The sequence below is a fragment of the Polypterus senegalus genome, chromosome 18, assembly GCF_016835505.1.
Source record: "Polypterus senegalus isolate Bchr_013 chromosome 18, ASM1683550v1, whole genome shotgun sequence".
NCBI lineage: Eukaryota > Metazoa > Chordata > Cladistia > Polypteriformes > Polypteridae > Polypterus > Polypterus senegalus.
In genome coordinates, this window is record NC_053171.1 from 57,025,547 (window position 1) to 57,169,725 (window position 144,179).

The 144,179-nt window shown below is 38.7% G+C and overlaps 2 protein-coding genes across 3 annotated transcripts; both read right to left on the bottom strand.

Moving 5' to 3' along the window:
* Positions 1 to 16,462: 16,462 nt before the first annotated feature.
* vangl2 (VANGL planar cell polarity protein 2) lies at positions 16,463 to 101,702 on the bottom strand. The gene is made up of 9 exons (XM_039741479.1): positions 100,902 to 101,702; positions 59,258 to 59,338; positions 48,598 to 48,918; positions 46,808 to 46,928; positions 39,648 to 40,255; positions 26,462 to 26,598; positions 25,562 to 25,697; positions 19,828 to 20,059; positions 16,463 to 17,122 (listed from the first exon to the last, which is right to left on the bottom strand). The coding sequence occupies exons 3-9, from the start codon at positions 48,666 to 48,668 to the stop codon at positions 16,862 to 16,864; spliced, it is 1,566 nt and encodes a 521-aa protein (XP_039597413.1). The 5' UTR covers positions 48,669 to 48,918; positions 59,258 to 59,338; positions 100,902 to 101,702; the 3' UTR covers positions 16,463 to 16,861.
* Positions 101,703 to 126,049: 24,347 nt separating this feature from the next.
* On the bottom strand, positions 126,050 to 131,349 carry LOC120518979. Of its 2 annotated transcripts, XM_039742035.1 has the most exons (5): positions 131,292 to 131,349; positions 127,923 to 128,113; positions 126,980 to 127,094; positions 126,543 to 126,889; positions 126,050 to 126,233 (listed from the first exon to the last, which is right to left on the bottom strand). In XM_039742035.1, the coding sequence occupies exons 1-5, from the start codon at positions 131,312 to 131,314 to the stop codon at positions 126,133 to 126,135; spliced, it is 777 nt and encodes a 258-aa protein (XP_039597969.1). In that variant the 5' UTR covers positions 131,315 to 131,349; the 3' UTR covers positions 126,050 to 126,132. The 2 variants fall into 2 exon arrangements, with proteins under 2 accessions (XP_039597969.1, XP_039597968.1); XM_039742034.1 differs by lacking the exon at positions 131,292 to 131,349 and having other exon boundaries at positions 127,923 to 128,213.
* Positions 131,350 to 144,179: the final 12,830 nt, after the last annotated feature.

A 144,179-nucleotide genomic window follows, 5' to 3' on the forward strand; every position in this document is an offset into this window, starting at 1 on the left:
GTAACATAGAGGGATACACATTTTTCAGGAAGGATAGACAGAACAGAAAAGGAGGTGGGGTTGCTGTTTATGCCAAACAGGGTTTAAATGTAAGTCATCTTCAGTTGGATGATGAGCCCCATCTTAGTGAGGACATGTGGCTTCGCCTGGAAAATATTAGGGAAAAAGGTCTCATTTTAGGAGTGTGTTATAGACCACCCAATTCAGACAGTAATTTCAACACACATCTTTTTAGTAATATCAAAAAGGCAAGTTTACAGGGGATATTATAGTCATGGGGGACTTTAATTATCCAAATATTAACTGGGATAACCTTGCAGATGGAGGAGCACAAGAGCAGGAGTTTTTAGAAGTAATCAGCGACTGTTTTTAACACAGCATGTTAAAGCACCAACAAGGGGTGAAGCCTGTCTGGATTTAGTATTCTGTAATAATCAGGATAGAATTGAGGGTGTAGAGGTGATTGAACCACTAGGGTCAAGTGACCATAATGTAATACAATTCTCAGTATTTTGTAAGAGTACAGATGCAAAGACTAAAATTGTTAAGTTGAACTTTAGTAGGGCTAATTTTGAGCAGATGCGACAAAGTCTAAGTAGGATAGACTGGGATAAGCTTTTAAATGTGGAGACAGTTGAGGAGCAGTGGAACAGGTTTAAAAATGTTTTACATGTAATGCAGGACAGATACATACCTAAATTTGGAATTAATAGGAAACTAAAAAAAACTCCACTATGGATTAATAAAGATTTAAAAAAGAAGTTGCAAAGGAAAAAACTGCTGTATAAGGCATATAAGACTAATGACTGCAAAGAGAACCGTAGCGTATGAGAACATGAGGGCAACCATTAAGAAGGATATCAGAGAGGCTAAAAGACAGTTGGAGAGGAATATAGCAGATAAGGCGAAAGAAGACCCCAAGAGATTCTTTCAATATTTTAGTAGTAAAAGAACAGTTAAGGAGGAGGTCAAGTTCATCAGGAATAGTAAAGGGGAATTAAAAGATACAGACAATGAAATAGCAGATGCCCTAAACTTACATTTTTCTGAGGTGTTTACAAGTGAGCAAGTGGATAACCTGCCAGAGGTAAACACAACTACTAAGGAGGTACTGAGGGATTTGGAAATTGTAGAGGGAGAAGTGCTGCTCAGATTAAATAAGATGAAATCAAACAAATCACCAGGCCCAGATAATATTTATCCTTGTGTTCTTAAGGAGGCTAGTGAGTACATATATAAACCCTTGACACATATTTTTAGGAAGTCACTGTGCACTGGAGAGATTCCAAAGGACTGGAAAATGGCAAATATCATCCCATTATATAAAAAGGGTGACAGGGCAGATCCAAGCAACTATAGGCCAGTAAACATAACATGCATCACAGGAAAATTAATGGAAGGAATTATTAAGGATAAGATTGAGCAACGGGCTATATGGTGGCGCAGTGGTAGCGCTGCTGCCTCCCAGTTAGGAGACCCGGGATAACTTCCCGGGTCCTCCCTGCATGGAGTTTGCATGTTCTCCCTGTGCCTGCGTGGGTTTCCTTTGGGCGCTCCAGTTTCCTCCCACAGTCCAAAGACATGCAGGTTAGCTGGATTGGTGATTCTAAATTGGCCCGTGTGTGTGGGTTGGCATCCTGCCCGGGATTGGTTCCTGTGTTGGCTGGGATTGGCTCCAGCAGACCCCCGTGACCCTGTGTTCAGATTCAGCGGGTTGGAAAATGGATGGATAGAAGATTGAGCAACACATGGCAAGGACAGGAGTTATTCTGAACAGTCAGCATGGGTTCAGAAGAGGGAGGTCGTGTTTTGCTAACATGTTGGAATTCTAAGAGGAGGCAACAAAAGGATACGATCAAAGTGGAGCTTATGATATTATTTATCTGGACTTTCAGAAAGCATTTGATAAGGAGCCACATGAGAGGTTGGGCATCAAGTTAAAAGAAGTGTGAGTTCAGGGTGATGTTTTTAGATGGGTGCAGAATTGGCTCAGACACAGGAAGCAGAGGGTGATGGTGCGAGGAACCGCTTCAGAACTGGCCGATGTTAAGAGTGGTGTTCCACAGGGGTCAGTGCTAGGGCCGCTGCTATTTTTAATATATATAAATGATTTAGATAGGAATATAAGTAACAAGCTGGTTAAGTTTGCAGATGATACCAAGATGGGTGGATTAGAAGATAATTTGGAATCCGCTATATCATTACAGAAGGATAGCATACAGGCTTGGGCAGATTTGTAGCAGATGAAATTTAATGTCAGTAAATGTAAAGTATTACACGTAGGAAGTAAAAATATTAGGTTTGAATACACAATGGGCAGTCGGAAAATTGAGAGTACACCTTATGAGAAGGATTTAAGAGTTATAGTGGACTCTAAGCTATCGACTTCCAGACAGTGTTCAGAAGCCATTAAGAAGGCAGAATGTTGGGTTATATAGGATGGTGTGTGAAGTTCAAGTCCAAGGAGGTTATGCTCAACCTTTATAATGCACTGGTGAGGCCTCATTTGGAGTACTGTGTGCAGTTTTGGTCTCCAGGCTACAAAAAGGACATAGCAGCACTAGAAAAGGTCCAGAGAAGAGCGACTAGGCTGATTCCAGGGCTATAGGGGTTGAATTATGAGGAAAGATTAAAAGAGCTAAGCCTTTACAAAAAAAAGATTAAGAGGTGACATGATTGAAGTGTTTAAAATTATGAAGGGAATTAGTACAGTGGATCGAGACTTGTATTTTAAACTGAGCTCATCAAGAACACGGGGACACAGTTGGAAATTTGTCAAGGGTAAATTTCGCACAAACATTAGGAAGTATCTCTTTACACAAAGAATGATAGACACTTGGAATAAGCTACCAAGTAGATTGGTAGACAGTAAGATGTTAGGGACTTTCAAATCTCAACTTGATATTTTCTTGGAAGAAATAAGTGAATAGGACTGGTGAGTTTTGTTGGGCTGAATGGCCTGTTCTCATCTAGAGTGTTCTAATGTTCTTTCTTTCACATAATGGTATGATTCTAGTCAGTCTTTGCTTGTGATTGGCCGCATGGTGTGCCCATCAAAATGATGTCCTGCCTCTGCCTGCATGTATTCTTGGCTCTCCCTGATGGGAGTCAGCTGTTCTCGTTCACAACAATTGATTCTTGGAGCTGGCTTGTTTGCGAGTGACACATCACTACTACGACCGTTCTCCAACTGGACATACTCTTTGTGCTTCCTGATACGACAACTGTGGTCATGTTGGAGCTTCCTGCATCTGAAGGAGGCCATTTTGCAGAAGAGGAGCAAGTATGTAGTCCTGGTCAGCGACTGCCTCAAACAAGGATGGAGGGAGAGGTGAATGGCCATGGATATGGGGAGCAGAAGCTTTGCAGGGCAGTCTCTGCCGGTCTCTAAAGGACACGCTCTGCACTCAGCATCTTTGATGGAAAGAAGGAGGAGAGCCATCTATAACAACAACAGAAGCTGCAGAGAAAGCCTAGATCAAGAGAGTCGATCTGTAGGAGGTTGGAACCTTCAGCAGGGTCACCTGAGTGTTGTTCAAAAAAGCGGAAAAACTCAGCTACCATCACTAGTGATGTGCCCAAGCTTAGCAGAAATAGACATTTCATCACAACTAATGGCAATTTAACAAAAACAAACAAAAATAGAAAATGATAAGGCTGAGTGATCAAACCAAAAGAATTGGGAGCTCAGGGTTCAGCTTAAAATGGATGCAAAACTGGCACAAACTAAGAAACCAAAGTGTGATATTGTAAGGTGGGATGCCAACAAGATCTTAAATTTCTATAGGAGCTCTCCATAAGAATGTAACCAACAAGCCGGTGAAGTTCCGAAGTCACGAAGGGGATTCTGGAGGACTTTGAACCTGCTGTGAAATTATTACGGGAGGTCCTGGACAGAATTTAGAGTTGGACAGATACAGTATATGGTATTTGGAACTGAATGTAAATATAAGTAAAGCTTTGCATCTGTGAAGTACAAATCGTATAATTTGAAGGCCTGAAACTTGAAAATACACCTTATGAGACGGACTTTAGTAGTCGTCACCGTCCAAAACCAGGCAATCTGTGTAAGCAGAGGAGGGAATTAGGATCGTGTTGTCCAATGTGCCTGCAGCTGTGAGCGGCTCCCCCGAGCCATTGATGGTCATAACTGAGAACAGACTTGGGGCAAGTGAGGACATAACAAGTTTGGAGGTGCAAAAAGAGAAAACTGTGTTTTTGATAAAAACAAAAGGCAACAAGCAATGGCTAAAATCGGGATTAAAAAGCCCCCTTCCACCTCCATTCCCAGAACTCCTCTCTCATGTTCACATCTCTCCGTTGAATAAACTGACTCCCCTCCCAGCCACCTTCCTTCAGTACCCACTGGGACGTACCAAGCCCAGCTCCCTCGTGCTGCCATTTTCTTTTCAGTTTAAACAAATCGAGATTTAGGTGGGGGTGTGATTGAGGTGTTTCAAATTCTGAAAAGAATTAGCATTGTGGATCCAGGCTGTTATTTTAAAATAAATTCTGCAAAAAGAACTTGGGTACATTGTTGGGAATGTATGTTGCACCAATTTTAGGAAGTTCTACATCCAAAAAAAAAAAAAAATAACATAGACACGAAGAATAAATGACCCAGTAGGACAGTAAGAACTTGCAGATCTCGACTTGTGTTATTTTGGACAATCAAGGTCCTAGGTTCTTAAACCCTGGGTCGTGACTCATTTTGGGTCAGGTGTCGTCTGTATTTGGCTTGAGCAAAGTCGTGATTCATATTAGTATGGGAATGTGTCGCCAATTGTGCTGGGTCGCTGCGAGCAGTATCAGTAAACGCCGTTGCTCTGCTGTGAAATGCGTCTTAGCAATCTCCAAGAGGGACATCCCCATAGAGACTTGTAAAACTAAACTGATTCTCGCAGAACTTTCAAGTTGTTGTTTTCAGTTTTGATCAATTCAGATAAGAAATGATATATCTTGTAAATGAAGAGCTCCCTGTGCAGTAGAACTGCTTGCAAGTACTGCTTTGGCCAGATCAGAGCCTACAAAGTATATTTTCCTTGTGTACTTGTTTTATTAAATTGTATTGGTCTTTTAACTTCATTGTAGTTTACAGTTATAAGTCAACCAGAACGGTAAAACACTGACAAAGCCTGTGAAGGTAAACGAAGAACATCCACATCCTCACTCACAAATCAACCTCTGAGCATTTGAACTACTGCTGTAATCTGTCATCAGTTCACGAAGAAAATAACACTGAGGACATTGTTATTGACTTCTGCCTTTCACTAAAGAGGAGGTCGTCTCGATAGAAACGGAAAATCTCTTGAACCGAACATCCGCAGGGTTGTGAATTAATACAGAATTAATGACAAATGGCGCACAGAGAAGCAATCTTCTCAAGAGGCTGCGGGGCTTCACATTTTCACACCCCAAATGATTTGAATAACATGAACTAACAGCGGGAACCATTCTAAAAAGCCTAAGATCAACAGGGAGTGTTTATTCAATTAAAATGATATGCAGGCCTCAGCCCAAAACAGTCATTATCCACTCTAGTTAGACGAGCACTTGGCAGAAAACACTTGAATGCTAATGATAGCGTGCCACCAATTTTTAAGTGCTGGTTTGCAAAGATGTGGGTGGCACGGAGGGCAATCTTGTCAAAGAAAACAAAGAGCAGCATGGTATCGCGACAGCATCGGTCTTGAGCCAAACGAGATTCACCATGCTGTAGCAAATCAACCGGCTGAATTCTGAAACTGCACTAACTAAAACCATGAACAATAAAGATGATACGGTATGCTTGATGTCAGTAATGTTGACACAAAGCAGGCGTATTCACAAACGTACCAGTGTCTCACCCTTCGGCAGGCTCCTTTTGTTTCTTCCAAGTTACTAAGGCAGTGTTTTATTACCTTTTTCATTCTTTCCTCACTTCACTTCCCTGGTGAGAGTCACATGGCAATATGCCGACTTGGACTGTCCAGTCCACCTTCTTCCAGCTCTTCTTTGGTGAATTCCCAAGCACTCCCTTTTTTAGGCAAGAGATAAAGTCCCTCCAGCGTGTCCAAGGTCAGCTCCCGCTGAGTCTTCTCTCTGGCAAGAGACATTCTAACTACAAACCTCAACTGTTGACCAAGACAAAGCATTAGTTCCACTCCAGGGTCCAACCATATTGACAAACTCCTTGCAGGAACTTCTTTTCAGCTGCTTACAATCTTAACGTTTCATTCGGTACCCACATTGCATGACCAAACATGAGGACAGGGATGCAGACTGAATCTCATCCATTACCGTTCACACCACACCACAGGTTACATGATGCTTTTTTTGGGCTGGGCTTACTAAATCCTTATCTCAGTTCTGCCTCAATATTGACAGGCCTTTTCTAGATTATATGGAACCATTTTATCTTAAATATGGGAGGTCTGAAACTTGAAAACATACTTTATGAGAAGGACTCGTTACTTACTGTTCAGTATGGAAAAGGGGCTATAGAAATAAATGTATTATTGTAATTACTTCCAGATAACGGACAGAAGTGATAAAGGCTAATAAGGATCTTTCGTTATATATCACAACGTACATGGTACAAGTCACTGGAGGGTATGCTTAAGTTTTATAACGCACTAGTGAGACCTTACCCAGAGTACTGGGTACAGTTTTGGTGTAGATATTACAAAAAGAGACATTGCCTAGTCACTATTGTCTGGACTTTCTCTAATGCTGCCGTTTCCTGGACTGTGATGTATGAGCTGTTCGGTTTCTCTTCTTGGTACTCAAATGTGGCACTTGGTGCCACTTCCCACCTGCCAAGTTGTTTTGCCAGCCTAAGGTAAAGTCACCTCTGATGGAGGATAGCAGGAATCGTCAGGTAGAGGGATCCTTTCATTGGATTGGCTGTCTCAGCTGTGAAATGGCCAATAGGGTGAAGCAGCTTGATGGCCGAGGTCTCCAGGACTCTAAATAAATCCAAATCATTTTATGTAATATCATCTACTATTGAATTCTGCTCTGTACTTGTAATATTTCTATTGCACTATTATATTGTATTGAGGACTTGTGTTCTGTTCTGTGTATTTTATTGACCCCTTTTTTTTTTTACCTGGAAAGGAGTCTCTCTCTCTCTGAACTGCCTTTCCCAAGGTTTTGTCCATTTTTTTCCCTACTAGGGTTTTTCCTTGTCGTCTTAGAAAGTCAAGGCTGGGAGGCTATCAAAAGGCAGGGCCTGTTAAAGCCCATTGTGGCACTCCTTGTGTGATTTTGGGCTCTACAAAAATAAGAACCTTTTCAGTTTAAGAAAATGGAGGTCAAGAGGGGACACCTTTAATGTGTTTAAAATTATGAAAGGAGTTAGTGGATCCAAGCTGTTACTGTAAAAGAAATTCTGCAAAAACAACACAGGAACATGGTCGGAAAATTGAGGACGATTTTACACAACAGTTAGAATCTTTTCTTTCATGCAAAGAACCACAGAAACATGGAATAAATTACCAAGTCGTGGGGTAGAGTAGGACATTAGAGACCTTCAGATCTCAACTCGATGTTATTTTGCATAACCTAAATGAATAGGATGGTCGATGGCTTATTGGGAGACATGGCCTGTCCTCATGCGGCACAGTGTGTGAGGGTTCTGGGTTTGATTAGTAGATTGCAGGTTTTTATTAATAGTGCGGCTCACATTCCCTTAGTGTAGAGATATGCAGGAGAGACATAATGGTGGAAGGGGCCCAATTACTCATTCAAGTGCATGAGAGCAATTGGCACAGCCATCCCTCATTGGTGCTCTTTGGATTATTAAACCCCTATACTCACCAGCATATGAAAGGTCTTAGTAGGCCAGAGAAGGAGGAGAAAAGAATGAGGAAGGAAAAAAGAGGGACAGCACAATCGGTTGTCAATCCATCCATTTTCCAACCCGTTGAATCCGAACACAGGGTCATGGGGGTCTGCTGGAGCCAATCTCAGCCAACATAGGGCGCAAGGCAGGAACCAATCCCAGGCAGGGCGGGTTGTCAATCCAGTGCAAGAGAAAAGGAAGTGAACCCACCAGAGCGAATGCAGCGTTTTTCCGGGGGGGAATCAGATCTGTTGACTGAGGGAAGCACATGTGATTGTGGACTTTGGCAGTGACAGGAAGAGGGAGCCAAGCTCGATGGATCCCAGTGGATACCAATGGTGGTGGTTGGGGAAGAGAGCTGAAACGAGGACCATGTTCTTCAGTGTCTCACTCCTGCTAAAAAGACCTCAAGCAATAGGACGGATGATCGGGAAAGAGAGAGTGGCACTGGAGAACACCGATTCGGACTGTAATTTTTATCTTATTTTAACTATTGGATTTTGAATTTATTTTTTTTATGTTCTTCACTGCACTTTTCTTATATATAAACATCTACGTGTAGAAGTGTGTCTGTCTGTCTAGCCCAGAAGTGCGAGGCTACGGCACAAAGCTGAAAGAAATCGACTCGGTTGCCAAAGTGAAACCGCAAACGAAAGAGAAACTCGCTTAGCCGCTAATACACAAGCGAGGTGAGCACATCGGCAAAATGAAACCTCAGAAGAAAGAGACACTCGCTTAGCCAGTAAGGCACGACCGACACGATCGATTGATTGAAGTGCCAGACCCCCTGGTTTCTAGGAGCCTGGACTCTTTACAGCATGGACGTACACAGCTAGTTCATGTATAATCATTTATTGAGGAAATCGTAACTGCTTTGTACTTTTTGGACACTATTTACTGCCTTTTTGACGTGAAGCACTTTGCACCTCAAACTTCTTCTGTGTGCTCAATTGTACATCCGCGATTACGAACTACAAGATACTCTGGTAAGCAGAAGGTGCCCATGGATCATCCCTTCTCGTCACAGTTTTTCTAACGTTCTCATGTTTTCAATATTTTACACAAGGGTCAAGATCTACACACTTGTTTTTATCCAAACCGGGATCAATTTTCACATTTCTAAACTTACATTTTTTAAACAATGACAACATAACCAAGCTCAAAAGGACAAGTTTATTAAAAAAAATCTTTTAACACTTTTTAGTTCTAGAATTATTAAAAAAAATTAAAAACACACGCTTTAATCTACAAACATTTAAAACCAGCTCTCAAGAGCTTGTAGTAAAAACATTTTTTGCATCATAAAACAAAAGAGAAAACAAATATGTAGTTACAGTATTGTGATTCTATAAGCATGCATTAAACTCTTCTTAATCCTTCAAACAAATTGAACTTTTTCAACCATCTACAATTTATTATAATAACAAAAAAAAAAAGATCTCGTTGAAAATGTTGGTAGGGTGTGATGTCATAATAATACACTGGAAGCAAGCAACGGGTGAAGGTTTGGAAGCTCCTGGCTGCCAGAAAAGCAACAAGACAACAAGGTGGTTTCAGACCTGCTGGGGTCCTTTTTTGTGAGTGCATAAAACACATTTGACATTGTGATGCCTCATCATGGAGAAAGTCAACAGGACTTTGGATAAAACTGTTAGGAATTCTTTGCATTTTGACTGCACTAAAATTCTCCAGCAGAAGTTGATTCTAAACATGCTTGTGAATTTTCTCTCTTTTTAGTCACTCAAAGATTTCCTAACACAAGCTTTTGTGCAACAAAAGAAAATTAATTTTCTTAAATGATGAGAACAACCAAATGCACTGCTGATATACAATTCACATCAAATAACTGATTTTCTTAGAACAGTCTTAGATCAAAGAAGAATGTATTTATATTAAAGGCTGTGTGAACGATGCTCACATTTCTGGATTTCGTACAAAGGTTTTCAGGCATCCTTTGTACAGTCATAATTTAATTCAGTTAAAGAAGCACAGAGCTGGGGATCGTGACGCATTAACAGACAGCATGACGCTTTTAGATATACTGTAGGTTTTGTAAGAACTGGACGCCGACTTCTCTGTCTTTCTACCTACCATTCTCAGACATGAAATGCAGGGTCATGACAAGCCAGAGCATATCCCAGCAGTACTGGTTACAAGGCAAGACCCCCCTCAAGCAACACTAGGGCACAGTTAACTCAATTATCAGGTGAAAACCCCCTACAGACCATCATCTGGCTCAGGATTTGAAACCAGCATCCTTGAGGCAAAAAAAAAAAAATCACTAACCAATGTGTCACTATTGCTGAAAAAGTTAGTTGGGTTGAAAGCAGTAAAACAGAAACCGTCTCGGACAAGGGGGTCAAACTCCGATCCTGGAGGGCTGCTGTGGCTGCAGGGTTTTCAGTCCGGCCACTTTGTTACTTGCTAGCTGATTACTGCGGACAATGAAACACATTAAGGCGATTGTTAAGACTCTAAACCCTTAAGATTTTTTTTGTCCTCAACCAGCAACCAAACAATAACGAATGCAAAGTGATGCAACACAACAAGCGAACCTGATCAGATTTGTACCTGTGTGTCCCTCAGGTGAAAGTTGGAGAAAAAATTGATCTGTACTGCTCCACAAAACATTTTGGTGGTGCCCTTGAAAATAAGTTTTGAAAATGTTTTGTGTGGTAGAAATATGAGCACCACTAAGTAACTGGTTTCACAAACAACAAAAATTGGCTTCTAATTAAGAAAATGCTTGGACTTTGAGATCCCCATTTTAACTTGTCATATGTCGACTCACTAGGCATGTTTTTCTTTAGCAGCTAGTTAATAAAAAAAAACAAAAAAAAACACAATTAATGGGTCAGTGACTTAACAAAGCAAGCCAATTAGAATGAACCAAAAGCAGCCTGTTCAAAGGAAGCAGAAATTGCAGAAATCTGCAGCCCATGTGGCCTTCCAATATCGGAGTTTGACACCCCTGGTCTAGGACTGATCACGTGATCTCAGACAGACGGTTAACCCAGAGTTTCCAAGTTGGATATTCCACGTGAACTCTCTACAAACTCTGCACTTTATAGTCAGACATTTCGGAGAAAAAACAAAGTTATCTGAGTGGTTGGAGTTGCAATGTAATGCTGACCCTTCATCTTAAGTCAGTTGTAAAAAATAAAATGTATAACCTGGTCAGCCCAAAACAGCAACATAGTGATACAGAAATCATGTTTATTTTGCTTTTTATTTTCATAAAAAATAGTACTTATTATTATTTTTTTTTCTTGCAGACTAAGTAACAAATCAACAGCGACTCCACACTTCTCCAAATTGTCTGACTGGAAACCCATGTGAACACCCTGGAGTGGGAAAGAGAAGTCTTACAAGTTGGAACTCCAAACAGTCCATGAGCATAAGCATGGAAATCCTTCACCTGCGGAGAAAATGTTACTAAGTCTATTAATTCAAGATTTATTATACTACCATGCAAAGGAAAAAAAATGTTAACACATAATTAAACAAGTCTGAGTAAACTGTAGTTGAAAGACATGAATAGACACTGTAATACACTTGCCTCATATGTGTGTATTTTATCTATAAATATATCTATTGTGGAGGACTGCCGGCTTCGTGTTCCGGCCCTCACTCCCAGGCCGCCAGGAGGAGCTCTCCCGACAGCAGGATCGTGCCCCGAGTTCCAGCAGGGCCTCATAGACTATGTAGTGTTTTTACACAGCCCCGCTGGATACCTTGGGGGCCACCGGGAGTCGCTGTAGGGGGGCTCGTGGGCTCTTGTGTGCCCTATAACCCGGGAGTATGTCACGTTCACGTGACAGGAAGGAACGACGTGCTCCCGGGTTGAAGAAAAGGACTGTTTACCCTGACCCAGAAGTAATAAAGGGTTCAAGGGAGCACTAGCGCCCCCTACTGCCACACTATATATATATATATAGACACAGTATTTATTATCAATATAGAACTAGATTTTTACTCACTAATAAAACCAAACTGTTGTTTAAACATAAGCAGGAGTGTGCGTCTTTAATTTAGATGGGCATAAAAATACAATTATTTGTGCATTTATGTTTTGTAAATCCATTGAGTCAAATGGCCATAGTTCAATAATTATGTTAATGGTCTGATATTATTAGGTCCATGTATGTTAGTTTGGAACTGCTTTTTCTTCCTGTGTGCCTTTATTATGTAATTAAGAATTTGTAAAGTTTGTAATTGCACTTACCTGTGAACTTATTACAGAGCTCTGAGCCGGACTCCATGAAGAATGCTATACAAAGACAAATTGAATTGTGCAACACAGACCTATCTTTGCGACAAATTAATTTTATAAGGTAAGGACAAATAGAATGAATTGTTCAACCCTTAATGTATATTACTATGAAAATATATAGCAGACACACACAAACATTTATATATATATATTTTTTTATGATACTAAAGTAACATTCAGGAAGACAATGGCTGGGTGTCTAGTTGTGTTTGAAGTCTGGTAATTGGTGTCCATATTAAATATATCTATTAACAAACACCTTTCAAATCTCTAAGCATTTTTGTAACTGCTGATATTTTAACTTTCACTGCATTAAGTGACAATTTGCCAATTATGTTGTTTCAACATGAAAGACTTTTACAGGTTTGTATCACCTAGCACATAAAGGACAAACTCATAACTTTCTTGTTCTATACTGTATTTAATGGATACTTTGAGCCAGTTCCTACCAATAGTGGTAATAAATGTGTACCTCATTTGAATATTTATGTGGGCTGCAAGCTGTTCCTGGAGTGTGGTTTGCTTGTAAGGTCCCCTTTTTTCGTATAGCACTACTTCACTGAGTGCTGTGATAAGTTCTCAGGTAAAATGCAAGTATAAATATTAGAAATTGCTAAAAAAACAGAATTAATACAAATAAAGACACAGAAAACAAAGCAGAAACTGACTAACATACAAGGAAATGAACAATATCGGTTAATTAATTAGTTCTGAGCTGTGACCATGCACCTCCATTCATTTTCCTGTGATTGTTAAAACACTCTCTAGGCCTTAGACAGGTTCCTTTACCTCTTGAAACTTGATCCCTTTCTGGTTAATGTACTCCATTTGAAAATAACAATCACATTGTTCCTTTAGAGTAAAGTGGATCATTTCCAGAGCCTTCATCTGCCAACAAAATATTCTCTTATAGGCTAGCAATGTAACCAAACAAGAAAAGACGTCATCACTCAAAACAAAACTAACTAAAGCCTGTTCGGGGTTATTAGTTCTACACCAGAGGGTAAGGTAGATGAATTATTGCTGGAGGACCTCGGTAAAAGTAGTCACTGTTTGAACTGCTAATGCCAGTTATATTTTACTGACTACGTCTTCACTTCAAAGTAAAGATTACCGAGCCAAGTCAGTAAAATATTTATCCTATGTGAAACTAGTTCTGCGTGAATTGACAAATCAGTTAAACTCCATAATTTGAGTAATTTGGATGGGATTAAAATTACAGAAGTCTTTCAGTAATGATTACTTCACCCCACCCTCCTGGTGTAAAACTAAGCCTGTCCAAATAGGACTTAGACATTTTTGTTAAAAAAGAGCAAGAGTACTGAAGTTTGAGAAAGTATTTTATACATCACGGAAAAATGAATGGAAGGAGAAGAGGAATTAAATGAAAGCAATACTTTATGAACAAGCAGAGGTCAATAATAAACATTCATATCTATGCGTTGATGTCTATGCCTACTGGGATGAAACACAAATTCTTCGTTAATTCTTAATGAATAAGCTGGTATTTGTGTATCGGGAACTATCAGAATATACTTATGTTAGAAATCACAAATCAAAAAAGCCTTTTAGGAAACTAAATACTCCACAAGAAAAGAAGACCTAGTTATTCATGGCATCTAACATTATTTAAATGGAATAATGCAACTCTACAAATCTCTGTAAAACACTACATAATCGATTTTTGGCACTAAAATGATCACAAACTATGCAAGGATATTCATAGACTGCAAGGCTTCAAAAGAGAATCAAGTCAGTATGTCAACCCACAAGGTGGACCCACACATTTTGAAAGTTAATCACTAGACATCATATTATATACACTGGAAATATAAAATTGAAGGTGCTTTCAGAATTCAGTGAGTATTTTCTTCCCCACCAAGCTTTGTTCATTTATAAAATATCATGCATGTCCTTATTTTAAAGGTATCTTCAAAAAATGCAGAAGAGCAGATTCATTTGTTCTTTGTTTTACCAAGATAAATACCATTAGAAACATAATGCTTATGAAAACTCTATGAACAGAGCACCAGTAAATCGTATACATATATATACTTTGATAAGATAACCGAAGTATTGCTTTCCATAGTGGTTCAAAAGGCTTCAAAATGTGCTTGCCTGTAAATGATCAGCAAAGAAGCTGGAAGACCTGGCCCACATAAACCTTCACCCAGTTGTACTAAATGACATCACACCAGCAGTAGTAATGACGAGAGAAGGCAACTCCTGGTTAACTGTACGAGAGCTACCTCTTGGCCAACATTCCCGGAGCTCCCCCTCGTTCACCAGAGTTACCCCTCTCACAAGGTGACGCACCACGATGCCCACAGGTTTAGCATTTTAAAACACTAGAAAATTACTTCACTGCAAATACAAAATATCATGGCTCCCCTCACACCAACCTGCCCCAACCCTACCCCCACCCTTCCACCAGTTTGAAATTCCTTCAGGGGACACTCTGAAGGCAACAGTTAAGATGCATCCAGCTGAAGAGTCCATCTTGTTTCAGTAACAAAGCGAGTAGAAATGTGTACAGTAATGTCTCAAGTAAACAGTGCTTACAGAAAAATATCCAGCCTTGGTGGCCTCTTGTTTTCATTGTACAAACAGACAAACTCTGCAATGGGGTCTCTTCTGGCTGGTCAGGGACACCAGCTTTACAATAAATCCAGTGTTTGTCAATCAGACTTGATAGAAAATGATCGCTCTCGACTAATTCTGCCACATTTGGAGAGACCAAGTCAGGAGATTAGGAAGGTTTCCAAGATAAAACAGTGTTTTTATGAGGACAAAAAAGGACAATACTTCTTCACCATGTCACATAAAGCAGCCAGCTTTCGTTTTGCTGAAGGTATTCCACAATAAAAGTGTTTTTGAACTGCTGATGATAGAAAATCTAAAAAACAAAATCACTTTAGAACTTAACTTTTTTTTTTTAAGGCCATGTAGAATGTGTCCTGAATGGACGAGTTGTATGATGACCCACTGTGATGATACCATACTGTCATCTGTCCTCGGAGGAGGTCACAGTAAAGGAGAATTGGACTGGTCCACATTTGAACTCTACAGACTTGTGGAACATAAAAAAAATCTTCAGGCAGATGACATCACAGTGACTTTAGAAAGGTGCTCTTGTCTTATACTGATGCTTGACTACAAGAATCTTCCATTCTGATATGCAACATCAAAAAGAACCAAGATGAATTTCGTCCAAGTGTCTCCTTCGTCTTTTTAAAACCACATGATTTTTTTTCTTCTCACTATAATGAACATTTAAGACATTCAACTAACAAAACAATAAAAATAAAGCTGTGTATTACTGATGGCAAGACAAATCCACTAGCCACCCCCCTTTTTATCAAAATGCAAAACCTGTGACACTTACAGAAGTCCCAATCATCAGAGGCGACATTCCCATTCTTTTTTACGATTACAATCCTCTTAGTCTATGTGCCAGTTCGCTAAACAGCTCAGTCAGCCATTCCAGCTGATATGATCAAACCAGGTTCTAACATGTGTCCTTTTCTAAGGTGAGGTATTTTTTTTTTCCAGCACTATTTCCTTTGCATTGTGTATCTGCCTGCTCTCCACTATCTCACCAGAACTCTTACTTACATGTAAATTACATTTAGATTACAATACAAAGGCATTCTTCACCCTTGACGACCAAAGCCAGCACTCGCTGCCGTTATCTGTTGTTTTTTTTTTCTGGCCATAATGTCAAAATAAGCTAAGGCAACTTTGATCAAAGGCAGGCCACTGGCTTAGTAGTGCACAATTAACATAAGAATACAAATTAAAAAAAAAATTACAAGTCTTAATCTGAGTAGAAAACAAGAATGGGTATGTTTCACACCAGTGGAGCCACTATCTCCTTACAAGGCAAGGGTCCAACCCAAATTGCTTTGTATGCAAACATTAATCTGGAGAGCTTGTGCATGGATGCAGATTTCATATACATTGTACACGCTGTACAGTGTACATTTAAAAAAAAAAACAAAAAAAAAAAACACCTCTGCTCTTCAATGCTAGCAAACTCAAAAAGGCCACATTTACATTGAAACGCACAAATACAGCAAAAGAAAAATTCTGCAAATTAAGCGTGGAATTTCAAAAAAAAAAAAAGGCCAATTTAAACGTAGCAAAGCAACCTCTGAAGACATCTCCTTTAACTGCCCACTTTCTCTTTCGTTACTCTCTTATACACACACACATACACACACACCTTCTTTGTACATATACAGCATATACATACATTCATACATATACATACACACACACACACACAGAAATCAATAAGCCATAACCAGAATTGAGATTTGTTTTCAGTTTTTTGGTACGAGAAATGCAAGAAGTCTGCATTCTGTTTATGTAATTGTGTTTTACTCATTGGACACAGGCAGAAAAAGTGAATCCTGTTAGCAGATGCAACAGGAACATTTGGGGGATTGATCAGTACAACCATTTGCACTTTATGATATGTCAAAAAAAAAATATATCAATGCAAAAAGGTGTCCCAGGTTAAAATAAAAAACAAAAACCAAACTACCCATCATGTAGTAGCTCAGATCAATGAGACTGATGCTATCATAGTAGCTTGTGACAAGCTAAAAATGTAGGTAGTGTGGCTCTGTCCTGGCTTGATGCTATAATCCTAATTAAGGATCACATATAGCTCTTCCATTATGATGTAAACAATCTATAACCTGAAAGACCATCTGACAAGCATTCTTGTAAACAAGCTGCTCCTGAAGGCGTAGAAATTAGACAGAGGTCTCCGACTGTAGTCGCATCACAAACTTGTGACTCTTTGGGTCAATGAACTCCTCTCGGACCTGCAAGAAGGGAATTTGCTTCACAGTAACTACTAAGGAGAAATCCATCCTTTTCAGAGCAAAAACTGCCCCCTCTCTCAAAGACGAGGTTACTGGCTCCTCACTGACCAGTGTCCACTGGCGGCCTGCTGTATTTTCTCTGTGATATTGGACTGTGGGTCCTGGCAGCAAGTACCGCTCAAGAAATGCCTGTGAGTTGGAGAAAATAAGAGAGAGATACTGTAAATATTAGAGAAGTTTAGAGTTAAGACTACTGCCACTAAGCAGTCTTGTCATATTACAAAGAGCAAAAAATCAGTTTTTACATTTGCTTGTTGCCACCCTAATACAACATTCTCAAACCTGTTTAATCACATTCAGGATTACAGTGGGATGCAGCATATCCAGGTAGCGCTGCACACAGAAGCAGGAAACAACTCTATAAGAGAGTGGGGCTCTATGGATTCTATGGATGGTTTTATTTTTTCTCAAATTCCACTTTAATTTTTTTCATTTTTGGACTTCAGATATTTATTTCTTGCTTCAGATTTTTACGTTTTTATTTTCTGTTGCAAACAATTTATGGTGTAATAAGGGTTCAATAAAAAAATGAAGTGTGTTTATTTTATTTTTTTTCACATCTTCACATAAATTGAATGTAAAATAATCCAATACAAGTGCTGAAACTTTCAACCTTAATTGTCTTAGATAGACAGATAGAACGAACAAACTTTATTTGTCTCCAAATAACAGAAGACAGGTTACATAAATCAGATAAAAAAGAAAGATAAGTTAGATTAAATAAAACAGATAGTGTGAGATTTTTTTTTATCTGTCCCACCTGTCGAGGCCTTCTTGTTTGTCGGTTCACAGCACCACAGAAGCAACCGCAAGCTCACCACCTCCTGTCGCCTGATGGGTGATGCGGGGAACATTATAACTTGGCCACCGAACTGACCCCTGCTCTACCCGTTTACCGTTTCTGTGTGTAGTTGCATGATAGCTCCCACTGCAAGAAATAACCTTTCCGTTCCAGTTTCAAGTACAATAAAGCTAGTTTTCCTGAAATTCTTAGACTCAGCAGCAACTCACATGTCACAATAGATAAAATGAGCAAATAAACTTTTTTCCACAGGGGAAAATTTGGCTTTTTATTGAGGCTCTTTAGATATGTAGATAAAACGAACAAACTTTATTTGTCCTCTGGAGGATATTTGGCTTTTTACAGAAGCTCTTTACTTTTGACTAGACTAGACAGGCAGATAGATGGATAGATCAAACAGGGGGGAAGTTAGGCTTTTTACAGAAGCTCTATAAATAGATTAGATAAAACTGATTATATAGATAAATAGATTGATAGATCTATCAATCTATCGATCAATCAATAGATTGAACTTTGTCCTCAGGGGAAATTTGGATTTTTACAGAAGCTGTTTAGATATATCGATGGATCAAACAAACAAACTTTATTTGACCCTAGGAGGATATCTGGCTTTTTACAGAAGTCCTTTAAATTGTTTAAATTAGATTAGATAGATAAATCAATCAATGAATCAATCAATCAATCGAACTAAAATTTGTCCCCAGGGAAAATTTTGGCTTTTTACAGAAGCCCTTTAAATAGATCAGATTAGATTAGGATGGGGATAGACAGATCAATTGATGGATTGAATGAACAAACTTTGCCTCTTGGGGAAATTTTGCTTTCTTTAAATAGATAGACATACACATACACCTACACACACACAATGGTCTGAACACACACCAGAATGACTAAAAAGGAAAATATTTGAAAGAAAGTGAGGCCTTATGCAGGTGTATTGCTGTTGGTATAAACTTAACATGCAAGTTAAACTTTAATTTTTAAGTTTAAATTAACACACTTCACAAATTAAAATGAGTTGGTGTACTTGCAAGAGTAAACAAATGTAGACATTTTGAGTCTTACCAAAAGTCCATATTTGAAATGAAACTGCATGAACGCAGAACTAGTCATTTTGCCATCTTAAAAAAACCTCTCCATTGAAATGCATTAAAGGATAGTTGAAATAGTCAGGTATACTTTGTTTTTGTCCCTGAGGGACTTTCTGTTTTCAACAGGCAGTGTTTTGTACTTTACTAAAATTCTTCTCAGCAATTTCTTTTCTGGTTATGAACCAGAAAACTTGAAATTCTGTGCGATTCTGTCTTCATGTGTGAATTCCATAATTTTTCCCACGATTTCACAAAAAATGGAAACCAAAGGGCCCTAAGAGAGCTGCTCATGCACACACCCACACTTGGGCAGGGCCAATTTGAAATCACCAATCAACCCAACACTAATCGCTAGAGAAGTGAGAGGGAAACACAGCATGAACATGTAAATTCCACATGGAGAAGTTTCTGTTAAAATTTAGATTATGGATAAGATTAAACAATAAAATTCATAATGCTAAAAAAAAAAACCACAAAAAAAAAAAAACAAAAGTTACAAATTATTTCACTATGACTTACATTTTTAGGAAACATACACTGTAAAAAAGCAAACCAATGATCACTAAACAGCACCTAATTAAACAAGAGGCATGTAAACTTGATGTTGTTTATGAATCCCATAGGAATTTTTCTATCATTTTTTATTAGCTTTAGGAAATAAAATTGGACGTCCTCATTTCAAGTGTCACAATAAAGAAAGGCTTCCACTAAATAATGCTCAAGACAAGTCTGTCTGAAAATCATTAGTACACAAAATAAAAACCTCTAAGAACTCTCCAGAACACAAACAAGTTTCAAGCAGATGATATTACAGTGACAGTGATGTTGTCTTTCGTGATAGCTTCAGGAATCTTTCATTTCCTAATGTGAGATGAGAAGACAACCAAACCCCCAACACACACCACTTAGTCCTTTAATGTGTAAAGCAACATTTGCCTTACCTTAGGTGTCATGTCATGCGTAATGCAGAACTGTAAGTGTTGCAGAATGCTCTCCATGCTATGGTATGGCTGCTGTCTTGTGGTCCGAAGGTACTTCTGCATGGCACGTGCCATTGAGGCAAATATTGCCTGGGCTGCTTCCCGGGGGTCCATAATTTCTCGTGGATTCTTTTGATCCTCATCCTGCAAGCGTTTAATGTGTGTAAAAGCCTCCTCTACTGCAACCACAAGTCTAAAAGAGTAACATTAAATATACATAAAATTAATCTTAATTCTTTAGACACTGCTGTAAGTGCAAAGCAACAGTCAAAGCAAAACACAAATTACAACTGAAAAGTAAAATAACAATGCGCGATATACACTCCGAATCAATTTAACAAAAACTCTAAGGTAACAAGTATGTCCTTAGTAATAACAAAATAACTGAGAACTGCTATGGGTATTAACCCTACTGCCTCACAGTTCCAGATGCTGGCCTGGGAGTGGTTTGCATGTTTTCACACTCTACCTATTTGGGCTTTTCGCTGGGTATTCCAGTTCACTACTCACATCACAAAAACATTCAGGAGAGGTTAGCCAGTGATTCTAAACTGACAGCGAGAGTGTGTGTGCCTGAAGGTGTCCTTCAATAGTCTGGCTCCCACCTCTTTCCTTTGGCCCTATGCTGCTGGCACTGGCACCAGTCTGTGAGCAGAATAAGAAAGTTAGTAAATGGATGGACAGATGAAGTTAATGGGTAGGCAGATCATTTTTGTGTCACCCTCTCAGAAGAATAAGGCATTTTGGTATGACAAATTTAATTTTGACAATTAATGCTTATTTCACAACTAACACCACTTTCAATATAATCATCATTACAAATACACAACCTATCATACAGCATGTATGATAAGAATATTCTAGTACTGGAGGTCATAGGTGTACTTTAAACATTTAAGAAATTGTTTTATTACAGGTGCTGTGGAGAGAAGGGTTACATGCACGATGGCCTTCACCAATCACAACTGCACTGTTTGCTTGCTACATAATTTGACTGATGCGTATTCTCACATGTTGTGGATTTCCTACAAGTTTCACCTTTGCTTCTGTAAGTTTGCAAGGGCTAGCTTTTCAATTTGCAGGATTGCTGAACCAGGTGAAATTGCACAATTCCATCAGAAAAAAGTAAAGGAAAATGGTATTTTGCAGTCAGGGTAGGCATAGATAAAATATGTTGAGAAGGATGCTGCTATCATCTTAAGTGGAAGAATGGAGGAGACGGAGGGAAAATGATGGATATGGTTCCACAGTCTGATCACATCCTCTGCATAGTATATTATCAGCCAGTCCACCCCATTGTCAATAAGCCCAATTTCAATTTTTTTTATGGACTTAAAACTGAACGAGAAACTAGCATATAAATACAGCCATGTGCCGATTGGTTTCTGATCAAGTGGAGGTCATTAATACTTATGGCCTAGTGACACAAGAATGATATACTATACATATAACTTAAATATGGAGAGTGTATTTTATTTGTAATGTAACAGATACAGTATAAGAAGCATTTGTTTTTGATACTTTTTAGGGATTTTAATAATAAAATGCAGTACAGCAATCCCTCGCCTATTGCAGAAGTTACGTTCTAGACCCATCAGCGATTAGTGAAAATCCGCGATATAGAAAGACCATATAAACAAACATTTTTTTTTATAGTTTAAGCCTTAAAATACCCATCCCACACGCTTTAAACACATGTAAACTTATTAAAACATACTTTGTAAACACATATGATATGTGGATGTCAGGCTAAGGATATGAGTAACATCTCTCTATTATAAAACATTTTTAACATCACGCAAGACAAGGCAGCGAGATAGGATAAGAGCTGCTGTACAGGCTTTTAAATGATTGACTCGCAGAGCGACAAGCAGAACAAGCATCTTGGCAGAAGCAGCACAAAGCCAGTAGCTGATCCATCCACTTCTGCTTGGCATGCGTTCAGCTCCCCCAATTCACAAAGCGAGCGGCAGAGACGCAAAGTTTTAAAAGGACAGCTGCTGTACAGGCTTTTAAGTGATTGACGCAAAGTGCGACAAGCACAACACACAGCTGGCCAGCAGCAGCAGCAAGACACCAGCTGAACCGATCGCATCACTTTTGCGTGTGTTCAGACCCCCCCTTCACAACGCGAGCAGCGTTATAAGTGCCCAAGAAAGAGATTTAACCATGCCCGGGGCAGGAAATAAAGGACAAATATTGTTTTTACAAAAGTTTTAAAGTAAAAATGAAAATAATGCCTATGTAACAATTCCCATGAAAATAATCTCTTTAAATTGTTTATCTGGTAAACCAAACTCGGGGGTAGGTGAGCGAAGCAAGCAGGGGGAGGAACCGATCTAGCAATAATAACAGTATTAATAAATCTGCGATGTAGCGGGGGCGCGATAGCTGAACCACAATATAGCGGGGGATCACTGTACTGTACACAAAACATTCTCCAAAACATTTTGGTTCCAGCAAAGTGTCTGCAGCTGCCATTTTTCCATGTTTTTTTACTGCCTGCCTTTTGACTTGCCATGGTATTTCATAGTTTATTTTTCATGGAAAAAGCATTGTATAATGGTGCAGTGGTCTTTAAAGTGTCCATGAATGCTAGGGAAATGTCCTCCAATGATGCTGGACTGATTACTGTGACCAAAATTGTGACTTGAGCTGAGAGGCAGCAGGACCCCTGTGGTTCCCTGAATTGAATTAATATTGTATTGCCTCACCACTGTGGTGCTCGCTGCCACAGAAGGTCACTGGATTCTTTGCTCTTTACAAGGCTCATTTAGGCAGCTTGCTATTGTTGAGCTGGAACGCTTTTTTGACATTGGTTACCCTGCCATTTTATTGGTTCCCTCACAGTCTGTTTTTAATTCTTTTTGGGCCGATTTATTTTTTCCTTTTCTTCCAGGGCTGAATATTTTTTCCAAAAAACTCGGTTTTCTGAAAAGCACACAAAGCAATAGTTTCTCACATAAGTGAACATAAAATGTCTGTTGCTGCATGCAGTGCACTGTTTGCCAAATGTTAGGTGTCTCTTGGCAGCAGCGGTGGGCACAGCGCTATGAAATCTGGTTTGTATCTCTTGTCATTTTAAGTAGCGGTCTTCCCAGGTGAACGTTGGTGCATTTGCACGAACATCTTCAGCACCATAATCACCTGGGACCAATCAGCTGATGCCAGTAGCGCAATTTCATTTTAGATGTTGATCTTCAGATTACTTGCAACAAGTCAGAGTCCAATTCAAAATAATGCAATATATGTGAAACGTTGTCCACTGCGTATTTTGCTTCGCTCTCTCTCTCTCCAGATGTCAATGCCATTTTTGCCACTGTTTACTTGTCGCTACTCACGCACACACACTGGGAGTACACATCAAGTCATCAAGTCTAACATTCCTCCAGGCAAAGAGAGTCTACCTTTACCATAACAGTGAGTTTTTTCAAAGCTTACAGCTGTTTATCGTCCTCTACCCAGGGATGTTGACTTTGTTGCCATCTGCCCTCACTCCTTCTGTCAACAAAAGTCAATATCTGCCCTAAAAGTTATGCTGCTCATTTGCATGATGCCAGCTCACACCTTTCATCCCTGACCAATGCAATTATTCTTTGAATTGGCACACCAATTCTTTGTAGACATGCAGCCAGTGACAGAGGCACTGGCTGGGGTCTTGAGCGCTTTCTTGTTAGGTGGCACAGTGGAGATGTTGAGCACTCTGCTGTCAGATGATACAGCAGGGATGTTGACTGCTGTACTGGCATGTGATGTAGCAGGGATGTTAAACGTGATCTGTCCATTGTGTGTGGGCAGATGAATGGTGTTTCAGGTCCAGATCTCAGCTTTGAGACTCTCCCTCTACTGCTGCTCTGCAACACCTTTGCAGCCTGTCTTGTCCTTTGCCTGCATATTCTTATCACTGGTTATGCTTCACACTGCTCACTGGGGTCAGAGGCAACTTGATCTGACACGCTTTTCTCCAGCTCCATGAGCCTTGTAAATATAAATAAATCTTTCATTATCATTACTATTATTATTTCACATGGCCTCATATGTTTTCTATCTCTTGGAAGGCCCTTTAAGGTATGTTTTGACCCATGCTGTGCCGCATGGCTAATTCTAATGCATTTTGCACGCACTATCTTCAATTCCATGGACTAGCATGCAGCCATGAGATTCAAAAATCAATTTGTGCTACACCATACTATCAGTTAAGTATATGTGCCAGTGACACACTTTAGCTCAGTCTAGGATATCACAATAGGTGTACCCAATCCAAAAGGTACGCAAAAAATCCAACACAAAATGGGCTGAATGCAGAGCTCTCCCAAAACATGCGACCTGTGAAGATGGGCACTGGTCAACAGTGCTCACCGTTTGACTCATGTACAGGACGCATTTTAGGAGTTTTTTGTATAGACGGGTTCCATTTCTTACACAAGTTCTAAATGAACAATAATTTTCCCCATTTCACCCTGAGATCCTCTAGGAGTGAATTCTTTACAATGCTGCGGTTCAAAGCATTCCAATGATGTATAGTTGTCTGTGATTGGTCATTCACATTACATGTCACAGCTGTGTGTAAATGACAGGAAATAAGTTGGGCGTGCAACTACTCACTTTAACACACAAGCTTCTGTGAGAGTGCATGTGGATTGTTTTGCTGACATGCAGTAAGACTTGAAGTTTGTATTAGAGAAAATGTAATTTTCATTTTTTGAAAAAGATGACAACATACAGTTTAGGAAGCCCTAGAATATGTAACTTAATGTTAGTGATATGGATTATGACCCTTGAGTTAGGTTCTGATCAAAGTTTTGACTATTGAGAATGTCATGTTTGCTGAAGGACACAATTGACTCTTAAGTATTACTGTATAGCATAAGTTTGAAGCGTTGCAGCAAGTGGCATGGGCTCAATAACCAAACCTGGACACTGTCTGTTGTACGTTTTCCATATGTTAATTTTCTGAGCAGGGCAGTTTTAATTTGAACTTAAAATGCCGGCAATGTTACTTAGTGTACCGGTGAGTACTGTTGGACTGTATCTGCGTCTTTCAAATTTTCACGAGGATTCCCCACCCAACCAGCCCCCCCCACCCTGATTGAGCCTTTTTTACCTTCTTAGAGGGTCAAGGCTGTCAAAAAACAGCCCCTGTTGAGGCCCATTGAGACATTCCTTGCGTGATTTTGGGCTGTACAAGAAATAGATTGTTGTTGTTGTTATTAGGTGGAGTAATGGGACCACACAAAGTTCAAAGCATTCCAAGGTACGTATGTGATGTGATATCAGAGGCCACTAGGCATAAACACTTAAATCACTGCCCAAACGTTGTTTAGTTGCTCTTTCTTCAAAATAATATTTCTAGTGGCAGACAATATTTTTTTTTTTATGTTTCCTAGTAACTCATGTAAATTCATTAGAATTTTTTTATACCAGATGGCCAGGCTGTGTATCTTCTATTCAGATACAAAGCAGGACCTTGTCTTTGAATGACTTTATTATCAATATCAATACGTTTTATCACTAACCAAGTTAAAGCATGTCTTTGGGTTTTGGGGAAACCCTGTACATTGATATAGACTTCCTAATTATTTGTTAGTTTGTGTTCTTTCAGGTTAGTTTAACTATTTACCTTACTACAAATTCACAAATGTTCTTCAATTCAAACAGTCTCGATCAATTCTCAAATAATCATCCAAAGTATTACCTTGCTTTTCGTTTTCTCACACGTCTCTCCATTTCTGCCTCTTCGTAGTAATATTCGTTATGGCTGTTATCTCGTCTCCGGGCTGCAGCAGCAATCATTGCACGGGACTGGCCTGTTGAGTTGTTGGTACTGTTTTCTGGGTAGGCATGAAAAATTAGTTTAATAAAAAAAACTTAAACACAGAAACAATTATATGTAACCAAACTGACATAAAGCTATGACAGTATGAGCTGAAAGTTATTAGATAAACCATTTTTCAAAGCAGCTCATACTTATTTCTGATAGGAGGACAAAATTTTCAAAAAGATATATGGCGAGTGGTAAACAAAATGAAAACACGCTGTCAATAGTATATTGCATTGAACTACAACTGTGGTATTTTTAGGCTAATAGACAAATGAGTATGAGCTTGTGAATTCTGCAGTTGTCATTCACAGACCTATACTAAGGATTTCTTTAATTTGGCAGGATATGTTGAGATTCCATGATTTTGCTAAGCATAATTCATTTTGTTGAACTACTCTGCCCATTCAAATCAGGTAAATCATTTTATCAGAACACGAATGTCACACATTTAACAATTGCAAATTATATATTACATTAAATACACCTCCACATATACTGCCTAGTAATGAAAGTAGGACTTGAATTTGGTAATAGTAGCCTTTTTTGCACAGTTCTTCAAACTTCTGCTCTGCAGTTACCCCAGCTCTACTCACAGTCCTGTGGAAATTTCACCTGTTCTAGCATGCATTCTGTACTACCATGGGGTGCTAAAATCAGACTTGCATTTTCTGCATGTTATAGTTTTACCTTTTGCTTTAAGCCAAAAAGCCTAACTTGCCAAGAAAAATATTGCATCAGTAGACTAATAATGCTGCTGGGATATTATTTTATTACCTTCTCCTAGAGAGTACACCTTAAACCCTGACATTTTCTTGGAGAGTATGGACTTAGGAAGGTTCAGCAGAGCAGGGTTGTACACAGGGAAATCACTGTAGTACCTCTCAAGAATCCACACAGCGGCACGCTGAATACTGAAGAAGAGAGAGAAGATAGAACTGTTACACCAAGTAAAAGACAATCAGGCATGCTACATCAGTTGGAAGCTCACTCACAAAATGTGGTTGAATTTATACAGGTCAATTTAGAGGTCTATATGCAGTATACCATTATTCTGCATCATTAATACACATATTCAGTTATATTAGGGAGACACACATAATGTTTTAAAGGATTATTTGGTATGGACTATTTCCTTGAAAAGCTCATCCATCCTGTTCCCCTAGATTATCCTACTCTCCACCACACTACTTAGTAATTTATTCCATTTGTCTATGGTTTTTGTGGAAAATCTGCTCTTAACAAGTTTTCAACCATAAAGTAACAACTGAGATCCACTATACTCATTCTCTTCATAATTTTAAACACTTTGATCATGTCACCTCGTAATTTGCTTTTGCTTAAACCAAAAAGGCTTAAATCCTTCAATTCTCATAGTTCTCAGTCATGGAATCAGCCTGGTCAATTTTCTCTGGGCTTTCTGTAGTGCCACATCTTTTTTGAAATATGTGGACCAAAAAACACAGTACTGCAGGCATGCCCTCACTAGTGTGTAGGGTCGCACTGTATACCAGTGCTGTAAAAGTACAGAAAAATCTAATTTTTAAAATGGTACAATATCAACATTTCTGGATTTTTAGGTTCCGGAAGTAAACAGAAGAACACTATCTCCCCCTATGACTTTGATATGGTCAGAACTTCATTGGGTATCCTCTTATTCCCCTTTAAATGTTGATGTGATTGCGACTTTGTGGAGACTTGCTTTGATACATTCAGAACTTCATGACAGAATCTTCCCACCCCCTAATTGCTTTGGCTTCAGATCTCATTTTGGCTTTGCACAAGTCGCATGGTGATGACGAAAGTGTGCCCGGGCCAAGAACATTAAAGCGCAGTAGGAGTGCAGGCCAACGGGGAAGTAGTGACAGGGGACAACTGTAGTCAGGCATGGTACAGAACAAGTACACCCTAAGCACAATATAGTACACCCTAAGTGAGCTGTTCTTTCCCAGTTTCTGTGTTTTTTGGCCAATAATGAAATTAAAATCTATCAAACCTGACACAGTGTAACTAAAATGTATGTATTAGCAGGCATATATTAAAGTAGATTGTTTTTTTTTTTTACTTTTTAGCAATATTTTCACCCTGATTTTCATTCTGCTTTTCCAAGTGTTCTGGTTAAGTAATCGACTTCCTAAAATAGCGAGTCTGACGCTGAAGCAGTTGCAGCCTTTCATCATTAAGCGCTGTTTGCCCTGGTGTCTGCTCTGTTTGTTTTTAATTGTCAAAATTAAGATACAATTTCAAAATGTTCTTTTTTATGTGTGATTTACTGTATATACTCACGGATAAGTTTTCCCGCAGATAAGACAGGACTTGATTTTACCGTATAATTTCTGGTATTTTATAATGTCAGTTTTATAAGTCGAATGCGGAAAACTCACACTATTGGTCCAAGAGATTATGATATGCTAATGCTCACCTGAGAGAGTAACCATTGAGCACACAGCCTTTTTTTTTTCTATCTATTGTGCTGCCTACGTGACCAACGGTAATATCTCAACTACTACGAAGCAACGTTTGCACTGATTTGTGTTTTTTGTATCTCACACCCTCATACACCTTTATCGAAAGAGCATCCCTTATCTATGATGGAGCATTCGATAAGAAGAAAATATGAAGCTGGTTTTATATTAAAAGTTGTTGAAGTGGCAAAAGAAATTGGTAACTGCGCTGCTGCAACAAAATTCAATGTGTCTGAGAAACTGATGCGAGACTGGAGGAGGCAAGAAGATGTTAAAAAAAAAAATGTAAGCATCGTATTTTTGAACGGGCATATAACTCGGGTCTGATTTTATGATCGATTTTTCGGGTTTCAAGACCTGACTTATATATGAGTATATACAGTGGTGTGAAAAACTATTTGCCCCCTTCCTGATTTCTTATTCTTTTGCATGTTTGTCACACAAAATGTTTCTGATCATCAAACACATTTAACCATTAGTCAAAATGCAGTTTTTAAATGATGGTTTTTATTATTTAGGGAGAAAAAAAATCCAAACCTACATGGCCCTGTGTGAAAAAGTAATTGCCTCCTTGTTAAAAAATAACCTAACTGTGGTGTATCACACCTGAGTTGAGTTCAATTTCCGTAGCCACCCCCAGGCCTGATTACTGCCACACCTGTTTCAATCAAGAAATCACTTAAATAGGAGCTGCCTGACACAGAGAAGTAGACCAAAAGCACCTCAAAAGCTAGACATCATGCCAAGATCCAAAGAAATTCAGGAACAAATGAGAACAGAAGTAATTGAGATCTATCAGTCTGGTAAAAGTTATAAAGCCATTTCTAAAGCTTTGGGACTCCAGCGAACCACAGCGAGAGCCATTATCCACAAATGGCAAAAACATGGAACAGTGGTGAACCTTCCCAGGAGTGGCCGGCCGATCAAAATTACCCCAAGAGCGCAGAGACGACTCATCCGAGAGGTCACAAAAAACCCCAGGACAATGTCTAAAGAACTGCAGGCCTCACTTGCCTCAATTAAGGTCAGTGTTCACGACTCCACCATAAGAAAGAGACTGGGCAAAACGGCCTGCATGGCAGATTTCCAAGGCAAACCGAACTGTTAAGCAAAAGAACATTAGGGCTCGTCTCAATTTTGCTAAGAAACATCTCAATGATTGCCAAGACTTTTGGGAAAATACCTTGTGGACTGATGAGACAAAAGTTGAACTTTTTGGAAGGCAAATGTCCCATTACATCTGGCGTTAAAGGAACACAGCATTTCAGAAAAAGAACATCATACCAACAGTAAAATATGATGGTGGTAGTGTGATGGTCTGGGGTTGTTTTGCTGCTTCAGGACCTGGAAGGCTTGCTGTGATAGATGGAACCATGAATTCTACTGTCTACCAAAGAATCCTGAAGGAGAATGTCCGGCCATCTGTTCGTCAACTCAAGCTGAAGCGATCTTGGGTGCTGCAACAGGACAATGACCCAAAACACACCAGCAAATCCACCTCTGAATGGCTGAAGAAAAACAAAATGAAGACTTTGGAGTGGCCAAGTCCTGACCTGAATCCAATTGAGATGCTATGGCATGACCTTAAAAAGGCGGTTCATGCTAGAAAACCCTCAAATAAAGCTGAATTACAACAATTCTGCAAAGATGAGTGGGCCAAAATTCCTCCAGAGCGCTGTAAAAGACTCATTGCAAGTTATCATAAGCGCTTGATTGCAGTTATTACTGCTAAGGGTGGCCCAACTAGTTATTAGGTTCAGGGGGCAATTACTTTTTCACACAGGGCCATGTAGGTTTGGATTTTTTTCTCCCTAAATAATAAAAACTGCATTTTGTGTTTACTTGTGTTATATTTGACTAATGGTTAAATGTGTTTGATGATCAGAAACATTTTGTGAGACAAACATGCAAAAGAATAAGAAATCAGGAAGGGGGCAAATAGTTTTTCACACCACTGTATGGTATTATTGTGGTTTAATGTGCTTTTTAGCCTTGATAACAAAGCAGCAGTATGAAATGACAACTTAAATGTTTATCATATCATTATCACATTGGTGGAATTCTGGGGTGTTAAATTCTTAAAGGATTGTAAGAGTTAAATTGTTTTGCTAACCATGACTCATATTAAGCCCATGTTTTGTATTTGCTCATAACTGATTTTAGCCCATGTTTGCTTATTTCTATCAATTAAAGAGATACACGATGATGTATGTGTGAACATAAAAAATAGTAGCCTGCTCCTTGTGAAGATCACACATACACACCCCTTAGGAACTACAGCAGAGCCCTCGCTTATGCCGTAAGGTGTTTGTCTAGCGATAAACTCTTTATTCAGACTGATCAATACTTAAAGTAGGTAATAATTTTAAATGCCTGTACATTGGTCAGACATGCAAGTAAGTATTTCACCATAATTGATACGTTACAATAAGCTTGAACTGTTTGTGAAGCTGCTTGTAATAGAACTCACTATACATAAAACTCTTTAACTGATAAGATACTTGATCATTACAATCAGTAGTGACATTTAAAACATCATTTACTATAAAAGTAATAGATTTATTTTAAAATATTCAAAAGACTATTTGCACTGTAATAATCAAGGACATTTTGAAGCAGAAAGTAAAGGGGCGCGTAAAAATGGTACTTGACATGGAAAACCGGCTTATTTACCGTTACTAATTCCCGGTTTCACCTGCAACAATTGTAGTGCTTCCCTTTCTAAAAGGGATGCTGCCAACTATATTTGAACAGTGTGTGTGTCTTTAACAGTGAAATATATCCCAAAATAATTATTTGAACTGAGGTTTCAATGTTTGTTTTAATAAACTCAGGTTTATAATGCCATTTTAAATGTTCTGACAGAATGCCCCAGTATTTATAGTCTTTTTATTAAAAGTTCAATCTTATCATTATGGTATTAGGCCACCACAAAAATGCAATATATATAAGTGAAACTTAGTCAAATTACTATTTACTTCATGATCAGACATACGCTTTTTATAATGAATGTGGATCGTTTTCAAAATACTCCAAATCTTCTTCTTCTTCCACAATTGAACTTGCTAACTGTTTCCAGTCAATGAGGTCGTCCTTTTTGAATTTGTATTTGTGATGCTGCTGTCTCAAATCAAGGCAGTAGGAGTTATAAGCAATTATTGTGTTACTGAAGTTGGAGCCAGCAAAAATGTACAGAGTCATACTCTGAATAAGTGTCAGCTAAAATGTGTGTCAAAATTTCCAAATAAACATAGAGTATACTAATTTAATTAAACTATTTTTTTCTTCCAGTCTTTTGATAAAAACATAGCCTTTTTTTAATTTTGTAAGTTTTGTTTTATGTTTAATGCTACTCAATGTTTGCAAGTTCTTTAATGAATAATATACAAAAGCCAGAATGGCATCACTACAGGGTGCTAAAAAATACCCTGATGACTCACACTGGCAGTGCCGAAATGGCTTCTGTCTTTACATGTTGTGTGCTTTTAATCAACATAGTAAATATATTAGTCTAATTTCAAATACAGGTGGATCCTATAAACTGAGGAGTCAAACTCAAAGGTTTAGTGCACCGACTCAACAGCCCTGAGGTCTGTTCCAGAAAGCACGATTAGATAATCCTGCATCTCAGAACATATTCCGGTTGACAGATTAGCTGGTTCGAGAACACTGGTTTTCAATTAGCTCACACAATAATGGATAGGTTGATTTGTATTAATACATGTTCATGGCAAAATGTACAAACCATTGTGAGTTGAGCAGTGAACAGCCAATTAGCCTTGGACTACAAGTCTGAGAATCAAAGGGGACCAACCCTCATGCCACAGCACTGGTGGTAGTGCATGAAGATTATTGGCAAATCCAACAAAAGAGGAGTAATACAGCAACAGCCAAGGAAAGGGAGGCAGAGTGGTGGAATATCACTGAAAGAATGAATGCATAAAAGGGTTAATCAGTGAAGTCTGCGTAAATGTTATTTGATAAACTGCTGTATTGTATAAATGTACCCCAACAGATATACATTACCTTAAACGATAATATGCCTCATGGAAGTATTGTATTCGGTTTTTTCAATATCATGGATGTCAAAAAAGTCTTATTGCTGTGACGTTAGGTTTACGGCATATATAGAGTTGTTCATCAATAGGGTGGTGTGAAACCTGTAGGCTCTGGGACTGATGAGGAGAGCTGCCCCAAGGTCATTTCTTCATCAAACGTCATAGCTAACAAATCTTGTTGCCTTTTTCTAAACTAGCTTAATCCATAGTATGATTACGGCTGCATAAGCAGTAATTGGGTAGTCCAACGACAACATATGTTACTTTAGCAAAGGCTCTCCGTGTTTATTTAAGTTTACATTGACTTGTCGTAGCCAATTACATCAAAGCTTTGTGTTGAGATAGCAATATAACTGCAACTTTGAAATGTTATGTGATTTTATGCAGGCTACTCAGAAACTACAACTGTATATCACATGTCCTCAGATTTACAGCATACTGTGCGCTTCTCTCTGTACAGTAGCTATGATTAAAAGAAGCCGTTTCTATATATTTTTTTCTGTGCGTTGTAACAAATCAGTATCTTTATATGTACTAATTCTTCTTAGCACCTGTGGTCTATAGTTTAATTATAAAAATAAACTTTAATATAGGACATACAATTTCTACTTGTATGGTTATGCAAGAGATTAGTGTAAATTTTTTTTTTCTAAAGGAATATAGGGGAAAAAAGAAAAGAAAAAAAAAACTATCGTTAAAAGGCAGATTAACATGAAATCGGTGATCGGTATCAGCATTTAAATACCTGATCAAAGCATTCCTAGTTTCTGCTGCTGTATGCACCTAAACTCTCTTTTGGGATTAATAAAGTTTTTCTAATCTGAGAAGCCCGCTGGTGCTTCTGTGCTTTGACTTATAGTCCACCATTTACAGTGGATCAGGTCATCTAATTATATTCAGGAAGACTCCAGGAAGTGCAAGGAAAACCTTGAGAAAATTAGGCATTACCCAAGATAGGTGATCAATGCTGAAGGTGAATTGCTACAAACAGAACTTCACAGTCTTATTTAAATTTGTGTGTTAGGAAAATTCAATTTCAGAAGGGTATAATGTAAAATATGCAACTGTAAAACAGGCATGATACATTTTTAAAATGTACCTGGACAACGACACGTGTTGCTTAAACTGAAGTAATTCAGTGTCCGCCAGACTTATTTGTTAGGTCATGAAGTCACGTGGGAACATCTGAATATATACAGTACAGTGAAAATGTAAAATCTATACTCCTTTACATATATTTCAGCTTTTGATGTAAAATACTGAAATAAAGATGACAATGTCATTTTTATTCATCTTAAATTTCTTTTTACTCTTTATTTAGGGTTGCCATAAGTCATCCTTATATTAAAAATTGGATAACCCATCATATATTGTGAAAACTGAAGTCCCCTTTACTTTGGAATAGCACAATATGAACAAATCTCAATAATTTGAGGTGACTATTAAATTGAGGCAACTGTAATAACTGGAAAACTCGCTGGACAAAAATATCAACAAATTCATTTTTGTTCATTGTTAAAGGACTGCAATTCTTTGCTGTACAACATCCTAATCCCTACAGACCATGATAATTAAATCATTTATACATGCAGTGTATGATGGGTAATGCGGTCTACAGCACCTTTTATGCATTCATCAGTCTGAGTGAGGAACTCTCCTTATGAGATTTCCTTTAATCAAGCTGACATTAGTTTAGGGTGACACAGTGGTAGTGCTGCTGCCTCGGGTCCTTCCTGCATGAAGTTTGTATGTTCTCCCTGTGTCTGCGTGGGTTTCCTCCCACTGTCCATAGATGTACATGTTAGGTGAATTGGCGATGCTAAACTGGCCCTAGTGGGTGTTTAGCGTGCGTGTATGTGTGTGTGTTTGCTGTGTGATGGACTGGCGCCCTGTCCAGGGTTTGTTCTTGCCTTGTGCCCTATACTAGCTGGGATAGGCTCCAGCCCATCCCTATGTTGCAACCCTGGATTAAGTGGATTAGAAAATGACAAGAGTAATAAGTGTATTAGAATTTTTTTTTTTTTTTTTACTTATTTACTTAACTTTTACTGCTTTTAAAATGATTACAATGCATATATTAAAACACAAGTAAAGCAAAGTGTGACAATTAAATGACTGAATCTCACATATTTAAATAGTTCCTTCTCAATCCTTCTAGAAAAATAAAAATGGAATTGGGATTATATGAAGTAGATATTTAAAGTCTGTGGATCAGCAACAGTTTAGTATGTTAAAATACTTGTTTCATTTAATTAATGAAAACTTACCAAATGAAAAAGGTATTCATTGTCCCTTGGAGAATGAATTTAGTTTTCTTTCTAATCTAAAATAATGAGTTATTTCCCCATTAAACAATGCTAGGCAGGTTTGGCTTCTTTAAGCAGAGACAGTCTGCGCCATCATTGCCTGATCAAAGCACAATGCAGCCCCCGTGAAATGATGGAATGAAGGCAGGTGTCTCATCTGTCCACAGGACCAACCTTCTCAAAATCCTATCATGTAATGCATGAAAACTAAGAGGTTTCATTTAGGAACATTTATATTATGCAGAATGTGGAAGGTCAATGGGGAAGGAGGACCTGAACTAGTTTTGAGTGGATTTTAATGGTGCAATGGTCTTTTAAGTGTCCTGAGGGCTAGGGAAAAATCTGCCAACAATTCTTGACCAATTATCAGGGCCAACTACATGATCTGCACTGTAGGGCAGTAGTGCTAACCACTTCAACACCATGTCTCAAACAACATAAGACACAGACTGTACAAATACCACAAAATAAAGTACAACAAACAGCCATAGACTGTAGTCCATAGTGATATGGAAATAAAATCTAGATCTTTGTGCGGAGACAATGCCAATCTTGGGGCACACATTAGCCTTGCCCCGAAGCGGTGTGGGACTGGCTTATTCCATTGTTTAAACTCACGGCTCTGTGCACTGTGAAAACATCTTTTTTGATTCCCATGTATCTGTACAGATGCCTCACACTTTCTTCTTCCATCAAGAAAAAAAAGAAACACCTTGTGAACAATGATAAATCTTTTGTTTTAATTATCTCACAGCGTGTCCTGTGTGGATTCCTTTAAGGCTTGTTTTAAGATCTTACGGAGCACATCACTCGTTTGCATGCACAACTAGCCATATGGTGCTGTGTTGCCAAGCACAATGTGATAAGTGAAATATATCATCAATATTATATATCCATTGGCAGTGCTAGTAATACTGCAAGATTTTTGTTATCTTTTTTATTTAAACACATGTGGAATGGAAGTCAGGCCGTGTTGCTCTGGGACACATTTTACCTTTTTAAATGGTAACTGATGAACCACATATGGCAATCCGAGACCCCGGGGATTTGAAACTTTTGTGATTAGTGCAGTTAGAAATTGGAAAAATATTTTGCAGCACTGTTCAGTGGACAAGGTGGAAGGGGTGGTACTAGTTTTCATCTCATTTCATAATAAGGTTGACCTTATGTGAAAGATAAATAATTGGTAATCATTAAAAAAAAAAAAAAAAGTCAAAACCTGCTTAATAACACAGAAAATAATGCAAAGCTTAAATTTCCCAGAAACAGTTTTGTTTATTCATCATTCAAATAATTTGCTTTAACATTAATTAAAAATGTGTCACCGACTGCCTCTTCAATTTAGGGATTTTAGGACCATGTCTACTGTACGTGTTTGGAGTCTGTTAAATGTCAGAGCTCCCACATGCTTCAGCTGACATGCTGTTGGGCTTAGAGCAAAAAAACTATAAATGAAACAGCTATGGAACCTAACACACTCCTACCTACACAAATGATGATCTTGGAAGATTAAGGTAGAGCTTTGCTCATATTTAACTAGTTGTCACAGTTTCAAAATGTGCGTATTTGCTATACTTACAAAGCATCCATGTGTGTCACTTTCAGCACAAGCGTAGACACAAAAAAATGGAATTTCAAAGACAGCTGCCAAGGTGATTCCACTCATTTGCATTTTAGTTAATTCATCTGCACGCATGAGTGTGGATTCACATTTGTGGAAAGAAAGAATTGGCCCATGTAGGGTCTGAAGGAAATATGGCACAGAGATCATGGGTTGGTATACTAGATGCCACAAAGCTTTCTGTGTTATTGTGAAAAGCAATTTTTAAATGAATCATATAATTGATAAGATTATTTAGTTTAAACCTGTAAAGGAAGTTAATTAAACAACAATTAATCATTGACATCCTCATTTGTTTCTCTATGGTTTATTTAACTCTAATAACTCAAAGTATTAACATTAAATAGGAAATCTGATGTGTCAGTTTTAAATAAGAATTGTACTTCTGGAATAATTCCACCGAACATCAGTAGCTGGAAAGCCATTTCATATCATTTTTATTAGCTTATCCTGACATGATTTTCATAAGTCTACTAAATGCTTAAATTAAATAAGAAAGGACAGTTTAAAATTTGCTGAAGAGTTCTGCAAGGAGATGGACCTTCTTAGGAAAGCTTTCCAGCATGGCTTTTAGAATCAGCGATTTTATCTTGTACCCTCCGCCTCTACAAAAGCAGTTTTCTATCACATATGGTTCAAACTGGGCATATATGAGGTGGTTGGCCCAAAGTGAACCTCTTTTATTTGCCTGAGAACAGATGAGCTGCATATCTTACCTCCCAAGCTTGCTCACTATAAATGAATGATTGCACTTCACAAGAGGATTCTCTCAAAGTCCTAGCTTTGCCAAGCTGTGTGTATGCATTTCCATATATTAGTTTGTTTCTTCATCTTGTAACAACTATACTGCATATTTTTGTTTACATGTGTATATACACATTTTCCAACATTCTGCAAGAATAAACACTCACTAAACATAGCCTCACTACAGCCCTAGAATTTGATTACGAGCCATCAGACAATGGAAGGATTCTCAGTCGGATCAGTACAAACTTTAATAGTACAAGCTTATCATCTTCTGCTCAGCTACTGTATCTTTTAGCACTCACTCATGCATTACCTGTACAAACATAATCAGGCCGAATAACCCGGTTAAAGCAGAAACCCACTTTCTTAGTAATCCACGTTTACACTCACAATTAACCTTCTGGAGTTCTCTTTTGGCAAAATACTCCGACGTCATTAAACTGTGCAAAAACAGAGTCAAATGTCATCACTGTAAATTCAAAAATAAACTGTGAAAATCTTCTTGTGTTTTATAAATATGTTTAGTCAAATTGACATTTTATTTTTATGTTTCTGTTGCCAGATTGAACACAGCAAACTCTTTCCTGCTTGGCTGTGTGACTGAGCCGGTACATGTGCTTCTTGCCTTACACCCAGTGCTACTGGAATAACAACAATGCAGGTATTTTTCACTTAAGTAAGATACGCGTCAGGTTACTCCCTACTTTAAAAAGTAATCAGACTATTACACTCATGTTACTTCTAACGTGTTACCCTACTGTTCTTGAGATTGTGTTGCTGAGCTTAGCACTAGTGCATACATTAGTACATTTAACTCATCAAAATAAATGTAGTCATTTCTGAAATACTGAAACAGACTATTTCAGCCAGGTGAAAGAATAATATGATCGTCTGAACGTTTTACTCTGGAAATGTATTTTGGCTGCTGAAATCATGTGATAAGCAAATATGTGTTCACATTGGCATAGTGTAACAGACATGCACAGACTACAAAAGCCATAACAGTAACACGGTTAAGGGTTTACATGGCCACTTAATCGAATTATTTGCAGAGAAATCCATGTCTGTTAATCGGGTTGCTCTGATGCCAATAACCTGATTTTTCTAATCGAAATAAAGGCTTACATCACATTTTAGAAATCCAGTTTCTGTGAATAATTGGGTTATTGAAGCACAAATAAACCTGCTAATTCATATAACTAACTTTAAATTTTGTTAATTGGTGCTTTGTTGAATCTTAAGCCTTTAACTCTGAAACTTAAATCCAAAAGTTAGGGTTCACCATCTTTTTTAGCCTGAAAGTATCTTGGTAACCTGGAGAAATAAAGATACGTTTTCTATACACACTAGTGTTAAAATGGATACTTGGATAGATATATTGATCACAATGCTAACCAGCAGCATGAAAATATATTTTTGATCACCTTAAAGATATAATTACATATAAAAACACAGAAATTGCTTCTCCATTGTGGAAGTTTGCTTTGTTCCATTAAAGACTGCAAACAGCACATAAGTATAGTCTGTAAAGCCACCTCACATACTGCTTGAAAGAATATTTTCCACAGAGGGACCAACCAATGAAAACAAATCCTGATAAGGGATATTTTAGGGTATATTTTAATCTTATGTATTTATTTATTTAATAGATTTTAGAGTGTAAAATTTAGTGTATTTTTATATAACTGCATAGACACCGAGATACAAAATAATTTTTTATAGGGAAACTGAGTGTGCCAGATCATTCCTTGATGGCATTAGCTTCTTATTCTAACCTTAAGGCCCATAAACAACAGCCCTGATGTTAAGAGTTTGATGGGAGGCCCTGATGTTAATCTGTGTTTTATAATTATTTATTTATACCTACCCCTACCCCTTCTCCTAAACTTAAAAATGACTAACCCTAGCCCTAATATTAATTTAATTTAAGTGGCTTAAAATTAACCCTAGAACTCCAAATAACCATTGTTTTTGAAAAAAAATTTTTATATAGCATCTTACACTAAATATGATAAAACAAATACTTGACACTATATATCCTCATTAAGGAGGGTGGGATAGCTTTTAATTAATTTATTCTTGAGGTTTTTATAGATCAGAATAGTTTTACAATGTATTTATTGAACAGATCTTAAAAGAACAGTATTTTAAAAATTATTAATGAGAGCATTTTATTCTCCATATAAGGAATATTTTTTTATTTATTTCATAGATTTTAGAGTGTAACTGCATGGCCACTGAGATATAAACTATTTTTTTATTGGGAAACTAAGTGTGCCAGGACTGAATAAGAATTTGGAGCCACTATTACACAAACACATGCCTTGGGATGCAAGCTGTGGTGATAAGGATCTAAGTAATGACTAGACCATAGTACCATTTACTAACTTCAAACTTCTTTAAGCCCCCTACAGGCCTGCTGAAATCTACTTTGGCTGCTATTTTATTTTAACATTTAGATGGACTGTTCATCAAAAGTTAACTGAATGCACCAATAATAATAGTATTTTGAAAACTGCAAATTTTGGACAACATTAAGAGAAAACCTGAAATACACCCAGTTGAATAAATAATTGTAATTGAAACTAATTAAAATAGTAAAATAAAATTTAAATATTAGAATACACTTCTAATTTAAACCATTTTGTGAACAAATTAAAGAGCTTATACAACTAGTGATAAAATATTAAAACATTAACCATAAACAATATTTTTAAGATCTTTGCACATACTTTATAATAAGCAATGATTCTACATTTGGCTTACCTGAGGTGTCCAATATTGTAGAACTTGCTGGCACCGTCTGTCGTTCTAACTACTTTTAGGCAGAAGGCTGGTTGAATTTGTCTTATTTCTAGCAAAATGACAGCCAGGTATTGAATAAACAGAAGTGCATCCACCAGTGAAGCTGCATATTCCACTATACCACGGTAATCCCTTTCTCTGGGTTCCAGCACCCTCACACCATAAAATAACCAGTATGATGCCACAAACAGGAAGACAAGTACCATCAACAAGGAGCGGAATACAAAGATCCGAGGAAGGGTGGCCCGAGGAGGTCTGAGGAACAGTGCCCATGATGCAATAAGTAAAACCAAGAGTTTAAAGGCTAGGGACACGTACAAGCCTTCACAAGGAGTGCCACATGGTTCTAAGTCATCCCGCCATAGCAGCTGAGGAAGCAAAAGGAATGCCAGAGGAGTTACAAATGCAAAGAGACCAAGACCTGCTGACAAGGCTGGTCCAAGGTAACGGCGGCAGTCAGGAGTCACAGATTCATCCACATCCTTTGTTATGCGAGTCACATCTTCATGAGACACACTATGTTCAGATGTCCCAGTGACTACTGTGGTGGTCTCACCCCAGTTATCATCCTGTAAATCAAAATGGAAAAAATTAGTTTACTAAGAAATCAAAAACCCAATAAAAAAATCTAGCCAGTTTCTGAGAAGATACAATCCTCATGGATCAATTTTTAAAGTGCACATCTGAAGGTCCTCACTTTGTTGCATCATTGGAATTATTGTTTTTAAAGAATGCACACCATAATATAAGAAAAGAAATCACTATAGCATGGCATATAATCTATGAATCATTTTCTTGCTAAGTATATTTAAAACGTTAAACATATTAGAATATCCGTATACTTTGGTACAGGCAAATGTTTATATTTATATTGTATTTTACTTTATATGCTTATTTATTATATTTGCTCTTTGTGTTACTTGTGCCTTTGTCTATGTATTATGTATGTATAATGTAACAATGAAAAATTGTAACATAAGCAATTTCCTTTGGGATTAATTAAGTTTTCTGAGTCTGATGATTATTATCATGTCACAAAGCCAGTGCAACTGCTTGTTCCTTTCTTGAAGTTCATATGTTCAACTTTTCACCCTATTTAACCTAATTTAAGTAATGTTAAGAAAATAGTTAGGATTTGCCTTGATGACAGACTGGTGTTGAAAAAGATAATTTTAGTTGAGTAAAAGTAGCACCTTTTTATGTGGGTTTGAATTAGTTTTGGAATTTATGCAAATTTTGACTTCAGCATGGATACCAACTTTCAGACTTAGTACTGGTACCAAAACTGTTCCAAAGCAAATAACTCCAAATCTCCCAAGCTTAGTCCAGACTCCCTAATGTGCTACAGAATTGCTCGCCTATATGATACGATGGGGAGGGGAAAGTCAACATGGAATTCTGATGATTGTCACTAGATAATGGCCAGTAGTAGGCAGGAACATTAAGTAATGGTGGGTAAAACTAAAAGGAGAGTATTTTGCATAAAAATTAAAAAATGTAATATAAAACGTTGCACTTCCAAGTTTAAGCACTTGCACCATGGTCAAGTCTCTTTATTACACTGATGTATAACAAAGATGTTTCTGCAGTCCCATCTGGTCTCCGAGACTGCCTTCTTTATGAGAAAGAGAACTTTTCTTCATGACAAATGCTATACAAGAAATAAGCTGTATTGTACTATAACTGAAAATCCTGAAATCCTAGTATCGTTTTAAAATGTGGGTTTTCTGCACATTTCCAGCAGCGATAAACTGCACGACCCAATTTGAATCCTTTTTTTTTTTAAACAAATTATTACAGATCTTAGTAAAAAAGAGACACAAAATAACATAAAGCATTCTCCATCCAGCTTAATCCAACTCAGGGACCTGGATGGGTACAATCAAACCTGGGAAAATATGGGCCATGAAAAGGACATTCAATTACCAAATTATCAAATGCAACACCAACTAACATCAATTTACAAAGGACAGAAATTGCAACACCACTTCTTATTTCCATCTGCATCGTCCAATGTACAATTTCAGGCGTTTTACAAGAGAAATATATAGGATAGAAAAATATGTGCAGCCAAATTGTGAATCAGGTTGAAGGCTAAAATATTGTTATTGTAGTGAAGAATTTATCCAATGTGACATATAATTTCAGAAAACATTACAGCTATAAATACATATTGTATTACTTCTGGATCTCAGGAGGATTTGAACCAGCAACAGTAGGAATTAAAATACACTGTCTTAGCCATAACACCAGACTGCCTGCAAGTGGTAACTGTGTAGTAGTAACCATGGATAGGATTTGTGTTCACTACAGTACCACTTTTATGTTATCAATCACTGCAGTAACTTGTACAATAGAAGCAAATGAGAATTCTTGGAGAAAACGTGTGTAAACATAAAGATTAAAGACTTCACACAGAAGGCACTGCATGTAAGCAAGAATAAATAATTACAATCACAGTAACATACTCATTTATATAAGGCATTTACCAGTTCAAAAATTAAACTAAATTCTAATTATTTAACATTACACAAAGATGCTTTTTATATAAAAACTAAGATGATATTATCATTTTTGCGCTTGTGTGTTCATGTGCACAGTGGTCACCCAACCCCCACTACCATCTGCTGCTATCAGGATAAAGATGTGAAAGGTATGTCCCCTGCTGAGGCATTTAACACTCTTCTATTCATTTGCTCTTGTTTATTGTTTGCTCCTGTGCCCGCTACTTGGCTAACTAAATATAACACTACACTTAAAAAGGTTCCTGTTCTTTGTTTTGCCTGGTGTCAAATATATGGTATTTGTAAATTAGTTAAGTCATCTTGGATATTCGCCTAAATACTGGTAATAATAAAAGGGAAACATGATGGCAAAAATGAATAGGGGCATGGTGCTGCAGTGGTAACTGATCCTGCACCTGGGGAAAAAAAAAGGCTGAATACCAGCATATTTGCTGCCTGTGTGCAGTTTATTATACATTCTCCTTTTAGTTGCAACCTATATTACAAAGAAGTCAAAGGCAGTCTCCTTAACAAATACAACAGACAAAAAGAAAAACATATGTAAGCAATGATATTTCATGACTAGCACTATCCAAAATGACCATTAACTGAATAGTTGTTGTCACACATGATTATCTGTGGATCACCTTCTGGGCTCCTGTAAGGTATGTAGTACAATCTTGGGGTGGGAGGAGGCACAGTTGCTAACCATATGCAGTCATTTTCTTCCAGCAACACAGAGAAGATGCCTCTGGAGGGCACCTGACTTTGTGCCATCTGGTTTTTCTGCGATAAATTACAAGCAGCCAGAAGGAGAAGGCTCGCTGTGAGAAAAGCATGGCAGCATTTTAGTACCTCAAGCTTGACTCTGACTTAAGCCCGTCTGCAGTTATTTTGTTTATATTTTGTTGCCTTTGCAACTGGGAGCACCTGTATTTTTTAATATTTGGAGAAGTAAATGGGGATGACCGATTTGGCACCCCAACATTCTTTTGATTGGGAATTGCAATTTCTCACTTGTCCACGAAAGAAGTAGTCGGCAGGATGGCCAACCAAGTAAACCTAGTAGAAGCAGTGTGTTGACTCGCAGACCAGGCAAACCAGCTGCAGGTGCAACAAACAGAGCTGATGGATGTGGATGTCTGTCACAAGGCAGCAGATGTTTTACAAGTAGACCGGGGCCAAGGGCCCACACAACAGCTGATCCCAATGCAAGCTGGGAATGATATTGAGACATATCTGTGCATTTTCAAGCACACCACAACTAGACAGCGGTGTCCGTGCCACAAAAGGACTCATCTCCTCGCACCCTTTCTGTCTGGGAAGGCTCAGAGAGCCTACTATAATCTGCAGGAGCAAGTAGCAGTTGAGTACAACATGCTGAAGTGTGAGATTCTGGCCCATTACAGTCTCACCACCTCCAGTCAAGCACAACAATATCATGAATATCAGCTCTGGTGTTACTGTGGTGATGAACTCAGACACAATGTAGTCCACTGTCAGTGGCTAGATGATGCAACGGAGTGCGAATGGACCAAAGGAGAAAGTTAGCGTTGCACAGCCACGCTGAACTCACTCAACTTTTCCCTGTCAGGCTATGCACGACTATATGGGCACTCTGTGTATGCTGTATATGACTCCAGCAGCAATAATGTTGCAGGCTGAAATGTCTAGTCGGGAAGTTATGACGGGAAATAGGCCAGTCTTACCTGTGTGCACAGCGAGGCCCAGACTAACTATATGGCATACTGCTAGTTCATGCACTAGCTCCATGTGGTGGTGCTACCAAACCCACCATGTACACTTATATTGGGACGAGACTAGCCTCAAAGTAACTCTGGCAGAAACCAACAGTGCCTGAAAGGTAAAGTTCTGCTGTAGATGGAAGCACTTCATCTGGGGGAGATGCTCTGCCATACAAGTGAGCAGGTAAAAGCACTGCCAAAATCAACTGACGTCTTTACTTTTCATAAACATCTTTTCCTGAACTGATCGCTAGTTTCGATAAAAGATCTGGATAGTGTTTTTAAATTTTGTTTAGATTCTATTAACAAATTCCAAGAAATTTACTCCTAAATGACCTGCGGAAATAAAGTGAAGGAGATCTTTCAATTAGTAAAATCAGTAAAATGCATGCAATAGATAATTCAGTTAAATGGCTCACTGCCTACATGAATCTTTTTTAAAATAGTCTAAAATTTATCCAGAACAAGAAACAAATTATTAACAATATCATTAAGCTCCCACCTTGCCAGGTAACTTGTTTCAGAAATGCTCTACACTTGGACTAGTTGGGGTTAAAGCATTTGTATATCTCTCAGATACCTGTCTGCCAGGTCATTAACAGCAATATTCAGATCAACACCAACTGGAATAACATTACACAGTATATAATCTATTGTGATGCCCCACAATGCAATACTTGCACAAAGAATCATTTTCCCTAACTGGAAGAATGCTAACTCACCTCCCATAAATCAATGGTAAAGTCATTTCTTAAATTATCTTAAAAACTGGAAAAAATGAAATCTCTTTTTAAGGAAGGTTTCAGGATATTTTTAAAAATAATTGACAAGAGCTAATTAATGTGATTCTAAAATATCATGCCAGGTCTCTGGTAAACATTTTATGCAGTATTAATATGCAACTTCAGACTGGGTGCTCTTGCCTTACGGAGTCGAGTATTCAGTTCAATGTTTTGTTTTTTTTTTATATATAAACATAATTTAATTCTTTAAAAACAGCTTCTCAGTACCATTGCACATTCAAAAATGCACATTTTTGTTGCCATAAAATTGATTTTTTTCAGATTCATGCATTTTTATATATTATACTGTAATTTAACAACCTATTGTTTTTCAGAACGATGTCCATTACAGATGAACTAGCAAACACAGGAAGATCACATTTTCTTAATAAGTTACTTAAAAGAGTAAGCAACAAAATCATTCAATATTAGTACAGAAAATGCAAGTATGAAAAACCTTATTATGAAAAATGCTTTGAAAATTATGCTACATGACCAAGTAATAAGCACGTTAAAAGCATCAATGAGTTCAGGGTAGAGTGTGAAAGTGGGTGAAATATGTCTTGAATAGAGAAAACAGTGAATTACAGCATGAGGAATAAGTCTAAAATGTTTGTTAGAAGAGGACTACTGCTCTTTATAGCTTAACTAGCTGTGTAAGCCCATGCTGTAAAAAGCCTAGGGTCCTAGAAACTATTGAAATCGTCAAAAAAAAAAAAAATTGAAATGCAGAGATGTCAGGTAATTGAAAGGAACTACTCTGGGCATCTCAATCCTAGGAAGATTTATTTTGGCAACATGCTCACATCGCTTATGCATTAGCAACGGAAAGAAAAGTAAAAGGGATGCTGTTTTGCCGATGTTAGTGGCTAAGCGACTTTGTCTTTCTTCTGAGGTTTCCCTTTACCAACGTGCTGGCCTCACTTGTGTTATTAGCGGCTAAGCGAATTTTCTGTTTCCTCGGAGGCAGAGTCTTTACCCCGACTCCACCTCTCACTTCCGGAGTGGACAGACACACATACTTCCATGCGTAGACGTTTACATACAAGAAGATTGTTCACTTATTGGCATGGTGGTAGAGTGGTTTGGGCTAGAGTTCAAATGCTTGCTTGCTCAGTGTCTGTGGATTACACAAGTCTTCAATGTAACTACATGGATTCTTCTTCATCCCAATGGTATTGATGTTTTGTTGACTAGTCACTAGAAACTGGCTCACATGAGTGACAGGTTGGGTTTTGACATGTGGATGCCTTGTAATGTCCAAACCATGATTAGTTTTAGCATTGGCTCCAGCACTGTCAGGATAAGTCCCAGTTATCGATTATCACGAAATCGAATAAAAAAAGGGTTAGAAAAGTAAATGATTAGATTTACATAAAAATCAAAAACACACTAGTTGGCTACATCTGCAGATAGCATTAAAAGTATGCAGATAACCTGGGATACTATCTCAAATTCAGGGCTCATTTAATATGCATAAATTGTAAAAAGGGCAAAGCAGCATTCAAGAAAACATATACAAGTAGTAGTGTAATTAGGGCTATAAGATATGAGATGGACAGAATTACATTTTTCCAGCTTATGTAAACAAAGACTTAAGGGACTCGTGACACAAGTGTTTAAAATTCCAATGTGATCAAGTAAGTGTGATGACAGCTGTTACTTTAATGTAATCTTCTTAACAAGGCCAACTGGCACAGAGGGACGCGGGCTGGGAGTAAATTTTGTAAAAAATGGTTGAAAACATTGGTGCATATAGAAAAGTATAAATACAATGTGTGCAGCAGTACATTTGAAAGTTGAGGATTGGGGAGCCAACAGGTGTGAAATTTGTTGTCCACTGTATCTGTACTGAAATACCTAAACAAATAGGATTGCTAATAAAATACACAGTAGGAAAGCATACTATGAATTAAAGTATAAAACAAAAATAAGCATGATGAGAAACACAAAGTGTTGACTTGACATTACTTGATCTAAATAACTAGGAAATGTAAAGTAAAAAGACATAGTTAATAGAGTTTATGATGCTTCTGTAAGGTTAATGTCAGCAGATTAAATAAAAACTGATACCAAAAGAGAAAACCGACCCTGTCGTCTCCTCTTGTTGACTCATTGTCCAATAGTGGTTCACCTGGTGCCTGGATTGTTACTGACTTGTCACCTCTGCTTCCTTCCCGGCTCTTTGATCGATGTCTTTCTCTACGGTCTCTGAAACAGGAGAAATGAAGTTGAATGAAGAACACAGGTGCAGGACTTGGAATAAAAACTACCCCAAAAGTATCCAAAATGTAAATGACAAACCAAAATAAGATTTATGGCTTTCTCCTTAAGACAATGAAGGAGACAGGTGGAAAAAAAAATCCCCTATTTTTCAACACAACAATATTGCTATGAGGTGGAGAGAAAAAAAAAAAAAAGAAACAAGAGCGTTGATTATATTCAGTTTTAGCTATGGAGGAATATTTTAGTAAATTTAAATAAATACTCAAATAAATAAATGCTTTGTGAAACATGGCAGTAAGTAAATAGAACACAATGATATTTAAGCATTACTAATTCAATTTTTCATTAAATGCTTTTGTTACTTATATATGTATTTCATTATTTCTTCATTCATTTATTTATTTCAATGACACTCTATACATCATGAAGCACACCTTTAAATGAAAATTTTCATTTTCACTCATCAAAGTTGAGAGAATGAGCTCTTGCAAGGACTTTTTTTGACAGGCAAATTAGCACTAGTGTGGTACATTTATAGGCAGATACATTCTGATACAGATTTCTAAAAATTAATACAGGGCTTCTTGCTGTAATTCTGGCAAACTTTTTCTTGAACTCCTATCCACCAGGACACGCACAGTCATAACTTCAAGAATGTGCTTTGCTCGTCTTGTTAATCCTCTGGCTCAAAGGCATGTGCAAAGCTGTCACTGTGCACATCCACTCTGCCAGTGACTCACCAATCAAAAAACAGCATTCACTAGAGACCACCCTCTCAACTCTGACAGACAAAAATGGCAATTTTAATTTCAAGGCATATTTTCTGTTGCATGCCATGGCACTGAAACAAATAAATGAAGAAATTATTAAATATGTACATAAGAATTATGCAACAAAAATATACATTTCAAAAAACATTTATTTATGTACACATTTCATAAATTTAATGTTGCCTGAATTATTCCTCCATACTAGCATGTCTCACTTCGGCAAATGACAATTAAAATGAGAAGTGTAACTATGCCTTGCATATTTATGGGTCTTGATACATTGATATCACAAGGACATAAACAGCAGTATGTTTCACTATATTGAGCTTTATTTGCTAAAGTATTAAATGCACTGACCACTGGAGCACAGGTCATAAAAATCACTATTTATAAAGTAAACTGTTATTGTTAAAGCAATGCTAAATCTTTAAACATGGAAGATAATAAAAACAAATTACAGCTAGGGGACTGGACCCAAAAATATAAACTATCCAGAAAAAAAATGTGTAGGTGCAGTCATAATTTGTTATTTTTCTATATTTTTCGTTTGGTGTGTACATTATCACATAGCCCATTACATAGTGAGAATGGGATAATTAAGGGTATAAAGGAGCAACATAAGGTCTCTCTGTAGAAACCGTGTGAAAAATAATATAAAGAAAGATAAACTGGAATTGCATTAAAGAACCATGCTCAAAATTGCATAATATTTTAAAATATGTAATCTCCATATGCATCTTTATTTAGGAATACAGAGAAAAGTCAACTTTACATTCCAGGAACAGTAGAGTGATGTCAGTTCCCTATTACTATGTTAATCTGAAATTTACTTTGTTGTTATCACATGAAAGCTTCATGCTGCCTTGTACAGATGGGCAAATTACCTGTGCTTCCGTGAACTGCGGGAATGACTTGACTTGTAAGAATAACCGGAATACTGGGACTCAGTATCCATGCTGCTGTTCCTTGACTTCTCCACACTGCTGTGTGTCTGTTTGCGGGGGTGGCTGTTCCCCCCTCCTCCTCCCCCCTCCCTCTGGCCGTTCCCAGCTCTTGATGGCACCCCCCCTTCCTTAAGTTTCCGGGTGGTCACCGCCTTAGCAGAGAGAGAGAGGGGTAATTTCAGAAGGTCGACTTTGCTCCTGAGAGAATCTATTTTGAAGGACTGGTGTTACCCACTCAGAGAATACCAAAGGCTGAACAACCTGAGGAGAGATTGAAATGTTTTGTGATTAGAGAACTGGCATGAAATTTAAAAGAGTTTGCAAAATCATTTCTAACTTCATGGCAATTATTCTTACTACTTATATGTACTATAATGCTATATATTCAAACTGAATTTTCAGTGATACTAAAAAAAGCAGATGGCTTTTGAGACGTGCAAGACATTTTATTCTTTGCTTTAAGATGCTTCTCCCCATTTAAAATAAATACCAATCTTAAAATAAGAATATGCATTTTAAAAAGAGTGGATAAATCATGTTGAAGGCAATAGAAAACTCTTAAGAAGCTCCATCAGTTTACCAGAACCACACAAAGCATATTGGGTTGCTGCAAGGTCACATTGGCACGGCAACGGGGAGACTCCTCATACCACCCTTAAACTAAGGCTTTCATTGCCATGCCAACAATGAGGCCCCGTTGTCAGGGTAATAGCAACTAACATGGGAGCAATGTAGAGGGTGGGAAGCAAGGAAGCCAAAGGACAAAAAAGGGCTACAGTGGGGGATGGGTCATTATGATTCTCACTTGAATTTTACATTAAATTACTGATGGGGAATTGATGTGCAAGAGAACAGGGCCAAATGAAAACGCGTGACTAGTAAAAAAAAAAAAAAAAAAAAGGTGTGAGGTAGGGATTTGCTGAATTGACTGACATTCATTGGGATCTAAATGACAGGATTAAAAAAAAAAAACAAAAACCCTATTGTTTTTATATTTCCTCACTATGTGGTCTAATCAAGTGACCTAACACCAAATGAAAGAGACTGTGCTTACCTAATTTAAGAAGTCTGCATAAATATAAAAAAAGGTAACAATAATAACTCACAAGGAAAACCCATTTTGTACATGGGTGTGTATAAAATAAACTGGCCGTGGCAAAATATGCTGAGAAGTATTTCAAGTGCTTTCCTTTACAAAACGGAATTATGAAATGGAGATTATTATTGGCAGAAAGTTTGGCACATTCACTCTTTTGTGTAGATCAGTTACTTCAGTTAGAGTAATTACAGTATCAATTACACCTAAAGACTACAGACCAATGGCACTTACGTCTCATACCATGAAGACCTTTAACAGACTAGTCCTGGACTATAGAAGTCCTCTTGTGGTAGACCAGCTGGACCCACTGCAGCTTGCCTATTGGACAAAGATTAGTGTGGAGGAAGACAAGACTCCACAAGACTTAATCTCACCTGGATAAAGCTGACAGCATTGTGAAGATTTTTTTTTTTTATTTCTCCACCGTCTTCAATACCATTCAGCCATCCCTGTTAAGGGGTAAACCTGGAGATATGCAGATGGATGAGCTTATTATGTCCTGGAAAATGGACTGTCAGTCAGACCTCAATCTGTGAGGCTCAAGGACTGTGTGAGCAACACTGGAGCACCGCAAGGAACAGTCCTGTCTCATTTTCTCTTCATTCTGTATACCTCGGACTATAAATATGACACCAGATCATGTCACTTGCAGAAATCATCAGATGATTCTGCACTTATAGCGTGTATTGCTAAGGGACAAGAGTATAGGAGACAGGTGGAGAACTTTGTTTCTTGGTGCTAAGACAATTGTCTGCACCTTAACTGGTCTCCAGCTGTCTGGAGTTTTTTTTTGGGTTTTTCTGTTCTCCCTAGCCTTCACACCTTACTTTTATTCTATGTTAATTAGAATTGCCTAATTTTATTTCTAATATATTTTGTAATATATAATTTATATCCTGTAAACACTTTTGAGCTACATCATTTGTATGAAAATGTGCTATATAAATAAATGATGTTAACATCAGCAAAATCAAGGAACTAGTTAGTGGCTTTCGTGGCACCAAAGAGCCTATGTCTTGTCAGTATTCAGTGAGTGGAACACACTACTACAAGTATTTGGAACTATGTAAGAAAAAGCAAGAGTACGTTCTTTTTCCTTAGGAGACTGTGTTCTTTTAATGTTAGTAGTGACATTCTTCACATCTTCTATAAATCTGTGATGGCCAGTGTTGGTGTGCTGGGCTGGTAACATCACTTTAAGAGAGGCCCAACGAATCAACAAGCAGATTAAAATGGCCAGCTCAGTTAAAGGATGCACTCTGGACCCCCTTAAAGCAGTAGCAAAGGAGAAAATTAAAACAAAACTGAGTGCCTTTATGAACAGTGATACACATCCTCTCTCTGACACACTAACACTAAGGACTTTCAGCCAACGAATTATTCAGTAGAAGTGTGTCAAGAAATGCGACTGTGGCTCCATTATACCAACAGCAATGCCTCTGCATAGCACATCACTGTGACAGCCAAGTCAGAAGTCTTCTTTCTTTTTAATTTTCTTGCTTTTTTGTCATTCTGGGGTGTGTGTGTGTGAATATTTATTTATTTACCTATTTATATATTTATTTATTAAAGGGCTTCTGTAAAAAGCCAAAATCACACCCAGGGACAAATAAAGTTTTATCTATCTATTGTAAGAGACGGCCAGGAACCCTGCCCCGCTGGGATGCCTGGAGGAAGGAGGAACCAGGAGAGTGGCGCTTCTTTTCCTTGGGCACTCGGCCAGTCCTTGATCCCTGGGGGACAGCACTTCCAGGACACCAGGAAGTGCTGACAAACCAGAGGTGGTTTATGCCCGGAGTGCTTCTGGGTGCAAGGGCAGCACTTCTGCCACACTGGGGAGTGCTGCCAGAAGTTGGTCATCAGGCACCTGGAGCACATCCGGGACTGTATAAAAGGGGCCGCCTCCCTCCATTCAATGGCTGCAGTCGGGAGGAAGAAGACAGAGCTAAGTGGAGAGAAGTGGAGGTGGTGAAGGACTTTGTAAAGGACTTTATAAAGGACCGAGAAGAAGGGTGATTGGTGCAAGGGCACTGTGTGCTGTGAACATTTGTTGTGAATAAACGTGTGCTTTTTTGAGACATGGAGGTGTCTGTCTGTCTGTGTCCGGGGCTGGCTTCCACACTATTAAACAAAATATTTGTGTGTCCAGTTACTACAGCCATATCCACTCTTTCCTTTATCTGAAAAAGGCAACATTAAAATCAAAAACCAAAAGATACGCAGTAAATAAAATGCACAGGAAGACTGCATAGCTTGAGCACGACCAAACAGTGTGCCTTCACTTCAAATGTACTTCTTTTATTGTATGTGCTTTCCTTTATTGACAACTTTCTCTGCTTAAGGCCAACTTGCTAGCTACCATGCCGATAAGCAATATTTTACATTCAAGCACCCCCTACCTTCCTGTCTATCTGTGTTACTTTGATATGAAGGTTTCCCTTTATTATTTTAACAAACCTTTTCTTATTTACAATGAGATTAACCATTTAAGAAAGCACAGAGAATAGTGCTGCTGTCTCCTATTTCTAGGGGTGCACGTTTAATTCCTACTCTGGGCAGTGTCTCTACAGGCACTGCATGTTCTTCTTCCGTCTCTGCACATTTTCACTAGGCATTCTGGAACCAATATCTCTCCATGCAAAAAAAAAAAAATCTGTGAACTTTCTAGGTTTAGTTGTGCTGAATCCATTTCTGAAATTGGAATTTCTCTACCATAAACAATATCTGTGAGATAACCGATTCAGTGAAAAATGTAATTTTAAAACAAACTTTAGATTTAACAGATTAAGTTTGTTTTATTGTAGAAGCACTTTATAATGTTTAAAATATTATTTCATGTATATTTTGAACTAAAAATGGCAATTGTTCTTGTTCTAAATGTTAGCTGAGATAGAAACAACGTAAAATCCTGTATTTGCTACATATTTTTGGCACTCAAACCATGTTATTTTTTTTCTCTTTTTATTCCTTCAAAATAGCCAGTAATTCATCTTTGAAAGGCTTTTACTATCCAGAAGAAAGTTAAAATTTTTTTTAACATGAATATGCAAGGTTGTGTCGATCCACCCATCATCTTGACCAGATAATGGGTAAGCCAACAGTAAAGAATACACATCCATCCTTTATTGAAAAAAAAGCATGTGCCACACTTTTCTTGAGAACACAAAGGTAGAAAACTACAAGGAACTAGTTGTCTCTTCCTGCCTCGCACTTGGACACAACATTTCTATTAAAATCTGCTTTTGTCAGTCTAATTTGGATTTTTTCCTCAAGGATATGGCAGCGGTGTCTAATGAACATGGGGAGAGGTTCCACCAGGACTTCACTCCAATGGAGAGAAATTTTACAGTGGAAAAGTGAGGAAGTCTATGTTAGCAGAAATCTGTTGGCCATTCCACTATGGAACACCTTCAGGAGGATTTATAAGAGGGACAAAACTATCAAGTGACTGCTTTTTGTAAAGAAAAATTAATTATATTTAAAACAATTGTGTGAAATTTATAGTTTTTTCTCCCCAAAGTCTAAACATTTAATTTAAAAAATGTTTGTTTTCCTCCAAAATATTTTTTTGTAACCATTCATCTCTCAAAAACTAAACGAGATAGAGCATTTCTGTTGCAGGTTGGATTCAGCACCCTTAAATCTATAAAGAATACACACAATTTTTGAAGGGAGCAACATAAAACTTTTCTTTGCAGGTCCACGTAATCGGACAGTACATTCATTTTCCTAGCTTCAATTGTTATATGCTTGCTAAATGTTAAATTGTATAGATAGACTAGGGGGCTTTGGCCCCTGCTCGCTTTGCTTGCCAACCTCCCCCACCCCCCCCGGCCTGCACTACGCACCAGCCAATTTGCGTCTCTGCCGCTCACGTATGTGGATTTCACTTTCACCAAACTACAAATCTTTTAATTCTCACAGATAGGCCTCTTCATTGGGAAGAAACACTACTTTTCCCTGATGGCAACATTAATTAGACAATCTACAAGTCTCCAACTTAAAGTTTAAAGCCAAACAATATCTACATACTTCTGTCATATCACCTATGTCCATATATTTGGTCTCTTTTCGCTCTTCCATTATTTTACTGAGTAATAATTACCGTTTGTTAGCACTAATGTGATCTTTACTATCAGTTTTTTGAGACTTTCGAATTTTAGTACTTGCATTATCTCTAAACTGCTTTGCATGTGTATCGCGCCAACATTTTTGAACCTCATTATGACATTCTACTTTGTCTTCTACTCTTTGTTTTTTATTTCCAACCCCACTTGGAGCAGAGAGCACAGGAACTGTGTCTGACAATAGCATTCAAAAGAATGAAAAGTGAATGGAACGTGGGTGTGGCTGTAAATGTTTGAGAGGAGTGTGGGACTTGTTAAAATCTCTTGACAAAAAGTCTTGTCTCGTGGGACCTTAATTATCTCTGAGAAAGTCTCGTCCCAGGATTTCCTTTTATAATAGAGAGAGATATATGCTGCCTCAAGCATCAGGCAATAAATTCATTAATTTACAAACAATATTGCTGGATGCACTATTACTATCACAAATAATTAAATAAGTAAAAGATGTTGGCAGACCTTAATAATTATATAATGAAAAAATTTGCAATCTATGCTCTAAATTTAAACATTGTATATTTAGACTAATAAAATCAACCTGTCATTACAATAAGATTTTATTATGAAAATAATGTAACCAGTAACAAATGTCACAATAACTGATTTCTACTGTTAAGCAGACAGTGACTGTAAAAGTAAGTCATATTATGTATGACCAGAAATGGGGAGAAAACATGTGCAAAATGAATTGAAGATTGTTTCGTAGGGAAAGGGGCCTTTGTTTTTTTGACTTCTAAACTAACGCCTGCATTACTCAAGTATATTAAAAAACAGTAATTTCTTTCTTCCACATCAACATACCACAAAATTATGCAGTGTGTTGAAATGATACCTCAAAACAGCCACTTGGTGTGACAGATGCTTTGTGCTCTTCTTAACACTATCGGTCATGCTTTCCTGAATTGACACAAGCAGCTTTGGAATCTGATCTGCCTGTTGACACGAGTCTTTATTCTTCTCTCTCTTCATTAAGGTCGGCACATTACATTTACTTGACTCAGATAGTTCCTGCATAGCACTCCTAAGTAAACAGAAAAAATAAAATAACACAAGATCTTAAAGTCTGTTTATGACATGTTTTACTGTGAAAGTGATGTGGTTTCTGTTTTATTGCATTTAACTAGATATGTAGAGTTATGAATGTAAATAACAGGTATTGTCCTTTCTTTTATTGCAATATTCCCTGTAAATATATGTAAAATCTCCAAGCCTGTCCTCCATAAAGAGTACTCAACAATATTAAGTTGAGTTGAACCAGATGAGGAAAATATAATACACATGCCATTCCCTATACTGCACTCCATTTGCCAAAACTAATACTTTTTCATCTCTGAAAACATCTTCCTCTTTCTCAGTGAAAGTCAGCCTATCCATCCAATCATTCTCATTCCACTTCTTTATTATTTTGTTTCATAATCCTCCTCTATTGGTCACATTTCCTCATTAGGTGTAGATATGTATCTTTTCTTTATTTTAAAAAGCTTTGCTGAAAGAGATTAAGGATGATCATTATTTTAAAATACTGTTTAATATTTTAAATTATAGTTTAATTGTATCTATATTGTTTTAAAAGCATAAATTTGTATTGGTTAGTGAGTAAAGAGTTGTTATAGCATGCAGTTTAAGCATTACGTTTATCGTACACAGTGCTACTGTAGAGTAGTACAGTGGTAGTGCTGCTGTCTTGCAACAAGGATAGCAGAGTAATATCAGGGCAGGGCACAGTTTAATGATTTATGATGCTTTTCCTTTCGTTTCAATTTTACATAACACAAAATCAGTCCATGCTATTTATGTGTGGGATCTTTGTTGTGGAAGGTTCTCTTAAGAGTCTATATAAAAATGTTCCAGAAGGTAAAAACACTTTTACAACTGCAAGAAGAAGAGGAATCAACTGCAAACCTTTTTAAAAATGTTACATGGAATGAGCAAGTCAAGTCAGGTCGGGGAGCATGTACTGGTACAGTGCGTTGCTGCACCCACTACACGGCGAAACAACTCAGGATCCCAGTTGGCAACCCTCCAGGCAGGCACGCGGTCCAGTCCTACCCTCCGGAAATGACCCTCCATCTGCCGCAGCCAGGTGTTACGTGGGCGAACACTTGGCCTGGTCCAGACACTTGGGTCCCCAACAATGTGGATCTTATGAGCCGGATCACCCTCATGGAAACGCGCCACAAGGCCGTAGTGCCGTAACTGACGCTCCCTCACAATGCAGGTAATGTGCCTGATTCGGGACTCCATGAGCAACCGCTCATTCAACACAAAGTCAAACTAATGGTACCCAAGGATTTTCCAGAGAGACACAGTACCAAAGGAGTCCAGTCTTCGTCTCAGGTCACTGGATAGCGTTTATTTCTCACAACCATATAGCAAGACAGGAAGCACCAGGACTCTAAAGACTTGGACCTTCGTCCTTTTGCATAGATATCGGCAGCGCCACACACCCCCTTCGAGCAACCTCATGGCCACACATGCTCTCCCAATCCATCTACTGACTTCACAGGAAGAGTTACCAGAGACATGAATGTCACTGCCAAGGTACGTAAACCTCTCAGCAAGGTCGGCACTCTCTCCACAAACAGACACACTGCTGATGGCTGTGCCCATGCGGTCATTAAAGGCCTGGATCTTAGTTTTTATCCAGGACACTTGCAAGCCCAGACACTCAGACTCCTCACTCAGTCTCTTGAGCGCCCCAATCAGAGCCTCCATTAACACCCCTAAGATCACAGCATTGTCAGCAAAGTCAAGATCTGTGAATCTTTCTTCACCAACAGATGCCCCACAGCCGCTGGACCCCGCAACCCTGCCCAACACCCAGTCCATACAAGCGTTGAACAGAGTAGGAGCAGAACACACTCCTGACGAACCCCAGAATCAACTGGGAAAAACGCACAGGTCCTGCCTCCACTCTGCACAGCACTCAGAGTACCAGTGTACAGGCTGGCCATGATATCCAGCAACCTCAAGGGGATCCCGCGAACCCTCCGGATGTCCGACAGGGCAGCTCGATCAACTGAGTCGAACGCTTTGAGAAAATCGACAAAGGCTGCAAAGAAACTCTGCCGATATTCGCGTTTGCGCTCTATGAGAACCCTCAGTACTAGGATGCGGTCGACGGTAGACTTCTTAGGCGTAAAACCAGACAGTTCCGGTTGCTGGTAGGTGAGCAAGTGATCACGGATCCTATTGAGGTCGACCCTAGCAAGGACCTTACCTGTCACCGAGAGCAGTGTTATCCCCCTGTAGATGGAATACAGTAATCCCTTGCTATATTGCGCTTCGACTTTCGCGGCTTCACTCTATCGCGGATTTTAAATGTAAGCATATCTAAATATATATCACAGATTTTTCGCTGGTTCGCGGATTTCTGTGGACAATGGGTCTTTTAATTAATGGTACATGCTTCCTCAGTTTATTTGCCCAGTTGATTTCATACAAGGGACGCTATTGGCGGATGGCTTAGAAGCTACCGAATCAGAGCATGTATTACATATTAACTAAAACTCCTCAATGATATAAGATATGCTTCCCGCGCGGTGCTTCATTGTTTGCTTTTCTCGGTCTTTCACCCTCCCTGAAATTCTCTGCGCCTGACGGAGGGGGTGTGAGCAGAGGGGCTGTTTGCTTAGAGGATACGGATGCTCCTCTACAAAAATGCCGCTTTATTGCGGTAAAAGCACGTATTGATTTTTTGATTGCTTGCTTTTATCTCGCTCTCTCTCTCAGACATTCTCTGCCCCTGACAGCGCTCCTTTGAAGAGAAGATATGTTTGCATTCTTTTAATTGTGAGAAAGAACTGTCATCTCTGTCTTGTCATGGAGCACAGTTTAAACTTTTGACTAAAGGGTGTTATTTCATGTCTAGAGTGCTCTAATAATGATAACAGTGTGGGAGATTTTATAAGGGCTTAAAATATATAAAAATAACCATGCAAGCATATGGTTTCTACTTCGCGGATTTTCATCTATCGCGGGGGGTTCTGGAATGCAACCCCCGCGATCGAGGAGGGATTACTGTACACTGAATATAAATAAAAAAAACCTATAACATTTAAAAAACAAAATCTATTAATCTGAAGCTTCATCGGGCCTCAGACTATTAAAAGGAAATGCAACCAATTTCTTTTCTATTTTGTTATGATTTCTTTGTTGTTATGATCATCAGTGATTCAAGGTGCAGTTGTTTATCTGTGTTAATGATCACTGATGCTTGTTGATTTTCCACAACTTTTCATAAATTTAAAATTATTATGTCAGTGCTGAAACATCCTTTGAAAAGCTCGTTGTTTGCTTTTGGGTATAATTTTGGGAATATTCATTTCTTTGCTTTAAAGGAAGAAGCATTAATCACTGGCTACATTAGAGAGATACTACAGTTTTGCCTCATTTTTTGTAATCAGCGTTGAATTTAGCCTAATAGGAAGGACAGATGATAGATTAAATAGATACAGATGAAATAAATTACATAGATTAGATGGACGGACTGACAGACAGAGAGAGGTTTGTCTTCAAGAGACTTGCATGCGTAAATATTACAACAAACAAAAAAACACAAGAATTACTAAAAGGAAAGAAAACTTTGGACTTGACTAAACATAAAAAAGAGCAGTCGAAGTCACAGTGGGTCATTATTGCTGTTTCTTATAAAGGAGTCCCTGCAGTGTTTCTTGACACTTTTTTGCTGAAAAATTCATTAGTTGAAAGTACTTTGAGTCAGACAGAGGGTCTGCAGCATTGTTCATAATGGCACTCAGTTCTGTCTTCTTTCTCTATTTCACTCTTATCTCTAGCAGGTCCACTAAGCCTGCTTTCTTAATCAGATTATTGATTCAGTGGGCCACCCTTGTGGTGATGTTACCAGCCCAGAACACCACAACATAGAAAATTGCACTGGCCATTGCAGAGTAGTAGATGTGAAGGATGTCATTTCCCAGAGTAACGGGGCACAGTCTCCTAAGAAAAAAGAAAAAGTCTGCTCTACCATTTCTTCTATTGTTTCTCTGTGTTATGAGACCAGTCCAGATTGTCTTTGATGTGGACCTCCAAGTACGTAGAGCAGCTTGTAGCACCTCCACATTCATTCCATGAATACTAACCAGGGTATAAAGGCTGTCTGATGCAGCAAATATCAATGGCCAGTTCTTTGGTTTTGTCAATGTAAGGTTGCAGACAATTGCTTCGGCATCAAGAAACAAATGTTTTCCACCAGACTGACCTATATCTGAGAATTTCGGTAAATCATATGGCCTGGTGTTACATTTAAAGTCAGAGGTGTACAGACTGAATTAAATGCAAAACAGGAATTTTCTCAAACAAAACACTCTTCATAAAATATGCATTATTAGATCCCATTTAATTACACAAAGCGTACCTGCTGGTTTGACAGGAAATTCACTTGTGAAGATCCCCCTTCTGTTGAGATTGGTATATCAGGATTTGCATTAGTCTTGAACTGCAAAATAAAAAATACAATAAACTAGCAACATATAATAAATATGGTGAAAAGTCACAAAACTACTCCTACTAAATTTTAATTAAAAATTCATCATCAAATAAAATGCAGACATTTTTCAAAGTGAACAGCACATTAAATATGTGCTGATAACATTTTACACATGTTTTTAAAGCTTCAAACATTGAGTCCCCCATCAACATTCATAATAACCCAAACTGCAGTTGTCCAAGAAAACCAAAGCAATATGTTTCAATGACTATTCTTTACATACTGATAGTTCAAGTGCACCAAAATAACATAGCTGTAGATGACACGTACCTTTGACCCTATGCCCATTAGGCATGAGCTAAGAGAAGTTCGTGCACGTTCTAAGTCAGTGGGGGGATGGAATAGCCGGCTGCTTGCAGCTTGTCTTTATCGGCACATTTAGAAGACAAAAGACGCCGGCGGAGAGGTATGAACAGATTTAAGAAGCGATTTAAGGTGGGACGAATCTATGAGTTTTTTCGTAGGCTCTGGTAATTCTAGTGTTAAACTGGCCCAGAAACATAAGATGGTATACAAGACTCCATTTGCACTTGATAAAAGTGTTTCCAATGAGAAGATCATAGATAGCAAAAAAGTACAGTTACAGTAAAAATTATATGAACCCCTAGGAATTATCTATATTTATGTCTAATTCCCATATAAAACATGGTCATATCTTCATGTCAGTCACAATAATGAACAAACACAGTCTCCTATAACTAAAGATACACAGATTTTTAGAGAATTTTTGACCATATTGAATAAATCATTCAAACTATGAAACTGAAGGTTGGAAAAAATAACTGAACCCTAAGCTAATGACTTTTTAAAAAGTTCATTGCAGTCAGAATTTAGCATACCTGGAGTCCATTTAATGAAACGAGTTCAGATGTGTGGCTTAGAATTACTTTGACAAAAAACACGATAAAGTTTGAGTTTGAGCTTTTGACAAGAAGCATATCCAGATGGGAATCATGCCTCGCACAAAAGAGCTTTCTGAAGAGCTATGATTGAGAATTGTTAATCTACATAAGGCTCAAAAGGGTTACAAAGTCATCTCAAAGATTTTAGATATTCATCAGTCTACTGTTAGGCAAGTTGTTTATAAATGGAGAAAATTTGGTATTGTGGCTATCCTGCGTAGAAGTGGGTGCCCTGCCATGATGAACCCAAGAGCACAGCACAAAGTCAGCAATGAGGTAAAGAAGAACCCTAGAGTGAACTGGCTAACATCTCTGTTCATGAGTCAACTATACGCAAAACAATGAACAAGAAAGGAGTGAGTCCATGACAGGACATCAAGAAGGAAGCCACTGCTATCAAAAAAAGAACATTTCTGAATACCTGAAGTTTGTGAAAGAGCACTTGGACACTCCACAACGGTACTGGGAAAATGTTATGTGGAATGATGAAACCAAAATTGAACTATTTGGGAGGAACAAGCAGAACTTCTTTTGGCGTAAAAAGGGCACTGCATATCAACATCAAAACATCATCCCTACAGTAAAGTATGGTGGAGGGAACATCAGCCTGCTTTGCTGCATCAGGGCCTGGACAGCTTGCCATCATTGGGGGAAAATAAATTCACAAGTTTATCAACAAATTCTCCAGGATAATGTGAGGGCTGCCCTTTGTCTGTTCTGTCAACTTTTAAGGACAGAATTTCAGAAGAAGGCTGGGTCAGGATTGGGTCACTGCAGATGATGTTGTCCTGTTTGCTTCATCAGGCGTGATCTTCAGCTCTCTGGATCGGTTCCCAGTGTGAATATGAGAATCAGCACCTCCAAATCCACAGCCTCAGCCGGAAAAGGGTGGAGTGCCCTGGGTTGGGGAGAGATCCTTGGAGAGTTCAAGTATCTCGGGTCTTGTTCACGAAGGGAAGAATGGAGCGTAGATCGACAGGCGGATCGGTTCCGCAGTGATGCGGCTCTGCATCGGTCTGTCGTGGTGAAAAGGAGCTGGCCGTAAGGCCAGTCAATTTACCAGATCTACGCCCACCCTCACCTATGATGAGCTATGGGTAGTGACAAAAGAACGAGATCCTAAATGAGTGAGATGGGTGAGAAGCTGTGGAATGATTTGAAGAGGACATTGGTGAGGTGTTCACAGAAGACAACACGCTGGAAAGTCTCCGGCTGGCCTGGGAATGTTCTCCCGGAAGAGTGGCGGGGAGAGGGAAGTCTGGGCCTCTCTGCTTGCTGCTGCCCCGAAGGCATAAGCGGAAGAGGATGGATGGATGGATGGATAATGTGAGGGTGTCTGTCTGTCAACTTAAGCTCAGAAGAGGCTGGGTGATGCAACAGGAAAATAACCCCAAATATCGCTGCAAATCCACAGCACAATGGCTTCAGAAGAAAAAACTAAGCCTTTTGGAGTGGCCCAGTCAGAGCCCAGATCTCAATCCTATTGAGATGCTGTGGAATGATTTGAAGAGAGACATTCACAGAAGACAACCAAAGAATGTGGAAGAGTTAAGGCAGTTCTGCAGGGAAGAATGGGCTAAAATCCCCCAGGAAGTTACTGCCTGGTTGAGGTCATTGCTGCCAAAGGAGGGTCAAACAGTTATTAAATCCCAAAGTTTCACTTACTTTTTCCACTACCACTATGTACATTGAATGCGTTTGTAAAATAAAGACATGAAAAAGTAGAATTTTTTGTGTGTCACTGGCTTAAGCTCATTGTGTATATCAGTACCTGTGACTTAGATGAAGATCAGATCACTTTTTATGAGTTCATGCAGTAAACCAGATAATTCCAAAGTGTTCACATACTTTTTACTTTGACTGTAGATATATATTGAACACTTTTAGAACTCCTGCTGGAACTGCTGACGAGGCTATTCATATTAATTTTGAGGATCAATGTGACAGGCTGTTATATTTCTCAACACCCTTAATCTTCTCCCTGACATATAATGGAAATTGACATCACTGCCATTTTTGATTAGGATTTAGCACTGAATCAGATATTAAGAGTGCCTGTACTTTCATTCATCCAGCCATCCATAACTTAACCCCTTCATCCAATTCTGAGTCACGTGTGATGCCCAGGTTGCTTGTAGCTGGCATCACATTATGGTGTTAGTGGTGGAATGGACCAGTGGCAGTGAGGGAGTGAAGAGGATGGCAGAGGACTATATGAGAAAGTGCCAGAGGTGGTTTCCCACCCCATTTGAATGAAGGATGTATGAAGACACAAAATGGACGATGGAAACAATTTTAATTGTTTTAATTGCTTCTAGTTATTGATTGTTCTATTGTCCTCAATTTGTGTTTACCTGTTTTCTTTGTTTTTTTAATTCGGGGGCTGTTAAGAATGAAGGGCTTTTAGTGGTTTTTAAAACAGCGGTGATGTTCACTACCTCCTGCCCAGGGCTTCCAATTTTTTTTTAACTGTTGGGTTGTGTGAACAGTTCATCTGTGTGAAGTTGTGGCTTGAGGTGAGTGGTAATGTGACAGGGTGTGTCACAAGATGCTTTTTAAGACATCATTTCCTTTTGAGCAAATTGCACATGAGGGCATGTAATCACAGATGCCACTGCCAGTAGTATGGCGATTAGGCAATAGCTGGGAGCCACTAGTTTATACAGTGGAGGGGTGAGTTCAGGGAAAAAAAATGAAAATAATGGCGGAGTGATCATTTGCAAAAATAGGGTCATAAGCAGAGGTATTCTCAGTGAAGGTCAGGATGTATCAACACTGTTGAGCAAGTTAAAGAGAGCAGTGCTAAGGACTAACATGGGCATTCCTGGAAGTGCATCATTCAAATCTGATGACTTTCATAAACATAGCAGACGAGAATGGCAAGAGACCACTGGGAGTCTGTGTTTGGAGGAAAGAAGATCTGGAGTGTGACAACATCTAGTTGGGGGCAAGGTGGCGTCGGTGTACTGTAGACGCAAAGTGAGATCACAGCTCAGGACCTATGGCAACCAGGACTGGTGCAGATGAAGCTGCAGCAACCACTAGCGGGGCAGAGCGAGTCAACAGACACCAATGGAAGAGGTGACAGACTGGGGATGCAGCATGATGTACAACTAGTGATCCAAAGCAATGTCCCGAGTCCAGGATATTACCTTTCATTGGATTTTAAATGTTTGTTTATATTCACCTTTTGGACAAAGTCTTTTTTATGGCTCTGTTTTTAACATATATTTCTTTATTTCTTGTGGGCCATGCACTATTTTTGTAAACTTGAAAAATTTGCACTTCCTGATTTATGACAATAAAATCTCCACTTTTGAACTGTACTACAGGTCTGTCTCCTCACCTGCTACAGGTCCATCCTCAGTTACAATCTAGAAGATGCCCCATCAATGGACAATGCCATTGGAGACAGGAGAGCTAAATTGTGCACGTTGCCCACACTCAAATAGTTACATTAACATGTATGGATCTGGGATGTCAGGGATACAAATCCATGCAAATACTGGTAGACCCTGGACTCAATGGTGAAACTTCTTCACATTTTGAAAAGACGACCATTATATGACTGAGCTATCATGTGGTATTGTTGGACAGTCTAGAGAGAAGCTGGATGGCTAAGGCAGAAGGAATTATTGCAGAATATAAATTTTCCTCTTCCCTTCTCTGTTTTAGCTGATCTTAATTAAAATCAAATGTATGAATACATTAATATTTAATCACTTTAGCAATCCCAATTGATGTAGAAAAACAAGAGATTAGAGGCACATGAGACCACCTAGTTGAATAACTAGGTTAAAAAATGAAAAAATAGAAACTATGCACAAGTCTAAAAAAACAAAAAAAGACAAAAAAAAAACAAAAAACCTGATAATCTTAAAATGTTACTAGACAAACATTGAATTGATTCCTTTTTAGCTTCAAAAAACCCAGGAGAATGTCTTCCACGGCATCAGGTGTAACATTTTTTGCCATGGTTTAATGCAACTGCCTGCAGGATTTGTCCAGTTTCAAGAAGTGCACTGTTGGGCATCATGATATTTATACATATAATGATTACCTTTACAATAATTGAAAATATATCCTGTATAAAAGCACCTTGTGAATATCTACTCTGCAAAAGGGGTTAAAAAAAAACAAAAACTTGACTGCCTTTGGGATTAAGCTCAGAGATACGTATTCGTCCAGTATCGTGGAGAAAAAAAAATGAAGCCCACTTTCATCTGAATTATTCCAGATGTGACCTTGCAGTGGTCTCTCTTGGGGGGGATTTTGACTCTAAGTCTAACCTGTGTGCAGAACAAACAAGCAACAACCTTCCACTTTTGCAAGTCCATCTTGTCATTTTTAAATGTATTTTTTTTTTTGACACCATGAATGTTATAACATCAGATCTGGCTGCATGCTATCCAGAGCAAACTGTCACTACCTGGTTAAAATGCAATGTAAGCATAGGAATAAGCACATACGACTGTGAAGTGTTTAAAAATTGGGCAGAGTCAAAAAGCATAATAGCTCATATAATTACTCAAAAACAACATGTTAGTTTGATTTTAAACAAAAAGTTCAGGACCTTGTTGACAGCACCATAATAATATCTAGGCTTTTATCCACAAAAAAATAAGCTACTCTAAAGACATGTAGATGTAATGTAAGCAAAAAATAAATGATTTCAGCTTTTTCTCTACACTTTGAGTACATGCCAGTGCCATACAGCAGGGACACATTCAGAAAAATACAATGGGAAATGAAAAGAAGGCTTCTCTGCTTCTCAGCAGGAATATATCACTTAAGCTACTAGAGGAAGAAACGTTTTATGTAGTAATGGAGCTGTGAGATGCAATAAATCCCACAAAGACCTCTATTGAAGAGTCTGCCTTTGACAAGCAGGGCAACAGCCTCATGCCACTGACAAGGAAAGCCAGCCAGACACCAAAACTACTTTTGTTTTTCACTTATCCCCCTTCTCCTAGGGAATGTTTGGTTAACTTTTGAATAACATGACCAGATTGCTCAATTCAATTCAATTCAATTTCACTACTCCTTACAGTTCAACTGAAAGTATTTGTTGCTAGTTCAACCAGTTAAAACATGCCGTGACAATACAGTAGGCGCAAGTAATAACCACACAATACAGGTAACTGAGCAAAAGAATGGCCAGTTACATTGATTTGGAATTGAAGATTTCTTAGTAGTACAAGTGCTTACTGTACATAATAGAGTTCACATGAAAGTTAACAATCTAATGACCTGCAGGTAAAAACTAACTCTTTGTCTGGTACAGCATCAAATGCTATTATATTATTTATTGGATGGCAGAGGAGGCAAACAGTGTATTGCTCTTTTGTGGCATCTGAGACAATGAAAAAAGGTGCCTTAATGAAAAAACGTAGTTGATGAAGCTCATCTCTACTACAGATGCATGCATACAGCATATTTTTATATTTCTTATACATACTTTTGTATTTTGCCGAGTTTCACATTGTATTTATTTAACTATACAGTACTTCTTTCAGCTGCTTCCAACAGTGGATCATCTTGTTCCATATTGTCCTGTCCTCTGCATCTTGCTCTATTACACCCATCACCTGCATGTCCTCTCTCACCACATCCATAAACCTTCACTTAGACCTTCCTCTTTTCCTCTTCCCTGGCAGTTCTATCCATTGCATCCTTCTCCTAATATACCCATAATCTCTCCTCTGCACATTTCCAAACCAACGCAATCTTGCCTCTCTGACTTTGTCTCCCAACCGTCCAACCTGAGCTGACCCTCTAATGCAGGGGTCACCAACTCCGGTCCCGAAGGACCACTGTGGCTGCAGGTTTTCATTCTAACCCTTTTTTTTTTTTTATGAGTGCCCCATTTGTGCTGCTAATTAACTTCTTGTGAATTTGTTTTAATTGACTTAATCTGTTCCCCTGAATTTCTTTATCATTCCTCTGAATTGCTTCATTGCTTTCCTTAAATGGCACCAAACAGAAATGTAATGTGAAGTGAGTGAGCCAACAGAAGACCAACTAAGTCAGGGCCTCAAACTCCAACCTATTTCACTCCAACCAGTTGCTTAATTAGGAGTTGATTCCTGACATTAATTAAACCAGTTTGTTGCTGCTCTCATGGTGCATTAGCAGACATTTTTGAAACTGTTGATCTTCTCTTTTCTAAGAGCACTGTTAAAATGTTTTGTGGACCTGAACAGATCAACATTCCAGAGACCTTCATCTTTGTTTGTTTTCAGATACTGTATGATGGAAACCATTTATTTTGGCACATTTTGTATCTCATTATTGTTTGGTTGCTAATTAAGGAAAAATAAACAATTAAGGGGCCTGAGTCTTCAAGAGCAAGTCAATTGAGATGAATTCAAAAGAAGTTAATTAGCAGCAAAAACTGGTCACTCATTAAGAAAAGGGTTAGAATGAAAACCTGCCGCCATGGTGGTCCTTCAGGAACGAAGTTGGCGACCCCTGCTCTAATGTACTCATTTCTAATCCTGCCCATCCTCGTCACACCCAATGCAAATCTTAACATCTTTAACTAAGAAGAAGAAGATTTTTTCATATCTCACCACAGTAAAGTTAAGAGGAAATAAAATTAGCCATGAGGATGGTTGCTGTCCAACACATTAAAATGTTGCTCATATTAGTCAATATTAATGGTTAATTGTCATTTTAATAGCTTTCTGTAATGTTTGATGACACTTTCAGTTGGACTGTCTACTAAACTATTTGGGCTCTCCAGTATTTGATAATGAATGTTAAAGCCTGGGGTGCTAAAACGTTCAGACATTAATTTATCATTTCAGAATAAAGTCAAGAAATTCATGCAACATAAAATCTTAGGCAGATTTTATTAACTTGCTAAGAGCTATCTATTCTTTAACCATTTATTTCTTACAGAATAATGTAATGCTACAGAATGGATCCAATATTTTTAACAAACAAAAAAAGTTTCTGTCTTTGGATATGTTATTAAAATCTTACAACTTAGTATTTTCTATAAATCCATTACGGATTTAAAAAAATAGGCACCTCCACATCGATTTCCAGTTTCATTCGTAACTGTTTTCTCTCATTCTGCAGTAAAATGTCCAAGTTAACATTTTTTTCTCAGCTAACAATAAAAAGTGAATGGGGTAAGTAACATACAATATGAAATAAAATTTTTGGGTGGAGAATTCCATTAAGACGATGTTTAGGTAATAATCGAACTCTGCACATATATGAATGAGATGATTAAAAGAGAGTAAAGGATTTTAGCTCCAGAAAAAGACATCTTTATATTTGAAAACAGCATTAATTGAGCGAGTTACCTGCATTAGATTAAGGAAGGTCGGAAAGAGTTTTATAGTATGTATACGGTGTAATTATAGTATTTATATCCGGCCCACGAGATCATTTTATGTATTATTGTTATTAAAGGCCCGGGGATATGAAGCGCTGGTAACACAATAAACTACAGATCCCATAATGCAGCGCTTCAGCTGCCTTGCCAAACACTTACCGCGTTAGTCAAGTTTAGCTTATGATGCTGCAAGTTATTGCCAAGCTAGCCCACACGATGCCAAAGAGAAAAGGTGATTCTGAACATAGAGCCTTTAAAAACCGATGGGAGGCTTATATGTTTACTGACATTGCCGGTAAACCCGTGTGTTTCATTTGTGGAGCTAATGTGGCTGTAATTACAGAATTTAATCTAAGACGGCACTATGAGACAAAACATCAAGATAATCTGAAAGACCTGAATGCAATGCACAAGATACAGAAAGCAGAAAAGTTAAAGAAGAATCTGACACTTCAGCAGACATTTTTACCCGTGCAAAATCACAAACTGATTTCAAGTGAAGCTACTTTTATGGGAGACACAAATGCACCAGTGCAACTTGCCCCACTCTCCCTGTTGCCAAGTAATGTTGAACCAAGTCCACACAACGGTGTTCACTGTTCCCAAATACGCACTTTGCTGATAAACTGAGTGCACTGCGCACTGAGTTCGCACGGCGCTTTGGTGGCTTTAAAGAACAAAAAAAACAATTTTGAGTTGTTTCGCAACCCATTTGCCGTCGATGTGGAAACTGCACCTGTGCAGATTCAGATGGAGGTGATTGTGTTTGTTCTTTTAACGATTAATTTCTAACTTGTGTAATTTAGACAGGATCAATTTTTATGGACAGCAAAATATTATAAGTTATTTAAGGTTTGAGTTGATTTATTCCGGAATAATATTCTGTCGACTAAATAAAAATTCCTTCTATTTAAAATTTCAATAGAACTTGAACAGATATGATAGTTCATAATATCCAGGCAGACTTGCACGTAACAGCGGGAGTCATCCGTTTTAACAAACAGCGTATTGCACTGATACGAAATAGCCTGCCCATTTAATTACTTAGGAATGGATAAATAAATTAAGATTTTGTACAAATAATGTTTTTCATATTTCTTCCTTCATGGATTCTGGCACCCCCAGCAACAGTTGCTCGCTCCCCAAAGACTCTGTGTGTGTGTGTGTGTGTGTATATATATATATATATATATATATATATATATATATATATATATATATATGTAGATATGTACAAACCGGATTCCAAAAAAGTTGGGATACTATACAAATCGTGAATAAAAACTGAATGCAATGATGCGGAGGTGCCAACTTCTAATATTTTATTCAGAATAGAACATAAATCACGGAACAAAAGTTTAAACTGAGAAAATGTAGCATTTTAAGGGAAAAATATGTTAATTCAGAATTTCATGGTGGCAACAAATCCCAAAAAAGTTGGGACAAGACCATTTTCACCACTGTGTGGCATCTCCCCTTCTTCTTACAACACTCAACAGACGTCTGGGGATCGAGGAGACCAGTTTCTCAAGTTTAGAAATAGGAATGCTCTCCCATTCTTGTCTAATACAGGCCTCTAACTGTTCAATCGTCTTGGGCCTTCTTTGTCGCACCTTCCTCTTTATGATGCGCCAAATGTTCTCTATAGGTGAAAGATCTGGACTGCAGACTGGCCATTTCAGTACCGGATCCTTCTCCTCGCAGCCATGATGTTGATTGATGCAGAATGTGGTCTGGCATTATCTTGTTGAAAATTGCAGGGTCTTCCCTGAAAGAGATGACGTCTGGATGGGAGCATATGTTGTTCTAGAACCTGAATATATTTTTCTGCATTGATGGTGCCTTTCCAGACATGCAAGCTGCCCATGCCACACACACTCATGCAACCCCATACCATCAGAGATGCAGGCTTCTGAACTGGCGTTGATAACAACTTGGGTTGTCCTTGTCCTCTTTGGTCCGGATGACATGGCGTCCCAGATTTCCAAAAGAACTTGAATCGTGACTCGTCTGACCACAGAACAGTCTTCCATTTTGCCACACTCCATTTTAAATGATCCCTGGCCCAGTGACAACGCCTGAGCTTGTGGATCTTGCTTAGAAATGGCCTCTTCTTTGCACTGTAGAGTTTCAGCTGGCAACGGCGGATGGCACGGTGGATTGTGTTCACTGACAATGGTTTCTGGAAGTATTCCTGAGCTCCTTCTGTGATTTCCTTTACAGTAGCATTCCTGGTTGTAGTGCAGTGTCGTTTAAGGGCCCTTATGGTTTTACGGCCTTGACTCTTACGCACAGAGATTGTTCCAGATTCTCTGAATCTTCGGATGATGTTATGCACAGTTGATGATGATAGATGCAAAGTCTTTGCAATTTTGCGCTGGGTAACACCTTTCTGATATTGCTCCACTATCTTTCTGCGTAACATTGTGGGAATTGGTGATCCTCTACCCATCTTGGCTTCTGAGAGACACTGACACTCTGAGAAGCTCTTTTTATACCCAATCATGTTGCCAATTGACCTAATTAGTGTTAATTGGTCTTCCAGCTCTTCGTTATGCTCAAATTTACTTTTTCCAGCCTCTTATTGCTACTTGTCCCAACTTTTTGGGATTTGTTGACACCGTGAAATTTTGAATCAACATATTTTTCCTTTAAAATGATACATTTACTCGGATTAAACGTTTGATCTGTCATCTACGTTCTATTACAAATAAAATATTGACATTTGCCATCTCCACATCATTGCATTCAGTTTTTATTCACAATTTGTTTAGTGTCCCAACTTTTTTGGAATCCGGTTTGTATGTATGTATGTGTGTGTATATATATATACTGTATGTGTGTGTGTGTGTATGTACATGTATGTGTGTATATGCAGATATATATATATATATATATTTTGATGTATGTGTATATATGTATGTATATATGTGTGTGTGTGTATAGATTATATATATATATATATGTGTGTGTATATGTATATATGTATGGTTATGTATATATAGGCTATATGTTTATATGTGTGTGTATATATCTATCACAGCAACACTCATCACTCACAACAGTGACAAAACAATTACATTGACAATCATGTTACATTATTTTCAGAATGTTTCCTTTTCTTTTTCATTGCTTCTTTAAACACACTACTTCTCTGCTGCGAAGCGCGAGTATTTTGCTAGTATATATATGTTCAAAATAATAATTTCATGTAAAATTGTGTTTTCCAATGAAAAGCAGGCACAAGGGCCAGTGTATGTAGCATATTCAAGAGCAAGGAGCTCCAGCAAACTAATAATATTAGCCCCAGGTTAAAATTAACAAATACTGCATACAGAAAAGGACTTAGTTACTTAGTAGTCCTGATACATCTGATTAATAAAGGCCAGTTTATCCAAAGCTCCTTCTCTTTGGTAATGTCAACACTGCTACTGTTTTCTAAATTTCACAAAACAACTACAGGTGGTTTTATTATTCTCGTAGCCTGCTCTTGCATTTTAGAATGTCCCAAGGTCCCAACATGGAAAAAAAGATCAAAACACATATAATGCATTCACTTTTCAAACCAAAAATGCTACTGATTATTTAACCACATTTTGGGAATGCACACGTATCATAAAAACCATGTAATCCATGTAATTTAAAGAAGAAAAGACAAGCAAAACACTGTCGGAAGATTCTGCCATTCACTGTGTGCTTTACTGCACTGCCCATCTTCCTATGTGGCACCCATCAGGATCAGGGGTGTGGATTTATCCAAAAAATCATCACCATCAGTAACATTGTCAACTAGAGAATAATTACTGAAAAAAGTCACATGATACCTTACATTCTTTCACTACATTTTGTTATTTCATACAGATATTGCCTACTGAAATGATGACACATGTTGTGCTTCAATAGTCTAGAGAGAGAAAATGTTAATCAAGTGACAAGAACTGGAGAGGAGTTACAGCTATAATTTTAATTAGATTAAAGTTTAGTAAGTTTAGTACAGATGTTTTAGTGCTAGGGTATGCATGGAGGTTACACAATCTCCCCACGTATTTCTCTATCAAAGGTCTAAGGCTTTTATTGAAAACACAATACAGTGTAATCACTTCAGTTCTGATTTATTGCTATCTGTAATAAGTGCAATGAAATTCTTAAGTGCACTGTTCATCACCATGGTGCTACTTCATGTGAATCACGTCCCATAATATATGCAAAAGAACAACATAGAATGCAACAGGCAAAACGTTCATGCTGTTTGAGAAAAAAATAATCATTAGGTTTGAGCACGCATTTGTCTAATGTTACCAGCCATGGCAGAACATAACTGCTGAAGAAACAAAAGTAGGATAATAAGCAAAATATAACTTTTTAAAGGGGTGTGGGTTATCACAACTCCACCCATGGCACCTGCTGTGAGCAGATAAACGAGCATGAAATGTATCCTTAACTGAAGAAAATAGTACCAGAAATTTGTGAAAAAACTTATTGCTTCCAGTTTATTTTTGTTGTCACAAAATGCCTCAGGAACATGGAAATCATGATTTCTTATATAGAAACCTTTGCTACTTTAAAGTGGATACATTCAGTAAGTTTCAAGGTTTTGTTTTTTTTTAAACATTGAAACACCAGTACCCTTTAGTTCCATTATGAAATGCAAGACCAGGCTAGATATTTAATTTATAAAATACATTTCACTTTAGAATGCAATTTCCTTTGGCAAAGAAATACAGTATACACCTTGAAGAAATAACTTTGACTAAGCTTATACCAAGCTTATCTTCAATTCTGTCTTAAACATATTTTTATTTTGTGTCTACATTTTTTATTCCATGGCCACAATTGTAGTAAATATATCTGGCATATAAAATACCTTCATAGGGTATAACCTCAAAAAATCTACAAAATAAATATGGGAAAATATTTATAGCACTCTCAGTTCAGTTAAAACATGAGCAACAGAATTGTGTTTATAAGTGATTTTATAAGTAATTACTTTTCACATTCTCACATGGTTAGAGCAGCTAGCCTTAAGAATTCTGAAGCTACAGTTACATTAAGGCAGTGATGGATACTACAAAAATTCCAATTTTCCTTTCACATCCTGGGCACATGCATTTCAATTTTGTTTTAAAAGCAATGAGATACTAAACACAAATACACGTGTTTTACTTCCAAATTATTCTACACTACATCACTTCCAACTTGTTCCATATTATCTTTTGTGTACTTGAAAAGTCCACTCACTTAACATCGCTCTGAACATAGAAAAGAACACCAATCCATCCTCCAGAAAAACAGACAAGCTGTCATCTTTAAGTTTGACGTAATAGAATAGTGGACTTTTTGAAACAGTTATCTACGCTTGATGACAATGCCTTTCAGAATACTGTACTATTTAAAGTTTCCTCCTCTTTGTCTGTCTGATATCTCATGTTTTATGTACCCCGACACCATGAAAAAAACAACAGACAAGACTGTGACTGAACTTGCCAAACCTGGAAAGCATCTGTACAGCTCTGTCAGACAGAACGTTATTGGCTGTCAGAAAAAGGGATGACCTCACGATTCAACAGAAATGTAAAACAGTGTTGGAAAGTCATCATGGAGTTGTGTAATTTGTCATGCGCTGCAATTTCTAGTCATTTGGTCCAACATCTGCCTGCAACGACTCCAGCAACAGCAGTTGTCAAGTTTGACCTTCCCACTTACTAAAAGTGGTGTAATGTGCCACTGGCTTTAGACTTTAAAGTAACCTTAATGATGATGGAATCTGTGTCTTTAAAAAAAATGTCCTTTGATATTTGAGTGCTATTATTGATATAAGGACATATTTTAAAAAAAAAAACAACTTGGGATGAAATTTAGGTAAAAATCAAATACTTGTGCAAAAGAAGTCCATTGCTGCCACTGACATAACTTATAAATATAGAGCAAGTTCTGCAGCTTCAAAAGTCAGATCAATCAGGACAACATGACTTATCATTGAAGCTTGATATTATCAGACTGGGATGTGTTTTAACCAAGACAAATAACTGTCCACCTTTACTACAATTTCTACTATGTAAAAATGGAGCAGGACAGAATCAGAATGGAATATCTGTTGATATTAAAATGGAATTATAACACTTAATTTAATTAAAACAGGTCTAAGAAATATGCTAAAATTAAATATAAAAATTGTTTTAAGTATTATATTTGATATTCTTTTTTGATGAACAGGTGAACTGGATTGACAAGCTTTGCTGTGGTGATTGGAATTAGAACATTAGAAAAAGTATGACAAGAGGAGACCAAAGACAGAAGATTTCAACTGTACGACACTTCTTTTTAAAGTTATGCATTTTGCTGTACCCTCCCAAAAAGAACAGTCTCTGACTAAAAAGAAGATTACTGCTTACAATCAACTGATAACTAACGTCAATCTTAATAATCGGTTCAGAACCTTTTCAGAGATATGCAAAAACTAATTAAATTTAATCCTAAAGTAAACATGTTGGCCCTGTACTCGACCTTTTATTTTACTGGCTAGATTGTCCTGAACAAAGAATCATTTTAGATGGACCTCTCTAATTTTTAAGCTCTTGTTTGGTTGGGAGTTGAATGCTGATTTTCATGGATTGCTTTCATAGTATGCTATTGTACCTGCTACATTATTTTTATTTTGAGTTGTATGTTGTTATAACAACAATTCTGTAAAAAAAAAAAATATATAAGGATAATAAACTCTGATGTATACAAATTGAAGTATTCTCCAAACTATGCTCATCTAACCTGAAACAAACAGTATTTGGATCAAGATCTGCCTTGCTATCTCATGAAGGAATTTCCCTTTACTATTATGGTGGCTGGGTACATTCAGTAAACATGGTAACACTTGCCAAGTGGCCAGCCTCGTAGTAGTGGGAATCTTTTCAGGTTAAAAAGTGACAGAAAGCACATGCCAACCTTTCCCTTTTAATCTCATTTTAGATTTATAATTATACATAAAGTAAACTGTACACGAGTGTTTAAATCAGATTAGCTAAACCAAATGGACTACTCTGAAACAACTAGAGAATATTCAAAACTGTATTCACCGATTCTAAATAGATACTATATTTGTTCACATTCATACCTAGATTTTCCAATCTCACTTGCTTTATTACAAGGTTACATTTTCTGTCTATCCAAGCAGAATTACAGAACAGCTGTTTGCATTCCTTTGGCATATTTAAAGAAAAACATTGGGAACAATAATATTTGCATTCAGTAATGAACTGACTGCAACTGAGAAAGGCACAAAATAATCGGAGACCACGAAAACAAGGCTAAAGGGAAGACAAAAAGACAATACAACTACAATGAGTTTAAGCCGAGTTTTCACAGCTTAAAATATTTGAGCAAATACACTATAAACGCCCAGAAACAGTTTTACTTGGAAGTCAAAACAGCTTGTCAAATATGTCAACATTTGCTCAGAAGTTTATAAAAGACCAGAAGGCTGTATCAGATAACATGATAATAAATCACTTGTCTCAATAAATCACAGTGTCACAGCCAAACATAAATTTAACACTAGAACAGATCTTAGATCAGAGGTCTTCATCTAATATATCATTTTATAAAAGTGTAAAGATGTCACATAATGAGTTTTGTGCAAGTTCTTTCCCGTTATATCTTAATTTAACTCCGTGAACTGTTATATATCACTATTCTTCTGAAAATTCCACAATGCTATATACTAATTCCAGGGCTCTAGACTAACTTTTTGCACTGGTTGCACTGGTGCGCCTAACTTTTTTTCTTAGGTGCACCAGCACAAAAGTTAGGTGCACCCAAATTTTCAACCGCATCACATTTAACACCACAGTTTTACAAGTTCACTTTATTTATTTATTTATTTGCTTTTTTTTTTAAATCGCTGTCCATATAGGCAATATTGACTTGTAAATGATTAACTAACAATCTGGTCAATATAAAGTTCTTTATTTGAAGGCAAGCACAATTCTAAAAGAAAGGTAACTTACTGAAAAAGTGTTGGTGCTTAAAGTGCTGTACTGGGCTGAAATTTAAACTTAAAAAATCTCAAGATAAATTAACTAAAAAGAAAATCTAAATTAAGTGTTTTAAGGGCTTCAAACTGAACATCTCATGGCTCAATGTCTTATGGACTATCCTCCACTGCAGTCACATGCCCCTCGGATGGCCAACTCCTGTAGTTTGGCCTTCTTGATCTTTGGCCTTGACTAAACCAGCTGGCCACACTCTCTAGCATCAAAATCTTCCAGACTTGGGCATGAGCATGCTCGACCTCAATGTGTCCAATAAGTATATTCACCGGTCTTCCTCTCCACAAGATACGACCGTACACAATGACGCATTCCTTTGTGGCGATATCTGTGTCTCCGTCGATCAGGAATGCCATGTACGCACTATTCGCAATTTGCACAGACGTCTTTTTTTTCAATGTATCTGCGATGACTCCTATAAACTGGGCGCACGCGACATCATTGCTGTACGTCGGGTTTACGTTCAAGCCATTTTTCTTCCTAAGAATTATTTCGGACTTGAATTTAGTGAAGGGAAGTTCTTCTTTTGCAATATTGTAGGCAACGTTAAACTTAATTATCATCTCGGCCTCGTCTGATAATCTGTTTGCTGCTGCCTGCCGCTGAAAGGCAGCAGGGAGAGGGGACACTTGAGCAGTGCATTTATCACGGCATGTAATGTGTTTTATAGATGCATTGTGCTTTTTCAGCGTTTCAATTCTAAATGTATTAGAACCAGTCACAAATGCACTACTGCTGGCCATGGTCTTCCCACACTCTTTACAGTAAATACAGTGCATTATATTATCGGCTTTACTGTATCTTAGCCAGGGAAACTGGTCAAGCCACTCTTTTCGAAATGTATACACTTTACCCCTTTTAATTTCAGTGGGCTCGGACTCGATCGTATGTGGCTCATTATCTAATGCCGTCTCCGGAACAGGGCTTGCTATAACTTGGGAGGTTGATGGCTCCGTGTCAGAGCATTGGTTATGATTTTCGGACGGATCAGGCCCTAACTTAACATTCTTAACGAAAAAGCTGTCAATCGCTCTTTTCATCTTCTGTCATAATCCGCGGCTACATCCACCGTTTACCTGATGGGCTACTCGCCTCTCTCTGTCTGACTGCATCACATGCATTTTCAAACGTACACACACGTACAGGAATATCTGGACCACGGCCAATCAGGGGGGATGGGGTTGGGAAACACCGGAAACAAACTCAGACAAAGCCAATGATGCCGAAGATCCAATTATGGTATTTAAATACTTGCTTTCAAGTTATTACTCTCTGAATATTCCTTTTTGTTTCTTTTAACTCTGCACTTATTGGTAAAATCCTATCTTCCTTAATGGAGTCTCATTGAATGAAGTGACAATATAAAATTTAGACTCAAAACTACTTAACATAAAGGGTGAATGTACGAATACCATATTAAATTCTATAGCATGACCCCACCAGTTCTGCCTCCGCTCTTGAGTCTACAGGGGCAGGAATAGCGGAGCTCAAAGCAGCAGCTTTAGTCTTTGGTTTCCGGTGTCTCTTCTTTGTTATCATGAGCTATAAGCATTATGAGCTACTAATGTCCTGCAAAATAAAAAAACAATATTAATCAGTGCAGCAGCCAGCATTGTATTAGTTGTTCATATCAGATTTGGATTGTTTGCAAGATTATCTTGAACAGTCAAAAAAAAAAAATCTGATATAACCCAAAAATAGGAACTGAGTCACTTATAGCTGCAGTGTGAACATAGCCTTAGTCCCGATCTCCTTCTGTTGTTCACTACAATGGAGTCATTTGCTCAACACATCTTTGTGTCTTAGGCAGTAATTATAACTCCGGGTTTTTTAAAATGTTTAATCTGACAACCCAAATAAGAAAAGCAGGACCACACTGGGACCAAACAAGTGCACCAGAATTACAAGGAGCCAAACAAGACATATGACAATGGTCCATCCATCCATTATCCAACCCGCTATATCCTAACTACAGGGTCACGGGGTTCTGCTGGAGCCAATCCCAGTGAACACAGGGTGCAAGGCAGGAAACAAACCCCAGGCAGGGCAGCAGCCCACTGCAGGGCACACACAGACCAAGCACAAACTAGGGACAATTTAGAATCGCCAATGCACCTAACCTGCATGTCTTTGGACAGTGGGAGGAAACCAGAGTACCCACAGACATGGGAAACCGAACCAAAGTGAACCCGGCGAGGCAGCAGCGCTACCACTGCGCCACTGTGCTGCCCATGACAATGGTCATATAATAAAAAAAAGTTTTCTGTTTACATTCAAACATATTTCTCACATGAACATTACGAAAAGAGAAAAGTGGAAAACACATTTTTAATAAAGCAATACTATTATCCAAAACAGGGTATGGTTTTCGAAGGCTTAATCACTATTAGTGTTATGCTTAGCAGAATGTTTTGGTAACCTGAGAGAAATCAAATTTTCTAAATAATGGTTTGCAGCAAAAAATGTATTTTTATAGACTTTTTTTTCAAATGAGCATTACCATTAATAATAAATTCTTTCCATTTCTAAATGAGTTTGCAAATTGTTTAGAACAATCTGATTTTCATTTAACAACTCAAAAAATAAGAAGAATCCTAAAGAAATTATGCATTATTTTTATTTTACACAGGTAATCAAATAAATCTTGATGATGAATTCAAACAACACTACTGCCATTTTCCCATTCTACATTTATGAGTACCAGCACTTCACCCCACAACCAACTCATTCTTAGAAAACACCAACCCTTTGCACTTCCAAGGAGAACCCCAAACAGCCTCTTCCCCAACCATGATCAATTGTACAGGACTAATTAAAGCACACTGCCACCACTATTCATATGACAACAGAATCTTCCAGGTTTATTAAGTATTTAAAATAAAAGGCAAAATTCCCAAAATCACATGCTGAAATTCAGTTTGTATAGGCAAAAGTGGATTAGATTTTTTCACATTATTAGATGAAATTTTGATGCAATACATTTCACATAAATATTTCTAACTGTGGAAATGAACTTCAGTACCTCAGCACCCCTAAAGTGAGACACTGCAGATTTACTTACGGCACATTATCAGTCACACTAGGTGATTATTCTAGAAATGAGCCCTCATTTTTAGTAAGACTTAACCAATAACTGAGATTATATTATATTTAAAACACTTTAAATCATTTAAATACATATGTAAGTGCATTTAACATTTGGGGTAACAAACATTTATTTTGTTATTAACATTTTTTCTTTTTTAAGCATTAGGACCTTTTTCTTGTGCATATGTAGCGATCCTGCACCACAGGACTATAAATGACTAATATGAACACTGCAGCCAAAAGTGATGAGCAATTCCATTTGGTTTCATGAATACAAATTCTTCTGTACGTGACAGGAAGAAGTAGACCTACAGTTCAAAGTGAAGAATTCAGCCTCCAAGCACTCCTGTCAAGTTTGCAGTGTACCAGAGTACTTGTTTCTAAGTTGCATGTACCTTCTTTTGTGTTAATACAGTGAAAGGCAAAATTAAAAGAAATGTTCAACTAAAACAAGAAGATCTGCAGTTGTGTCAACATTAGCAATTTTACCATTTATACAAAGATTAAAGCAATGCATTGTGAAGTGGTATGCCATTTATGTACAACCATATATACTCATGTATAACCTGGATCTCAAATCTTGAAGAAAACAATCATAAAATCAGACCCCGACTTATATGCCTGTTCAGAAAGGCAATGCCAATTTTTTTTTTTTTATTACATCTTCTTGTCTCCTCCAATCTTGCATCAGTTTCTCAGATGCATCAAATTTTATTGCAGCAGCGCCAATTTCTTTTGCAACTTCAACAACGTTTAATTTAAAACCACCTTCATATTTTCTTCTGATCGAAGTTACCATCACAGGTAAGGGATGCTCTTATGATAAAGATGTATGAGGGTGTGAGATACAAAAAACACAAATCAGTGTAAACATTGCTTTGGAATAGTTTGGGTAATGGTGTGGTCACGTAGGCACAATACATAGAAAAAAAGGCAGTGTGCTCCATGGTTACTCTCTCAGGTGTGCGTTGGTATATCATAATCTCTTGGACCAATAGCGTGAGTTTTCCACATTCGACGGCCGACATTATAAAATACCAGAAAATTATGGGGTAAAATCAAGTTCTGACTTATCTGCATGTATATACGGTACTCAAGAAATGCTATTACGCACGTACCAATTAAATTCATTGTTTCCAAGTTACCATAGACTCTTGTCCTTACTATTTAAATGGCATATTTCAACAAAAACAGTGCAATACTCTACTGTATCAATATTCTAAAAGCCTTTATTATTCATAAGATTAAAACGCAAAAAATAATGATGAATACTGTAATACCATAATGCACTGATTCCCACTTCCATTTTTCATTCCAATCTAGCATCACATGGGAGGTAGAGATTGCCCTGAAAATGCCCAGTTGTGGAGGTAATGCTCATTAATCACAAAGCATACTTAAACACACACATTTCACCCATAAAGAAAGCTTAAATACATCACATAGTGCACCATATCCTTTGGATGAAACAGGTGGAGCAGAAAAACAGCACAACTTTAAGTGAAAGCAGAAACCAGCATCTGATTTCAAAACAGGTTATGGACAGCATTCTCTTATGGTAGTAGTGTCATTAACTAGCTAATATTTCCTCTATACTGTACAATGATGGGTGGCACGGTGGCACAGTTGCAGCACTGCTGCCTTGCAGTAAGGAGACCTGGGTTCGCTTCCTGGGTCTTCCCTGCGTGGTCTGCATGTATTTCCTCTGGGTACTCCGGTTTCCTCCCACAGTCCAAAGACATGCAGGTTAGGTGCACTGGCTATCCTAAATTGTCCCTAGTGTGTGTGTGTGTGTGTGTGTGCCCTGTGGTGGGCGGACGCCCTGCTCAAGGATTTGTTCTTGCCTTGCGCCCTATGTTGGCTGGGAATGGCTCCAGCAGGCCCCCCATGACCCTGTGTTAGGATATAGCGGGTTGGAAAATGACTGACTGACTGACTGAACAGTGATGCAAACATAATGGAAAAAATTACTCATCTTAGATATACACATTTGACTTCATAAAGATTAACCTTAAAGTTGTGACAAATGTAGAAAAAGAAGGTGATATTTGGAAAACCCCCTCCTCGAACCGCCACCTTATCGTGGTGGAGTGGTTTGCATGTCCCAATGATCTTAGGAGCTCTGTTGTCCGGGGCTTTATGCCCCTGGTAGGGCCACCCAAGGCAAACTGGTCCTAGGTGAGGGATGAGACAAAGAGCGGTTCAGCAGACCTTCTATGATGAATAAAAAATTTCGACGATGCTTTCCCTCGCCCGGACGCCGGAAGAGGCAACGTGGATCCCCCGTCCCATGGGCTCACCACCTATGGAAAGGGCCAAGGAGGTTGGGTGCTGTGTGAGTTGGGTGGTGGCCAAAGACGGGGACCTTGGCGGTCTGATCCTCGGCTACGGAAGCTGACATGTTAGGACATAGAATGTCACCTCCCTGAAGGGGAAGGAGCCTGAGCTAGTGTGTGAGGTTGAGAGGTTCCGGCTAGATATAGTCACGCTCACCTTGACTCACAGCTTGGACTCTGGAACCAATCTCCTTGAGAAGGGCTAGACTTTCTACCACTCTGGAGTTGCCTCCGATGAGAGACGACAAGCAGGTGTGGGCATACTTATTGCCTACCGACTTGAAGCCTGTACATTGGGGTTTACCCCGGTGGACGAGAGGGTAGCCTCCCTCCACCTTCGGGTGGGGGCATAGGTCCTAACTGTTGTTTGTGCGTATGCACCGAACAACAGTTTGGAGTACCCACCCTTTTTGGAGTCCCTGAAGGGGGTGCAAGAGGGCATACCATCTGGGGACTCCCTCGTACTGCTGAGAGACTTCAATGCTCACATGGACAATGACAGCATGACCTGTAAGGGCATGATTGGGAGGAATGGCCCTCCTGATCTGAGCCTGAGTGGTGTTTTGTTATTGGACTTCTGTGCTCATCACGGATTGTCCATAATAAACACCATGTTCAAACATAGGGGTTTTCATATGTACACTTGGCACCAGGACACCCTAGGCCTCAGTTCAATGATCGAATTTGTGGTCGTGTTGTCGGACTTGCGGCCACATGTCTTGGACACTCAGGTGAAGAGAGGGGCGGAGCTGTCAACTGATCACCACCTGGTGGTGAGTTGGCTTCGATGGTGGGGGAGGATGCCAGACAGGCCTGGTAGGCCAAAACGTGTTGTGAGGGTCTGCTGGGAACGTCTGGCAGAGTTCCCTGTCAGAAGTAGCTTTAACTCCCACCTCCGGCAGTACTTCGACCACGTCCCAAGGGAGGTGGGGGACATGGAGTCTGAATGGGCCATGTTCCGTGCCTCTATTGTTGAGGCAGCTGACTGGAGCTGTGGCTGTAAGGTGGTCGGTGCTGAAGGAGGAGTCCTACCGGACCCTTTTGTCCTGTGGGACTCTGGAGGCAGCTAATAGGTACCGGCAGGCCAAGTGGAATGCGGCTTCGGTGGTTGCTAAGACAAAAACTCAGACATGAGAGGAGTTTGGGGAGGCCATGGAGAATGACTTTTGGACAGCTTCGAGGAGATTCTGGTCCACAGTACAGTGTACTCAGGAGAGGGAAGCAGTGAAGTGTCAACACTGTATATGGTGGGGATGGTGCGCTGCTGACCTCGACTCGGGACGTTGTGGGTCGGTGGGGGTACTTCGAAGACATCCTTAATCCCACTAACATGCCTTCCAATGAGGAAGCAGAGCCTGGGGACTTGGAAGTGGGCTCCCCTATCTCTGGGACTGAGGTCACCGAGGTGGTCAAAAAACTCCTTGGTGGCAGGGCCCCGGGGGTGGATGAGATACACCCGGAGTTCCTTAAGGCTCTGGATGTTGTAGGACTGTCTTGGTTGACATGTCTCTGCAACATCGCATGGACAGTGCATCTGGATTGGCAGACCGGGGTGGTGGTCCCCCTCTTTAAGAAGGGAGACTGGAGGGTGTGTTCCAGCTACAGAGGGATTACACTCCTCAGCCTCCCTGGAAAAATCTGTGCGGGGGTTCTGGAGAGGAAGGTCCGTCAGATAGTTGAACCTCGGATTCAGGAGGAATAGTGAGGTTTTCGTCCTGGTTGTGGAACAGTGGACCAGCTCTACACCCTTAGCAGAGTCCTGGAGGGCGCATGGGAGTCTGCCCAACCAGTCTACATGTGTTTTGTGGACGTGGAAAAGGTGTTCGACCGTGTCCCTCGGGGAATCCTGTGGGGGGTGCTCCGGGAGTATGGGGTACCGGATCCTCTGATAAGGGCTGTTCGGTCCCTGTACAACCGGTGTCAGAGCTTGGTCCGCATTGCCGACAGCGAGTTGAACCAGTTTCCAGTGAGAGCTGGACTCCGCCAGGGTTGCCCTTTGTCACCGATTCTGTTCATAACTTTTATGGACAGAATTTCTAGGCGCAGCCAGGGTGTTGAGGGGGTCTGGTTTGGGGGACTCAGGATTGGGTCACTGCTTTTTGCAGATGATGTTGTCCTGCTTCACCAGGCCGTTATCTTCAGTTCTCTCTGAATCGGTTCGCAGCCGAGTGTGAAGCGGCTGGAACGGGAATCGGCACCTCCAAATCCGAGACCATGGTCCTCAGCCAGAAAAAGGTGGAGTGTCCTCTCAGGGTTGGAGGGGAGATCCTTTCCCAAATGGAAGAGTTCAAGTATCTCGGGGTCTTGTTCACGAGTGAGGGAAGAATGGAGTGTGGGATTGACAGGCAGATTGGTGCAGCGTCCGCAGTGATGCAGGCTTTGCATTGGTCTGTCGTCGTGAAAAAGGAGCTAAGCCATAAGGCAAAGCTCTCAAATTTACCAGTCGATCTATACTCCTACCCTTACCTATGGTCATGAGATATGGGTAGTGACCGAAAGAATGAGATCGCGAATACAAGCGGCTGAAATGAGTTTCCTCCGCAGGTTGTCTGGGCTTACTCTTAAAGATAGGGCGAGAAGCTCAGTCATCCAGGAGGGGCTCAGATTAGAGCCACTGCTCCTCCGCATCGAGAGGAGTCAGATGAGGTGGCTCGAGCATCTGATCAGGAGACGTCCAGGAGGCATGGTGAGGTGTTCCAGGCATGTCCAACCAGGAGGAGGCCCCGGCGAAGACCCAGGACACGCTGGAGGGACTATGTCTCCCGGCTGGCCTGGGAATGCCTTGGGATTCTCCTGGAAGAGCTAGAAATAGTGGCCGGGGAGAGGAAAGTCTGGGCATCTCTGCTCAAGCTGCTGTCCCTGCGACCCGACCTTGGATAAGCGGAAGAGGATGGATGGATGGATGGATGGATATTTGGAAAATATGTACTTTGTGACATCTGAAATGTGAATTAATTTGACTTTCAACTTTTATAGTCCCACATTTTAATACTCAACAGCTTGCTCCTGGCTGAAACAATAAAATACAGTCCAAGCCACAAAGTCTCAAGTCGGGTTCCACTGGAAAGCTCTACAACAGTCTATATGCACATACAGACACAACTAGCAGATTTTTGCATCAATTCAGCATTGTACACTGCCAAGCTTGTCGTCAAAAAACCTCAGGGTCAAGTGATGGCTCTGAGGCTAAGGATCTGCACTGGCATCTGGAAAGCTGCCAGTTCAAATCCCATTACTGCCAGAAGGGATTCTACTCTGTTGGGCCCTTAAGCATGGCCATGAACCTGAAAATTGCTCCAGACGTGCTGTAAAAGGAGTGACCCCTGCGCTCTGACCTCCAAAGATCATACAAAATGAAACTTCCCCCCCAGGGATTAAAAAAAGCATATAAAAATTTTTAAAAAACTGAAGGGCTGAACATTGTATGTGCTTTTGTTAGGTAACAAGTAATAGAACATAAGCAACAATTAACTGCTATAGCTTACTGGCTAATTTTTCTAAAGCTAATTCACAAGCTGGTGCAATGAGCCAACCAAAAAATGAGAATGATGAACAAGCTAAACCAAATAATTAAATTATTGACAAAAGGTACATTCTGTCCTTCCATCAAATGACAGTACTACCAAAAACTGTTAATACGCCATACTGACCCTGTACATTTTAACAAGACCTAAAGAAGTGACAAATTAGAGGCTTTGTTTTGAAACACATACAGTACAAGATATGTGATAGGTTAAATACTTCTAAAGATAAAGGTGTAAGCATATTAATGTAATATCATATATGCTTTCACTTTTGTTATTTAATATTAAATTCAAACCTTGGTGAAGTACTCTGATTTTCTGTGTAATTTTTAGTTGAAAAAGATCCTAATACATGGAGAATTATTTATTCTGTATTGCAAAAATGATCCTCCAATATAATTTAAAGGAGTAAGATAAATTAATATCTCTGGCCAGAGATCTTCCTCTCTTCAAAACCCAGGTGGCAGACAAAAGTTAAAACCATCACTAACATGAATGGTAGATGCAGTTGAGCTGGCGGCTTAAGCACACAGACCCAGACTACAAGAGGAAAAATGCTTATCCAGCTAAGGAAGTTGAAAGAGAATGCTCTCTATTAATATGCCCCAGCAAGATTAATAACACCTTCTGAACTGACCCACAGGCCCACCGTGAAGGTGAAAACTAAATAAATGAACAAATAAAAAAGGCTTAGCCATGCTGGCACCAGAGCACTTTAAACACAAAACCTACGAAAATGCATCGGAACAAACTTTTATACTGTTTAGGAATTAATTTTTCACTTGTATACTGCAAATGCTTTGGTAAAACTAGTGTAAGCACATTGTGCTAATGAAACCGGTCAGATTTAATAAGCCCAGTCCAAATATTTATATTAAAAATACACAGCAGCAAAGTTACCTGGACACTATACAGATGAGTGGTTTTTATTGCCATGAACTCTGATATGACATAGATTGCTCTCTATGCTTCCCAGGAGACACTTCTTCCTGAAAACCATTTATGCAGAAATAAACTACTTAAAGAACATAAACGAACTGTTACAAAATCCAGTATTAAATCCAGCATGTGATAATGATACAATACAACATAGCTAAAATGTATTTTCATAAACAGTGCGATTTTAAAAAAAACAAACAAAAAAAAAATCTCACCACCATCCCAGTATTACTGTTAGGCTACATCATCCAAGAAATGTTTAGATTTCAGGTACCAAATATAGTCCAGCACACTAACAATGAAATGAAATAGACAGCATAAACGTTCTTTAAAATAGTGTCTGGAGATATCTGAATTTCTAGCAAATAAACAGTGGCACAGTCTAATGTAAAATAAGCTGAAGTGAGAAGTTTTAGATTATTTGAAATTAAATCTAATTATCTGGTGGGGTTGGACAGGACTAGGCAACAACTGGAAAGCAATGTAAAAACAGCTTAAGTTATAAAGAACTATGAAATGGTCTTAAGTTGAATGCATCTGAAAATCCCGGCTTTTCTTCATTGTTTTCTGGTAATGAACCCTATGCTATTTGCCATCTACTGTACAATGGGTTTTTTATACAAATACACAAATTTCACCTCCTCCATTAACACACTGTGTATTCATAATTGTTTATTGAAGGTGAATAAGTATGATGTATTGCTACATGAGAAACCTGGACCAGCATTTCTTGATTCCTCAAAGAGAATTTTGGTTTAATGCCAAAACTGACACAAAGAAAAGAATCAAATTTAATGCAATAGGATATGTGCCAAGTATACATTTTTATTTTAGGAATAGTACAATGGCCTTCAAAGAAAACATTGCATTAACAAAAATGAAACCCAAGAGCATGTGAAAAATAAAAAGTAATGCTTGAATAAATCTATATCTTATTCTTGCTTATTTGCCTTTTTTTCTGTTGCTACCTAAAAACAGGTTTTGAATTTCCTTTTGGATATATTACAAGATTCAACTTCAAGACTGTGACAAAGTGTTTACAAATTTTTCATTTGCCTGTTGGACATTAAAGTCTTAACATCTTAATACACACTGCCATTTTTCCTATTAAAATAAAAATCCTTTATTTAAAAACAAAAAAAAGATTAAATAATTATTCCACACAGGGCAACAATTATTCCATTATTGAACACTGGGCAACTGCCTTTTTGTGTTTTCATAAAATTGCATAAGCCCCTTAAGTTGAATAGAGAGTGGAACTGAGCTACAATATGAGGCACTGCCATTGCTGCACATTTTTGAATCAATGATTAAATGAAAAATTAACCCTCTTTCAAATGTTAAATCTCTTTCAGACTTGCGGAAGGTTTAACTCCAAGTAGTTTCTGCACTGTAGAGAATGAATTTTACCATCGATGTTTAAATTGTCTTCTAAATTTTGCCTTAGTGAAGCAAACCTATTGCACAAGTTTTTTAACTACTCAAAATGCAACACATAACAGAGAGGCAAAAAAATGCACACTTGGGTCTTTTCAGACCATAAAACCTTCATGCACGCAGTCCTTCAGGTAAACTGTAAATATGATCTGACATTTGTGCATCTGTATTTTAGCAATGGCTTTAATTTCATATTCTCACATGAAGTCCAAAAGACAGAAGATGTTTATTCTAATTCCACTTGAAGGCCTAACTAACTAAAAACCCTTCTCAGCCACATACTCCGATTTGGACAATGCCGTATTCTAGAACAGACCAAGGAATGGTGCATATTTTTTCCTATTTCTTCTCTTTATATTTGACTGTGACATATCCACATATTTATTTAATAACAGTAGGGAAGGCACATTTCTTAAGCCAAACACATACAGGGCATTCAGAAAGTATCTATACCCCTTCACTCTTTACCCCTTTTGTTATCTTATGCTAAAATAATTTAAATTTAGTTTTTCCCCCATCAAGCAACACTCAATAACCTCAAAATGACAAAGTGAAAACAACAAACAATAATTAATTTTTTTTTCAAATTTATTAAAAATGAAAAAGTAATATATGCTATTGGCACAATCATTCAGAGCCTTTGCTCAGTACTTGTAGCACCTTTGGCAGTGATTACGGTCTGGAGTCTTCTTGGCTATAACGCAACATACTTCACATGCTCGGATCTGAAGATTTTTTTTTTTTTTACCATTCTTCTCTGCAGATCCTCTCAAACTCTGTCAGGCTGGATGGAGACTGTTGGTGGAGTAGCTATTTTTAGGTCTCTCCAGAGATTGGCCACTCAAGAACATTTCTTAAATCACTGCTGTGGTGTCTTTGCTTTTTACTTAAGGTCATTGTCCTTAGGTCCAGAACCCTCCGAAACAGATTTTCATCTCTGTACTTTAGTCTGTTCAGCTTTCCCTCAATCCTCACTAATCTCCCAGTCCCTGATCAGCTACCACTTTGCTTCACCCTTATAATGAATGGTATTACAAAGGTGGTCAGCAGTGCCTGGTTTGTGAAACTCGAACTGCTAAGCAGTTCAATCTTTGTTCAATCTTGTAAAATCTTGTTTCTCATAGTCAGGGGGTCCTTTAGGTGCCTTTTTGCAAACTCCAATCAGCTTTCATGTATCATCTTGCCACTCTGCCATAAAGCTGAGAATAGTAGAATGTTGCAATGGTGGCTGTACTTCTGGAAATTTCTCCCATTTCCAAACAGGTTCTCTGGAGCTCAGCCAGGGTGTACATTGGGTTCTTTGTCACCTCTCTTACCAAGGCCCTTCTCTGATTGCTCAGTTTGGCTGGGCAGCAGGTTCTATGAGGAATCGTGTTTGCTGCACCTTAATGAGGCCACTTGGCTCTTCAGTGATGGAAGAATCATTGCAACCATCCCCAGTTCTGTGCCTCAACACAATCATGTCTCTAACCTTTACAGGCAGTTTATTTTGAATTCATGATTTGGTTTTTCTCTTCTGGTACACATTATCAACTGTAGGACTATCTACAGATAGCTGTGTGCCCATCCTAAGCAAATCCAATTAATTGAAATGGCTACAGGTGGACTCCAAACAAGGTGTATTAACATCTCAATGAAGATCAATAGAATGGGATGTACCATAGCCAAAATATCAAGACACAGCAAAGGATCTGAATAATTGTGTCAACATGATATTTCGTTTTTTTTTTTTGTTTTTAACAAATTTGCAAAAATTCTTATAATCCTGTTTACTAGTAGTATTGACAACCATGAGATACTGGAATTGTTCTACTTCCTTTAGAAAACAACAAAAGCATTGACTTTAGTCTTAGATTTAATGGAAGCATAATACATACATTAAAAAGTAAACATTGAGAGGCTTTGAAATAATGAGGATACGTTTGAAGCAACAAATAGATAGGAGAACACTAGAAAAGAATTACAACAGTGGTAGATTAAAACACAAATTTTTAATGTTTGGATATACAGTATAAACAGAATGCAGCATAAAAGATGAACAAAACTAGTAGTACTTGGGGGTGCGCAAGAAGTGAAGACAAGGAAGAAGACGATGATTAGACGACATAAGAAAATTAAGTTGATTCAAATGGCTCAGGAAAAAATTAATAGGAGCATGAAAAAAAGGAAACCTCCTAATATTAGATCCAGTGATCCATGGAGCAATGATTACAACACATACAGTGGTCAATGATATAATCTCCTTGACAAATTAATCTGCTACAACACAAAACTGACTTTTGTTTAGAAATATGCATCAATTACACCATCCACTTGCTAAACCCTCTAAGTATTTTATAGGGTCAGTGTGTCACAAGGACCTGCAGCCCCATCTGAGATTATCAGGTACAGGACCAAACCTAGATGATAAAACGAATCAAATCAGTGGGCTGAGCCACTCTTACTCACTCACTCACATCAAGAAAATGTACAGTGGCCAAGGAAACCAAATTTGCATATGTATGGGAGGAAACCACATTAAGTAGAGATAACACTCTCAGATAAAGGAAAAAAAAATGTGGCAACACTCCAAACAGACATACATATGGCCAGGAATCAAACCGACATCTCTGCAGCTATGAAGCCACAGTGCAAACTTTTGCACCTCTGTGCTGCTTCCTATTTCTTATACAGTACTAGGAAGGGATGTTTTCCTGACATACTTTCTTTACTCCATTAGCTGTGCTTCCTTCCATCTTATTAATGTTTCCAAGATTAGTGTGATCAAAACAAACAGGTTTGTGCTACACACTTGTATAACAGTGCAAAATAACGTTAACTCTGCCAATATCGTACGTTTGATTGAAAGATACATTATGTAACATAGATCAGAAAAAGGAAATAGAAAATAGGTCAACTATTTTGTCAGAAAACAATAACCTTCACATGACAAATAAATTATTGTTTTTTTTCTACCCTTTGCTGGTTTATCACACCACAAAGCCTACAACGTAATAAACTTTTCTTTTACCCAGGCAGTCAGTCAAGTGTGCTACAAGTTCAACTCTGTATTAAAGTGTTTAACAAAAATTGCAAAGAACATATGTGGGCTTGTATGCAGAAGCACAGGCGTATGAAGGGAAAACCTTTACTTACTAAAGGTAATGTCACATTGCACAACTTTTGCATCAGTTTTTAGCTATGGTCTTTTTACATAATCTTAGCGAATCAGAAGCAACTGGCGGTATGCTCCCTGAAGCCAGTCCAGAAGTGCAACCAACCACTACAAAATTCTACTTACTTCAACATAATTAGTGTAGGGGCTGGCTCTGTGTGCATGACAGTCAACAGCCAGAGAACACTGATCAGGAAATAGAATTCATATAATGCAAGAAATAAAGGAACATAGGTGTTTTGGACCGGACAAACAGAAGAGAGGCTTGTCTGTCTTATGTCTCATGTTTTACGTACCATGACAGAATGGAAAAGGACAGAGATTAAGGCTGAACTTACTGTACTTGTTAATCCTTCATATAGCATCAATTCTGTCATTCAGCAGACAATTGACTGTCACAAAAAGGGGTGAGCATGACTGTGTAGATAGGTCAGCAGGTAGTTGCTAAATGTGATTTGTGTAGCTATTTTCAGTAGTGTAAAATGACATGGTCCAGCAATGACATCAGCAAATGCAGTCTACAAGTCTGACATACTCTACAACTAAAAGGTACTGTCATGTGCATGAGCTTGGGGAAGGGCTCTGGTGATGGTAGTTAACTCGGTTGGCGCCATGTTTTAATGCCTTTTCTCTTTCTCACTCTGAAGAATGGAAGCTTAATTGCTTTTCCACCTCTGCCATCACCCTCCCGGATCCGCCCCTTCCTGTCTGGAAACTATATAGCCAGTCGCTTGGCTATCTTTGAGTCAGTTCACTGTCAGACTCCCATCTGAACAGACGTCTATTTTATCTGTGTAAAAAGATCTTTTTTTTTTTATTTTCATTATCTGAAGTCACAGATATGCCCCAAACCTTATTCAGTGTCTACTCCTTGTTTTATAGCATGTAATGTCACAATGGCTTACAGTAAGGCGACAAATGAAGTATGCTTTCACACAGGCAGAAGGGCTGAGTCACACACGATCAAAAATCCCAAGAAAGCTTATATGGAAATTTTATGGACAGAGGCCTTGCAAAATTGCAAAGAATTTTATTAAGTTGGTATATATGTTAACAAAGCTGGAAAAAAATACCAGAGTCTTCACTTATAGCACACATAAATTCATATGACTGAACCAGGGACACAGGCGATGAAAATGATTGTAGGGCTTGATTATTTAGCAGAACTTTGCATTCTTTGCAAACTTTTACAAAACTTACTGGTAAAGGAAGACATTTTAAAACAGGGTAGTAACTCTACACTTAGGTAGGTAGGTTAGGAGAATGTGCTGATACAGCATGTTGCCACACCCACCACATGACACTTAAACTAAGGAAAAAAAAAAAAAATGACACACACCTGGCATCAGATACTGCCCCGCACAGTATCATAGATTGCTCATAGATGGTATTTGCCCCCAGTGAAAAAGGCAGCCCAATCTGCTAGTTTTAAATCAGCAGAAAAGTTTGGGGTGGGGAGCACGAGATGTGAAAATGAAGTGTGACAATTCAGCCTGATTTTGCTTTCTGTCAAGCAAGTATTTTAGAACACACAGTAGGTCTTTGCAACTTCTTTGTGATTCATACACATCACAAAAAATAATCATTAAGTAAATACAATTAACTCTGCACTCTACTATTACTGCCCTTCTTCACTTTTATTGTCTCTACTACTTTATGTGAGATGACAGTTTTATGTGTCATTATGTGTGTTACTAAACAAACATTTCAAGGTCATATTGGACTTTTTGAACTTAAATGGTTAAGATGGGAGTATCCTGGGTTTAGTGGACTAATAACAAAGGAATCATTAAACCAGCAGTAATAAACAAGTCAGTTTAGCTACCCAGAGCAGATGAACAGAGATGTTTTCTAGGTACAGTTCAGTCTGAATATTCCTAACTAAACAAGTCACACCTTAGCAACTTTCCTATTAAAAAAAAAATCAGATGTAGCCAATATGTGACCTTCTCAAAATTTACAACATTAATACAGTATAGGATAGTAGTTTACCAAAATAAATGCAAGATTCCACCACTATAGCATTTGTCAATTTTTCAATGTTAAAAGCTCAAAGCACAAGCTTGGATTAAGCTCAGAACTGACAAAATGTCTTTCTTCATATCCTAAATCCCTGTGAACTTTTTAGCATTCACTTGGCTGCTGCTGGGATCAGTTTTAAAAATTCTGAACTGTAACATCTCAAAGTTGAAAAGTGGGAATTCTCCCAAAACATAATCCACAGTTAAGACTAACAAGTGAAAGTTGTTCACTGAATTTTATAAGAATTAGTCTATTAGTTCTTGACTTACAGTATTCATAAACCTATATCATAGACACACAATATGGATGTATATTTGCACGCATCTTCAAAACAAATTCTAGGGATATAAAAATTAGATTTTTCTTTGAAACCTCAAAGCTGATGAAATCAATATGATGCATGGAGAAAGTAAAAAATAACATTGTAGCTGAGTTGCTCTTTATGAGCTTCATAATTTTATTGTACTAGAAATGGAACCCTTTGGTTAATACCCAGAGCAGGCCTGTATTTACTCATGGACTATCGTGTTCCATATCAGGGAATAAAAGCAATGGCTTATTAGAAGCTAAAGGCACTAACAAAATCTTTTGGAAAAATAAAAACTCAAACTATGCCTCTCTCATTTAAATACTCTCAATTTAAATTTTATATTTTTTTACAATTTAAGACACCTAAATTATTAACACAATTAGCATAAAAAAGTCATAAAAACACATACAATATTGGAGAAAAACCTTTTACCAAAACACATCTTTGAAGGTAAAATTGCATTATTCTGCATGCCATAAGCAAAAACATTTGGAAATACTTTTTTTTAATGAATATTCCATACATTTGGACAGCAAAGTAAAATGTATCTGTAATAGGAGAACATCTGTCCATCTTCCTAGTCCGCTTATCCAGTGCAGGGTCACAAGGCAGTTGAATTCTGTCCCAGCAATCACAGGGGACAAGGTAGAAACAACACCTAGAAAGGGCGCTAGTCCTTGACAAGGAGAAAACACACACACACACACCAGTCAATTTAGCAACACCAATTCCCTTAACTTAATTCACCTCTCTGGGTAAAACTGGGTCACCTGGAGGAAATCCACTAAGATACTGGGAGAACATGCAAAATCCAAGGTGGGAACACCCAGCGCTACCACTGTGGAAACATGCCATCCTATTAGTGCAACATTCATTATATTCAAGATTTACAAAAAAAAAAAAACAGCTAACCACTAACCTTAACCCAAAAGGTTGCCGATTTCAGAAGGAATTTAATTTTGGATATTACAACTCTAACCCGAGCTCTGCAAATGATAACAAACACATTAGAAATACCATTAACTTCAAAAGCATGTGCCAGTTTGTCTGAAGTACAAGAGAATTCCATGCACATATTCTGCATTAATATCTGAAGTGATTACATTCAGGAAGACATGAAACTTTATTCAACATTCTATTGGTTTTGTAAATCAAACAAAAGGAAAGGCAAACTTTCAGTAATGGAGGCGACTAGGAGAGAAGTGTCAAATATCAAGGCAATGAAGGAACGGAAAGGACTGTCCTAAATACTAAACCAAAATCAAAACCAAGGAGCCAGAAAAGGGGGTCTGAATACTAGACATAATTCCTAAAATCAAATATGCAGATATATCTTTTGATTTATTGGCAAACTTGGAAGACCAGAAAGTGCACAGTGCCAACCTTTTGTCTCATCGCAGTGATGACAATAGCACTGGGCATCTGTGAGGAATACTGCATAGCAGTAATTGCTGCCCAAAATGGCAGTGCACAGGAAAACCAAAATGGCATTGGAAAAATACAGAAAAGATAACAAGTAGAAAATGACTTCTAAACCAAAGAGTATTATCATAAACAGATTCAGTAACTTAAAATTGATTAAGGATATTATTTGTGGAGGATAGAGTTCAGTAAAACAGGTATACAATAATTATGAATATGGAGTATAACACTGTTGTTGTGTTGAGAGTACAGAAAACAGATAAACTACAAAACACCTCCATTAAAAAAATGTACAGTTTCTTAATTTGCAGATTCCTGAAACGCTACTCCATTCATTTCAAACATAATTAGCTACTGCAATGCTTTATTGTCAGCATGTTCAAATAACTTCCACAATACTTTACAGTTAATTCAAAACATAGAAGCAAAGATTAAAAGTAGAATTAAGAAGTACAACCATACAACTCTAATGTTTAAATTACTACACCAACTTCCATTTAACTTAAGAGTAAATTTTAAAATGCTCCTTTATACATATAAAACCATAAATGATTTAGGCTCCCATGCCTAACAGAGCTTATTAACTCCGTAATGATCTAGCTACATTAGTGACGTCTCTTCTGCCTTAGTATTCAATTCAAGAATAAAGATTTGTTACTTTAATGGAGCATATGCTTGTTAGAGCTGCTGCCGGGAATATTCATATTGCTTTATAATAATTTAGGCCATTACTTTGTATAAATCTTTCAAATGTTCTTTTTCTTCTTAGAGTCTAATTAAGGAACTTGGTGTAGCTCAGAGTGGTGTCAGCACTAATCATGGATCCACAGTCAGACTATTAGTACTGCACTATAATAGTTGTAATTAGCCATTGTCGTACATCAGACTGCAACCACAGTACCTAGAACAGTGGAGAGTGGGATGAGAAAAACTTTCACATCCTTACAAATAAACAACAGTGTTGGTACATTATATGTTTATAAATTGCCTTGGTTGGGGCAAGTGATATATGTAAAAAAATACTTGACACATGCACTGTTCATATGTTTAAAGAGTAACAGTGGAGTAACGTGTCAAGTTTTTTTGTCCTTTATTTAGAAGAGAAAAAGAAAACCATTACAAGAGAATATAGCTTAATCAAACAACAATATGCTTCAAAATTAATACAATGAAAATAACTTAGCATTCAATCCCCACCCAAAATGAGCAGTATATTTCTGTTAATGTTTCAATACTGCATTTGCTTTATGCTACACTAACGGCTACCCATCTAAGACATGCCATGTTTTGGACAAATGCAATGCATGTTTCTGGTACATGCTATTTAGTATGGGATTCATAAAAGCAGTATTTGTGAAGCACCATCTGTCAGAAAGACAAATGAAATGCATTTTATTACCACAAATGTTTGTGAGGTGCCATCTGTTGAAATGACGAAGGCACTACTTATGTCTCTGTTATATGCCATTTGATAGAGGATTCATAAAAGCAGTGTTAATATTTGTAATGTGTCATATATTTGAAAGACAAATGCAATGCATGCTATTACTACAAATGTTTGTGATGCACCATCTGTTGGAATGACAGGTACACAGCAACCAGATGGACACACAGATACACAGACACTTATCGTTTTATTAAGGCAGATGTTAACAACAGTATATCTCTAATTTGTAATTTGTGCCATGAGAAGTGTTCTTATTAAGCAAAGGCACATTTTTTGGACAGAAATGGAACTTAAGCTGAAGTCAAAAATGCTTGCAGTTGGTTTGAATTTTGCTTTATTTTTCTTTTTAAAATAAGCCTGGTTTGTTTAATTTACTAATCAAGGACGCAAAACACTCACAGTACGAAGCTGGCAGTGCAGACTTTTCAAGTAGATAAAAAGAGCTGGATATGTAAATTTACTTCCAAATATAAAGTGCTGATTTATATTTTAAAAGTTCACAAGAAGTTGTTTCTGAAATGATACCTCTGATCATCTGCTCATTTCTACTGTAAAAATGGATGTAAAATGTTGGAATGTAAATGCTCCACAACACCTATGAACAACAAGTATGAGGAGAGTTCTCCAAAAAATTGATTTCACAACATAAATCAAACAATTTAGAAAACATGCAGTGTTACCATGGCCTATGCTTGTTCTCCCGGTCATTAGATCAAGCATTCACAGACAGAAGTGCAAATATAAGACAAACTTGATGTTAAAAATACTATACATTTATTATTTTAAAATGTGTCCGAACCATTGCCAAACCATACAACACATTCCTTAATTTAACAGAGTTATTGTATGCACTTATAAATTTAGGAGACTACTTAAGTTATTTTAGGATATTCAAAATAACTGGAGATTAGTCAAACAAATTATACACAGTCCTTAATGTCTGATGCTCACAGATACACCTTCTTTGTTTTCCAGTCTCCGTCTTAAATAAATTGGGGTGAAGACAGCCTTTTCAGTTTTTCATGTGGGGCCAAACAAAACAAGCTAATTGTTCTAATGTAACAGTGAATATTTTCATTGTTAATCCTTACTTAACAGATGTCATAATGCAGGCTAGTAAAATAACCAGAATCTTCTCACTACAAATTAGACCCAAGGCTAGATTAAAACTAACAAACCACTGCTGCTTGACAATCGATAGGGTCAATGCAGCTGTAGCTGTCCACCATGACAGTAGAGGTGTAGAGTACTAGTGTAGTCAAAATGATATAATCACTGTATTGACGATGTAACACTTCAGTTAACATACACAATGAGTTTGGCATTGCTTCTGATTTTAAAGTACCCTGCCATACAATTTTAACAAACATTGCTGGGAGATGCGTTTTGTTTTTTTTTTTGTAATTAGTTACTGCATTTATGTTTACAACATGTCTCTTTTGGCAGACCCACAACCTTTGAAGTGTTAACAGGCAGGTGTAGTATAGTTAAACTAGAATCACACTGGTTTCACAGGTTCATTGACCTTGTTTCAGTTCTTGTACTGTTCTTCACTGTCTCAGTTTCTAAAGTGCATTTTTGTAACTGTTCAAAAGTCATTTTTAAGGCAAGAAAAAAGGTATGGGTTATGCACAAACACAAAAAAACAGAAAGAAGAACAGTGATATGGTTTTGACTATAAAGGCTTCAGTGGGTAATGTTTATACACCAAAAATGTTGTCTTAGTAACCTTCTTTTCTATGTTTTTCAATGCGACGTTTTTAACTTTTGAAGATGCATGCTGAGGTAGCTCTCCGCTAACTTCAAAATCCGAACACATTTCTCCAGTTTTAATGTCACTACACTGGTTACCTGTGTCATTCACAATTGACTTTAAAATTCTGCTTATGGTTTATAAAGCCTTAAATAATCTCGCCCCATCTTATATATCGGAATGTCTGACACCTTATATTCCAAATCGTAACCTCAGATCCTCAAATGAGTGTCTCCTTAGAATTCCAAGAACAAAACTTAAAAGAAGTGGTGAGGCGGCCTTCTGCTGCTATGCACCTAAAATCTGGAATAGCCTGCCAATAGGAATTCGCCAGGCTAATACAGTAGAGCACTTTAAAACACTGCTGAAAACACATTACTTTAACATGGCCTTTTTATAACTTCATTTTAATCTTAATTTAACTCAATCCTGATACTCTATATGTTCAATCTCCTCAAAATAACTATTCATGGTGGCTCTAAAATCGGTACTGACCCCTACTCTCTTTTCTGTTTCTTTTTCCGGTTTCTTTGTGGTGGTGGCCTGCGCCACCTCCACCTACTCAAAGCTTCATGATGCTCCAACAATGATGGATGGATTAAAAGGCAGAAGTCTACGTGACCATCATCATCATCAAGCCCTTCCGTGAGAATCCTAAATCCAAAGAGGACTGTTTCATTTATGTTAGGTAGAATGCCCAGAGGGGACTGGGCGGTTTTATGGTCTGGAATCCCTACAGATTTTATTTTTTCTCCAGCCCTCTGGAGTTTTTTTGTTTTTTCTGTCCCCCCTGGCCATTGGACCTAACTCTTATTCTATGTTAATTAGTGTTGACTTATTTTGTTTTCTTATTGTGTCTTTCATTTTTCTATTCTTTAATATGTAAAGCACTTTGAGCTACTGTTTGTATGAAAATGTGCTATATAAATAAATGTTGTTGTTGTTCACATTATGGTATAGTCGTTAAAGCATTGAGCTTTAAACTCCGAGGTAGTGGGTTCAAATCCTTCCACTAACCCTGAGCGACTATCAGCAAGTCACTTCACCTAACTTAAATCCAAGACTTACAAACTTTAGTCTAGCATACCTTGACTAGAGCTGCTGATTAGATGTGCATATTGCACTTGCGTTTTTAAGTCATTTGTGCAGAAATAGGAGGATCATAATATCTTTAGACTATTTTTAACCCTCCTCTCTTCTGTATCTCTTCCAAGCAACTGGATGTGGCACTTGGTGCCCACTGCTCTACTGCCAGGCTGTACATGGAAAAGTCATCTCGGATAAAGGAGCACTAAAATCATCAGATGGAAAGATTCTCTCAATAGATTGGACGACCAGCACAGACTCCATTGTAGAAAACTCAGGAGCAGGTAGACGGCCAGTTGGCTGAAGACCGTTTTAATCTCCACTATTGTTAACTTACCAAAATTGATCAGTTAATTAATGGGCTAATATTGTTGGTTTCAATTTATGTTTAATCAGTTTGTACATTGTTTTTTGTGCGTTTTAAGAAATCTGCATCTGTGTACCAGTTCTGTATTTTGTAATGAGTATAATCTATACTTTTAACTTGAGGATTGTTAACAACCCCTCTGCGCCTGCGCTCAGTGACGAGTGCTATACAAAAATTAATTTGTATTGTAAAGTCAAGAACCAACTAATTTACATAGTGATGTAGCTTTGAACCATAGAAATATTGCTTTTAAAATAAGATTGACAAAACCTTGAAGTCAAGCTTGTTTTTTTTTTTCCTTTTTCTTTTTAATGGACTCTATAATCACGCTTTCAAGCTCTTTATTTTAACAACGGGGTGGACTGAAATTCTTACCTAAAAGTAAGAAAAATAAAAATTCTCTTTTCAGGTAATTTGTATTAATAATAAAAATAATAATAATAATACATTTTGGTCCTCCCTGCGTGGAGTTTGCATGTTCTCCCCGTGTCTGCGTGGGTTTCCTCCGGGCGCTCCGGTTTCCTCCCACAATCCAAAGACATGCAGGTTAGGTGGATTGGTGACTCTAAATTGGCCCTAGTGTGTGCTTGGTGTGTTTGTGTGTGTCCTGCGGTGGGTTGGCACCCTGCCCAGGATTGGTTCCTGCCTTGTGCCCTGTGTTGGCTGGGATTGGCTCCAGCAGACCCCCATGACCCTGTATTTGGATTCAGCGGGTTAGAAAATGGATGGATGGATAATACATTTTTTATTTATATAGCACCTTTCTCATACTTTCAATAATGTTTTATTTCCAATTTAAGAACAGATTATAGGTTGGCTGTGGATTTTAAAAGCAATTACTTAAGCATGAAAATCTGCAAAGGATGGAGAAGGTCAGTTGTGACCAGTCCAACTGCAACTCAAATTTACCAGTTTGAGAATGTCATGTTATGTTAAAATAAAAGTGCAAGGTGACCATGAAAAATGTGAAGTCTTTTCTGAAAGCCAACCATACGCCCCAGGATGTGCAAACCACACATTGGCTCACATAATTGCATTAAATAAAATTTGCTAGCCCAGAAGTGTCAATTGTGTGGTAGCTGTTAATTCTGCCTGCTCTCTGTAAAAAAAAAAAAATCAAATCACCTTTCTTTACCAATCCATAACATTACTTTGTTATAAATATAAATAGCACAAACAGATGATCCATAGGTAAAGCATAGAGTTAAAAATATTGCTCATTACTCTCACTATAATATATATATATGAGAAAGAGCATGAAAACAAATCTGTATTGGCTTCATTATTATATTTTTAGTAGTGCACAATTAAAGAAATGGCTACGGCATTTGAACAACATTCACTGTTGCCATTAAACTAGAATAGGCTTTAACAGTTAAGCACTAGTATTGTTTTGCTTAACCTTAACAATGAGAATCATTCTGTGGCGCATATGACAAAAACTAGCTACAGAAAGGGAGGAGAGGGAAATTAAATCTAACATCTCCGCAAACTCCAACAGCTGTGAGCGTTTCAGTTCATCAGTATTCTTCTCTAAAAAGGCCAAGCTGCACTCCTGGCTTTCGAGTGCGGATCCTGGCGGATTGATCCCACCACTAGGCTCCACTGCTTCAAGCAGGCGAATCCCAGGTTGGAAGGCCTTTTGTTTATCTTGGATACCGAAATAGAAACAAAAAGTCACTGCTCTTGATAACATGACAGAGATATATAAATGGTTGTTAAGAATATACTGCCTGATCTGAGAACGGCTGCAGAAAACTTTACCACGGCCTTCAACGTGCTTGAATAATACTAAAATTACCGGGTGAAATGGTCACAGGCTCTTGCCTACTCTGCAATAGACTCTTCCATTTGCAGTAAACATTCTTGGGCGTATGTTCTCAGCATTTTAAAATGAAAAGCGACAGTGTTCGCGACAGATCGTTCTTCTACCCGATGTCATTAATTAGATGTGCAGTTGTGTACCTCAATAATAATACGAACCACTTTGCTGTGAATCACATTAGTAAAAGAGACATTGGAGTAATGAAGCAGAAGAAAACGGATCCATGCCGGCGTTTCACAGTTCTTCAGAACACGAATTATTAAAGCAGGGGTCAGCCGCCGAGACCGTTTCGAATATCTACTTTAACATTCAAAGTGAATTACGTCCCCATACATGCGAAATCACCATATAAACAATCCCAATTATTAGATAGAGTAATGGTGAAAAATGAATTTGTAAAGAAAATTGGCAAATATACAAGGCAATTAGTAGAAAATTATCATTAAGTAGGGTATTTACAAAGTAACATAAATTGTGTTTGCACGAATACATAAGCACCACACAGACTTACCGTTCACAGTTAGGCGGAGACAATGGGGGGAATACAATTGTAGTGATGAAAGGGTCAGCTCCCAAATTCTGACTTTATTGTTAATCGAACCGTCGACCTGGCTGTTTCCTTTTCATTGAGTTAAAAGATGCCCGAAAAACGCGAATTCATTCACAAATTGAAGTTCCCTAGCAATTAATTGTACATCCAGAGAAGGTTGATATATTAAGTCAGACGAATTCCTCCGATCTCCACGTCCAAATCCGATACCTCGTTATGTTAATTTTTTATTGCAGATTAGACGGTCTCCGGTGGAAAAGATCATAGGCGCATACTTTACAGGAAATGCAATTCCTCCTTTGTTTCCTTCAGCTTTTCCTTGCCTGCTCTTTTTCCCCTTTCTTCTCTTTCTCTCTCTCTCTTTTTTAAACAACAGTGATTCTTCTTCCAGGATCTTTCCTTGCTCGCTCTCTTTCTCTCTCTCTCATTCAAAAGCGAAGCCGGCTCTTCCAGCCTGAATCCCACCTCCCCATTTCTTTCGCTATTGAATTCACACGTTCGCTCCCACCACCACCCCCCAGCTTTCTCTTCCAGCTGCGTTTTCTGTCTCTTCTCTGTTTACATGAGTTACGGCTGGGAAAAGAACGTTGTTCACAAACGCGCACGAAAGCTGTTCTAAAGTATAACGAGTTTAAACAAATAACAGCACTGTCTTGTGGCATGACACACAAAAGGCGTACTTTACTACTATACAATTCCTTTAACATCTGAGACGACTAAATTGCATAGGGCCATGTGTGCACGTAGCCACAAAAATACTACTGCATCACATTTCTTATCTTGTCATTTTATATACTTTGGAGCGTTATATAAATATACTATTCAACGAGGAAACGATAAAAACAAACGGTAAGAATGGTGCATATATTTATCTTGATTTTCAGAAAGTTTTTAATGAGGTGCCACGTGAAAGTTTTGTGATCAAACTAAAAGAAGTAGCAATTCAGAACACACAAAACATTGGAAGCAAAGGGTCATGATGAGGATAACGTTTTCATAATTAGGTAATGTTAAAAGTGGTGTCTCCCTGTGGTGTGACTGTTGCTCATTTTTAAAATATACCAGAGGTGTCAAACTCCAGTCCTGGAGGGCTGCCGTAGCTGCAGGTTTTCATTCTAACCCTTTTCCTAATCAGTGACCAGGTTTCACTGCTAATTAACTTCTTTTCCCTTCAATAGTCATGTCGTTAGGAATTCAGTCTTCTGAATTGATTATTTTCTTTATTAAATAACAGTAAACCAGAAATAAGGCATGAAACAAGTTGACAGATGACCAGATCAATTGAGGCTTCAAACTCCAACCAATTTCACTCCAATCAGTTTCTTAATGAGAAGCTGATTCTTGCTGTTAATTAAACCTGTTATTTAATTCCACAGCTTGTTGCGGCTCTCATTCTGCCAAAAGCAGACATTTCCAAAACTGTTGATTTTCTGTTTTTTTTCTAAGAACACTGTCAAGATGTTTTGGTGACCTGAGAGATCAACCTTTCTGAGACCTTCACCATTCTTTATTTTCAGATATTAAATGATGGGCACAGGTACTGAGTATGTGTGCGGCTACTGTACTGTACTGTTTCATGGCACTTCTCAAAATTTTCTTTGCGATGAAGAAAAAAGTGAGAAATGGTGCCAGTTTACACTGAAAGAAAGAAAATGTGGAAAATCATTATTTCGGAATGAAGAAAAATGAATGGGGAAAGCATTTGGAATTGCACCTTCAATGCTTTAAAATTTTGAAGGATCAAAAAAAAAAAAAGACAAAGTTAAAGATCGGGCATGGGACCTGAGTGGAAAAAAGAAGCACATTTATATTTCTGTACAAAATAATACATTTAACATCTCACTTTCATTCTGTATTCATTCCTGTATTTCTAAAAAAGTAAAATCTAACATTTAATTTTCAAATAATTTTTTTTTTTGCAGTTTAAGAAGCGCTTTTTTATATAGGTATTGTCAAGCTTGGGTCACAGAGCTGCATAAGAGACACAAAGGTAATTCAGGTTTGCAAAGAAAATACAGTTAATTTATTACTGTATAGAGAAGGCAGGTGCAGTCTCAAGACTTTATTCAAAATAGCAGCTGTTACTTCAGCACTCAAGCACACAAGATAGGAGGCACAACATAGGGGGAATCGTCCTGCTTTAGTTCCCATATTCAGATTAGAAGAACACCAGCGACTCAGAACTACTGTGGCAGAGCAGGAGGGTACGAGGAAGAGCAGGTCAAAGCCCACTGTTAAATGTTCTAAACATTACGTTACACAGTAAGCCTGATCCTGCAGAAGACAACCAATTACTTTGCCCTTTATTTACTGTTTACCAGATTCAGCAGAACAACTATGGAATTGTCCTTGTGCCACTGCCGTTAAAGAAGGCGAATCACCCCAGTCACAACAGTATTCATGTTTCTCCCATATTCATTATAATGGAATTTCCGTTATGCTGAAATATTTTTATGGTCCCATGAATTTTGTTACAATGGAATTCCACCTGTATATATTAGTCATGCATATGTGTCAAAGGACCAACCAGGCTCATCAAAGATATGTGATACCATGCAGGAGAAAAAGGGTGTGCTATTGCTAGCAGTATGGTCTCTTTTCTCACCCACAGCTCTAAGAAGATGCCCAGTGAGGAACCCCATAAGACCTAGACATCCATGGAGGGAGACATCTCATCTGGACCCAACCAACCCATGTTGTCTAGCACAACATATAAAGAAATGTTAGTTTAAATGTATAGGAAAGCAAAGTAGTTTAATACTGTTTAACATAAATGTAAACCAATAATATCTGTCCATGAATTAATTGTTGAACTACGGCCAGCTGACAACAAAGGACAAGAAAACAAAAAGTACAGTCAACAGCATCCCTGCAGAACATAAAACCCTGGAGTATCCATGTAAGAAAGAAAATTAAAACTCAAGCACTGTCACTGTCCTGGAGTCCAACTAACTAACTAATCCAACTAACTGTTCACTCCCTACTGGGCATTCTACAGTCCACTCTGGGCTGGCTGTCCAGTCCGATGACAAAATCCTTTCCACTTGATGATTCAAATGCTTGCTGTATCTTACTGTTTCTCTGTTTATAGATCACACAATAGTATTTCATACCACTCGCTGTTTTCAAACTATAGCTCTGTTTCATGGCTTTGCTTTTACTGGACCTTGCTTCCAAATGTTTCTGTAAATGAACAGAGGGAAACAAGTGACTGTGTTTAGACTAAATACAATCAGTGATCCCTATTCATTATGAAATTTTAGTCAGAAGACCATTCACTCTGATCCCAAGCCTACTCCTGGGAGAAAACAAGGCTGAAAGTTAAATGTCAAAAACTGTCTTATGCAGTTTAAAATATGACACAGAAATAGAGATTGTCAGGTTGTAATTGTGGTGTAATAGTGAAATATTATGCATGCAGTCCCAAACTACAAAAAATATCTCTAGAGACTGTAGTGTAGCAGGTCCACAGCTCACATCAAAAAGTACACTTTTTAAACAAATAATCGACGCACTCGCCGCTTAGGGAGGGGGCATGGTATATGTGGTCGGAAGCGGTTCCTGGGTGAATTAATGATGCAGGCTAACCTCGCTTAAGTGCACAGGTGAGCAGTCGTCCACATCCATAATTGTTCCCGGGAGCTGCTAATTGCCACATCTGATCCACGTCCATGTAATAAATAGAAGCGCGAGGCGGCTAAAGGGGGAAGAAAAAAAAAAACAACAACAAAACACCACACACCAACCCAAACACGGGCGAAAGTTGCAGGAGAGGAAGGCGGCTGGAAGCAGGTAGAGGAAAGCTGGTTCAGGAGAGAAGGAGAGCGAGCAAGTACAGGCTCAAGCTTTATGCAGGCAGCTGGGAGAGGCGAGCGTGAGTGGGGTATTTGGCCGACCCCCGAGGGCCGATGATAGTAGTCACTCCTGCTGAGCGTTTGTTTGGAGCAGGAGTGACCAGGAGAAGGTTGGCTCGCCACAGCAAAGGCAGTGGGAGTCGGAGATTTGGAATGGAATCCTCAGTTTGAGCATCCTAGCTTTTGGGGGAAGCCAAGTCTCGGTCTAGGTGAGCAGAACCGGAGCCAGGGATCAGAAGGCCACCAGACCAGTAGAGCGAAGAAGGTCAGCTGCAGGTCATAGACATACTGTAGAATTACTAGATGCCGCATGACCAGCAGCATTGTACATCAACGTTGCCGACATATTGCGAGTGGCACTGCTGTGGAGTGAAGTAGTGGATAAAGATGCCTCATGCATGTGCTGCTTGGGATTGTCCAAACCGCTGTATGCTCCAAACCAGATCCCAGGGGATTACATTTCATAGGAAAGGCTGAACAATTGTTTTGGTTATATTTGGCCATTGGAAAATCCCGTTTTATAATCTTTACTTTAGCTACACCAGGCTAAGCTAGCAAAGCTATGCATTTATGTGCTCAAGTGTGCCTCCAAACAACATTTTGGCTAAATGTATTTAGTCACTAACTATGTAGATTGTTGTTAGCTGTTAACATTTCTCAAACTCTGAAGGTTTCCCAAAGAAAGCCACCTCTGGAAGCAGTGGGAGGTAGCCCTTTGACGGGATTTTGAGAAAGCTGTCCTGTGATGTGTGCCATGCTAGTTTGGTAACATATGCTCTACCGGCATCATATGATCAAAGCTACCACTTGCTCACATTAAAAAACAAAGGAGCTTTGATGATTCATTCTGAGGGTACAGTCAAGGTGGTCAAAGTAGCTGAGCATGTTATCTGACAGTCGACATTAGGGCAAGCTGTCAGTGTATTTTTGATCAATCAATTTGTTCAGGCTAAGATTGGTTCAGATTATGTGTTTTTTCTCGAGGAGCACATTGAGGAAACACAGATTGAAATTGACAGCCATCATTTTATGCTCATGTCTTTATTTGTGTCTGTCTTCCACAAACTAAGGCTGCACCATATTGCCAGACTGAATTTTCTCAAATTACAGAGTGGCAACAAAAGCTATGTAAGACGGTTCTGTTTCAAGGATTTTAGATCCTATCCTGTATATATTTAAGTAACCGCATTGTGTGTGTGTGTGTGTGTGTGTGAGAGAGACATTGAGAGAGGAATGAGTGAAATGTTTTCAGAAATTATTAAGCCAATTTGTATACAATAAAATTGTTTATTTTGAGTGTATCATTTCACTTTTAAAAGAAAGACCAGACTGCCAGTTGCAGTCTTACTATTTTCACTTTCAGATATTGGTCAAGTTTTCATCTCAATAATTAATAATAATACTTTTTATTTAATAGCACTCAAGGTCACCTTACAATAAAATTAAACAACATTAGTAAAATTATAACAAGAGAATGATAAATCAAAATCAATAATTAGCCAACAAACAAAGATAACTGACAGTAACAGTGCAAAATTCACATACAGTATATGCCAGTTTGAAAAGATAAGTTTTGAGGGTAGTTTTAAAATGTGTTATTGAATCGAGCTGATGTATATGAGAGGGAAGGGGAATTCCCGAGTTGAGGAGCACTAGGAGAGACGCTCGAGCTCCCAGAGCACTGAGTCTGACGTGTGGTACAGAAAGTCGAGCTGCAGAGGTGGATCTGAGTGAGCGAGCAGGAGTATAAGTCTGTAGGAGATCAGTGAGGTTGTGGAAAGCTTTAAATTTTAAGAGCAGTATTTTGTATTATATTCTGTAATTAACATTGAGCCAGTGAAGTTCAGAGAGAATAGGTGTAATATGTTTAGTGGATTTAGAACTAGTTATTATCCTGGCAACAGAATTTTGAAGAAGTTGTAAGCGATGCATAAGTTTTTGTGGGATGCCAGATAGAATAGCATTACAGTAATCTATATGTGAGGTGACTAGGGCATTAACCAATACTTCAGTACTGTGTTGTGTAAGAACAGGGTGAAGTCTAGAAATGTTTCAGAGATGGAAGAAGGCAGTCCGGGAAATGTTACTTATATGAGAGGAATTATTTATTATTATTATTACTATTAATAATAATAATAATAATAATAATAATTATTATTATTATTTTATAATTGCCATTATCAGTGTATAAATGGATACAAATAATTGCATGTAAATGATTCGCTAAAATCTGTTGAATGTAAACAATACTATTTTAAACGTTATTGTTCTTTCATCAGAAAACCCAGTTTCCACATCTACCTGTATTAGTTTAAATGGCACTTTTGCCACTTGCAATATGGTGGATGCGCTGATTTATCGTGTTGACTGGGCAACACAGTGAATGCGACGTCTACCTATATGTGTCTGTGCTGCAGGTAAGGTGACCCCCCTGTTGCGAAGCCAGATGGGAGAAGCAGGGGAGCTGCCAGATAAAAAAGAAGGTACCAGGCTTTGTGTTTTTAAAGAGACTGCTTCATGCCATTGTTTTAACCTCAGGTTTTAAAGGATGTTTTTCTATTAAATTTTAACCTCCACCCTTTCACTTGTTTTTATGGATTACTAGCAAAATACCCACGCTTCGCAGCGGCGAAGTACTGCCTTAAAATTTTTATTAAGAAGAAAATTAAATCTTTTTAAGCTGAGGGAAAATATACCAATAATTATTTGTTAAGGATCTCTTTGTATACCACACTGTGAGTTCGGCCCTCCCGTTGTAATATGACGAAGCTGTGCACTGAGCTTACTCTTGAGCATGCAACGTACAGTTGGCCATGTGAACAATAATCTTGTTTCAAATCTCACAGCTTGGATTGCTGCTGTCATAATCGGTTTGAGTTTCATGGTTTGTTTCAATTATGACAGTATTTGTAGGACTTGTGTTGAAGAGACATTCGGCATCTGTCAAGCGTTGTAAGTATACAACCGGTTTCATCGATAACTTCACATCCAGCTTTTAAGAGTTTAAACATTCATAAACATCAAAGTGTCCACTACTGAAATCGTCACCTGTGAATCTAAGATGTTTAAGAGGCATTGGTGGTTGTCGAAAGGTGTAAAATATTTGGCCATTTCGGTACACTTGAAACTGACAACCGAACAATTCAGCGGCAGCCATCAACTCACATGCAGATCCATAGGTGAAGGGCTTAAGCATTTCACTCTTATAGTGCTCCTGTGTAGTATAATTATCTCCTGTACCGTCATCGGTCCACACCTTGAACCTGTCCCAGTCATTCAATACATAAGACACAATGTTCCTCTGGATATCAAGAGTGAGCCTGATATGGCCGTGCAATATGTAACAAAGAGAATGGAAAAGGTAGGTGCCATCTCCGGGCATGGAAACCACTTGGTAAGTGATAGTTCTTTGATCGATGGTGATCACCTTGATAGACATGTTAATGGGGGGTACAGTTGGAATGATAAAGGAAATGGGTACCTGAACAATGTAAAGCAAGTCTAAAATACCAACACAATAACTATAATTGTAATAAATGAACAATAAAACAGCGGAGAAGCTGTGGATTAAATAAAAAGGCTGTAGTTATCAGCAGGGAGACATGAATCCCGTGGCAAAGCAAGGAAGGGAATGTAGAGATAGGGCGATGGACGGCCTTATATGGGCAGGCAGCCAACAACGTGGGAGGCGTTGGGATGGGGGACCCAACGCCGCCTCACACGGTGACCAAGCTGCAGGCTATGGACGTATATATGTACGTAAGTAGGATTCAGTTAGCGTTGGGAACCCGCGTACCAAATTTCTTGAAGATGGGCCCATAAGTAACAAAGACCATTGAAAAGTTCAATATGGCGGCCGACAGTGGCATCATACCACGAAATAAGTGCGTACATTGGTTTCAGTTAAGCGCAGGGAAGCCGCCTACTAAATTTCGTGAAGATGGGGCCATAAATAAGAAAGTACAACATGGCGGACATTGTTGACCGTTATGACCGTTACGTGTAGAATTTCGAAATGAAAGCTGCTTAACTTTTGTAAGTAAGCTGTAAGGAATGAGCCTGCCAAATTTCAGCCTTCTACCTACAAGGGAAGTTGGAGAATTAGTGACGTTGGACAATTCAATATGGCGGCTGACAGTGGCATCATACCACCGAAATAAGTATGTACATTGGTTTCGGTTAGCTCAGGGAAGCCGCCTACCAAATTTCGTGAAGATGGGGCCATAATTAAGAAAGTTCAACATGGCGGACGTTGTTGACCGTTATGACCGTTACACATAGAATTTCGAAATGAAACCTGCTTAACTTTTGTAAGTAAGCTGTAAGGAATGAGCCTGTCAAATTTCAGCCTTCTACCTACACGGGAAGTTGGAGAATTAGTGACATTGGAAAGTTCAATATGGTAGCCGACAGTGGCGTCATACCACCGAAATAAGTACGTACATCGGTTTTGGTTAGCGCAGGGAAGCCACTTACCAAATTTCGTGAAGATGGGGTCAGCCTTCTACCTATACGGGACGTTGGAGAATTAGTGATGTTGGAAATTTTAATATGGCGGCTGACAGTGGCGTCATACCATCGAAATAAGTACGTACATTGGTTTCGGTTAGTGCAGGGAAGCCACCTACTAAATTTCGTGAAGATGGGGCCATAAATAAGAAAGTTCAACATGGCGGACTTTTCCACCCTTTCACTTGTTTTTATGGATTACTAGCAAAATACCCACGCTTACTGGCAGATACTGTAAAATTTTATTAAGAGAAAATTAAATCTTTTTAAGCTGAGGAAAATATACCAATAATTATTTGTTAAGGATCTCTTTGTATACCACACTGTGAGTTCGCCCTCCGTTGTAATATAGAAGCTGTGCACTGAGCTTACTCCTGAGCATCACGTACAGTTGGCCATGTGAACAGTAATCTTGTTTCAAATCTCACAGCTTGGATTGCTGCTGTCATAATCGGTTTGAGTTTCATGGTTTGTTTCAATTATGACAGTATTTGTAGGACTTTGTTGAAGAGACATTCGGCATCTGTCAAGCGTTGTAAGTATACAACCGGTTTCATCGATAACTTCACATCCAGCTTTTAAGAGTTTAAACATTCATAAACATCAAAGTGTCCACTACTGAAATCGTCACCTGTGAATCTAAGATGTTTAAGAGGCATTGGTGGTTGTCGAAGGTGTAAAATATTTGGCCATTTCGGTACACTTGAACTGAAAACCCGAACAATTCAGCGGCAGTCATCAACTCACATGCAGATCCATAGGTGAAGGGCTTAAGCATTTCACTCTTATAGTGCTCCTGTGTAGTATAATTATCTCCTGTACCGTCATCGGTCCACACCTTGAACCTGTCCCAGTCATTCAATACATAAGACACAATGTTCCTCTGGATATCAAGAGTGAGCCTGATATGGCCGTGCAATATGTAACAAAGAGAATGGAAAAGGTAGGTGCCATCTCCGGGCATGGAAACCACTTGGTAAGTGATAGTTCTTTGATCGATGGTGATCACCTTGATAGACATGTTAATGGGGGGTACAGTTGGAATGATAAAGGAAATGGGTACCTGAACAATGTAAAGCAAGTCTAAAATACCTACACCAGGGCTACTCAAATATAAATTTGAAGGTCCACTTACTAAATTTCCATTCAGTCTGAGGTCCGGAAAAGTGACGGTCCAAATTCCAAATAGAGAACTCCAAAAAAAGGCAATCCCCAAACTTTAGAACTATACACAAAAAATGACATGGTAGGCCTTTTAGTGTGAAGGTGACACCTTCTTTGTGCCACCAGTTGTTTGAACTTGGGCATAAAGGTGTGAGTGCAAAGCGGAGGCACTGATGTAAATGTTCATTGGTGAGGTGTGGCGGTATGTGTTTTCACCATGTTCATAGTGGAAAGGCAGATTCACAGCAGTACGTTGAGAAACATTGTAAGAATTTGAAGGGCCATCTTCTGCAGGAGAGGAACACCTGCCGCAGTAACCATCTTTGTCCAGAAGGTGACAAGGTCACAGTGAGATTCCTGCAGTGCTAGATTTTCTTGTAGCTCAATTAACTCTGTTTGCAGAGAAGCAGCACTGGCCCATTGGAAGACTTTTGTGGCTTCATTTGAGAATTCTGCAATATTTTTGACAAGAAATGGATTTTCGATGCACATCAAGACTTGTTTTCCCAAAAAGATGGGGCCATAAATAAGAAAGTTCAACATGGCGGACTTTGTCGACCGTTATCGACCACTATGACCGTTACGTGTAGAATTTCAAAATAAACCTGCTTAACTTTTGTAAGTAAGTTGTAAGGAATAAGCCTGCCAAATTTCATCCTTCTACCTACACGGGAAGATGGAGAATTAGTGATGAGTGAGTGAGTGAGTCAGTGAGGGCTTTGCCTTTTATTAGTATAGATAAACGTGTGTGGGATTATTCAAACGTGTCTGCCTGTCTTATTCCCCCCAGCACTTCCGGATATGGTGGAAGTGCTGAGGTCCAGGGCTCTCCAGGCACTGGGGCGCCCCCTGGTGGTGACCACGGGCCCCTACAGGGTTGAGCTTCCAAGCCCTGAATCCGTGGTCCCCAACGCAACCAGGGCGGTCGCCTCCTTGTGGTCTGGAGGAGGCACAAGCCCTCCTCCGGTCCTCTCGGGCATCCCGCCACATTATATATACAATGTGTATATGTGTATTTATATATTTATATATATACTCAGCAAAAAAAGAAACGTCCTCTGACTTTCAACTGTTTTTACTTTCAGTAAACTTAATGTGTAAATATTTGTATAAACACTAAAAGAGTCAAAACCGTAAGACATAAACTAAAAATGTTTCACAATGTGTCCCTGAATGAAGGGAGGCTCAAAATCAAAAGTACCAGTCAGTATCTGATGTGGCCACCAGCTGCTTGGAGTACTGCAGTGCATCACCTCCTCATGGACTGGACCAGATTTGTCAGTTCTTGCTGTGAGATGTTACCCCACTCTTCCACCAAGGCACCTGCAAGTTCCTGGACATTTCTGTGGGGAATGGCCCTAGCCCTCACCCTCGATCCAACAGGTCCCAGACGTGCTCAATTCCTTCGACGATAAACACGAATCCGTCCATCACCCCTGGTGAGACAAAACCGTGACTCATCAGTGAAGAGCACTTTTTGCCACTCCTGTCTGGTCCAGCGAAGGTGGGTTTGTGCCCATAGGCAACGCGTTGTTGCTGGTGATGTCTGGTAAGGACCTGCCTTACAACAGGCCTACAAGCCCTCAGTCCAGCCTCTCTCAGCCTATTGCGGACAGTCTGAGCACTGATGGAGGGATTGTGTGTTCCTGGTGTGACTCGGGCAGTTGTTGTGGCCATCCTGTACCTGTCACGCAGGTGTGATATTCGGATGTACCGATCCTGTGCAGGTGTTGTTACACGTGGTCTTCCACTGCAAGGATGATCAGCTGTCCTACCTGTCTCCCTGTAGTGCTGTCTTAGGCGTCTCACAGTGCGGACATGGCAATTTATTGCCCTAGCCACATCAGCAGTCCTCATGCCTCCCTGCAGCATGCCTAATGCACGTTCACGCAGATGAGCAGGGACCCTCGGCATCTTTCTTTGGGTGTTTTCACAGTCGGTAGACAAGTCTCTTTAGTGTCCTGCGTTTTTAGAACTGTGACCTTAAATGCCTACTTTCTGTAAGCTATTAAGGTCTTAACGACCATTCCACAGGTGCATGTTAATTAATTGATTATGGTTAATTGAACATGCATGGAAAACATTGTTTAAACCCTTTACAATGAAGATCTGTAAAGTTATTTGGATTTTTAAAACATTATTGTTGAAATACACAGTCCTGAAAAAGGGACGTTTCTTTTTTTGCTGAGTATATATACTAGCAAAATACCTGCGCTTTGCAGCGGCAAAGTACTGCCTTAAAATTTTTATTAAGAAGAAAATTAAAACTTTTTAAACAGAGGGAAAATATACAAATAATTATTTGTTAAGGATCTCTTTGTATACCACATTGTGAGTTCGGCCCTCCCGTTATAATATGACCAAGCTGTGCGCTGAGCTTACTCTTGAGCATGCAACGTACAGTTGGCCATGTGAACAGTAATCTTGTTTTAAATCTCACAGCTTGGATTGCTGCTGTCATAATCGGTTTGAGTTTCATTGTTTGTTTCAATTACGACAGTATTTGTAGGACTTGTGTTGAAGAGACATTCGGCATCTGTCAAGCATTGTAAGTATACAACCGGTTTCATTGATAACTTCACATCCAGCTTTTGAGAGTTTAAACATTCATAAACATCAAAGTGTCCACTACTGAAATCGTCACCTGTGAATCTAAGATGTTTAAGAGGCATTGGCGGTTGTAGAAAGGTGTAAAATATTTGGCCATTTTGGTACACTTGAAAGTGACAACCGAACAATTCAGCGGCAGCCATCAACTCACATGCAGATGCATACCTACACAATAACTATAATTGTAATAAATGAACAATAAAACAGCGGAGAAGCTGTGGATTAAATAAAAAGGCTGTAGTTATCAGCAGGGAGACATGAATCCGTGGCGAAGCAAGGAAGGGAATGTAGAGATAGGAGCGACGGACGCCTTATATGGGCAGGCAGCCAACAACGTGAGAAGCGTTGGGATGGGGACCCACGCTGCCTCACACGGTGACCGCGCTGCAGGCTATGGACGTATATATGTATGTAAGTAGGATTCAGTTAGCGTTGGGAACCCGCGTACCAAATTTCTTAAAGATGGGCCCATAAGTAACAAAGACCATTGAAAAGTTCAATATGGCGGCCGACAGTGGCATCATACCACCCTTCTAAATAAGTGACGTTGGACATTGGTTTCAGTTAGCGCAGGGAAGCCGCCTACTAAATTTCGTGAAGATGGGGCCATAAATAAGAAAGTACAACATGGCGGACATTGTTGACCGTTATGACCGTTACGTGTAGAATTTCGAAATGAAAGCTGCTTAACTTTTGTAAGTAAGCTGTAAGGAATGAGCCTGCCAAATTTCAGCCTTCTACCTACAAGGGAAGTTGGAGAATTAGTGACGTTGGACAATTCAATATGGCGGCTGACAGTGGCATCATACCACCGAAATAAGTATGTACATTGGTTTCGGTTAGCTCAGGGAAGCCGCCTACCAAATTTCGAGAAGATGGGGCCATAAATAAGAAAGTTCAACATGGCGGACGTTGTTGACCGTTATGACCGTTACACATAGAATTTCGAAATGAAACCTGCTTAACTTTTGTAAGTAAGCTGTAAGGAATGAGCCTGTCAAATTTCAGCCTTCTACCTACACGGGAAGTTGGAGAATTAGTGATGTTGGAAAGTTCAATATGGTAGCCGACAGTGGCGTCATACCACCGAAATAAGTATCGCACATCGGTTTTGGTTAGCGAAGCCACTTACCAAATTTCGTGAAGATGGGGTCAGCCTTCTACCTATACGGACGTTGGAGAATTAGTGATGTTGGAAATTTTAATATGGCGGCTGACAGTGGCGACATACCATCGAAATAAGTACGTACATCGGTTTCGGTTAGCGCAGGGAAGCTGCCTACCAAATTTTGTAAAGATGGGGTCATAAATAAAAAAGTTCAACATGGCGGACGTTGTCGACCGTTATCGACCGTTATGACCGTGCAGAATTTCGAAATGAAACCTGCTTAACTTTTGTAAGTAAGCTGTAAGGAATAAGCCTGCCAAATTTCAGCCTTCTACCTACATGGGAAGTTGGAGAATTAGTGATGAGTGAGTGAGTGAGTGAGTGAGTGAGTGAGTGAGTGAGTGAGTGACTGAGTGACTGAGTCAGTGAGTGAGTAAGTCAGTGAGGGCTTTGCCTTTTATTAGGATAGATTTATTTAATAACGTATATTTAAAGCACTTCATTATTTATTTGGACACTGTTTTTTTGTTTGTTGGTTTTCAATAAAAGCACTTGGCAATTTTGCACCATCCCCTTGCTCCATTTGTTGTGCCTCACTGCCTAGTTCATCGGTGGCATTACCAATGGTGTCGGGTTCAAGAGCTCTCAGAAGCTGAATGGGAGCGTGGAGCGAACAAGCATCATCACAGAGATGTACTGAATATACTTAAAACAGTTTTGGGCCATAACTAAAACAGTGACTGAAATGCCTGATGAGAAAAAAGTAAATGTAATATGTTATTCCAGTTGTGAGTATTTAAAGTGGCTTGAGCAGACCGCAGCATACACCAGGTCCTTCTACCTTTACAGTTCTAGCCAACCTTTCCAAATTCTTGCTGGCAATAGAGATAGTGAGCAATCATGAGGGTGAAAGAGCTGCATCACTGTCTGGTTTTGGTACTGCAGCGTCTCTGACCATAATGTCCTATAATGGATAGTGCACCCAGCAGAAAAGAACATTGGAACCTCTCTGCCCTCCATTACATTTGCAAAGGTGACTCAAAATACTTTTTATTTACAAAATATTTCCCTGAAAGTTTGGTGTCCAAAACCACAACATTTTAATGCTTTTCTCAAAATGTCCATTTTACCAGCAGGAGAGGCCGGATGTGTTACTATCTCAGGAAATGAGGGTCAGTGTTAGCTAAAAATTTATATTGGGGTTTTGTGAATTTCACAGCTGCAGTCATTTATAACAGATAGAGTTCAGAGGGGAAACTTTGTTGAGGTTAAAGTCCCTAAATTCTTGAGGCTTTATGGAAAAAGAAGTGATAATATAAAACTCTGCATGAGGGTTCTTGTTTGCCTAAAAGAGAGCTTACGCCATCTCAGGGATTCACTGTGACACACTGGAGACTGGCAGTGTAGTATGCATAGTGTTGAGTGACTAGACTGGTGGATTGACCTTTAGCATAGTCGGGACTGAATGTTGCCTGGGGGAGTTACCCCTTCCTATCAGCTGCTCTCCTTGAGCTCAAGACCATGGTCCTTCCCAGTCAGTGTATTAGCACTATGTGAGGAAGATGTTTCAGGAATTTGCCAGAGATTTTTTCCAAAGGAATTGCCAATACCGAAGTCTGGGATATGCAGGTTAGTAAGTACTAATATTTGAAGGAGTACCCCAGGTCTCACTTTTTGTTTAAGATTAAGGGCTTATGTAGTAAGCAAGTGAAAGACATTTGATCTCTGAAGATAACCAGTGCATTATTTCAGTACCCACTGTGGAGAATGGCCAGCCGTTTATCCTGGCCAATACCCCCAAGCCGCCAGGTGGAGCCCTCCTTGCAGAATAGAGGTCCCCAGAAGACCAGCAGGGCATCATGGACAATGGAGTTTTTATGCACAGCCCTTCAGGATGCCATGGGGGCCACTAGGGGACGCTGCAGGGAGGAGTAATGGATATTTTCCCTACGCCCCGGAAGCACACGTGGACAAGAGGAATGACTTGCTTCCGGGGTGAAGAAAAGAACTTGTACCTGACCCGGAAGTGATTGAGAGCCAAATGGACTGGGGATTAGGAACACTTCCGGGTCAGGAGATATAAAAGACTGTGGGAGCTCACAGACGGCGAGCTGAGTTGGGAGGCAGGGTGGCTAAGCGTCTGGGAGTGGAGGATTGGTTTATTGATTATTGTTATTGGTTTATTGGAGAATTGTGGAGAGGAGCGTGCTTTGTGCACTTTATTATTATAATAAATAATTATTTGGACTTTTATCTGGTGTCTGACGTGTGGTCCGAGGGTACAAGGGTGCGAGAAAACCCTAATTCTGTCACACCACAAAAGAAAAAAAATAAAATAGAGGATGTACATCAGTATTCAAGTCCCTGACAAAGATGAAAAGAGGAGGCTGGACTTCTCAATAAAATACAAAAAAAAAAAAATGCAATAAAATAATAAAAAGAAAGTAGATTAAAAGAGTAGAAGACTAGAGTCCTTCTACTAACAGGGTACTGAGGCCAGTTAAAGAAACAAAAAAAAAAAGGAAAAACCTGCTCAGAAAGCTAATAAGAAGACAAATAGGTTTATATAGGAAAATACGATTTTCTAAGATTGCAGCTGTGTTTTTTAAATTAGAGATACAGTATACTTGTCTGGGCCGCGTTTAACCCTTGTATATATATACCTTGTGTCGTTAGCAACCCATGAAGACAGGTTTACAGTTGTCAATGGTTCATATGGTACTGTTTGGATACAGCACCCGGGGTATGCCTCACTTGTTTCATTTGCAATAATTTACTGCCAAAAAATGTCAAAATAGTTATTTTTTTATGATTTTTTTTTTAAGATTATTTTATTATGATCATTTATTTACCTAACACATATAGGGTCGATAGTGATCCTATATGTGATAAAGTGCCAATTATTTTTTATGCACATTTTAAGTGCTGTATTTGTAAACAGCACTTGAACAAAACATGCATTTTTCAGTATTTCTTTCTATGTCTATATGTTCATTACACCAGGTATTTATGAGTTTATAGAGGTAAGGGACAAGAAAAGCACTGCCGTGCACATATCAGCACAGCAAGCCCTTGAAAGAGCCCCTGTTGCTTGTATAAGGTTAGGAGTCAGAGAGACGCAGTGCAGAGTGATACTTCTGATGCTGTCAGATCATGAATATTGTGGACAGGAAACTGCAGAGGAGCAAAGCTCAGATAAGAAGTAGGAGAATGAAGGTGAAGGTGGCTGCTGAACAAAGTGAAACAGCATACATCACATCACCTGAAACATCTTCTTACAGAAGTAAAAGTGGGCAAAAAACAAAAACAAGGCATTATTACAGCTGTGCTCCTTTCATATTTCCCATTAGTTAGGTATTTATTAGTTTAGAGAGATAAGAGATAAGAAAAGAAGTACCACTAATACTTATGAGCAGAGGAAGCCCTTAAAAAATTCTTTTCATCGATCGCAGATGATGAGTCACAGAAAAACTGAGAAGCTCACAGCACGGAGACAAACTGATGCACAACAGACTGAGGCGGTGCAGAATGACACTTCTGATGCCATCAGATCCTGAATGTTCTTTGCAAGGAATTGTGGAGCAGAATAGCTCAGATATGGAGGAGAAGGCTGAAAGTGATGGGGGCAGGCAGCGGAGGTAGAGTGAAACAGCACAAGTCACATCACGTGAAACAGCTTCTTAAAGAAGCAAAACAGGATAAAAAACATACAGTAGAAGGTGCCATATATGTTCAGTATTACTGGACTGCAAAACAGCTGATCGCTGCAGGATGTGTTAGATGACACTTTGCAATGATCACATTATTACACTAAGTAGCAGACAATGATTGTATAATTATATATAAATATTAACAATGAAAAGTAAATAAGTATATAATAATTAATTTAAAAAGAAGTACAGTGTTCAGGGAAGAGCTTTCAATAAAAGTTTGAAGTTATGGTTATTTGTGGCTTGATTCAAATATAAATATATGCCTGGTCTCTAAAGCCCCTACTAGGTATGTAATAGTGTATACTGAACGTCACAGGTATACAAAAGTTAAAATGAGTTAATATCTTTCTTTATAGCAGGAATATATTTTGGATTCCCCAGTTGTCTTTATGCTTCAAAAATATAGGCAAAGAATAAAATGAGTACATTTCATAAGCAATGGGATGATTTAATTATAGAGGTTAAAAAGATGAACCCAGTGAATTTTGGGACAGATGTAAAGAAGCTTCTATTAAACATTTGAGTTTAACCTCGTCAGACGATCATAATATGATTATTTACACCAGTAGTTCTCAAACTGTGGGGTGGGCCCTCCTAGGGGGGTGCGATGTAACACAAAGGGGGGTGTGAAGATGTGAAAACAAGAATCAAAAATATGAAAAATACATCTACTGTATTGAAACCAAAACAAATTAACTTAAACTACATTCTGATACTAGAAAAATAGAGTTAGATAAATGTCGACAAAAGTTAAGTAGGTATAATAAAATATGCATCTATGATATATCATTAATTAAAAAAGAACAAATTGGTATTAGTCGGCTCCTTTCAAAAAAACATTAGGGGGTGTGATTAAAACTATTATGAAAACTCGGGTCGCAAATACATAAAGGTTGAGAAACGCTGATTTACACTAATTTTCTAGCAGGGCTTGCCACTCAATCTTAGGAAATTAGCACAAACTAATCCTATTTTAAATGAATAAGACCTATAAAATGTTAGGAAGAACAAGAGGAAGAATTTAAAATAAAGAAACAAGATAAAGCTATAGATTTGTTTTATATGAATGCGGGTATGGACAGGGAAATTGAACTAACTAGTCTTGCAGGAGACAAGGACGAGGCTGCAGCAGAAGTAAATTTAATCCAGACTGGACACAATGGTAAAGTACTCCATAATGTCAATCAAGTCAGTGGTAAAGACAAACAGGCCTTGCACCACATCCACCTCCATCAATGCGGGCAGACAGAACATTGGCAAAGTGAATTCCCTTATAGGAAGGGGAAATCAGAATAGGCCAAACATGGCTTTCACTGTTCAGAATCCTCTCAATGTGCAAAATTCTATGTTACAATAATTTACTGGTCCTTCTTTGGAGTGTTTGTCTCTTTCAGCTTCTATTTCTGATGTTTGCATGTCTGTCATTCAAGTTAAAGTGCATGATAAAGAAATGACTTTCCTGATTGACATGGGAGCCAGTTTCAACAATTTGAACTAAAGACCTGCCTCAAGCACCACTTACGGGTAAAAACTTCATGGTCATAGGAACAGGAGAAAAGCCACAACTCAACAAACCTATACAAATACATCCATTGACAACAGAACAGTCTTTCCTATTGTCAGATTACATTAAATCTTTTAGGTTGAGATTTACTGTTGTCCCATGTGCACATCAGTGGATCATTCTCCAGGATCTTCTGAGGTATGTACTTACACCCTGGATCAAGAGGGGCACTGGCACTAACTTTATCTTCTTTTATTTCCTCCTCAGTGCCGAGAAGATGCTCAGTGAAAGCAAATTACTTTGCCATTTCTGGTTACACTGCTATATATACAACAGTTCCTGGATGAAGGCATCAATCATTGAGAGAATGCACCACAGAAGGAAGCTCCTTCCTACCGGGACTTTAAGAGACTTTATCAGCAAAGAAAGATTCTTGAAAAAAGGACCCTGATTTTTCATTTGTGTGGTGCTATTGAGAGCACCTTCCATTTGCTTGTTTCTTTCAATTAAACTGCAATGACTGATTTGGTGCCCCATTTCACCAGCAGTTCCTTCCACCATGAACATGCGTAAACTTAGTTACCATGTTGCAGACTTGTCAGATGGAGTTTATCTAGAAATAATTTCCATCTGACCTACTAGCCCTTTTACTTTTGCATTCCTTCTCTACCGTAGAAACAACAATTCAAGACCAGTACTTGGAAGCAGTGAGTTTCCTCTTAAAGACAATACCAGATTCCAAGACTGTCTGAAGTTCCAGAGGCCATTGAAGGAATTAGACCAGTACCAAAACAATTCATTACTAAGGATATAATTATACCCTTTACTATCCCATGCAACACATTGATTTTTCCTGTAAAAAAACCTGGAACAAACTGTTGGAAATCTGTGCAATACTATTGCCCAGGAACCCTGTGGTACCTTATCCATCAATCATTTTCTGTTCAATCCCACCAGAAACCACCCACTACACTGTTGTGAACTTTTGCAGCACATTTTCCTCAATTCCTTTCCACCCTGACTCATATTTTCTATTTGCATTCACATTTGAAAAATAGCAGTATACCTGGACATCTCTACTCCAGGGCTACTGTGTGTCACCTTGATTGTTCAGTCAAGCATTGAGACCAAATTTAGAAGATGTGACTTTTCAAAACTCCATGTTAATTCAATATGTAGATGATTTGCTGCTCTGTTCATTATCAGCCAATTGGAAAGCCCATATGCAAACCATGCTGGTGGCAGAATGCACTGAGGATTCACTAATCCTCTTGAAAGCTTTGGCTGAGAAGGGGTTCAAAACATTCACTTCCAAAACAATTATGTCAAGAATATGTTACCTATCCATTGTTCCAATTTAAAGGAGACCAACAACACATCACCCCTGATATAGTAACTGCTATTCTAGTTATTCCCAGAGTCACTACACACTGTCACACATGCATGTTTGTGGATCATACTTTAGGCTATTCTAAGCTACCACCCCAGATTGAAAGGGGGCACTAGTGCTAACCTTCTCCTCTTTTGTTCCCTTAACAGTACAGAGAAGACACCCAGTAAAGGCAACCTACTCTGCCCCTTCCAGTCCCCCACCTATAGAGCCTGCAGCTGCCAGAAGGAGGCATTCAGTTTGGAAGAGACTGCTTTGCAGTATAGAGCTTCTTTAAACCCTGACCAGAACCTGACAATTTGTTTAGCCCAACGGCTATTCTTATTTTAATTACTATTTTTGAACGTTGTACTGGTGTGCATAGTGGTCCTTTTCATTACTTGGTAGATTGAATTAAATGGGGACGACCGGCTTAGCATCATGTCATTTATCTGTGGAACTTGCAGTATTTCATTAAACTACAACACCAGCAAATTCAACAATTTTTGGGGCTTTGTAACTACTCCCAAAAGTGAATTTTAGACTATGCTGAAATCACGCAATCTCTGTATGAATTGTCTAACCTTTCCATCGCTAATCCTATACAGTGGAATGATGTGGTTATGGAATCTTTTACTTGTATCAAACAAAAATTGGCCTAAGGCCCTGCTTTGGATCTACCAGACTATACACAAATGTTTTTATTGCTTGCCATTAACGAAAAAAAAATTGTTCAGCTTCATTTTTGACACAAAAGCACAACGGAACTGTTGCCTATTTTTCCAAGAAACTGGACCTGGTAGAAAATACTTTCCGACTAAAAGCAGAAGCTCATTTAGTTATTACTGCAGCCAAACCTGTCTTTCAAGCTTCAGTCTCTTGGTACCACATGACATTGCATCTCTCCAGACCACCAGAGCCACACAACACTTAACAATTACTAGATTGGCAAATTATGAGATTTCACTGTTAGATCCCAATTTGACAGTTCAGAAATGTGGAGTACTCAACATTGCCACCTTACTGCCAACACCTTTAGATGGATTAGAATATGAGTGTGAGATAGTGGCTGACTTATTCACTAAACCCAGACATGATTTGGAATCTACCCTACCACCTAATGCAGAAATTACATTATACACTCACCTAAAGGATTATTAGGAACACCTGTTCAATTTCTCATTAATGCAATTATCTAATCAACCAATCACATGGCAGTTGCTTCAAGGGGTGTGGTCCTGGTCAAGACAATCTCCTGAATTCCAAACTGAATGTCAGAATGGGAAAGAAAGGTGATTTAAGCAATTTTGAGCGTGGCATGGTTGTTGGTGCCAGACGGGCCGGTCTGAGTATTTCACAATCTGCTCAGTTACTGGGATTTTCATGCACAACCATTTCTAGGGTTTACAAAGAATGGTGTGAAAAGGGAAAAACATCCAGTATGCGGCAGTCCTGTGGGCGAAAATGCCTTGTTGATGCTAGAGGTCAGAGGAGAATGGGCCAACTAATTCAAGCAGATAGAAGAGCAACTTTGACTGAAATAACCACTCGTTACAACCGAGGTATGCAGCAAAGCATTTGTGAAGCCACAACACACACAACCTTGAGGCGGATGGGCTACAACAGCAGAAGACCCCACCGGGTACCACTCATCTCCACTACAAATAGGAAAAAGAGGCTACCATTTGCACGAGCTCACCAAAATTGGACAGTTGAAGACTGGACAAATGTTGCCTGGTCTGATGAGTCTCGATTTCTGTTTACCCAGACAGCAAATGGACACCGTTCCAGATATGGCCTGGATATACTATAACATCAGGACCAGATCTGGCATACAAACCTGGTCCAGTGTCTTTTTGCACAACGGCCCAATACCGGCACAGATCAGGATTTTCTACCTGGGCCAGATTTAAACCAGAGCTGGACCAGCATCAAATAATTCTGTTAAAATCCGGGCCTTTTCTGGCACACATTCATTACAGCCCCAGACTGACTCTGTGCCAGATCTGGCCCCTGTAGAGCCAAGTTCTTGAAATTACCTCAGCTTCTAATCTGGATAAGGCAAGCAGGGCTAACTTCTGGTGAAATGTTGAAAGAATGTAGATGAAATGATGATCTTGCCTTTATGAAAGAGTAACACAGGGTCATCCTCCTAATATTTAATTATACCTAATTATGCCATGGTCTATAAGAACAGCCTCGGAAATCAAGGAATGGACTAATCAAGGTCTAAAATGATTCTACAGAGATGCTAGCTTACTTCAACTCCAGTTGAGTTGGCGGAGTATACCTTTGTTGGTGGCACTTTCCAAACACATAACATGAAAAAAAAAAGAAAAGAAAAAACCTGCAACTCATGACATAATTTATAGCAATATCACCTACATGCCCTGTTGAGTTAAATAGTATTTTCTTGTCCATATTCCCTCCTACATAACTTTTAATACCAGACACTTAAATTCTAAGAGAAAAATAACTGAATGACAACTTTGAGTATATAACTGGTTTATTTATTGTCTTGTTATGTAAAATCAGTGCAGTTGCATGGATCAAAAGCTGTAACTACAATTACAAACAAACACAATATATTAATACAGTTAATTAATACAATATATTTTAAACAGTTCAAATATCTAGTAACATGGTTAAAACATAGAAATATAAAATGAACACATTTACACAAAAGTGTAGGATGCAAGTACAAAAATGATGAAATCTACCCAAAACAGTAAGAACAACAATAAACTTGACTACTAAAGTGTATGTACATCAGTCCTGATTCAGAAGGCACTGCTGCCTGCACTCTCCTGCAGCGCTCCTTGCGACCACCACCACGGTCAGATGCCAAATTGAACCATCTAATGGCAAATTTATTAATGTCCACATCTGTAGCTTTGGCTGCCACTTGACTCTGGCGAACTGCACCTACAGGCAAACACAGAAAAATAATTACCAGAAACATTAAATGGCAAACAGTTGCTTTAAGGCATTTTCCACTAATAGAAATAGTGAAATAAGGATTGGCACTTCTGCAGCATTTCTCAACCTTTAAGTATTTGCGACCCGAGTTTTCATAACAGTTTTAATCGCACCCCCCTAATGTTTTTTTGAAAGGAGCCCACTAATACCAATTTATTTTTTAATTAATGATATATCATAGATGCATATTTTATTATACCTACTTAACTTATCGACATTTATCTAACTCTATAGTTATTTTTCTAGCATCAAAATGTAGTTTAAGTTCATTTGTTTTGGTTTCAATAGATGTACTTTTCATATTTTCGATTCTTGTTTTCTATTTTTCACATCTTTGCGTCCCCATTTTGTTACTTGACCCCACTAGGGGGGCCCACCTCACAGTTTGAGAACCACTGCATTACTGCATAATGACCACACAACAACATGTTTTGAATACAGGAGAAGCAAGTTTGACTAATGATATGAAATCATCTATGCTTGATTTTAGTGAACTTATTTTAATACTGATCAATGAAGGCTGTGTACAGATTGTGGACTGACTTTTTTTGTAGAGAAAGTGTAAAAATAATCAATATGGAAATATTGACAACAATTCAATTGTAACGTTGAATTAAGGTTGCAGTTTTTCTCTAATTCTTTACTTATTATTTGGGGTTGAGAATAAAATAGTGCAATTAGCTCATTTTAAATATATGATTCTTTGTTATAAATGCATAAAAACCTGAAACCCACTCCTAATGCTCTTTCTTGATGTAGAGGAAACTCCAAGAACTCCTAAGAATGTGGCAGGAGTTTTAGAAGGAGCAGAAAGTGTTAGATAGACACCTGGAAAATTATTTTATTTATTAATTGCTATTTTCTAGAAATCTGAAATACTATATCTTAAAATATGTAATTTTCTAATCTGCTTAATTCAGACCAGAGTCATGGGGGGGCTGGAGGCTTACCAGCTAGCTTTGGGGCACATTCAGGAACAAACCCTGGACAGGACACCAGTCCATCACTGAGCGAGCACACACAAAGGCCATTTTACAATAAACTGAACCTATATGCCTTTGAACAGTGGGTGGAAACTAGAGCAGACACAGGGAGAACATGCTAACTCCACACAAAGAGGACCCAGGAGGCAAACCCTGGTCTCCTTACTGCAAGTCAGCAGCACTATCACTGAGCCACCAAAGGCATAAAATGTAATATCTTAATACAATTAGACTAATCTCATAAAATTGGATTTCTTGATACTTATGCATAAGGGTTCTGGTTGACATTTGACTGAAGGCCCGGTTTTCATTAACTCCCTTCCAGTTTATCTTTTTTGCAACATCATCTTCAAAAATATGTGAAAGAATATTCCAAGTGACATGCTTGGTATCTTGTCCTCCAATAGATGCCATTACAAAAATCTACAAGGACAAAAGATAATATACAGGCAGTGACTTTAGAATTAAAATACTAAAATATATGCAGAAACAGCATCAATGGTCACTCTGAAGCATTTGTCTTTTGACTTTGATGTGATTGGCATTCTGACAAGTATTGCTAAAAAGTTACACTTTCCGAAGTAAAAAAAGAAAAACAGCTGAATATTCGCTTCATAATTAACCATAATGTTAAATGTAATTCAATCCAGTAGACATTAATTTTGTAATAATAATAGTACAGTATATAACAAAGGAAGCACAAAATTCATCGATTGTAATGTTCAGAAAGCTCAAATGACATCATTTACATTTGCAACTCTTGTTATTGTAAAAGGAAGTTTTCTTGTAACTGTAGGACACTATAGAGCTATTAAATATTTTCCTAAACATAGTCCCTTACACAATAAACATCCTGTAACAGATAACCCATCTAACAGTTAAAACAACTATATTAGTGCAAATTTGGGATGACACTTATGTAAATATTACAGCTCCATGCACAAATAATTGTAAAGTCACATGGGTATTGTGTGTAAAACATACAGTACTTACCCATGATAAATAATTACTGAAGAAAAAAAAAATGCAGACTTATTTCAGACATTCTACCCATGTCATACCATACCTTAGAACTAATTTAGAAACATAAAATATTTTTCCATTGAGAAATAACTGATTCTACAGTTTCTTATTTTGCCTATGATTAGCATATAATGTTTAGATTTGGTCTTGTCCTATTATGTACAAAAGAATTAGTAATTGTTTAAAATTATGACACAATCCAAGTGAATATTTTAAGTTAAACAAAACCAGAAAGAGAACAAAGTCTAGCTTGCAATCCATACCATGTTCTTTTCTTCAAAGCATTGGTTGGTTGTTTCAACCAGGCCTCAAAGTCACCCACTTCCTCCAATGATTGCAAAGGAAACTGGACCTCCTCAGGCATATCAGGTGAGCATTAAATGTTTAGCCGACCAGATAGTGAACTGATCATGACAGCCAATTGTGACAGCTGGTGCTTCACATGTTCAAGCAATGTGAGGATATGAAGATCTGCAGCTGAAAAATAAATACCAGCAAAATATAAAAATGATACTATTCATTTGAATACTTTGAAAAGGCAATGAATCCTACTCTTGCACTTTGGAGCAAACATAACTCTCATATATGTTAAAACAGCATCCTTTGGAACATATAAAATTTAACATCTTAAAAACCAAAACACTAAAAATCAAGGAATATACTGGCACAAAATGAACATGACAACAAATACCATATGGGATTAATAAAGTATCTAACATATAGATATGTTCAAACATGTGTTGAATATGTGAAACAAGTACAATCAATAGTCTGATCATAACTTACCAGTGCAAGGTATTGGTTCTGTTCCACATCGATCCACTCTGTAAGTAGGCTTGAAGAGTTCAGAAGTATTTTTCAGTTTTGGAAGGCTCATGGAAATTTGTTGAGATGTATTTTCAGAGAGCAATAGTGACTGGTAAGGAGGTGGCACCTGAAGCAAAGAATGTGGTGGTGAGCAACAAGGTGGCACAGATGGTAAAGGTGGTGATGGTACCTGAGGTGCAGAATGTGGGGATAACATGCAAGGTCCAGTTGACTGTTGAGGTTTTGAAAATCTTGTCAAGGGAACTTTTGTTTTATTAGCCAAGTCTTCATGTTCACTTTCACAGTCCATGTCACCATAGTAGTGGCTGTTTACAGAAGATTAAATGTGCATATATTACTCAAAACAAACGTTTCATACATTCAATAAAACACATGTGAAGTTGAATCAAACTTACATTAGTTTAGGAGCTCTTTTCACCCTGCCTATATCCTCATCATCATCTGAATCCAATTCTGAAGTTTGACAAATCAAAGACTTCTTCATCCCTTGCCATGCAGACATGTAATCTCCTAAAAGCATTTCAAAAAAGTTAATATCAGGTGATGTAATATAACATTATCACTTCTGTGATCTTTTAAATCACTACGACCTAGGCCCCATTTACATCTAGCATTCACATATTTTCTTTTTTTGTAATCGCATCACAGTTTCATAGCATTTAACCAGCAAAGTGAAACTAGGAAAAATTGTAAGAGACCTACGTAAGAAAGTAAGAGTAAATTTCAATTTGGATAAATGTAATCACTAGAGGGCAGCACGGTGGCGCAGTGGGTAGCACTGCTGCCTCGCTGTTAGGAGACCCGGGTTCGTTTCTCAGGTCCTCCCTGCGTGGAGTTTGCATGTTCTCCCCGTGTCTGCGTGGGTTTCCTCCCACAGTCCAAAGACATGCAGGTTAGGTGCATTGGCGATTCTGAATTGTCCCTAGTGTGTGCGTGTGCCCTGCGGTGGGCTGGCAACCTGCCCAGGGTTTGTTTCCTGCCTTGCGGCCTGTGTTGGCTGGGATTGGCTGCAGCAGACACCCGCGACCCTGTAGTTAGGATATAGCGGTTTGGATGATGGATGGATAATCACTAGAGTTGCATGTTAGTGAAAGGTGTGAACTAGGCCCTGATTTCTCATGAACACTAGTATGAACGTATAATGGTTGTTGGAAATGAGGCCTGGAGACAGTGAAAAATCACATGATTGCAACATGAAAATAAGGCCTTAGACAAATGTTTGTTGCTTTTCTATTAAAAAATTAACATAGCAAGAAATCAATATTTTACAGCAATATTTCTCTGGTGAAAGGGATCAAGTCAGGGACATACGACTCGTATCTTGAACATTGCAATTACCGTAGGACTTTAGTACTCTAACATCATGCTTGGTCCAGTCAGGGCATGGTTCCTCAGCATATCTTGCTGCTTTGTTGAGTCTTTGATTGCTCTTATAATTTGGCCAAAAGGTTGTGCCATCACTGTACCAAGACTGTGGTATAACTGACACAGCTTTTTGTTCATCTAAAAACTGAACTACCAGAAACATCCTGCAAAAGAAAAAAAAGACAATGCTCAAAATAAACATAATATTTACATGTTGCACACAAAATGCATTACCTAAACAGCAGGTGATACCACCTAGCACATCCTCACCCCTCATTTTAATAAAACCAAGAATGCTTTTTTGACTATGGATTAAAGATAAGCTTTGTATGGTAGTTTGCAATGTGCAGCAAGTTTATCCATTAGCCATAGAAAAAAAATGTTTAAATTCCACATTTTAATTTATACAAAAAAAAAAATTCAAACATTAAATGCTGTTATCTTTACTGTAGACATTAAAACAAAAATAGCCCTGGTGCCCTGTCCTGGATTTGTTCCTGCCTTTGGCCCAATGCTAATTGGAATAGGATCCAGCAGCACATGCAACCCTGGTTTGCATTAAGTAAATAAGAAAATGACAAAAATAGCTACTACCTATCAGCAATAATGCAAGAGGTAATGAAATAAAGACTACTACTGCAGATGATCCTTGCTTAAACAAAACAGATCTACAAACACATTTAGTTAACAGCTTTTTAAACGTGTACCAGGGTTATACAAAAGCCACCACAAATAATAAATGAAATCATTACTGACAGGTAAATGTCTCCATATCACTTAAATTGTCAGTCAGTCAGTCATCTTCTAACACGATGAGCAGTGTTGTGGGGGTTGCTGGAGCCTATCCTGGCTAGTATAGGGTGAAAGGCAGGAACAAACCCTGGATAGTAGGGTGCCAGTGCATTGCAGGGTGAACAGACACACCAACCATACACTAGGGACAATTTATTTTATCCACCTAATCTGCATGTCTGTGTACTGTGGGAGAAAACTGGAGTACCCAGTGGAAACCCATGTAGACAGGGGGGAGAACATGCAAACTGCACAGAGGGAGGACCTGGGATGTGAACCCTGTGGTCTCTTTACTGCGAGGCAGCACTCCTGCCATGCCGCCCTCAGTTAAATTGTAACCTATATCACTTAAATTGTAATATAACAAAAAAGATACTAATAATTTACAAGGATTTTTTTTATTATTTAGCAGAAGCCAGCAAGATACAATATATGTGAATATATATTTACCATTCTAATTTGAATATTCACAACCGTTAACTTTAAAAGGACAGAGAAAATACATGTAATGTACAGATTATGCTTGATAAATGTTGCTAGTTAAAGTATATATCCCCATCAGGATTCTGCTAAAATATTTTAAATAAAAAGACATTAACATTAGTACTTTTTGTATCTAAATTAAAGAAATCGTTTATATATTTTTATCATGTAATTTTTGTACAAATATTAGGAGTGCAACCCGAATCCTAGCACTTTATTAAAGTGAAGAACTCAGAAAAGACTAAATTGTGTAACCTTCCATAAACTAAACCGACACTGAAAAGTTTAAAACTACCACAGGCGCAGGTTCGTTCAATTAAAAGTGTTTCATGACTGGCGGTTCGCCTAAACCACATTTCCCCGTATTGGCTGGACAAACACCCAACCCTCTTTTCCCAAACGGACGGTCGCGCTCGATTCACTAGTAGGTCCTCTGACATCTCACAAAGCCCAGCGCTTTGACGATTTACTAACGTAACCCTCTCCAGCGGTCACGAAGCCACTTACATGGGAAAAACAAAAAGGTAGGAAAATAATGATTTCTTAAATCTTTTTTTTTCTCTAGCGTATCTGAAATAAGCCCACGTTCAACACAAAGCGTTTAATAAATTATTTTGAACACAGGCCTACTAACCCTTATTTGGTGGAGCCTAAAATATTCAGCACATGAATTTAACATTGCGGCCTAAATATGTACAAATACTAAAATGATTACAGTGACATGTTAACATAATTCATTACATTTCATCTTAACCTGCTATGATAGCGACACATTAAAAATAATTAGCAGTGCTAACTATATATAAAAAGCATTTGAACTTCTCACAACTGTTAAAAATGAATTTTGACTCACTTCCTCCAAAACAATTCCGTTGTCTGTAAATGTTTTCAGACTGCTCGTTGTGGCGCAAATTTGCGCGAACTCAAAACATAAGCGTGTTACGCTCACGTTAACTTAAGCTCTCGTGGAAAGAGATTGAACTGTCAATTAATCTACATGACGAAATGTGGGCGGATCCATTTGTCCCTCCCACAGAAGCACGAACTGAGCTTGCCGGAATACAGACGGATTTGTTACGGAGTCAAAAAAAGAATGTGACTGCTATACGACTTTGCCATGTTGTGGCGGATCTGTTCCTGAGTCAGCTGCTGTCGGGTTTTGCGCTTGTCCAAGTTTGATGCCTGGCTGCAAACAAAACAGTAAGCGTTTACTCTAGGCGTGTGCGATATACATCGTTTACGATTATATCTTAATTGCTGTTTTAACGATGTGTGAGATTATATTATCGAGTATGTAACTCGCTTTGCAAAAAAAAAAAGAAACAGAGTTCATTTATTAATGCAACTGTATAGACCACTGCGCGTGCACAAAGCGAGTTGCGTAGGCGTGCACGTCCAGCAAGCCGCAAGTTACCGTCGCTCCCTGTCTCAAAATGAGTGAACAAACAGCGCCAGATGATAAAACAGCATCGTCATCTACGTCGTCAGAGTTAATTGCCAGACGTGGTTCATTCTCACTCGCATGGCAGTGGTTTGGTTTTGAAAAGACTGATGTTGCTCAAAAGACGGCAATCTGCAAACTATGCGGTAAATCGGTTGCCTTTAAAGACAGCTCGACAACTAACTTGTTTCACCATTTGCGAACTAACCACCGCACAGAATAGGCTACGAAGAATACGAAAAGCGTAAGGAGTCAACTGTCCAGCCCAAGTCTAAAGTAACCAAGGTACAAGCACAAAATCACACTCAGCAAACTTTAGCGAACTCATTCTGCAAAAAAGTGCCTTACGATAAGAAAAGCACCAGATGGCATGACATAACAAACGCCGTCACCAATTACATCGCAAAAGATATGGTGCCAATTCAAGTGGTTGAGAGAGATGGTTTTAAACAACTTTTGAATACTTTGACCCAAGGTACACACTGCCTGGCTGAAAATATTTCAGTCAAACAGCTCTGCCTAAGTTGTATGATTCGTGCCGCCAAACTCTGACGCATAAACTGCAAAATGTTTCACATTTTGCCACAACAACGGATTTATGGTCAAGCCGAACATCCGAGCCATACCTTTTCCTGACGGTGCATTTCATTGACGAAAACTGGCACCTGCAAAGCTTCTGTTTGCAAACATCCTACTTCCCACAAGATCACACTGGCGAAATCATTGCGCAAGGTCTGAAAGATGCGCTGGCATCATGGTCACTGCGAGAAGACCGCATGGTTTGCATGACAATAGAGAGCTAGGCTAACGTTGTCAGTGCACTACGAATTAATAACTGGAAGAGGCTACCCAGTTTTGGGCATAGGTGTCATATTGCGATCGATGAGTAATTTGGGGTTCCTCTATAAAATGCAGTTTAAGTTAAATTGATCTTATTTATTATGACGTTTAAAAATACAAAAAGACCTGATAAGTAAAGCAATAGATGACAAAAATATAATTCAATATAATTTCAAATAATACATTACATTATCTTGGAATTATTATTATCATCAAAGTCCCAGAAAATATCGAGATTTTTTTTTCCAATATCGCACACCCCTAATTTACACTAGCCCTTGGGGTGGTGTATGACTTTGGCATACAGTGGAAACAAAAGAGGATTTCTCACTTCTTCAGGGAGAAAACATACACATGGCTCCCTGATGAATTTGTTGCTTTATGCTTTACAGCTACCTGCTGAAGTCTCTGTCATAAAAATGTGTGGAAAATATGCTTCAATCAGACTTGATCATAAAGGGAAAAGAGAGAGCGCATGCTGCTGCTTGCGTTACTGCAAGCTCCAAAGATGGACCCACAGACTTGTTGGCTATTCAACATATACAAAATATTGAAAATGAAAAGTTGATGCTTTTACAACTTCAAGAGTCTGTCCCTCACCATAAAAAGGCCACAAGAACCAGGGCAGGTTGTATTTCCAATGAACAAGGACTATGGACTTCTTCACAAGAACCCTTGAGGTCCCCACCTCACTGTATGGCTGGTTAGCAAAATTGACACATTTATCCTCCCAAATATAAAAAGGCTATAGTTTGACTAGTTTGCTCCAGAGTTTACCTCTATAGCAGTGTAAGTATGTTACAACCATCTGATATACCAAAAATGTAATGTTGTGAGACTAGCTAGCTTACCCAAACTGATGGTGTCCCTTTGTACATATTCAGATAGACCTTGCTCAGTTACCAAAATGTCAGACTTATGAATATTTACTTGTAGTGGTTGATGTTTTCTAAATGGGTGGAAGCCACAACAATGATTAAAGCAGATGCTACTACAATGGTACTAAGTTCTTACTAAAGGAGATCATACCCAGGTTTGGAGTGCAATTGCTTGTGTCTTCTGATCATGGGACCTAGTTTGTAAATGTTGTTATTCAGGATCTTTGTTAAGGATTACAAATTGAAAAACGTTTTCATTGTGCTTACCATCCTCAAAGTTCAGGACAGGTGGAAAGGATTAACTTGACCATGAAAAACACATTAACCAAAATATAAGCAGAAACTGGAATAAAATGGCAAACTTCTCTACTGCTAGTGTTAATGTCAATACCCATCACAAAACTGCAGAACAAACACCTCATGAGGTACAAATGGAAAGACTAACGCAACAACCGGCAACTTCCCTCCCATGTGGACTCAGAAATGCTTTCAGCAATTTCAGATGAAATGTTGCAATACTGTTTAATAATGAGAATAAATCTCAAGTATTTTTACCTGCAGGTGATGTCTGCTCTTCCTAACTCATCGGAGTCACCAACACAAGAATCTGAACCTAGAGACTGAGCTATTATAGACGTTTTCAAGAGGATGAATTGCCTGACCTTAAGATGAAATGGGTCATACCAGGTATGCTTAATGACAAACACAGTACTGAGACTCAAAGGGTGACCAAACTAGGTCCGCACTTCCCATTATCAAAAGGTTCCATCTTCAGACAACTGAAACTCCATTCACTGCATCAGTTAAAGGGATTACAGATCTTTAATATAAACAAGCCAACTAAAGATAATAATCAAAGAAAAAGATATACTGCTAAACTCTGACAACTTAGCCTTGGGATATTGGATCTCAAGGCCTAATTAAAAATCCCATTTTAGAAGAGGATTTGAAACAACTTGTGAGGAGGATTTTGCCACAACTTGACATTTATTTTTTTCTGTAACAAAGCCTACCAAGAAGGGTCTAAGCTATAAAGTGAATGGGTGGAACAAAAGGCCACTGCAACACATTACTACCATTTAAATGTATTATTTGTTTGTTTGATTGTTATGTTTACTGTGGGAATGTTAGTGTAGGATAGCACACGCATGACAGACCAAAAAGTAATGCAATACTCTTGAAAACGTGCAATGTTAAAAATGGATTGTGCAATTCATTCAGAAACAAACACTATTGTAGCAGTTTGACTGGGAGCAAATACTATTTTAGAAACTGATTGCTCTATAGGAAACCTGAATCTCTACCGCATCTATTTGTATCACTTTGAAAGTAAATGGGAAATAACAAAGTTGCCTTTGGAGACAAATGGTAACACATAAAATGAAGTATGCTGCCAAGAATCCCTTCTTTTAATGATAGCATTGTAAGACTTCCACCAAAAGACCCTTTGTTTAATACCAATATTTTAAGACGTGTATGCCAATCAGAGTCAGCCCAATGAAAGCATTATTGGTAGTTAATATTAACATTACAGGCAGCGGCATAGCTAGCTTGCTTAAGGGCCCTGTGCAGCGCCCTCAGGTGGGCCTATCCTGACCAGCATTACTGGTAGTAATTTATTCGCAACTAGATCCTAGGGCCCGGCTACGCAGTGGTGTCCACGTCATTATCAAATCACATCCTGGTGACAAACAAACCAGCTCTCTAAATGAGATTTGTAATAACATGTTTAATTGCTTTATTACAGCCACTGTAAGTTAGCAAAAATAAAATAAAATGTGGGAATGGAATGTGGCAAGTGTGGGTAGTAGTAGTACATAAATGCAGTATATGTAAAATGTGGACCTACTTTCTTTTCCGAGACAACTTTGGGAAGGAAGGTTATCAAATGTAAGCTAGAATGTAGAAACTGTTCTGTGCTAAAAAATAAAGCACTTTCAATTTGTAACAAATTACAATGACAACACTGGCTGACAGGATACAACTACACAATCGACCTGTTTTACACAAGTTCTGAGAAAATGAATATCATAAAGTGGTCACGCTCACAAATCCTCACAGTAGTGACACTAATTCACAGCAAACCATAATAAGGTACACAATAAAACAGATTACAGACATGTTAAACTATTAAAGCTTACAAAAATGGAACTGACAAGTCACAAATTATATTACTTACTAGGGGGCTTACCCCCTGCTCGCTTCGCTCGCCATACCCCCTTGTCTGTGCTACGTGCCAGTCACTTCACGTCTCTGCTGCTCGTGTTGTGAAGAGGGGGGCTGAACACACCCCAAGGAGACGTGGTCGCTCCTCCAAAACCTCCTCTTGAATGGTGATACAATGGGAAACAAATACAGTTTTTATTTTTACCTCTTCTTTGCTCGATAAGCTGCTGGATTACTGCTGCTCCCGTGCTGCGTTATCTGCATCTCATGTGGCGCTTCGAACATTTAAAAGCCTGTACAGCAGCTGCATTTGTCATCTACTCTTTGTCTTTTATTTCCAGCCCTGGGCATGCTTAAATCTCTTGGCACAAAGTCTCATCTCGCGGGATGTCAGTTCTTGATATTTTTTAGTTTATAATTTAAAAATGGAATAAGAATCTGAAAATCTAACAACATCACATTAAAGTTCGATAAATTCTGAAAAGAATGATACCAAACATATTGTGGAATATGGCCGGCTGTTCAATACCTCCACGCCACTAGATGGAGCCCTCCTGGCAACATGGAGGTGCATCGAATTCCAGCAGGGCATCATGGACATTGGAGTTTTCCAGCCCTGCTGGATACCATGGGGGCCTCCAGAGGACGCTGCAGGGAGGCATACGGATTTTTATTTGCACTATAACCCAGAAGTACGTCCTAATCACTGGGACAGAAGAAATGACGTACTTCCGGGATGAAGAAAAGGAGTTTTCACCTGACCCGGAAGTGTTAAGTATCACATGGACTGAGGGATCAAAAGCACTTCCAGGTCAAGGACTTTCAAAGGATGATGGGAAACCCCAGCAGATTGAGCCGGGTTGGGAGGAAGGGTGACTGAGCTGCTGGGAGGTGTGGAGGATTGGATTATTGTTGAGAATTGTGATTTTTATTCAAGAATAGTGGAGGTGGAGGTGCTTTGTGCACTTATTTATAACTAGCAAAATGCCCGTGCTTCACAGCGGCGAAGTACTGCCTTAAAATTTTTATTAAGAAGAAAAGTAAACCTTTTTAAACTGAGGGAAAATATACCAATAATTATTTGTTAAGGATCTCTTTGTATGCCATGTTGTCAGTTCGGCCCTCCGGTTGTAATATGACCAAGCTGTGCGCTGAGCTTACTCTTGAGCATGCAACGTACAGTTGTCCATGTGAAAAGCAATCTTGCCTCAAATCTCACAGCTTGGATTACTGCTGTCATTGAGTTTCATGGTTTGTTTCAATTATGTTAGTATTTGCAGGACTTGTTGTGTTGAAGTGACATTCGGCATCTGTCAAGCGTTGTAAGCATACAACTGGTTTCATCGATAACTTTGCATCCAGCTTTTGAGAGTTTAATCATTCATAAACATCAAAGTGTCCACTACTCAAATCGTCACCTGTGAATCTAAGATGTTTAAGAGGCATTGGCGGTTGTCCAAAGGTGTAAAATATTTGGCCATTTTGGTACACTTGAAAGCGACAACCAAGCAATTCAGCGGCAGCCATCAACTCACATGCAGAACCATAGGTGAAGGGCTTAAGCATTTCACTCTTATAGTGCTCCTGTGTAGTATAATTATCTCCTGTATTGTCATCAGTCCACACCTTGAACCTGTCCCAGTCATTCAATACATAAGACGCAATATTACTCCAGATATCAAGAGTGAGCCTGATATGGCCGTGCAATATGTAACACAGAGAATGGAAAAGGCAGGCGGCATCTCCAGGCATGGAAACCACTCTGTAAGTGACAGTTCTTTGATCGATGGTGATCACCTTGATAGACATGTTAATGGGGGTACGGTTGGAACGATAAAGGAAATGGGTACCTGAACAATGTAAAGTAAGTCTAAAATACTTATACAATAACTACAATCATAATAAATGAACAATAAAACAGCAGAGAAGCCGTGGATTAAATGAAAAGGCTGCAGTTATCAGCAGGGAGACGTGAATACCGTAGCGAAGCAAGGAAGGGAATGTAGAGACCAGAGCGACGGACGGCCTTATATAGGCAGGCAGCCAACAATGTGGGAGGCGTGGGGATGGGGGACCCAACGCCGCCTCACACAGCGACTGAGCTGCAGGCTATGGACGTATATATGTACGTAAGTAGGATTCAGTTAGCGTTGGGAACCCACATACTAAATTTTTTGAAGATGGGCCCATAGGTAACAAAGACCGTTGGAAAGTTCAATATGGCGGCCGACAGCGGCGTTATACCACTGAAATAAGTACATCAGTTCCGGTTAGTGCAGGGAAGCTGTCTTCCAAATTTCGTTAAGATGGGTCCATAAATAAGAAAGTTTAACATGGCAGACGTTGCCAACCATTATGCATAGAATATCTACATAAAACATGCTTAACCTTTGTAAGTAAGCTGTAAGGAATGAGCCTGCCAAATTTCAGCCTTCTACCTACATGGGAAGTTGGAGAATTAATGATGTTGGAAAGTTCAATATGGCGGCTGACAGTGGCGTCATACCACTGAAATAAGTATGTACATCGGTTTCAGTTAGCGCAGGGAAGCCACCTACCAAATTTCGTGAAGATGGGGCCATAAATAAGAAAGTTTAACATGGCGAACGTTGTCGACCATTATGACCATTACGCGTAGAATTTCGAAATGAAATCTGCTTAACTTTTGTAAGTAACCTGTAAGGAATGAGTCTGCCAAATTTCAGCCTTTTACCTACACGGGAAGTTGGAGAATTAATGATGAGTGAGTGAGTGAGTGAGTCAGTCAGTCAGTGAGGGCTTTGCTTTTTATTAGTATAGACTAGCAAAATACCGAGAAGTAGTGTGTTAAAGAAGTAATGAAAAAGAAAAGGAAACATTTTAAAATAACATAACATGATTGTCAATGTAATTGTTTTGTCACTGTTATGAGTGTTGCCGTCATATATATTTTTATATATATATATACACTCACACACACATATAAACATATATACATATACATATAAACATATCTACATATACACATATCTACACATACACATCTACATATATATATATTGTGACAGATTAGGGTTTTCTCGCACCCTTGCACCCTCAGACACCACGTCAGACACCAGATAAAAATCCAATAATTATTTATTATAATAATAATTGTGCACAAAGCACCACCTCTCCACAATTCTCCAATAACAATAACAATAAACCAATCCTCCACTCCCAGACGCTTAGCCACCCTGCCTCCCAACTCAGCTCCTTGCCTGGGAGTTCCCACAGTCCTTTTATATTCCCCGACCCGGAAGTGTTCCCAGTCCAACAGTCCATAAGTCCTTATTCCTTCCGGGTCAGGGTAAACAATGCTTTTCTCACCCCGGAAGCCCGTCGCTCTTCCTATGACGAACTTCCGGGTCATAGGGCACAAAGAACTCTTCAGTCCTCCCTGCAGCTCCCTCTCATGGCCCCCATGGTATCCAGCAGGGCGGTGCATAAAAACTCCATTGTCCATGATGCCCTGCTGGTTTTCTGGAGACCTCCATGCTGCAAGGAGGGCTCCACCTGGCGGCTTGGGGGTATTGGCCGGGATAAACAGCCGGCCATCCTCCACAATATACACATATCAACATATATACACACATACATACCTATATACAGATCAATATACATATATATATACACACATACATATATACACATACATACATACAAACACACACACACACACACATATATATATATATATATACAGTATATATACACACACAGACACATATATACATATATATATACAGATCTACATATAGCCCGGCCGGGACGCCCAGGAGGACCGGAGGAGGGCTTGTGTCTCCTCCAGACCGCGAGGGGGCGTCTGCCCTGGTTATGTTGGGGGCCTCGGGTAAAGGGCTTTGAAGCCCAGCCCTGTAGGGACCCGTGGCCACCGCCAGGTGGCGCCCTGGTGCCTGAATATCCCTGGAGCCCATCACTTCTGCCACACCAGGAAGTGCTGGGGGGAAGACAACAGGGGACAACCGGACGGCTTCCGGGTGCGCAGCTGGCACTTCCGCCACACTGGGGCGTGTCTATGGAGGAGTGCTGGGAAACAGCTGGAGCCTATCCGGGTTCCTATTTAAGGGGCCGCCTCCCTTTAGTCGAGAGCGGAAGTCGGGTGGAAGTGGACAGAGCTGGAGAGAGGATGGGAGGCAGCCAAGAGAGAGGCACAAAGACTGTGAGGCCTGGACATTGGGGAAACGGTGCTGGAGGCATTGGGGTTTGTGGTGCACGTGACTTGTAAATATTGTAAATAAACAGTGTGTGGTGGAGCCAACGACGTTCGTCTGTCTGTGTCTATATGTATGTATATATGGTGATGATACAGATCAGATTATTAAAATCATGTCTTCTTGGGGACCAAATTTTGGTGAAATCCTCCAACAAGTCTTCCAAAGCAATATGGAAAATTACAATACATTGTACCTGGTACTTTAAAGCTGAATAAGGTAGTAATTACACTACAGTATGACAGAGATAGAGTTCTTCATGAATCAAGTGGTTGTGAGTGTGCAGTTTGTGAATTGGAAAACACAGATGCAAACCAACAGTCCTCACTGGTGGCAGAAGATATTTAACATCAGTAAAGAAACTTGGACCCTTGCAATTCAAAAGTGACCATGAAAAGGGCCAGAGTCTTGCATCAATATGAGTAGTGAGTGGAATGACACCTACTGTTCAGCACAGACACTTGCCATTTATAGTGGATGCCAAGAGTGGTAATCCAGTATAGACCACGACTGGATCAATCAACATGACGATTTTGAGACGATTTTTGGGGGATTGATTTTGTTTGTATGAGAACTTCTATCTCTGGTCATTTTTGTATACACATTGGCTTTGGAGAATGTCATTGGCAACACAAACAAGTAATTATTGAAGGAAATGCCACTGTTGCCTTTATTGTTACCAATGGTACTGCAGAATGGTCTGATTGTAGACAAAATAAAGGACCAGGTAGAGGTTTGTAAAACTAATTTAATTAGCCTTTACTGGGTAGAAAGATATCAAACTAACTTCAACTAAGGAACACATATGGCCTTGGTCAGCAGGTATTGATAGGGTTCAACCAACAGCTTTACAACCGCAAAATCTATGGAAAAGCTTACAGCAGCACATTACTGAGATTTATAGAAGGGAAAGTGAACAACTGATTGCATGAGGAAATTAAATCTACTTTAAGTCATAGCTGGTCAGACTTCTTTGAAAAGTTGGTTGCCTTGAGCGATAGATTGGCTTAATAAATTGTCATCCAATTGTTATTATGTTAGACATAACTATTTTGTTGTGTTTTTGACAATTATATTTGTACAATAATATTGACTCAAACAATTGATGGTCAAGGCTGGAAAAATATTGTAGAGAGTACAATGAGGGAGTTTACCTCTTCACCAGTAGAGACAGAAGTAGATTTGGAGAAGAGCACCAGAATTTTCATTGTATGCTGCATTTTTATGAGAAGAGTAATAATTTCCTTAATTGTTCTTCATCAACAAAAGAGAGGAACTGTAATGGAAAAGGAGATAAATGTATCCCATTGTGTTTTATTATTTTTTTGTGAACATATGAGTGTTTTGGGCGTGTCTTTCCGGTGAAATAAAAACATTCTGTCCCCACAGTGTCCTCATCACCAAGGGCACAATGCAATAATTATTATTAATGTTCTCTTTAGAAATAAATGAATGTGTCAAAGACTTTTAACATGTTAGCAAATTTGGGACTTTAAGACTATTTTATAAATGTTGTTATGACATTAGGACATACCAATTTTCTGTGTGTTGACTGATTTAAATTTAAATAATTTATATGATATGTAAATGAACTTATTGTATTAAAATCTTATGCTGTCCTTTCTAGTCAGTTGGCTGGAGTGAACTGGAAGAATGAACTTTGACCAATTCCTTTTAACTTGAAGAAATAAAGATGGCCATATTGAATTACATTTGTGAAGGTGACTAAAGACATTTCTTTATTTACAAAATATTTCCATGGCACAGTCTACTAAATTTTTTGGGGATTAGTAAAATAATAGTGGAAGATCAAGTTTGTAGCTACAGTGCCTTCAGAGTTGTGGAGTGATGTACTTGATTGTATTACTGTTGTCTCCAATCTGTTAGTATTTGAATGGAGACAAAGACTCACCATCTTAGTCTAGAAAACCCTAATAAGAGCTGCTGTTATTCATACTGCATCTCTCTTTATTATTCACTTGCACAAAAATATAAGTGTGACAATCTGACTCTTTTCTATTTTATTTATGATCTTGGTATCCTTGTGGTGCACAAGGTGCCCTTATTACATTGCCAAGCAGCTACGTCTACCCTTGGAAGGTGCCTCAGAAACAAAGAGATTCTTGAAATCCAAGTACTCAAGTATTTGATTTTCACATTAGATTGTTCAGGACATCTACTTATATTGTATAATTTCCAATACTCAATCATTAGGGATTTTGGAGAGCTGTGCTTGCTAAAAGGCTCTAATGACTCAAAAATTTAACAGCAAAATATCCCAAGCTTCTTAGTCTACTGAAATCTAACTCTAGCTGGGAGTTGGCCCAACATAAATCACAAGTTTCTTTTAAACAAAGTTCTGCCTGTCAAATGTCCCATTATGTATTACAAAAATGTGACAATACAAGCTCATTTTTTCAAATGTAGGGAAGCGGACATCTTCAATAGATATTCATACAGGTATATTGAGAAACTTACTCCCAAATGGCAATATGGCTATGGATTAAATAAGAGACCAAACTCTTTGAAATAACAGAACTACTGTTCCAGACGGCATATAATGATAACAAAATTACATTCACCTTAAAAGCTTTTCCCTTAATGATTTCACATTATCAGCAACAATCTATCAAATAAAAGTAATATACAGGTAGTGTTAACCAATTTAAATTTTAAAGAGTTAAAAGCTAGAAAAGTCAATTATAAATAAATTTGCCAAGACCGACAGTTGTCACACATGTGTGCCTGGGGACCACTTTTCTAGCTCTGGTGAGATAAGCAGTTCCACCCTGGGATGAGAGGGGGCACTAATGTTAATGATATCTTCTTTTTGCCCTGTAGCACTGAAATTTCATCCAAGGATCACATCTAGCTCCACTCACAAGGCTCTGATAAGATGATATAAAAAGGGCCGGAGCCGTTAAGAGTATAACAGAGATCCAACTCTGTAGCCAGTCTTAGGTATAAAGAGCAACATGCTAAGAGTGTTATTTGTTTTCATTTTTTGCCACTGTGCAGCATCATTTTTTGTCAGTTATGTGGGGTGACCTAGTTGGTGCTCCATCCCTTTGCCTGCCTGAAACAGTCTACTTTCCAGATCATATTTCACAATTTAGTACAGTTCAGTTTATCCCTATATAGTGTGGAGTGCTGTATTCCTTCTCAAATATAGCATAAACAAAAAATAAATAAATAAATAAATTGCTCTATATTAAAAAACAAACTAACAAAAAAATAAGCAGAGCATGTTCAGTATATATGTAGAAATACATAAATATACGCATATATGCTGACTGTTAAAGGTGCTCTTGAGCAGACCTCAAGCCCTAAACAACAATCAAATGCCAAAATGCAAAATTAAAGGGAAAAACAGATTTTCAGGCTCGTTCAAGGACATGGGTTTACACAAAAAAAGAAAAACAAACACTAAACAGTATATACACTACAGTATATACAGTAGCATACAGTGGTGTGCATTTTGATCCTTTTCTTACCTACAGTGTAAAGAAATGTCCCTTCACCTCTTTGTCAGGCAAGACCTTGAATCTCCTACACTTCCAATTCCAAGTTCACCCAACTGAGAGATCACGGGTCTTTTCAAAGGCAGAATGTAGAAAACATCTGGAAATCTAGCCATGAGCTAGGAAATAGTTCTAGGTTACTTAGAAGGCTTTGGGAGGCACAGAGTTGTCTCCTTAATGGGCCAGGCAAATATAACTTTGACCAGGACATTCCTGCAACCTCCTACTGCTTCCGAGAGGCCCAGTGGACTGATCACTGCTTTGGTGACCTTCTCCAGCGGTCTTCCTGGTGTCCTGTCTAGCTAATGGTCCAGACTAACTTCTGGATGGTTCCTTGGCATTCCATCTGGGCAGTGGTCCATGCTAATTACAGGAAAAGAGGAAAAAGCTCTTGTACTGTCACTGCTACTGTTTACATATTTATTGTCATGCACATGTGCATTGAAGGCAGCCTTAAGGCTCTGGTGATTGTAATAACCTGCTGAACCGGGGATGGTGCTGTCTTCTAATACCTACACTCTAACCTAAACTCTAACCCAGTAACTCTAACCCTACCCCTATCCTTCCTTTGCAGAACTGAAGGCTGACAGCCATTCCACCACTGGCGTCACATCTGTTGTCTGCCCCTCTGGACCTGCCCCTTCCTGCTGGGATCATTTAAAACCTCATACACCACCATTTTTGACCAGTTCTGTCATGAACTTACATCTGAAAAGACTTCCTTTCAGTGTTATTGAAAATTGAAATTTTTTTTTCTCTGAAATTAAACAGGGTCAGTGGGTGGTGAACTCTTTGTCATCTTTTGCATTTTCATTACTATATATAAATATTTGTGTGTGAGTGTGTTTGTGTGCGTATATATATTGTGGGGTACAGCCCGGACACAGACAGGTAGACATGATGTTTTTAGCACCACACACATTTATTTACAATTGTTATTTACAATAGAGTGCACAAACCCAGTGCCACAGCACCAATCACCCCTTAAGTCCAGGCCTCACAGTCCAATGCCTTTCACTTCTCTGGTCCGCCTCCACTCCTCTTCTCCGAGCTCTATCCTCTTCCACCCGACTCAAGCCATCGAATGGAGGGAGGCGGCCCCTTTTAACCACACACGGACGAGCTCCAGGTGCTTCCCGACACTCCTCCACCGACACTTCCTGTGTGGCGGAAGTGACGACTGCGCACCCGGAAGCACAAAGAAGAAAATAAAACTTGTGTGTCTGTGTCTGTCTGGGGTCCAGGCTAATTCCACAATATATATACTGTGTGTATACAGTATATATAAATATATAGTAATGGTGCCTGGTAAAGCAATTGCCAGGTAAAGGTTGGTGTGCCACCCTGGTAGCTCCTTTTAATATGAACAAAAAACACAGCCGATAAATGGCTCAAACAAAAAGCAAAGCATGAGTCAATTACAAGTGCAAGCATTCGGGAATTCTGTCCATCACAAATGTCAGTTAGGTATGTAATTTTCCGGCTGGAAATAGGACGGCTTTAAAGAGCTAGGGGTAGAAGAAGCCAAGCTTTTTCTGGGGGTTAGACATCCTCCTTGGGTGTCTTTTCTTGGCTGTAGAGGAAGAAGAATAAAATAATTTTACTGCCAGTGCCCCCTCATGTCCCACACCACAGTTAGGAAGGTGGTCTATAGATGATTATACTTTGTTAATGTCATTTTGCTACAGATAATAAACATGCAGCCAATCTCAAATCCTTAAACTTACTCTAATTCAAGGCTGCATTGGGATGGAGCCAATCCTGGTAGGACTGCTTGCAAAACAGAAATGAGACCTGGACTGGTTACTAGCACATTGCAGGGCAACTCAGGCAAAGAGGCATTGACCAGATAAGAA

What these genes read in the sequence shown, in the direction of transcription:
- LOC120518979 (XM_039742034.1), bottom strand. Translation starts at nt 128,151, where the DNA reads ATGTTTATTTTGAGCATTGTCTTTTTTTTCTTTTGCAGGATGTTTCTG. An exon ending in AAAAGAGCTCCTAAACTAAT is followed by an intron (nt 126,890 to 126,979) that starts GTAAGTTTGATT and finishes TTCTGTAAACAG; the next exon opens with CCACTACTATGGTGACATGG. An exon ending in AGAACCAATACCTTGCACTG is followed by an intron (nt 126,234 to 126,542) that starts GTAAGTTATGAT and finishes TTTATTTTTCAG; the next exon opens with CTGCAGATCTTCATATCCTC.
- vangl2 (XM_039741479.1), bottom strand. Translation starts at nt 48,668, where the DNA reads ATGGATACTGAGTCCCAGTATTCCGGTTATTCTTACAAGTCAAGTCAT. An exon ending in CGCAGTTCACGGAAGCACAG is followed by an intron (nt 46,929 to 48,597) that starts GTAATTTGCCCA and finishes CTCCTGTTTCAG; the next exon opens with AGACCGTAGAGAAAGACATC. An exon ending in TACAATATTGGACACCTCAG is followed by an intron (nt 26,599 to 39,647) that starts GTAAGCCAAATG and finishes TCTCTTCTTCAG; the next exon opens with TATTCAGCGTGCCGCTGTGT.